Source organism: Chlorocebus sabaeus, chromosome 22, assembly GCF_047675955.1.
Source record: "Chlorocebus sabaeus isolate Y175 chromosome 22, mChlSab1.0.hap1, whole genome shotgun sequence".
Taxonomy (NCBI): Eukaryota; Metazoa; Chordata; class Mammalia; order Primates; family Cercopithecidae; genus Chlorocebus; species Chlorocebus sabaeus.
In genome coordinates this window covers 67345829-67490007 of record NC_132925.1, presented here as the reverse complement: position 1 = coordinate 67490007, position 144179 = coordinate 67345829, and the positions used below count along the sequence as shown (strand labels likewise).

The following is a 144179-nucleotide window of genomic DNA, read 5'->3' as shown; positions in this document are numbered from 1 at the left end:
AAGCTACGTGTTTTTCCAAGGTGACAGGACAGTCAGTAAGCAGCAAAGCCAAGATCCCAAGCCAGGTCTCTGGGAATCTTGAGTCTGGTAAACCTTGACCTAACCACCAAGCTGCACAACTTCTCATTCTCCCCTTGAACACCAGCTGGTGCAGAGCCTTGAGGAGCCGGGTTCCTCTCACCAGCCATGCAACCACTGTCATTTTTTCATCCAGTGGCTAATTTGTGACTCAGCCTTAAGTGGAGGAGTTAAGATGAAAAGGGCTCAGGCACAAGAGTCAATTCCCGCTTCCTACCCTTACTCATTCTGTGACCTTGAGTAAGTCAGTTCACCTCTCTGAACCTCACTCTTCATCTGTAAAATGGGGTGGTGGTGAGGGTTGGGTCTTCGTATTCTGATTATGAAGTAATGCCCTTTGACTATTATTATAGAATTTAACTCAGACCCAGCCGGGCATGGTGGCTCACGCCTATAATCCCCTGCTTTGGGAGGCCGAAGCAGGTGGATCACCTGAGGTCAGGAGTTCGACACCAGCCTGGCCAACATGGTGAAACCCTGTCTCTACTAAAAACACAAAAATTAGCTGGGCATGGTGGTACATGGCTGTAATCCCAACTACTTGGGAGGCTGAGGCAGGAGAATCACTTGAACCCAGAAGATGGAGGTTGCAGGGAGCCGAGATCATGTCTCTGCACTCTAGTCTGGGTAAGAGTAAAACCCTGTCTCAAAAAAGAAAAAAGAAACTCAGACCCAATTTTTCAGATTCTGAACCCTATATTTAAAGAAACACCACCACCACCACACACACACACGTTTACCTACATATCAATCTAGATGAAGTTATTGGTAAAGGCAGTGTCTATGTTTCTAGAAGTTTCCAGAAGTGTCTGAAAATCAATGGGATGCACTCTGAATGCTTTTCCCGTAGAAACAGTGTTCCCAGCCCACAAAAGCTTCTTTAAGCCACCATGTGCCTAAAGTCTGGCTCAGAGGCCCACACCAGCCTCACCCCACAACCAGTTGGATCTTCTTACATGAGAAAAGACTGGGTACAAAAGGCAAACTTCACAAGGCCAAGAACACTATACGCACTAAGTTTGGGGGCCTCCAAAGGAGGAGGGAGGAGGGGTGGGCAGGATCTTCTAGATAGCAGTGACTAGTGATGTCCACCTGAGTAACACAAGGCTCTGGAGGGAAGGAAGGTCTGACTCTGTCACTGTCTAGCTGGGTGACCTCGGGCAAGTCACCTCTCTGAACCTCAATTTCCTAGTTCATGGAATAAGATAACAATACCGCCAGCAGCCGGCGGTTGTTGTGGGGATCAGAAGAGATAATATGTGTAAAGGTCTCAGCTCACCACCTGTGCCTGGTTAAGTGGTAACTCTTGTTGCCTAAGTCAGTGAAGGATGCGGCAAATCGTGTTTTCCAAAATGCGTAACTTTGGCACTCTTCCACCAGGAGGCAGAGCCTGGGTTCTCTCCCCTGGAATCTGGGCAGGCTTGTGACTATGGTGGAAGTGACACTACACAACTTCCAAAGCCTGGTCATAAAAGACAATGCAACTTCTGCCTGGTTCTTTTGGGATGCTCACTCTTGGGATCCAGCCACCATGCTGTGAGGAAGCCCACACAGCCCATGGAGAAAATCCTACACATGGAGAATATCCAAGGTCCCCAACCCACAGCTCCAGGCTGAGCTCCCAGCCGACAGACAGACCTACTTGCTAGCCACAGCCACATGAGCGAGCCGTCTTGAAAGTGTATCCTCCAACCCAGTGGAGCTGCCTCAGCTTCTGTCACATGGGAACTGAGAAAAGCCCTCCTCTCCGTGACCTGCCCAAATTGCAGATTTACGAGCAAAAGATATTATGTTATTGTAAGTCACTGAGCTTGGAGGTGGTCTGTTTGCAGCAGTAGATAACTGATTCAGACAGGATAAGGGGCTGCCCAAGGTCACACAGCCGCTCAGTGGAACCCAGTCTTGAGCCAAAGTCCCCAGCATCCTGGGGCAATTCTCCCTTTCACAATCCCTATTTAAACAGACAGAAAAGCAGGGCTCAGGGAAGTTAAGATATACACTTAGCTTAGAAGTTAAGGTCACGAAGCAAGTGTTCTGGTTTAATTGTGCTCGTTCACAAAGATGTTTTGAACTCCTAAACTCCAGAACCTCAGAATGTGACCTTATTTGGAGATAGGCTCTTATGAAGTAATCAAGTTAACATAAAATGATTAGAATGGGCCCTAATCCAATATAACTGGTGTCCTTATGAAAAGGGGAAATGGACAGAGACAGACATGCACAGAGGAAGACAGTGAGAAGACACCGGGAGAATGCAATGTACAAGCTAAAGAACGCCTGAGGGTACTAGAAGCTAGGAGAGAGGCATTCTGGGAAGGCTTCTTGGAGGAAGTGACGCCTAAGTCCTGAAGGATGCATAGGAGTTAGCTGAGAGATGATGGGAGGGAAGCATATTCTCTGTAGAGAGGGCAGCTTGGGGTGCCAGCAGTCCTGCTGTAAGGACTGAGAAGCTCGCAGTAGCTGGAATGGTGTGTGTGGCAAAGGCCTGGGCTGGAGCAGTGCCTGGAGGCAGGATGAGGATGGCCTTTGTTAATTCAGCAGGCAGGCCGTTTGGATGTCATCCGAGGGCAGTGGGGAGCCATCTGCCTTTTTCTTCTGAGCCTTGTCACCCCAGCGGGAGTCCTCTAAGAGCATTTCACACTGTGGCCTGGCCCTCCTCCTCAGAGCCTGGAAGTGAGAGAAATGGTGGGTTTGTGCTCAGCGGGAGAGGAGCTGTCTTTGCAAAGCCCCCTCCGGTCTGGGAATTAAGGGCTTCTGCTGCTGACTTCCACCCTGCAGCCCTTCAAAAAGTGTCATCACTGCCAAGTGCGATTCCAAATAACGAGAGGCCTTGGCAGAGCCACCTGGGGTTTGAGGGAAAGCTGGAAGGCTGGGGGGCATCACTGCGAGGCCCTTGGAGGGCTCCTCACAGGAATCTCTCCTAGGGGGTGGCCCCAAACTGGAGTCCTCTCGCTGCCAGCCCCGGAGGCACTGGGTGGCATCCTTATGTTGTTACTGTTAATAGAAAGGGTTTCTGGATAAAGACACCCTCCTCCTACCTCCTGTGGAGCCCAGAGCCTGTAGAGAGTTGTCATTAAGATTGCTGTTATCGACAGCAAGGTCCACATGATGTGGAGATTTGGATGCCATTCTCCTCTGGCCTCCGCTACGCCCATAATAGCTTCTGTGTCTCCCAAAGCTTTCTCGTATGTTCCTTTCAGATATGAATTGCTCAGCCAAACCAGAGCTTTGGAAGTGTTCCTGGGGCCTCCCCAGGCTGAGGAGTGCCTCCCCCCGCCCCCCAGCTTCTGGAGTGCCTGTGCTTCCACCAATATCCACTCAACTCCACCAATCCAAAGTCAATGAATGTTGTCAACAAACCTATCAGGTAACCAGTGCAAGATAGAGCAGAAGCTGGGAACCTGGGGTAACTGGGGCAGGGAAAACACCTCCCACCCTCCCCAAAGGCCCCAAAGATGCACATGTGGCTTTCAGTACCAGGGCAGGTACCATGCCAGCCTACGGGCCTCAGGAAGTCAACCAGTTCTGGCTCTTCCACTCACTACCTGCGGCCTTGGGCATATTACTCTAACTCCCAGAACCTCAGTTTCTTCCTTTGTAAAATGGGCATAGCACGGGCACCGACATCATGGGGCTACTGTGAGGGTGCAGGGTGATAACGTCAACAGAGCACCTAGCGTGGTGTTGGGCACTTAGAAACCCTCGGTGACTGGAAGCTGAAATAGGGCAGGGGGTCATGGAGCCAGGTGAGACAAAGGGCATGGAAAGAAGCTTCTAGAGCCCCCCTTTGGCCTGGCCACCAAATTGCCTGGTTGGAACCAATGAGCCCCAAGTCGGCAGTCACAGGAGCTACCAGACTCTGCCCTGAGGCCTCTCCACGTGTTCTTCATTTCGTCATCACCCAGACCCAAGCAGGTGGGCTCTTCTATCCTCTGTATTTTAAAGAGGAGGAAGCTGAGGCTCCTAAACCCCAATTAATGTGCCTAGTGTGATCATGAGGCTAGTAAGTGGTGAGTCCAGGTGCTAGAAGGAGGTCCAGAGAGCCCCTCTGCCTAGAGTGTGGCCCGTTCAAGCAGAAAGCAGCCCCAGTCTGCCTGAGATGAACAGCTCTTCCCTCAGGCTTAGAACTCCCGGCTGCTTCTCTGGGCTGGATTCCTGCCAGTGTTCGCCCAGGTAACGAGATCGCCTGGAGAGCCCTGCTTGACTCCAGGGGAAGTTGGGGGGCCCTGGGCAGAGAAATGAAGTGAGTAAGACACCTCCCCTCCCCAGCCTTCCCCTGCTCATCCCTCTCCTCCAGAGGAGCTGGAAGGAGGAGTTGCTGCAAAAAGAGTCCACATCCAGGACACTGCGCTCAGGCTTGTGCCAGGAGGGCCGCCCCCACCCCCACCGCCCAGCAAGGGCGGCGACAGGAGGCGGAAACCCTGGGAGCAGAGCGGGAGGGGCTGGCCCAAGGAGTGTCTGAGCGCCTTCTCCCAGGCTGCCTGGAACAGGATGTTCCAAAACGAGAAGGCAAGCCAAGAAGCAGGGCGTGTGTGTCTGTGTAGTGTATGTGTGTGTGTGCGCGGTGCACATATGTGCATGTGGTATATGCATGTGTGGTGTGTGTGCCCTGTGTTGTAAGTGCACGTGCATGTGGGAGGGTGCGGTACGCGAGGGCTATGTGTGAGTGTGGTGTCTGTGTGTGATGTGTGGCATATGTGATGTATGTGGTGTGTGTGGGTGTGTATATGTATGTGGTATGTGCACATGCACACGGTGTCTGGTGTGTGGTGGGGAGTGTTTGTGTATGTGTGGTGTGTGTGAGCATATGTGTGGGGGCCTGTGTATGTGTGTTGGCATATGTGGTATGTGTGGTGGGGGGGCATTATGATTGTGTGGTGTGTGTGTATAGTGTGTTTGGGGGGTGTTTGTGATTTGTGGTGTGTGTGTGGTGGGTGTGGTGGGGGTGTGTGTGATTGTGTGGTGTGTGTGGTGGGTGTGGTGGGGGTGTTTGATTGTGTGGTGTGTGTGTGGTGTGTGTGGTGGTGTTTGTGTGGTATGTGTATGTGCGTGGCAGGGGTATTTGTGATTGTGTGGTGGATGTGGTGGGGGTGTTTGTGATTGTGAGGTGTGATGTATGAGTGTGTATGTGTGTGGTGTGTGTGGTGGTGTTTGGACTGTGGTATGTGTGGGTATATGTGCAGTATATGTGGTGTGTGTGGGTGTGAATGTGTGGTGTGTGTGGTGTGTGGGGGTGTGTGTGTGGTGTGTGTGTGGGTGTGTATGTGTGTGGTATGTGTGGGTGTGTATATGTATGGTGTGTGGTATGTGTGGGTGTGTGGTGTGTGTGGGTGTGTATGTGTGGTGTGTGGGTGTCCGGTGTGTGTGGGTGTGTGTATTGTGTGTGTAGTGTGTGTTGGTGTGGTGTGGTGTGTGTGGGTGTGTGTGTGGTGTGTGTGTGCGTAGTGTATGTGGGTGTGGTGTGGTGTGTGTGGGTGTGTGTGTGGTGTGTGTGGGTGTGTGTATTGTGTGTGTGGGTGTATGTGTGGTGTGTGGGTGTGTGGTGTGTTGGGTGCGTATATGTGTATGTGTGGTGTGGGTGTGTGTATGTGTGGTGTGTGGGTGTATGTGTGGTGGGTGTGGGTCTGTATGTGTGTGATGTGTGTGTGTGTATATGTGGTATGTGTGGGTGTGCAAGTGTGTGGTGGCGTTTGTGACTGGTGTGTGTATGTGCGTGGTGGGAGTGTTTGTGATTGTGTGGTGTGTGTGCGTGGAGGAGAGACTGGCTCTGTGGAACACCAGGACAGGATCTGAGTGCGTGGGTGGGTTAGGTTCACCTATGTAGAACAAGGAGGAGGTGAGGAGGAAGTGGAGGAGCAAAAGGAGGGGGAGGAAGAGGAAGAGGGAAGGGAGGGAGGAAAAAGGAGGCGGCCAGCGATTGCAGGAGTATCTCATACTCTCACTCTCCCCTACCTGGTGACAGCAGGGGTATTGGAAAGGGCACTAGGGGTCCCTGCTCTGAGAAAACCCTCATGGAGCATCCAGGTGATGGGACTGGAAAGCTGGCCCAAGGGTCTTCTGCCCTCTCCATGGCCATCAGCCCCATGGCCTCTCTGGCTGACAAGTGGGTTCCCCTGAACTCATATGTCATCTTAATTGCCTCCCCTTGCCCCTATCCTTCCTGATGAACAGCAGCAGCTGGCTGACTGGGGACCACTTATTCTGGATGTTGCTGAAGGGGGTCAAGGCATGCTTTCGGTTTGATCTAGGGTTTCTGTCAGTGATCACTAGTGATTCATGTGAAGTCAGTCAGGGCCTTGGTGTTGACAAGGTTAGATGATTGACTGACTGACTTACTGACTGACTGATGGTCACTATGGGTTTCACTGTGGCTGGCTGGCTGTGATCCAGACTGACCAGGCCATGGACTGTGGGAGCTTATGACTATGACTGGACCAACTGCAACTGGGCTGATGGATTGAGTGGATTGAGCCTGACTGGTGAGGTGACAGGTTGACAAGGAGACCAACTCATTGACCACGTGATTGACTGACTGGCCAGTTGGTGACAATGGGTTTGGTGTATGGTTGAGTGGTTGGTTGTTTAATTCAAGCTGACTGGATAACTAGGCAGCTTACTATGACTGACTATTGTGCCTGCCTGCCTGCCTGCCTGCCTGCCTGCCTGGCTGACTGAGGGAATAACTGAGTCGGTGTGACCGGCAGGCTGATTCAGACTGACTGGATGTCTGCATGACTGACTGTGATCTCCTAACTGATAGCCATCAGTGATGATCTTGACTGACTAACTAGCTGGCTGTGGGATTGGCTATCTCTTCCAGACTGACCCCTGAGTCTTGACTGACCGCCTTGATTGCACGCCTGACACTTTGAGATCAACTGACTGGCTGGTTGCATGGTGTTTCATTGTGGCTGTGACTGAACAGGCCACAGCCTATGGCTACCCGTGAGAACCATGGCTACCATAGAAATTGACTACATCCAACTCACAGGACAGACCAGGTAGACTGATCACCTGCCTTAGTCATGGAAAACTGACTCTGGCTGACTCAACTGCCAGAGACTGAGAGGAATGGGCCAGCTGAGAGACAGCTGGGTGGCTCATGGTGTGAGCGGCTTTGTCTGACTTGAAGACTGTGACAATGTAACTGAGTCTGGCTGTGAGACAATAACCTATGGACTGACTGACTTGAATGTGTTGACCGGGTGGCTGATTCTGATTGGCTGTGTGGGTGACTGATGACTCCTGGCTGATTGGCTGACCCTGCCTTGACTGACTGATTGACGGGCTGACAGATCGAGTTTGACCAGACAGCAGGAGACCTGCTGACCACGGCTGTGACTCACAGTGTGAGCAACCATGTCTGACTGTGTAACACAATCTGACCAAGAGACAATGACTAATTGACTGACCGACTGACTGAGATTGGCTGGGTGTCTGACTGACCAGCTGTGACTGCGACTCCTGATGTGAGTGGACATTGACTGGGTGGCCCTGACTCGTATAGGCAAGCCTGACTGTGAGACAACGGCTAACTCCCTGACTGGCCGGGCGTGCCAACTGGCTGACTGCTTGAGGCTGGCCAACAGACCAGCTGACCGTGCCTGGGACTCATGGTGTGCATGGCCATGCCTCACTGTGTGGCCCTGACTGTGTCTCAGAGTCTGGCTGTGAGACAAGGGTGGACTTACTGACTTTCCTGGCCAACTGCCTCCAGGTAGCCTGTCAACACAGTCCCTACCCTTCCCAAAACCATTAAAGTGTGTAGTGGGAGCTGGCCCAGCCTGAGGGGACAGAGCTGCTTCTGTGGAGCAGCAGGGACAGGAAGAGGGAAGCAGGAGCCACTGGAGGGAGAAGAGGAGTAGGCCCTGCCCCAGGGCTGGGCCGCATGGAAAGTTCTCCACCTCACCCTGGCGGGGGCTGGGTCACAGACACATGTTCTTGGAGCTGTGTTTTGGCTCCAATCTTATAGCTCCTTTGTTTGGGGGTGAAGCGGGAGGGGAGCTGGGGGAACCTATAAACATATTGAGCCAATAACTCACTTACAGGACTCCAATTATAGGGCTGGGGGAGGGAGGATAGCCGGGTGGGGGCAGGGCGGGCCCACTGGCAGCCATTTATGGGGCTTGGATTGGGGCCAAACGCTGCCCCAGAAAATCCAAGCCTTGGAATGCAGGGCTGGAGAAGCCTTAGCAAGGAGCAATGTGTCTGTCAGTCACACCTCTGTTACCGCCACCATTTTATAGCTGGGGAAACAGAGGGTCATAGCTCTCAAGGGCCCAGGGCATTTCCCACACCTGGCCCCCCGGGGCTGTCCCCCAGAGCCTGGGCAGGTGGTGAACCTCAGCCCTCCCTTACTCTCCCACAAGACACTGGGCAGCAGACTTCTCGGGGCAGGGTTGATGACCTTGAGCAAGTTACTCCACCTGTCTGAGCCTCAGTTTCCTCATCGGTTAAACAGCTGTTTCTGATAGAAGCCATTTGGCAGAACTCGGATTGGGTGCCCAGATGCCTCTGCCACCACCTATGTGGTCTCCAGCAGGGAGCTTTGCATTTTGCACCTCGGTGTCCCCACTCACAAATGGGGACTGGATCAAGAAAGGCACTTACTTCATAAGCTTGTCATGAGGAGGAAAAAAACAATCCACGTGAAGACTTCAGCTCGGTGCCTGGCACCTAGTAAACAACTCAGAAATGTGAACCTGCACAATGATTAATCCTCATCTCTTGGGAGGCATTAGGATTAATCAAGATCTTTGACGCGAATGTACTTGGGAAGCCATGACACTCAGCCCCAAAGTGTTGGGAGGCAACTGCACAGCCTGGTAACAGTGCCACCAATGAGCCCAGCTGGGCCCTCCGCAGCCACCCTGAAATGCCACCTGTTCCCCAAAGGATCCTACAGACTCTCTGGTGGGCACCAGCTGCTCCTGACACCACAGCCACTGGGGCCTGGTCACCAGGGACAGGGAGGTCGAAACAGGAAATTTTCTGGGGTTACCTCAGGGAAGAGCCAAGCGCCCAGTTATCACAAATAGGCCTTGGTAGGGACAGGAGCCTCTTCCAGGAACGCCCAGGGTCTCAGGCCCTCCAGGAGCTAAAGAAAGCGCCAAACTCTTCTCTGAAGCAGAGAAGAGTGAGGGCAGCCAGAGAGGCAGAATTTCCCCAGGAGGCTGAGAACCTGGGTGTGGGCCCAGAAAAATCCCTCCCACGCTAACACTGCTGTCCTGTTCTCAAAGGGCTGCTGGGGAGGTGAGCTCATTTGACCTTCACAGCCACTTGTAACTCTAAAGTACAACACGCCAGGTAATAAAGCATCCCCAAGGTCATAGCCAAGGAACTTCAGGGCCACCTCCTGATGCATTCCTTCCTCATTCATTCCTTCATTCAGCAAGTTTTTATGAGCATTTATTCTGTTGAATTAGCATTTATTCTGTTGAGAAACAATAGTGATGAGGGCCCGGTCTCTGGCTCTAGGGGTGTGTAGTCAGGAGGACAGCACAGCAGAGGCTTAAGACCTCAGACTCAGGAGCCAGGCAGACCCACTCTTGAATCCCAGCTCAGATGTTTACTAGATCCGCAACCATGGGCCAATGGCTTTGCTCCTCTGAGCCTCAATTTTCCTATCTGTAAAATGGGAATAGTATGGCACCAATCTCACTGGGTCATGGTGAGGATTTAACAAAATGTTCAATAAATGATTAGAAAATATGTTTCAGGGAGCTGTGAGTGTGTCCCTTCTGCCCCACAATTCCTTCCTCATCTGTAAAATGGGCATAAGGCCCTACCCCATAGGGTCACTGTGAAGAACGAATGAGCACTTAGCACTGTTGCTACCACCTCACACAGCTCTAGTGGGTGCTGTTCACACCAGGGTTGATCAGTCATGGCCTGTGCAGCTCTTCACAGTGGCCCTGTCTGGCAAACAGTAAGGGCTCCATAAATGGGGAGCTGTTTGTCTGACTCTTAGAGGGGAAAGCAAAGTAGAAAACAAGAATTTAAATGCTAAGAGTATGCGAGGGCTGAGTGAGGGGGTAAACCCAGAAGCAGGAGCTCCACTTACTTGGTGGGGTGATGAGGAAGGGAAAGAAGGGGTCAGAGCCATCTCAGGCTTAGCCAAAGGATGAATGGGGCCAGATGGGGGAGCTCCTGGCAGGGAGGAGGGCCTGTGCAGAGGCCTGGAGGCAGGAGAGAGTGGAACCTCCAGGGGCACCTTGGACCTGCCAGAGGGACTGGAGCGGGAGTCCCAGGGGTAGCCTGGTTCTCAGGCCATCTCCGAGCCAGCTCTCCCTCCTCAGGCAGAGCTGCCAGGCTTCCTGTCCCCTAATTCCACAGGGCCTCAGTCAGGGACTCTCACGGTCCTGTTTTACAAAAGAAGAAAGGCATTCTTGGACTAGTTTCCTATTGCTGCTGGAACAAGTTGCCACAAACTCAATGGCTGAAAACACCGATTGATTCTCTTAGAGCTCTGGAGGTCTGAAGTCTAGCATCAGCGTGACAGCAGGTCTGCATTCCGAAGGTCTTCCTTCTGAAAGCCTGAGGGGAAAAACCATCCCCTTTGTCTCTTCCAACTTCTGGAGGCTGCCTGTGTTCCCAGGCTCATGGTTCCTTCCTCGGATTCCTCCAACCTCTTGCTTCCCTTGTCACATTGCCTTCTGTCCCTCCAGTCTCCTGCCTCCTTCTTAGACGGAACTTTGGGATCACATTCATCCCCCTGGATGATAATCTCATCTCAAGATCCTGAGCTTAATCACATCTGCAAAGTGCCCCCTGCCTCAGGGCCTTTGTGCGTGCTGTTCCCTCCACCCAAAATGCTTTTCCCCCAGACATCCATATGGCTCATTTCTTTGCACCCTTTAGGGAGCTGCTCATATGAAACTTCTCACTCCATGCTTGACTTTTCTCCATCCACTCATCACGAACTGGTGTATTAGAAATGGATGTAATTATTTATTTTCTGTCTCCCCCCAAGTAGATTATAAACTGCATGAAGACTGGGACTTTATCCCTCTTGTTGGCTGCCACCTCCTTAGCACCTAAAAGAGTATCTAGTATCTAGCAAGAACTCAAAATCAATAATGAGTGAACAAATGCAGCTACTGAAGCTCAGAGAGGTGAAGTGACTTGTCCAAGGTCACAAATTATAAAGTGGCAAAACCAGGGATTTGAACCCAGCCAAGCCTTAATGGTTTGGCTCAATGATGCCTGTCAGCCTCTTAAAATTTACTTATGTGGGTACCAGGCCTTCAGGCCCTTCCCTCTGTCTTCTCCTGGTGGAGGATGTGGGCTCCTCTGTGACTCACACTAAGAGGAATCGTAATCGTTTCTATTGGCCCAGAGCATTAGATTTTACAAGACACTGAGGGCACTGCGAGAGCAGAGAGCCCACCTATTTCACTTGACATTGTCTAATCAGTACCAGACACATAGCGCATAGTTGGTGCTCATGAAATCTTTGTTAATAAAGGATGAATGACTCTCACTTTATTGTACAGAGAAGATCTGCTCTGTATGTATCTATTCACCTATTCATCTATCATATATCTAGCCATCCATCCATCTTCTGTCTGTCTATCCATTCGTCTGCCGATCCATCCATCCATCCCTCCACCCACCCATCTATCTATCTGTCTGACTGTCTCTATTTTGTAGCAGTTCCTAGACTCACAACATTTACCCAACCCTGGGACATTCAACTGGAAGAACACAGAATTCTGAACAAAGTTTCCCTTCTTCCCAAACTGTGCCATGGAGGTCTTTGCTCTGGGAGAGCAGTCTTAGGAGAAAACTTTAGGAACCCCTATTTTTCTGCCCTGAAGTCCTAGCTGCATTCCCTGCACCTGTGCCCATCCCTCTTGCCTCTGTGCCTCTTGGTTTTGTGATTGGTCCCACCCAGAAATGCCTTAGGATGGGGCCCCTCCCACCTCCCCTGAAACACCTGGTCTCAGAGGTCAGGGACCATAACAGTGACCCTGACGACAGGGAGGTGAGTAAAAGGCTCCACATTACCCTTCCTGCCTCTCAGCCTGAGAGCTGTGCCCTCTAAATCAGCCAGAACATGTAGACAAATGTGGTCTCTTAGACTCCCCCAAACACCTACCCCCACTTTCCCCACCCACCTCTCTCTTCTGTACCTACCTCTTTCTTCCCCGGGCAAGATTTTTGAGAAAAACAGACCCTTATCCTTCACTATAGTTTCCTTCCTACCAAGCTACTGGAAAGAGAAGTCTTGAAACCCCCTGTGTTGGGAGAGGAAAAAAAGCAAGAAGAGGGTGTAAACAAAGATTAATTAAACCTCATATGCAGCCCAGAAGAACAGCCTAGGGGAGCTGCTGCCGCTGGAAAGCTATTCCCCAAAGGGGGAAAGGATGACAGGAGGGCCACTTGGGCTGGCGGGCAGGAGGTGGCAGATGCTACATTAAAGAATAAAGTTTCAGGACAAATCTTGCCTTTGAGCGAGATTCGAGGAAGATGTGTTGGCACACCCAAGGACGAAGCTCTAATTCATGTCCCTGTAGGATTCATTCAACTCCATACACAGACATTCCAACCTGCCACTGAAGTAGTATGATGGCCAGCATTGGTGAGCTATACTCACTCCAAGTCTTTGCTTTATAAATGTGATGATCATTCCAGCTGGATGTAATAATAATTAGTGCAGCCACTAGTGTTGTTATGGCCACTAAGAGTCGACAACCTACCACAGGCCAGGGCTCTGCGCTCAGAACTTTATCTCCATTAACACTCAGAAATTTCACAACATCTCTATGAGGTAAGACGTGCCTGTTCTACAGATGAGAAAACTGAGGCACAGAGTTAAGTCACTTGCCCCAGGCCACAAGACTCTTCTTATTTCCACTTTACAACAGAGGTCAGCAAAGCACAGCCCCCAGGCCAGGCCAGCCACTGCCTGTTTTTATAAAGTGTTTTTTTGTTTTTGTGTTTGTTTTTTTTTTTGAGACAGAGTCTCTCTCTGTCGCCCAGGCTGGAGTGCAGTGCGGTGATCTGGGCTCACTGCAAGCTCCGCCTGCTGGGTTCACACCGTTCTCCTGCCTCAGCCTCCCCAGTAGCTGGGACTACAGGCGCCCGCCACTGTGCCTGGCTAATTTTTTATATTCTTTTTTAGTAGAGACAGTATTTCACCGTGTTAGCCAGGATGGTCTCGATCTCCTGACCACATAATCCACCCGCCTCGGCCTCCCAAAGTGCTGGGATTACAGGCGTGAGCCACTGTGTACAGCCTGTTTTTATAAAGTTTTATTGGCACACAGCCATGCCTGGTTGCTCATGTATTACCTCTGGCTGCTTTGGGGCTACAACATCAGAGTAGTCACAGCAGAGACTACATGGCCCCCAAAGCCAAAAATATTTTCTTTCCTTCTATTTTAATTGAGACAAGGTCTAGCTCTATCACTCAGGCTGGAGTGCAGTGGCATGATGTCAGCTCACTGCAACCTTCACTTCCAAGGCTCAAGCCATCCTCCCACCTCAGCCTCCTGAGTAGCTGGGACTACAGGCACTCACCACCACGTCTGGCAGATTTTTGTATTTTTTGTAGAAACAAAAAATACATGTTGCCCAGGCTAGTCTCAAACTCGTGAGCACAAGCGATCCACCCGCCTTGGCCTCCCAAAGTGTGGGTATTCCAGGCATGACCAACCATGCCCAGCCAAAAGCCAAAAACATTTTCCATGTGCACCTTTAGAGAGAGAGGTTTCCGACCACTGCCCTATAATTTATTCTCTGCCGGTCCCCAAAGGGATCTGTAAAAATGCTGACTCAAGTCATGGCACAACGTGTTTAAAATCTTTTGAATAAAATCCAAATTCCTTCCCACAGCCCATGAGGCCGGTAGGATTCAGTACCTCTCCCACTCTCACCCTCACTAAGTACATTCCAGCACTGGACATTTTTCCATTTATGAGCTGGGCTCTTTCTAACCTCAGGGCCTTTGTGCACGCTGCTCCCTCTGTCTGGAATGCTTTTCCTCCAGCTCTAGGTCTCAGCTCAAATACTACTTCCTCTGAGAGGCCTTCCCTGACACTCTCCATCCCTACACCCAGTCTGTTTCATTTCTAGCAGTGATCACAGTTTTGTCATTATTTTATCTGTCTAATTTCTCCGGGCTGCAAGCTCCTGGCGCTGTGTTACTGTTGCTCTATCACACAGGAGGTGATCTATGAATGACTGTCAAGTGAATGCAGCACTGGTATCCAGGCTACGGGACTCCCAAGTCACATGCCTGATGCAGACCCTCCTCTCCTCTCTTCCTTCCCCCGCTGCATTCAGAAAGCAATATTTATCAAAGTCTGCAGAGGAACCGGACAACTCTAAAGAGGTGGATAAGCAGGCCCCTGCCCTCAACAGACTCCCTGAGGACCAAATCCTCCCAGCTCAACCCCTTTCCTCCTTCAGAAATGGATGACCAGAGCAAACAGTCCCCCAAGATGGCTGTCTGGGAGCAAGTCGCTTCCCCAGGAAGACTCTTGCTGCTCCTCACCCAGGCCCCATCAAAGATGGCCCCAATCCTCATCCCCCAAGGGGCCTCAGGACATAGTGAGGCCTCCCTGAAGAGGGCAGCACTGCAGAACAGGGATTGGTGCCGACTAGGGACCAGATCCAGGTGTAGTGGGTTGAACGGTGGCCACCAAAAAGACATGTCTAAGTCCGAACCCCTGGAGCCGGTGAATGTGACCTGATTGCATTTGGAAAAAGGTATTTGCAGATATAATTAAATTAAGGACCTCAAGATGAGATCATCTTGGATTACCTGTTCGGGTCTTAAATCTAATGACAACCATCCTTTTAAGAAAGGGCAGAGGAGAAGACACTGACACAGAGGAGAAGGCCATGTGAAAACAGTGGCAGATATTGGAGTGATGGGGCCACAGCCATGGAAAGCCTGGAGCCAGAATCTGGAATGCTAAGAAGCATTCTCCCCCAGTGCCTTCAGAGGGAGCGTGGCCCTGCTGACAACTTGGTCAGACTTCCGGCCTCCAGAACTGTAAAAGAATACTTTTCTGTTGTTGTAAGCCACCAGTTTGTAGTTAATTTGTTATGACAGCCACAGGAAACGAATACACAGGGGAAGAGCGAACTCACCTCTTGCTTCAGCCCATGAACAGCATGTTTCTGAGAACCACAGAATTTTCTGCTGGAAGGTACAGCACAGCTGAGTCACCCGACATTGCCTAAATCCTGGCATCCTGGCCCCACCTGACTGTTGTTTCTACTTCCACTCACCACCCTGCTGCTCTTCCCTTAACATTTGCCTTCTAACTGACCTAACTCTTTCTTACTCAATTGTATTTACAGGCTGGGAGCCATGGTTCATGTTTGTAAATCCCAGCACTTTGGGAGGCTGAGGTGAGTGGATCACTTGAGGCCAGGAGTTCGAGACCAGCCTGGCCAACATGGGGAAACCCAGTCTCTACTAAAATTTTAAAAATTAGCCTGGTGTGGTGGCTATGAATATTTGTTGAGTGTATTAATCCCAGCTACTCAGGAGGCTGAGGCACGAGAATTGCTTGAACCCAGGAGGCAGAGGTTGCAGTGAGCCAAGGTCGCGCCACTACACTCCAGTCTGGGTGACAGAGCGTGACTCTATGTCAAAAAAAAAAAAAAAAGCCGTATAAAATATTCACACGTAGAACTTTATGTCACCTATCAGAGGGAGAAGCAGCACCGCATACATTCATTCACTCCATTCTCTTATTCAACAAAACATTTATAAAGCACTGACTGTGGATGGGGTGCTATTTAAGGCTCTGGAAACACAGTAGGGATGAAGCAAGACAAAAAACACCCGTCCTTGTGGAGCTTGCATTTTCATGCAGAAGCAGCTGGGAATAGCTGCTGACTTGAGTCTATAGCTGTTAAGGTTAAAAATGTTCCTTGGGGCCAGGTGTGATGGCTCATGCCTGTAATCCCAGCACTTTGGGAGGTCGAGGTGGGAGGGTCACTTGGGCCCAGGGGGTTGAGGCTGCAGTAAGCCATGTTCATGCCACTACACTCCAGCCTGGCAACAGAGCGAGACCCTGTCTCAAAAAAAAAAAACAAAAAAAAAAAAAACAAAAAACAAACTCCTTGGTTGGTATGTCCCCTGATTGTCTGTGACCCCCACATGGGGCAGTGCTCCCAGGGAGGGAGTTGAGGGCAGAAGCAGAAGCAGCATGGGGGCAGAGGCCAGGGTTTGAATTCTGGGGGTGCCACTTGCTGCTCTGTGCCCTGGGAGCCTGAGATTTCCCTCCAAGAAAGCTGAAGGAGTCTCTAGGGCCCCTGGTCTCCTCCCACTAAGCGCCTGCAGTTCTGTGAAGGGGAAGAGCTCCTCTGCCAGGGGCAGGGCGGGGCTGGTCTGCAGGGACAGCACAGCCGCATTCCAAGGTACAGAGCCGCTGGGCCCAGAGGTGGCCTGGAGAGCAGGCGAGAGGGACGTTCTGGGAGAGAAGGCGCAGCCTGCCAGAGCTCGGAGCCCGTGCCAACCCCAGCCTCCTGCGGGCAACAGGAAGGGGAGGTCGCGTGACTTGTGGGATCTGTGGGCAAACAAACTGTGAGGCTGCACTTTCGCCCAGGGAAGACAGGAAGCCTGCTTCTGAATCCTCGAGTGAGCATACGCATCAGCCATTCACCAGACCCAGACAACCCGTTTTATATGGTTTACCCTCACAACCACCTCAAAGGCAGCATGACTATTCCCATTTGACAGACGCGGAGATCAAGACTTATTAAGGGCGCACAGCTCTAAGTGGCAGGTCCAGGATTTAAACCCAGGCCTGATCTCAACCATCTTACTCTACCTTTGCCTCTATTTCTGAATTAGTAAGGTGTTGTTTAGTTACAAGGGACAAATATCCAATTCAAACTGGCTTAGCCCCAACCCCTACCCCAAAAAGAAATTGGTTGTAGTTTAGGGCTTTCAGGCACAGCTGGATCCAGATGCTCAATGTTCTCTCAACGTTGCCTCATCCTTTGGCCCTGTTTGCCTCTGTGTGAGCTTCACGTTATGGTAGGAGAGGTACCAAACATGGCTACCAGAGGCTCCAAGCTTATATACTAGAAGCTTTACACACTCACCAGAAATGAGTACCCCTGTTCTAATAACCCTAGTATAAGTCACCGGCCCAGTTTGGGTGAGTTGATCAGCCCAGAGACAGTCATTTGGAACAAGGATTTGCAGCAGTATTCCCATTGGCCAGGAACAGATCAGGTGTCCACCCTTGATGTTGGCAGGCCAGGACAGCAACCTCTCACTCTCAAATCACAGGGACCAGATGGATCAGGTGTCCACCCTTGACATTGGCAGACCAGGACAGCAACCTCTCACCCTCAAATCACAGGGACCAAGAACGAGGAGAGGTGATTCTCCGAGAGGAGATTGGGAATTACCAGCTGAATGGAGGCTTCACAAGCAGAACTGGTGGACATCCACTACAGCCTCTCTGTGTTTCTCCCTTCAGTCTTTAGTAAAGTTTTTTTTGTTTGTTTGGAAAATTTCCAACCTCATTCTCATGGAAAGAAGAGGCAAAACTTTTACCCACCATGGTAAGACCTGGTGGTCTTGCAGTAAGCTGCCATTGTGTGGCAGATTGGACTGCAGAGGAAGTGGGTTGTGCATCTCCGTTACAGTGATGGAATGTTTGGCTTCCTTAGGCCAACAGAACGTTAAGTGAATGCGAGGTGAGCAGAGGTTTTAAATGTGCTTGCTTGGTTTGGCTGGGTCTTTTGTACTTCTGCCATTCACCATAAGACATCCTCTGTGAAACCTCTGATTCCAGAATGAAGCACATGGAACATTCCTGATCCTAACCCAAAGCCTAGAGCAGGTCTACCCCCTGATGACCCACAGACCCAGGAGCAAGACAAAGAAAGAGTGGCAGTTATAAGCTCCTGAGATTTTGTGGGAAGGGTTTGTCATGCAGCATATCACAGTGCAAAATCTGACTAACACACTTTGAAAGTGTGGGAGTTCTTCCGTTGAGGGAGGCCACTCTCTTGGAAGTAAGCAGTCTGTCAGGAAGTGGGTCCTCTGAGCTGCGGCCTCTCTATATTCTTCCCAAGATGCCCTAGGAACACTGAAGGGCTCAGCCACCATATTTCAACCCCCACCCAGCGGAGTCTCCAGAAGGAGTTTCAGCATCTTTTCTGGAGCAATTTGCCCTACCCTGCATCCTGAGTCTCCTGGGATCTTTACCAGCTGTGTGGCCATAAGCAAGTTAATTGCCCTCTTTCAGCCTTAGTTTCTTCACCTGTAAAAGGGAATAATACTAATCCTTAGCTTTTGGGGGAACTTAATGGAGAGAATGCACACAAAACACACATTTATAGCACCTGGCACATGATAAATAGGTCAAAAACTGTTAGGTTTATAATTATTTATTTTTGAAATTGCTGGAGGAGCAAAAATGCATTTGAATGTTCAGTCTGCTCCTCTAAGCCTTGGGAACACCATGCAATTGGCGTGTCTGTGCTCCGGAGCAGACAAACCCCCAGGTGCCTAAACTCAGAAGAGGCATCTGGGCCACTGAAGAAGCAAATTTTGATTGGTTTTGTTTTGGTTTGTTGGGATTTTTTCTCCCTCGATTTTCAGTTTCTGTTTTGGTTACTTGAAATCACACAGCCGATTTATTTATTTTGATTGCTCTTCACACAAGTAAAAATAAAACAAAGAAGTGCGAACAGTGACTGCCTTTGCTACAACTTTAACTCAGGACAAAGAACCATGGCTAGAAGAAAAGTCACAATTCCATTAAGTGGGAAAACACTGAACTCTCACGCTTCATTTCCATCGGAAATTTACTGTGAGGTGGGATTTTCATGCCAATTGACAAACCGGCCCCCAGTTCAGACTCCTTCAGGCTCTGCCTTCCTCAGCCTTCTGTCCCTTACTGTGCAGTGTGCAGCTTGGAATGAAAAGAGTGATCATTGTTAAATTATAATAGCAGAGCAGCCATGTATTGGGCACTGACCAGGTACCAAGCACCACGCTCAGTGTTTGATGCGTTAAGTGCTTCATTTAGTTCTCAACACATTGCTGGGAGGCTGCTATGCATTCTCTCTCAGCCAAGGAAACTGCCATTCAGAGAACGTAAATGATGTGCCCACAGCTAGATGTGGGGAAGATCTGGGACTTGAACCCAGCTCTACTTCCAAAGTTTGTGCCCCATACCCTATTTTGGGCCACAGTGCGTGGTCCACGGTCCCGAGGACTCTGAGGTCCTGAGTCCTCAGAGGAGGCTGGTTAAGTGACAGTCATCTCCATCACGTGTGGAGCCCCAGAAGGCAGCTCAGCTCCACGGCACGCCTTCTCTTTATGCACGATCTGTCCCAGCCTGTGAATTGGCCCCGTGGCTCCCCTCATCTCCTGGAAGGGATGGATCACAAAGCTGCAGCTCCTTCAGGGCCCTCTCTGGCCACATCCAGGAAAGAAAGAAAGAACCTTCTGCCCTCACAGCAAACTGCCCAGTTCCAGCCTCGGAGGCAGGAGGGCTTCTCCACTGCCAAGGGCACTGAGTTAGGAGTGGCACAGCCATGTCTGACCTTTTCCCAGCCGTGTGGCCTAATCTCCCTGAGCCCCAGTTTCCCTGTCTGTAAAGCAGTGGCACAAACTTGTCTCAGTGGTTTCCAGACACTATCAGGCAAGGAAAGCACAGATGAAAGCACTCGCAGATCTCTGTGTGTGCAAAACCAATGAAAGAGCAGCTGTTCCAGACAAAAGAGGCCTGGGTCTTGGCGCCCCACAGTCTCCACAGGGAGCAGTCACGATACTCCTGACCTAGCCCATCCCGGAGGCCCCACCCGGCTCTGATTTTCTGTGAATCTTGGATCTTGACACGTCTCACCAGAAAGGTTTTTCTTCCCAAATGTGCTCATCAAAACTCTTGGGGTGCAAGAGACAAAAACTCGATTCAAACCAAGTTAAGCAAAAAAAGAAAGGTATGGGCAAGATCCCTAAAATTCACTTTGTCTTTTCTCAAAATCGAGCCGATCGTTATAACGAGGAAAGCAGACTCTGTCACTCCCCGGCTTAAGGCCTTCTTAAATGGCTTTCCTTCTTAAATGGACCTGGGGAAAGGTGTAAATGCCTTACTTTAGCCTGTAAGTATGTGCACATTCTGGTCCCTGATTCTCACACCAACCCCATTTTGAGCCCTTCCTACCTCTGGGCCTTTGCACATGCTATGCCCGCTACCTGAGATGACCGTCCCCTAGCTCTTCCATATCCAGCTCTTTCTCACCATTCACGCTTCAGCTCAAATGGCAGCCCTTCACAGTGGCCTTTCTTGTCCACCCCAGCTTAATTAGCCCACCCTTTTTACCCCCAATCACTCCTTAGCACATCACCTGGCCTTATTTTCTTATCATACTCTGTAATAGTCTTATCTATTTGCTCACTTATCTACTGTCTGTCTCCTCATTAGAATGTCCATTGCATAAGACACTTCGCATTGCTTCCTGCAGTATTCCTGACATCGAACACCATGCTTGCCCATGTCCAACTGCCCCATAAATCATTGTCGAATGAATGAGTAGGTGATTGACTGTGATGCCCTATGCTTTATCAAATCCAGACTCCTCAGATTCAACATGTCCCTGTAAACCAGATCCCCTTGCTTCTCTCAGTGAGAAGCCACACCACCCAGCCACATCTGTAAGCCTGTCCATCCCTGGCACTTCCCTCCCATCCCCACGTCCTGCCAATCTACCCCTAATTTCTCAAAGCCATCCACCCCTCTCCATCTTTTCTACTCCCCTCGAAGCCAAACTCCCAGCTTGCTCTTGGGGCATCTGCAGCAGCCTCCCTGAGGTCTCCGGAATCCCTTCTTGCCCACTTCCAACCTGATTGCCCCAGTGCTACCCTGAGAGTGTCACCTTTTGCTGATAAGTTATCAATTTCACCATCTGGTACATTCCAAGGAAGCTCCAGATGCCTTCCCACGGGCTGCAGGCTCCACATGGCCTGGCCTCCCGCTGCCCCTTGCAGCTCAGAGCACTTATCACAGTTGGTTCATACATTTACACTGTGAATACCAGATCGAGTCTCTTCCCCTGCCTCACTATACACTCCATCGGGGGAGTGACCTTGTCTGGCTTTGCCACGTTCCTGGCATTTGGTGGATGCTTGCTTGATAAATACGGGTAAATGAATAAATAAGTAAATGCTGCTGAATACCTATATATGCCAGATATTAAGCTAACATGGAAATAAATTTCAGTTGTTTACTCATTATTTCATTTTTTTCAACAATCTTATGAGGATGAATGATTGAACAAATGAATGAATGAATGAATGAATGAATGAACTATGAACTAACAAGGGAGGAGTCACCATCCAAAAGCACACAGGAGGCTGGATGTGGTGGCTCACACCTGTAATCCCAGTATTTTGGGAGGCCAAGACGGGTGGATCACTTGAGCCCAGGAGTTTGAGGCGGGTGGATCACTTGAGGCCAGACTGGTCGACATAGTGAAACCCCATGTTTACTAAAAATACAAAAATTAGCCGGGCGTGGTGGCATACGCCTATAGTCCCAGCTACTTGGGAGGCTGAGGGAGGAGAATTGCTTGAACCCAGGAGGCAGAGGTTGCAGTGAGCAGAAATTGTGCCACCGCACTATAGCCTGGGCGAGAGAGTGAGTGAGACTCCATCCCCCCCCCCCCAAAAAGATATACAGGAGCTAGGAGGGAATGTGAACAAGTGAGAGGAGAAGCGCCAGTGTAAGGTACTCACAAGTGGATGGTACCGTGGCAAAATGAAGTGCCGTGGTATGTGTTATGCGCTGAATTATACCCCCCAAAATTCACATGCTGAAGTCCTAACCCCTGGTATCTCAGAATGCAACCTTATTTGAAGATGGGGACTTTACAAGGATAATCAAGTTAACGTGAGGTCATCAGGGTGGGCCCCGATCCAGTGTGACTAATGTCCTTATAAAAAAGGGAAATTCAAGCACAGACATGTACAGAGGGAAGACAGTGTGAAGACACAGGGAGAAGATGGCCATCTACAAGCCAAGGAGAGAGGCACAGAATAGATCCATCCCCTGCAGCCCTCAGAAGAAACCAACTCTGCCCACGCCTTGATCTCAGACTTCCAGCCTCCAGAAGCATGAGACAATTTCAGTTGTTTACTCCACCCACTTTGTGGTACTTTGTTATGGCAGCCCCAGGGAACAAATACAGCATCCAAAGGCATCCATGTTCAAAAGCGTTTTTTGACCCTGGCTAGGCCAAATAAGATTTGTCTGGAGGCCACGTTCTGCCCGAGAGGTCGCAGGTGGCAACCCCTGCAGCTGGAGAGTTCTTAGAGCACACCCTGTCCACCAGGGAATCGGCACTATGGGAGGCTGAGGTCAAACAGATCAAATGGGAATTCAATTATGGTTTGGAGACAAGTCCGTGAGGTCACAGATTAAATGAGGGCAGGGACTGCAGCCTGGGCCTCGCTGTGGTGTTCTTGCTCCGGGCTCCAGAAGCTGCACTGCTGCCTCTCACAGAGCTGGAGGAGGCCCAGCCTGCTTGTCACATAGAGGGGAAACCGAAATTTAAAAAATAGATGGGTGGGATCAGTTTATATGTGGCTGTGGACTAACACCCGCAGCATATGGCAACCAATATGCTGCGAGGCACACTGGAACTCCTGTATATAAGTATCTGTTAATTATTGAAATTGAATCTATTTTTCTCCCCTTTATTTAGTTGAGAAATCTCACATTACACAGAAAGGTTAATTACAAACTGACTTCAAGAACCCTTTGTTGGAAGCTTCTGTTTCAGTTTCTCCAAGATGAGTCCTTGAACTCCCTATTTGGGAATGCAGACACAGGCTGGCTTAGCAAAATTGCTTCCTCACTCTAGCAGACCCCAGATGTAGCAAACCTCTCAGATGGCTCCATGGAGCTGGAATTAACCAGAAACCACTTCAAACCACCCATAACCATCTAAAATGTGGTTTTGTTGCTTTTTCCATTTAGAACAAAGACCACCATCTTTTCAACATGTTGTCCTGGTTGCAAAAGTAAGAGGGTCTCAAGTTCTGGGACCCCAGTGGGAGACATACAATATTCCAGTGGCTACACCAATTAGGTCCGCTTGCCCCCGGCTTTGGGGAAGGTAAGTGGCCTATTACTTGGCAGATAATGCATACCACATGGCATTCCTTAGCCTCAAGGAAGCCTCAGAGGCCTCATATTTCTAGAGATAACTGGAATTGGCAGGGTGCAGAGCAGGCCTCCAGTACCAAGGCTGAGCCTCTTCCCCACCGTAAGCTCTACCAAAGAGCCATGGCCCCATCACAGCCTTTCCAGATTCAGTTCTCTCCAGCAGTGCTTGGAAACTTCCTTGCAGTAGGTGGACGTAGTACTGGTTTATGTCTACCTGACTACTTTCTGCTTCCTCTGCCCTCTTTAACTCCATGTGTCTCCACGTGGTCTCAACAGACTGTTATTATGGTGCCCAGACCCTGGGCATCATGGGTACATGCCCCAGACTGTGCCAGTCATAGTGCAGCTGTGTCCCTCTGTTTGGTTCAGGGATGGGCACGTAACCCACATTCCCAGGGATTCAAAGCTAGTGTGTAAAAATAGTCCTTCCCTCTTTTTGTTTTGTTTTGTTTTTTTCTTACATTTTTGTGCTATAGGGATATCAATTCAGCTTCTAAGAACCAACTGTCTGGCCTGATGGAATATTCCTGGCTGCAGCTGGATCACAAAATAAATAATAATGATGATAATAACAAAGACTAATTTAGTATTTACTGTGCCTAACACTATTTTCAGCACATTACACATATTACCTCACCGAATCCCCACAAGCCTCCTCCTCCTCCTCAGCACCCTTACCACCACCCACTCTATAAAGATGAATAAGTTGAGGCATGGAAAGGCTAAGCCACTTGCCCAAGGTCACAATAAGAAGTAAGATTCAAACCCAGGTGTCTGGCTTGAGAGTCTTTACTCTTAACCATTACCAGAGAGTGAGCAAGGGAAAGAGGAAGGGAGTGACATCAATTAAGCCCCTGGATCCAGCCATGCCTGAAGCTATGCCTGGATTTCTCAGGTAACAAGCCAATTCATTCTCTCTAAGCTGCTTTGTTTTGCTGTATCTTACAACCAAAGAGTCTTGCTTAATATACTTCTAACACGTTCTTCCTGGGTGGAAGATAGGCTAAAAGCATCTTAGTGTTTCCTATAGTCCGTTTAGCACAGTGCTCCTATAAACACAAAACCCCTTCCTGTGGTTCTATTAGTAATTTCGTTCTGCAGACTATGAAACTATGAGGCCCAAAGAAGTTAAGCTACTTGTCTAAAACTATAGAGCAAACAAGAGCAGATGTGCCAGAATCCACTCAGGTCCACCTGACTCATTGTCCATAATCCTCCTTCTAAATCTATAGTGTCATTATACTAATTTTAATGCATAGCCCAACTACTTTAAAAACTAACATAAAGGAGGCCGGGCGCGGTGGCTCACACCTGTAATCCCAGCACTTTGGGAGGCTGAGGCAGGTGGATCATGAGGTCAGGATATCGAGACCATCCTGACTAACTGAAACCTTGTCTCTACTAAAAATAAAAATAAAAATAAAAAAAATTAGCCAGGCGTGGTGGTCCCAGCTACTCGGGAGGCTGAGCCAGGAGAATGGCATGAACCCAGGAGGCAGAGCTTGTCGTGAGCCAAGATTGAGCCACTGCACTCCAGCCTGGGATACAGAGCGAGACTCTGTCTCAAAAAAAGAAAAAAGAAAAAGCTAACATAAAGGGCTGTAGTCGGAACACAGAAGCCAAGACAGTTAAAATTAGGCTTAAAAAATAACATCAGCACCCTAGCAGAAGGGAAAAATTTTAATTAAAAAATAAGACTAATATATGTATGATTCACATACAATGCAATTCAACCATTTAAAGTGGACAAGTCAATTATTTTTGTATATTCATGGCAGAATATACAACCATCACCAAAATCAATTTCAGAACATTTTCATCACCCTCCACAAAAGCACTGTGTGCCCGTTAGCAATAACTCTGTGTTTCTCTCCAAATCCCTCCCCAACCCTAAACTACCACTAGTCTACTTTCTGTCTCTACAGATTTGCCTGTTCTGGACATTTCATGTCGATAGAATCATGCAATATGTGAGCTGTGTGTCTGGATTCTTTTACTTAGAATGTTTTCAAGGTTCATCATGTTGTGGCATGTATCGGTACTTTGTTTCTTTTTATTCCCAACACTGGAATTTATATGATACATTACATTGAATGTATCCATTCATCAGTTGAGGGATATCTGGGTTGTTTTCACTTTTTGGCTATTATGAATAATTCTGCCATGAATATTTGTGTGCAAGTTTTCGTGTTTTTTATTCCTTGGTTATATACACAGAAATTTCTGGGTTCCTTGGTAAGTCTATGTTTAACATTTTGAGGAACTTCCAGACTATTTTCCAAAGTGGTTGCACCATTTTACATTCTCACCAGCAATGTATGATGGTTCCAGTTTCTCTATATCTTCAGCAACACTGTGTATTGTTATTATTATCTGTCTTTTGCATTTCCTGAACAGCTAATGAGGTTGAGCATCTTTTCATGTGCTTATTGGCCATTTGTATGTAATTTTTTACAGAATTGTCTGTTCGGGTCTTTGGTTCAATTTTTAATTGGAATGTCTTTTTGTTTTTTGTTTTTTTGAGACAGGGTCTCACTCTGTTGCCTAGCCTGGCCTAAAGTCATCCTCCCACCTCAGCCTCTCAAGTACCTGGGACTACAGGTGCACAACACTAATTAGATTGTCTGGCCCATCTAATTAGATTGTCTTTTTATTATTGAATTGTAAGAGTTCTTTAGATGTTCTATAAGCAAGTCCCTTATCATAAGCAAGTCCCTTATCATATGATTTGCAACTATTTTCTCCCATTTCGTGAGTTATCTTTTCAGTTTCTTGATTGTATCCTTTAAAACACAAATGTTTTACGTTTTAATGGAGTCCAATTTATCAATGTTTATTTAGTTGCTTTTGTTTTGGTACAATGTAAAAAACCCAATCTAAGGCCATGAAGATTTATCATTGTTTTCTTCTACGAGGTTTTTTTTGTTTATTTGTTTTTGTTTCCCCCCCCCCCCCCCCCCCCCCCCACTTTTTGACAGGATCTTCACTCTGTCACATAGGCTGGAGTTCAATGGTGTGATCACAGTTCACTGCAGCCTCAACTGCCTGGGCTTAAGTGATCCTCCCACCTCAGCCTCCCAAGTAGCTGGGACCACTGGTGTGCACCACCACACCTGGCTAATTTATTTATTTTTATTTTTTGTAGAGATGGGGCCTCCCTATGCTGCGCAGGCTGTTCTGAGAGTTTTATAGTTTTAGCTCTTACATTTAGGATCTCGATCCATTTTGAGTTAATATTTTATACCATGTGAAATAGAGATCTGTCTTTCTTCTTTTGCATGTGGATATTCAATTGTCCCAGCACCATTTGTGGAAAATATTATTCTTTCCCTATTGCACTGTTTTGGTAACCTCATGAAAAATCAGTTGACCATAAACGTGAGAATTTATTTCTGGACTCTCAATTCTATTCCATTGATCTATATGTCTATGTCAGTACCAAGACTGCCTTGTTTACTGTTGCTTTGCACTAAGTTTTCAAATCAGAAAGTGTGAGCCCCTTAATTTTCTTTTTGTTTTGTTTTTTTGTTTTTTTTTTTTTTTAAGAGTGTTTTGGCTATTCTGAGTCCCTTGTACTTTCTTATAACTATTGGGATCCGCTTGTCAATTTCTGTAAAGAAGGCAGTGAATAGGGGCTGTGTTAAGTCTGTAGAGCAATTCAGAGAAGTCCTGCCATGTTACCAATATTAAATCTTTTGGTTGGTGAACATGGGGTGTCTTTCTACTTATTTAGGTCTTTTAAAAATTTCTTTTAACAATGTTTTATAGGTTTCAAAGCATAGGTTTTGCACTTTTAAATTTTATTTTATTTTATATTTTAAGGGACACTCAACCTGAATTTATTTCATTTATAAAAATAATATGTATTATACATATATTTATAAAAATAACAATATATACATATAAGATCTGTATGCTGAAAACTACAAACACTGATGAAAGAAGTCAAAGACCTAAAGCAATGGAGAGACATACTATGCTCATGGGTCAGAAGATTCTACAGAGTAAAATTGTCAACATTCCCCAAATTGATGAATAGATTTAACACAATTCCAGCAGGATTTCTGTTTTTGCTGATGTAGACAAGTTAATTCTAAAATTTGTATGGAAAGGCAAAGACACTAGAATAATCAGAACAATTTTTGCAGAGAAGAGTAAAATTAGAGGAAGATAATCAAAATGATGTGGCATTGGTGAAGGGAACGATTCATGTATCAGATAGAGAGAGTAAGGAGTCCAAAAACAGACCCACACAAAGGAGGTTTTGCACTTCCTTGTTAAACTAATTATTAAGTATTTTGTTCTTTCTGATGCTATTGTAAAATGGAATTGTTTTCTTAATTTCATTTTCAGATTGTTCACTGCAAGTGTATAGAAATACAAGTGATTTTTGTATATTGGTCTTTTATCTTACAACCTTGCAGAACTTGTTCATTAGCTATAATAGGTATTTAGCAGACTGCTTAGGATATTCCATATACAAGATTGTGTCATCTGCAAATAGAGATAATTTTACTTCTTCCTTTCCATCTGTATGCCTTTAATGTCATTTTTTAACCTAATTCCTGGATTCCTCGCTAGGAGTCCCAGTACAATGCTGCACAGAAATGGCAAGAGCACTTCTTGTCTTATCTCTTTCCTGATCTCAGGGGAAAGCATTCAGTCTTTCATCCCTAAGTGGGATGCCAGCTGTAGGTTTCTCATAGGTGCCCTTTATCACATTAAGAAAGTTTCCTTCTAGTCCTTATTTGTTGAGTGTTTTTTTCAATCATTAAAGTGAATACTAGTTTTAAAAAGAGACTTTAGGACTTGCAGGCAAAGGTGGACCCTTGAACACAGGTCATTTTGTTCCCTCTTGGAACCACTTAAACTAGAGTAAAGGATTTATTTTTTTCTTTACCGAAAAACAAACAAACAAACAAACAAACAAAAACCACACAGGACTGGGAGAATGGAGAGGAGACAACGAGAAAATATTTTAAGCTGAAAATAGATGGGTAGGCAGGCACTACGTTGAGAAAGCTAAGCCAAGTTGTAAAATCCAAGAACCAATGGAATCCTCCAGAGCTTAGGAATTTGTTGCTCTTATAATTCCAGAAGTGGAGGTGAATTGTGGGGAGGACTAAATAAGGAGTAGGTTAAAGCTGTTAAAAGAGTAGATGGTTTCCCAGATCTGCTCCTTAGTCCTGGCCCTCACTCCAGGCTGCAGGACACTGTCCTCCCCAATCCACTCTAGGTGAGGCTTCGCCCTCTGGAGAGGGTGACACAGAGGTCCCCAGGGCAGGATGTGCGACTTTACATAATGAAGACTGAGACTCCAGACTGCTGTCTAGGCAGAAGACTGGAAGGGCTGACTAGGCCAAGGGGGAAGACCTAAAGACTTTTATATTTGGGTTTCCCCCAAACAGAGCCAACCACATCCCTCTAAGTTTAATGCCCTCTGCTCTTGGGTTGGTGTTTTCACCTTTATTGTCCTCCACACTTCTTTCTTTTCTTTTTCTTTTTTTGAGACAGTGTCTCATTCTGTGGCCCAGGCTGGAGGGCAGTGGTGCCATCAGAGCTCACTGCAGCCTTGACCTCCCAGGCTAAAGCAATCCTCTCACCTCAACTTTCTGAGTAGCTGGGACTATCAGCATGCACCACCACACCCAACTAATTTTTAAATTTTTTGTAGAACAAGCTCTCACTATGTTGCCCAGACTAGTCTCGAACTCCTAGCCTCAAGCAATCCTCCCACTTTCACCTCCCAAAGTGCTGGGATTACAGGCATGAGCCACTGTGCCCGGCTCTCCTTCACTGTTAAATAGGAAATTTAGGAGATTTAGACACACCTGAGAAAATCCTCTAACAGGACAGACATGAAACAAGGAACTTGACAACAGAGACTAGTCTGGGAAAAGAAAGCTTTGAATATATGCATCATTAATTTTCTCAGAGAAATGAAAGAATATATTGCAGGCATGAAATAAGAAGAGGATGTAACAGGGCCGGGAGCGGTGGCTCACCCCTGTAATCCCAGCACTTTGGGAGGCCAAGGCGGGTGGATCACTTGAGGTCAGGAGATCGAGACCAGCCTGGCCAATATGGTAAAACTCCATCTCTAATTTAAAAAAAAAAAAACAAAGAGAGAAAGAGAGAGAGAGAAGTAGAGGTGACCAAAAGGATATGTACAAATGAATGGCTCTTGGAAATTTGAAACATGATGGAAGAAATGAAGAACTTAATAGTAAGAACTAGAGGCAACAATGGAGTATATTAGTTTGTTAGGGCTGCCATAACACATGTGAAAAGAGAAACTTTAGGTAAATTAAATTTAATGGAGTTTAATTGCATAAAGAACAATTTGACAATTGGGCAGCTCCTTGAACCAGAACATGTTCAGAGAGACTCTGGGGCTGCCACATGGTAGGGTAATATTTATGGAGAGAAAAAGGAAAGTGAGGTACAGGAAATGGAAGTGAGGCACAGAAACAGCTGAACTGGCTACACCTGGGTGTTTGCCTTATTTGAACATGGTTTGAACAGCTGGCAGCCTGTGATTGGCCAAAACTCTGTGATTGGTACAAGAGTAGGTTACAGTCTGTTTCCACATCCAGTTGGGTTACCGTTCACTGTGTACAGAGAAACCTCTAGGTTGAACTTGAAATATGTAAGGAGGCAGCTTTGGGCTAATGTAGAGGCTAAGCTTAATACAAGGCACCACAAATGCGTGGTTTAAACAACAGAAATGTATCATCTCACTTTTCTGAAGCCCAGAAGTGAAAATCGGCAGTGTTGGTTCCTCCTGGGGCTATGAGAGCCCATCTGTGCCCTGCCCCTCTCTTAGTTCCTGGTGGGTTGCTGGCACTCTTGGGCATTCACTGGCTTGTAGATTTATTGCCAGATCTGTCTTTATATGGTGTTCTCCCTGTGTGTGTGTTTGTCTCTATATCCAAATTTTCCCTTTGTATAAGGATACAGTCATATTGGATTAGGGACCTGCCCTAATAATGATCTCATCTTAACCTGATCATCTGCAAAGACCCTATTTTCAAATAAGGTCACATTCACAGGCAATGGGGGTTAGGACTTCAACATCTTCTGGAGAGGCACAATGCAACCCCCGCATAACATGAGGAATTCCCCTTCCAAGAAGAACAAAAGCATAAAGAGATACGCAAGACAACACAAGACAGAAATTGCAAGAAAATTAGAGAAGATCCAATACCTGAATAGCTGGAGGTCTAGGAAGAAAACAGAAAAAAAATGAAGAGAAGAAAGTCATTAGTGAAATATTTCAAGGAAATTTCCCAACACTGAAGGACTGAAAGGGCCCATTGGGCATTTGGCACAGTGGTGAAAAGAGACCCACACCAAAGAGCATAGTCACGAAACCTCAGTATACTGAAGACGCAGAGAAGATTCTTTAAGTTTCCAGAGAGAAACTTAAAGAATCAGGAATCAGAGGGCTTTGATTTTCTCATCAGTGTCACCAGCTGTGAGGAAGGAAAACCACTTCCTCCTGGGAGATTATGCCAGTCAAGCTATCAGTCAAACGTAAAGGAAGAATAAAGACATTATTAATCTTGAAAGGTCTCAAAGAATGTACCTCCCACACACACATCCTTTCTCAGGAAGCTACTGCACGATGAGCTCCACCAAAATGAGGGAGTAAGCAAAGAAGGAGAAAGACAAAGCCTGCAGGAATTAGGATATACAACACTGAAGAGAAGGAAGGGAGTCCCAGGATGACCATCAAGGAGATCCCGCTGTGAGAGCAGGGCCCCCCAGCCTGGATGGAGCAGGTCAGGAGGCTCTGCTCTGAGAGACATGTCTCCAAAAGCTGAAACTGCTATAATACCTGAAGCCTGTGAATCTGCTGAGAAGAAATGAGACTACTGGATGAATGTGCTAGGAGTCTCCACCATGGCCCACCTCTTTCTGCCTTTCTTTGGCCGGCAGCCTTCAGGAGGCTGTCTCTGTGGATTGAAACTCCTGGCTCCCTCACCTGGGTTCTGATTGAGTTTGGCTAATGGGAGGCACTGGGAAGACATGGGAGCAGAAGAAAAGAGAGAGGCCAAGTGTATTCCACGCCTCTCCCTGACTGCTTTGATGCTACCTGGTAAGGTTTGGATTTGTGTCCCCACCCAAATCTCATGTCAAATTGCAATCTCGAATGTTGGAGGAGGGGCCTAATGGGAGGTAACTGGATCGTCGGGGTGGACATCCCCCTTGCTATTCTTGTGACAGTGTGTGAGTTCTTATGAGAACTGGTTGTTTAAAGGTGTGTAGCACCTCCTCCTTCATTCTCTTCCTCCTGCTCCGCCATGGTGAGATGTGCCTCCTTCCTCTTCACCTTCCGCCATGATTGTAAGTTTCCTGAGGTCTCCCCAGTCATGCTTCCTGTACAGCATGCAGAACTGAGAGCCAATTAAAACTCTTTTCCTTATAAATTACCCAATCTCAGGTAGGTCCTTACAGCAGTATGGGAGCAGACTGATAAACCACCATTTCAGCAGTGACTATGTCATCCCTCCCCAAACACAGCTCCTACAGGCTTCCCCTCCACAGCTCAATCTCCTAAGCTCCAGGAACAATATTTCCTTCCCTTGCCCTTCAGGCCTGGCACTGTCAACAGCATCCTACTGTTGCTGAAGTCCTGGGGTGCCTCTCCATCCTCATCCACACCTCTCTCAACAGCCCCTTCATTTATAAACCCTTGGATTAAAACATCTGTGTGAAATGCTACATCCAACCAGGACTCCAACTCACCCTGCCCATGTTTGTGGTAGAATTGATGATAAAGAAACAAACAAAAAAAATCATAAACTCTAGGAAAACAAAAAATTGTGTAGGAAAGGTTTTACCTTAATATCATAGTTTTACCATAAAACACCACTGTGATGATGCACATTAATAAAGCCAAAACAATAGAAATAGTGAATATTGATTTAGCCAAATACAGTATAATAATATTGCGAGTTGGGCAGGGAGTGAGAGAAAAGTCTGCTTACATGGGATGAGGATGGGCAGAAGGAATAAGGGCTAAAATCTCATCTTCCATAGTGGAAAGTCAAGAGAAAACACTTAAGATGGAAAACACAGCAAGGAGCTCTAGGCATGATTCTTAAGAGATGTGGAAAGAAGTACCAAAGAAATAATGATACACAACAGAAAATGTTTCCTCTGAAGAAGGGGAGAAGGGAAGAGGGTAGGGCTGAGGATTGGGGCTGCTATTTTCCTTTTTCTTTCTTTCTTTTGTTTTGAGACAGGGTCTCGCTGTTACCCAGGCTGGAGTACAGTGGCACAATCTCAGCTCACTTCAGCCTCTACCCCCTGGGCTCAAATGATCCTCCCACCTCAGCCTCCCGAGTAGCTGGGACTACATGTGCACTGCACCATGCGTGACTAATTTTTAAATTTTTTTTGCAGAGATGGGGGTCCCACGATGTTGTTCAGGCTCGGTTCAAGCAGTATTCCCACCTCAGCCTCCCAAAGTATTGAGATTACAGGTGTGAGCCACTGCACCCGGCATGTTTTTCTTAATGTATTGCGATGCTTGGGCTGTCATAACAAAATACCAAAGACTAGGTGGCTTAAACAACAGACATTTATTTCTCACTGTTCTGGAGGCTGATCGTCTAAGATCAACGTGCCAGCAGGGCTGGTCCCTCCTGAGGCCTCTCTCCCTGGCTTTCAGATCATTGACTTTGTGCTGTGTCCTCACATGGCCATTCCTCTGTGTCTCTTCCTCTTCTTACAAGGACGCCAGTCCTATTAGGTTAGGGCCCTGCCCTTGTAACTTCATTTAACCTTGATCACTTCTTTAAAGGCTCTGTCTCCAAATACAGGGTTAGGGCCTCAACATATGAATTTGGTGGTGGTAGCTGGGGTGGCAAGGACACAATCCAATCCATTACACTTAGCATGCTGTGTAGATCTAGGAAATTCCCTAAATTATGAGTATGTTAAGCAAGGTACATCCAGGGAGCATGAACTATGTGTTAAAATCATCCTGATATAAAGGCCAGTACTGGGGGCATAAAGAGGCAGGCCCCAAGTTTGGTTAATTGCAGACATTTGTTAAACACACCCATTTTACTAGTCTTCTCTTTTGCCCATCACAAAGACTCCCAGAGTCCAAGTGCCTCTACCTGGTTTTGCTTTTCTTCCAATTTTAACAATGTGGCAAGAATGGAAAACCAGGTTTTTCTGTTGAGCGTGTCTCCTTGGCTGCAGAGGGTTGAGTAGAGTGAAATTGAGGAAGCTGGGTTCAGTTTAATTCCTGCTCGTTTTTGATCAATTTCTGTTTGTTTTCTTGTATCCCAATAAAATCGTGTGGTAGATCGATTAATGCTCAGAACGTGTGTTTCCTCTCCCTCTGGCACCCTCCTCGTGGGATGATTATACATCCCAGTCTTCTGTGGTCAGGAGTGATCATGTACTTCTTAGACTAGTAAAATGTGAGCAAAAGTGATGCGTGTCACCTCTAAACAGAGGTTGAAGAGCCAGTGTATGGTTTGCTATCCCTCTGCCTCAAGGTTGACAATAATATCCCAGAGAGAGGCTGCTCCATCAGCCTGGGTTCCAGAGTAATGCACAGATACACTGGTATGTGTGAGAAACAAGCCTTTATTGTTAGCCTTGGAGATTTGAGGTCATTTGTTACAGTAGCAAAACACAGCCTCAGCTGATTGATTCTGGTGGGCATATCTTCCATTCGAAGCAGCCCAACAGTGCCCCATTAACTTATGTGACCCTCACATTCTCTGCATTATACAGATTCTTTTTCAAGGAAGAAGCCATTTAGCAGAAGAGAAGTGAGAGCCATACCAAGATGATCTGGATCCTTTTTAGCTCGCAGTAGCACTTCCACTTAAGACCATGGAAGCATTCTAGACTCTAATAAAAATTATAAACCTGGTCAGGCACGGTGGCTCACGTCTGTAATTCCAGCACTGGGAGGCCAAGGCAGGCAGATCACTTGAAGTCAGAAGTGTGAGACCAGCCTGGCCAACATGGTGAAACCCCGTCTCCACTAAAAATACAAAAATTAGCAAGGCATGGGGGCAGGCATCTGTAATCCCAGTTACTTGGGAGGCTGAGGCAGGAGAATCGTTTGAACCCAGGAGGCAGAGGTCACACCATTGCACTCCAGCCTGGGCAACAGAGAGAGACTCTGTCTTTAAAAAAAAAAATTACAAACCCTGCCTCCAATAAAAATGCACATTTGCCATCACACACACACACACACACACACACACATATTTTTGTGAAAATTTTCAAGAAGGAACTTGTGTCACAGACCCTCTGAGGCCATTCATGAATCCTTCATTTAAGACCTAACTTCAGTCTCATCTTCAAAAACTCCCAGCAGTGGAGACTAACTCGGCTAGCTGAAACCTAACTTAGCACTTAAGACAGTTTCCGCTAGAAGACAGGGACTCTATTATTCAGCTCTGGATCAATATGGTAATTAGTACAAAGCAGGCAGTCAAGAAATACATATTGGATTAAACACAGCAGCCCTATGAAAAAAGGTATTAATATGACCTGGTTGTATAGGAAAAATCCTCAAGGTCATCTAGTTATTAAGTGACAGGTGGATTTGGACCCCAAATCCACTAACCTTAAACCCTTGCATTGTCCATAGTTCCAAGCTACTCAAACCCAGGGCTACAGGAGGCTTCAGGAGAAATGTGGCCTATTTTTTCTGGGGGAAGGGGAGCATCAGTTTTACTAGAAATTTTGAAAATCAGTTAATACCAACTTCATCTACATATAACAGAAAGAAAACTCAAAAGTAATAGTGGCTTAAATAAAAGAAAAGTTAGTTTATGTCATCTGTAGGAGGTCAAATGCTAGAGAAGGCCAACCTGGAACAGCAACTTCGTGGTTCACCTGGGATCCAGGCTTCTGTCGTTCAGCTCTTGCCATACTTAATATGTGGCTTCCATCCTTAATGTTCCCCTTATGGTCTAAGATCACTGATAGAGTTCCAGGCATCACATTCAAGTTCCAAGCTGGAAAGCTAGAGGATGCTTGTCTCTCCACTTCCACTCCCATCATTTGAGAACACTTCCCAGAAGAGACACATGGCACTTCAGCTTGCTTCGCATTGGCTAGAAATGGTCACATGGCCATGCTTAGCTACAAGGGAGGCTGGGAACTGCTGTCTTCATCCCAGAAGGCAATCAGCCCGGCTAATCACTGGGATTCCATTATGAAAAAGGAAGGGAAGAAAAGACCAGGCATGGTAGCTCACACCTGTAATCCCAGCACTTTGGGAGTCCGAGGCAGGGGGATTGCCTCAGGTCAGGGGTTTGAGACTGGCCTGGCCAACGTGGTGAAACCCCATCTCTACTAAAAATACAAAAATTAGCCGGGCGTGGTGGCAGGCACCTGTAATCCCAGCTACTCAGGAGGCTGAGGCAGGAGAATTGCTTGAACCTGGGAGGCGGAAGTTGCAGTGAGCTGAGATCATGTCATTGCACTCCAGCCTGGGTGACAAGAGCTAGACTTCGTCTCAAAAAGAAAAAAAAAAAAGAAAGAAAGGGAAGAAAGGAGATTGAGAAGCAATTTAAATTCTCTACCATGTAGTAATTGAGAGATGTCATTGCTTTTATATTCACTACAAGCCCTTCTCGTCAGACAAACCTGCTTTTCAGTGTGGCTGTGCACTAAGAGAAAAGCAGCCAAGCAGAGGCATACAAAACTCAGGGAATAAAATGTTACACCTTTCAAAGCGACAGTGGAAGGCTGACTGCCATCTTGGCTCCCCTCCTCCCGAAGGGCCTGCTGCTGCTTAGGATACAAACTCCCAGCAGGATGGGTGGCCCTGGAATGGGAGCACCTGTTCCCCAAGAGGACGGTGAGGTAGGACAGGGAGGAGCTGGAGAAGGGGGTGAGGGTATTGACTAGGTCACTGTCTTGCAACTGTGTCCTTTGATCCAAATAGCAGCAGAGGCTGGGCGCGGTGGCTCATGCCTGTAATCGCAGCATTTTGGGAGGCCGAGGCAGGTAGATCACCTGAGGTCAGGAGTTCGAGACCAGCTTGGCCAACATGGTGAAACCCTGTCTCTACTAAAAATACAAAAAATTAGCCGGGCGTGATGGCTCACAGCTGTAATCCCAGCTACTCGGGAGGCTGAGGCAGGAGAATCATTTGAAGCCGGAGGTAGAGGTTGCAGTAAGCCAAGATCGTACCATTGCACTCCAACCTAGGCAACAAGAACGAAACTCTGTCTCAAAAACAAAACACAAGAAAAACGACAGCAGAGTCAATGCTGGTCTTCCATTGGCTTTTTGGGGTGCTAGGATGATTGATTTTCATGCTTTTGAGAGGCCTTTAGGAGTATGTGTGAGAGACAGCCGCTGGCTCGATCTGCCAACTGCCAGAGACTAGCAAATGCACATGGAATCTGGAACAAACAAACAAAAACACCTGCTCATGGGAGGGCCTGGGAACTCATACTTTGTCAAATACATACCTCCCCCTCCTTCCAACCCTCCCCAAACTAGGCACTCTGTGGGGTGAGAGGTAGAAAGGTAGCAGGCTTTTTCAAACTTTCCAGCCAAAGTGCCATCAGGGCAGAAGAATATACTAAGAACAGGAAATTTCTGAGTTCTTCCCTTTTGTTCTTAGAATACATGTTGAATTTGCATTTCACCAAACTCCATAATTTGGGTAGTGAGATCATCTGCTGAGCTCCTGCTGCGTGCCAGGTGGTGTGCCACCTTCCCTCTCTCCCCCTGGGGAGGGCCAGCCTTTTCCAGGAAGGCAAGCGTAGGCACTGATGAGGGAATTACCCTGGCTCAGGCAGAGTAAGTCCAAGGCTGGGCTCGCCAAGTCCCAACACACCTTCTGGCAGCAGAGTCTATTAAGCAAAATCTTCAGATGTCTGGGTCGCGGGGCAGCCGGGGATTTTCGAAAGCACTGAAGTGAATGGTCACGTCAAGAGGCTGCCAGCCTCTCACCTGCTGTCAGGAAGAAAGGCTTCTGGTGTCCAGGGAGTCAAGAACGACTCACTTAAGCAGGAGTGTGACTAAGATGAGAGCGGATTCAAGAGCGCTACTGACAGCCAGAGTACACTGTTAGATCTCTCCCAGAAAATGATGGACGAGAAACCCACAAGGCGGGGAGTGCGGCTCCCTGCCACGGTGCTGGGCCGGGCCATGCTGTTGGCGTGCAGATGCTCCGGGAGCATTTTCCGGTCTGCAGTTACGATGCCAGAACCTTCCCTCTTCTGCAGTTGGGATTGCATTTGATGGCTCTGAATGGTCCTATCTGTAACCACTAGGCACCTGAACTGAACGTGAAATGAGCTGTCACTTTGCAAAGCTACAGTGGTTCCCAATGTGGCCCCTACGGTGGGAAATAGCAGGTTGCAGGACATCGGAGTTAGTACCCAAGTGGAGGAGGGAACTGTCATTTTCTGGGCATCTACCAGGAGCCAGGACCTCATCAGCTCACTAAATCCTTACACCTGTCTTACCGTTCTACAGAGAAAGAAATGAAGGTTCATAGAGGTTTAATGATGCGCTCAAGGTCACAGATGCAATTTGTACCCAGTATGTCTTACCTGCAAGTCCCTCGCTCTGTTCACTTAAGCTTTCACCCAAGCTGTATAAGTTGGTGGAAGGTAGGTCAAATTTTTTAAAGTTTTTAAAACACCATAGTAAAGAAAGTTAAATGGGTCTCTTTCCTGCAGCACTTCTCAGAGCCTTTGATACGCTAATGATCACTGTGAAACTTCAAGAAGGCATCTATGTCAAACAGTCATTGCCAAACACATTTGGCCAAAGCTAGGCATCTGGCCTACTTGATGTTTCAAGGAACACGCTTTGGGGCAAGCTGTGCATTCAGTCTCTTGAAAACTAAAAGCCAGGGCTCTACATTAGACAGCCTTGATTCAAACCTTGACTCCCCCACTCACTAGCTGGGTAACCTTCCTGTGCCCAAGCATCCTCATTTGTAAAGCAGGGAGTTAGGATTCCTGCCTTCCACAATTATTTATTGAGTTCTTACTGAGTCTCCAGACATGGAGGGCCGTATCAGTGCTTACCTCACAGAACGTGACTAAGATGGTATTGCAGAGGTTAGCACACTTTTTCTAGAAAGGGCCAGAGTGTAAATATTTTAGGCTCTGGGCCACACAGTCTCTGTTGCAATGACTCCACTCTGCTGTCGTGGTGGGGAAAACAGCCAGTCATAGACAATACATAAATGAATAATTGTGCTGTGTTCCAATAAAACTTTATTTACAGACACTAAAATTTGAATTTCATATAATTTTCACATCACAATTATTCTTCAAAAATCATTTAATAATCATTAAGATTATTTATTTTATTTATTTTTTGAGATGGAGTCTCGCTCTGCTTCCAGGCTGGAGTGCAATGGCATGATCTTGGCTCACTGCAACGTCTGCCTCCTGGGTTCAACTGATTCGCCTGCCTCTGCCTCCTGAGTAGTTGGGATTACAGGTGCACGCCACCATGCCCAGCTAATTTTTTGTTTTTTTAGTAGGGATGGGGTTTCACCATGTTGGCCAGGCTGGTCTTGAACTCCTGACCTCAAGAGATCCACCTGTCTCAGCCTCCCAAAGTGTTGACATTACAGGTATGAACCACTGCATCCAGCCTAAATTATTATTCTTTAAATATTTTTTTCAACCATTAAAAAAATGTAAAAGTAATTCTTAGCTTGAGGGCTGTGCAAAGACAGGTATTGGGATGGATTAGGCCCATGGGCTGTAGTTGCCAACCCCTGCTATATTCAATAGAGTCACTGTGAAGATTAAACGTGTTTACATAAGGCATTAAAACAGTAGCAATAAAATGTGCCATTCTTTCTATTTCAGTAAGTTTTGCAATGATGATACCAATCCATGTTGCATAGAACTAATGAATAACTGACCAGGCATGGTGGCTCACGCCTGTAATCCCAGCACTTTGGGAGGCTGAGGCGGGAGGATCACTTGAGGTCAGGAGTTTGAGACCAGCCTGCCCAACATGGTGAAACCCTGTCTCTACTAAATCCAAAAAATTAGCTGGGTGTGGTGGCACATACCTTTAATCCCAGCCACTCGGAGGGCTGAGGCAGGAGAATCCCTTGCATCCCAGAGGTGGAGGTTGCACTGAGCCAAGATTGCACCATGGCACTCCAGCCTGGGCAGCAAGAGCAAAACTCCATCACACAAAAAAAGAAAAACAAAAAAGCAAAAAACAAACCACTAATGAATAACTGTCAGAGGGCTGGGAACATAAACAAAGGTTGTAGAGTGAACTGTTGTTCCCACCACTTCTACTCACGTGTGTCTCCATTTCCAGTTCACTCAGTCTCAACTGGGCCTAAGCTCCCACTCGGGATTTATCAACCTCTGCAGAAGAGGGGTGAGCCCAGCCGGGGTGTTGGCATTCCTGCCTCTGCTCAGCAGCCCACCAAAGTGGTCCCCATCTTGCCGGCCAGCACAGGCCACATGCGACACCACGACACGACACGATTAACAGCATTAACAGCGCCGGAGGCCGCCGATTGTTCTAAGATGGATGGAAGCCACTTGTAATTCTCCCTCTTATTCCCCTATTTGTTTGCTGCCTTCGTGTGCATTGTCAGGATGATTTCTACAAGCAGGAGTTGCTTGAAACTTCACAGTATAATTTATTAGAGGTTTTTGCCTCTTGGGAATGCCTTGAATTCACACATTTTCTAGATTGCTCTAATTCCAACCAATAAGATAACTTTATTGGAGACTTCTCCAAACGGGTACAAATTCCTTTTAATGTGAAGAGGCAATGAATACAATTTATAAATCTGCCTGGCTCCCAGACACCGAGCGCTCCTCATTCTGAGGCTGCTGTGATGGTTGAATTACTCAGGCTGGAAAAAATGATTCTCATCTAGAATTCACTCCATGAGTGTATTTGTGGCAGATCTAGGGGTCTGTAGCTCAAACTTCTCTGTGCAAAAAGCCTGCGGCATTTATGCACCAATGAGAAAAAATCCCATTCTCAAGAAGATATACATGTATGTACGTACACATTTATTTATGCACAACCCAGGAATTAATGCTTAGTAAGCTTCTACTGTGTGATCACGGCAGGTACCATGCATGTCTCTACTTCTCCCATCAACTTTCAACTTTTACCTTTTCAATAACAACAGGACAGTAAACGTCACTTTTTAAAAATCGAATGTTTAATGATGAAAGGTCGTATCCATTACAACACTGTTTGTAGACATAGAAACATCAAGCAGGTGTCAGAAATCCCACTGGACTTTATTTACATGCAGGCTTTAACCAACTTTGCTCTTTTAGTACAGGAAAATTCATGAATTAAAACTTGAAAACACAATAAATCACAAAACAAATTCTCTTCGTTTCCGATGTCATCAGTGAAGCATCAGAGCGAAAGTTCAGAAAAAGTTTTTGCTCCCCGTTATTAAAAACATGGTAACACACAACCCACCTCTGGGGGCACTGCGCCATGATTCCTTGCAGCAGAGAACACAGCAGGAGCGCATACACCTCTAATCCCTATTTGAGAACTGAGGGAAATGGCCCAGTCGGCTGACTTGCCCAAGGACACCCAGGCAGTCAGAGGTAGGAGTCTCGCCTAGTTCTGTGGTTTCCAGGAATCATATCCGTGTGATGTTCTACTCTGCTATTTGAGAGTCCCGGGTTGACAGAACCAGTGGGACAACTTGGGCAAGTAGCTCCTGGTCTGGCCTGTAGGGTAAGACACTGGCAGGCCTTCAGGTCTGGGGTTCAGGGCTGCATTTAAAGTTACAGTGCTCAATACTGGCCTCCCTAAGAATCCCCTGGTCTGTCCCTGTTTTCAACAGGAAGTTGAACTCTTTGAAGAGTTGGGTGCTGGATATTTAGTTTTCTTCCTTCCTGACTCCTCCAAGCCTTTCAGCTGGCCTTCTTGGATTCATGCAGTTCCACAACTGAAGCGTTCATTAAAAACTGCCTTGAAGGGTTTCCCAGTTCTTTGGGGTGGGTTCCGTCCAGGGAAGGACTGGCAAATGGGTTGCACTTCAGGAAGACGTGCTAACAATGAGCTCTAATGAGGATTCTGAGTCTGGATTCAGCTGGAAAGAAGTGCTGTGACTGATTAGTGATGTCTGGCACAAGCTGGAGGTGGGTAGGGGGACAGTTGGGGTCAGTGTCACTTACTCCAGGTCTAGGTCAAGAGCACGTGTAGAAATGGGCCAATTTCAGCCTGTGCTCTCCCCTCCACAAATTCTTCCCTGTTATAACCAGCACTGCACTGATGCACAATTGGGACTGTATCAATGCTTAGGGACTGGATGTCTTGTAGTGAGCCCCCATCCAGCCTTGTAGTTAATGCCTGGAGAGAGGCACTATCAGGCAGAACATCACACCTGCATATCTACCTTCACTCCCCAGGCTTCCAGACACATCCTAGGATCCCGTCTCGGAAAATCAGAGCCTCCTGCCGTATCTAGTTGTCTACGTCCATTATACTTTCCTGACAGAAGCCCTAAAGACAGGCCGTGGGCTTCCTTCATTGGTTAGCAAACAACTTTCTCAGGAGTTTTGATCCTAACACAAAGATTGCTCTAACCTTCCTTGCTATGGTTTGAAGGTTAGGAGTGGCCTTCCAGAACCGCTGGGAGGTCAGGGGCGTGGACGTCCCTTACGTTCTCTTCACTGCCCAAGGTGGAGTCTGGCTGGTTTCCATTTCCACATTGCATGGCTATGAAATCAGAGAGCACAAGCCTGGGCCCTTGCTAGCTGAAGTCGCCACTCCACCCTTGATCAAGAATAATTGAGCAAGAGCTGCTTCCATGATCCTGTCACACTCTAGCCATGGGATTTCTCAATACGGGGTCTGGGCACTTGGTGTTAACACTAGAGTTTGGCTGAGGACTAGAGAAAACCTTTTTGCCTCCGTTTCCGTCCACACAACTGGTAAGAAATGACTCTTCCTTGTGCCTCCCCTGTAAAGGCCAAGTGCTTGCTTTGGCCCACACCTAGTAAGGGAGACAATTCCCATCCTCCTCCAAAGGGTGGTACCAGTGCCACCAGCAGTGGGGGCCCTCACAGAGAACAACTCAGGCACAAAAGCAAGCAGAGGGGCATGGGGTTAGCAGATTGCACGTCTGTATCCAAAATGGCCTATGGGAAACATCAGAGACCCCATCCAATCCCTGTCCTTCAACCCTTCCAGATCCTTTCCAAGACTTTTGAGGGGCCAAACTTGGGTCATGTTCAGTACTAAAAAATGAGGACGAAGAACAGAACTTGCTGTATTATCAAAACAGACCCATTTTCAGCTCAACATCCTGCGCTATCTACACTCTTTTCCTTCCAGCGCTAGTTCAGGTGCAGACCCAGGACAAAATAATCGGGGATGGATCTTGACGTGTTTTAAGCGGTTTCTTAATTCTTTGGAAGGTTACAGACTGGTGTGCCTCAGCACCTGCAGCAGCAGGCAGGAGTCTCCCTAGCATGGGGCAGTAAGTGAGCTTGTGTGGCTTTTAGGTTAGTAACACTCTTTATTCACATCTCTGAGACAGAGTTGACCTAAACTCCAGTTGGCCAGAGACAGGGGTTGTCTTCTGAGGATTTTCAGTCCTCAATTAGCAATTTTTAGCATTATCTCCATTTTCTTTCCTTAAATCCCATTTCCTCATTGCGATTTATCTCAAAGGTTACACTTAGGAGGCAGTCCATTTTCTTCCAAATTTTGGTGATTCTTTTGCTCAATTATGTCTTCTTTTGCATCGTTGAGGCATGTACTTAAGCACCCAGCTACTTCAGCTTCTGATAAACAAGTTCTAAAATACAAAGTGAGCTCCCTATTCACATTGGAAATATTCCACAGGTTAAAAATTATTATTCTAAAGGCTAAAATCTATACACACAAAAATAGAGATTTCCAATGTAAATTTTACTATTTTATTTGTGAAAAAACTACAAGCAGAATTCATAAATAGACATTTCTATTTAAAGCAGGAAAATGATAAAGTGGCTTCTAATAACATAGTCGTGCACATGCCAGTAACAGGAATATATTAACATCTTTTATTTGCTAGACAAAGAGCAGTGTCCAATATAAATTTCCCCCAAAACATTTAAGACCTGTGAATTTTTGACCAGTTCACAAAACCACCAACTGACACTTTAGCATGAAGAAAAAAAACAAACCTAACAGACTGTCAGCTCTAAAGACATTACAGAGCAGAAACTTCCAAAAGCGTTATACAAGCTGTCTTTCTGGGCAAATGAAAAATATAGCTCGTATAATACATTAACAAAAATTCACAAGATAAGATTGTTTTGACATACTTAACAAGCATTCTCTATTTGTCTCCAACAAACAAAGCTAAGGAAATAATGTAACCATCTTTACACAGTAAATTAAGGTTACAAGTCATACACAAGAACAGAACTGCTTGCGCATTAAAAACTGTTCAGCTCCATTGTCATACTCTAAATGTTGGCTCTTAAACCATTTTCGGTTACATACAAGCAAAGGTTATTATATATTCAGCAATTAATAAATTTTCAATAATTTAAGATACGGTAGCTTAAAAAAGTAGACTGAGAATGGTCTTGATAAGGCAGGTGAAACATCTTAGTGGAACTAAACTCACAGAAGCTTCTGCCAATGTTTTTAAATATCCAGATTGAAACTGAAAGGTTTTGATTAGAATATTGTGTGGGTGTCAAGATGTCTTTTTTTTTAACTGCATGACTCAAGCAGAGCAAAGTCAGGTAAGCTCTGTGTGCGTGCACACGCACCAGTGTAAAAGATTGCGTGGTATTAAAACAAATGGAAACTTGCAAGCATAACACTGTGCTTTTTGTTTAACCTGCTTTCTGTGCCACTGAATACCAAGTATTTCTGGTCCTCTTTTAATATATATCTTTATAATCTACACTAGTGTTTTTATGCGCTGCCTACTAATTGTAGGGCAAACTGCAGACACAGGAAGTTACAGGAATTCCATTTCCAGAATACATGCCTGAGGGATGTCATCAATTTCCAAAATTAAGAGTCTATAAAGTACCTACTACCTCACTACCCAACAGAATACACCACAGCAACTAAAGGGCTGGCCCTATAACATCTGATTGCTTAGATAACTCCCACTGTTAGCTGTGGTTTCTATGAAGATGGTAATTTCATGCCACTTGTTCTAAAGCAATCCTCCCCTTCCTTCACTCCTCCCCATTCTTTATCACGGAGGCAAAACTGAAAAACCAAAACATTGGCATGAATGAATTAGCAGCCTATGAGTAGCTGGTTAATCAGCTTTTTCCACTAATCTATGGGGTCCAATCACTTTACATGAAACTAGTTTTTGAAAAAGTACACAGTGTGTCTGAACAAAGTGCATACCAACACTTATTGGTTCAAAAAGCAGTGCAACCTACAGGAGTTTGGTGGCATTTTTTTTTTTTTAAAAAGTTAAAAACAGCAATTCCTTAAACCTCTGGAAAATAAATATGGCTGACTAATTTACCCTCCCTGAGACCCTTAATAAAAGGAATATTAAAACTTTAGAAGGAATGTCTTTGCAATATCCCACTAATATTAAAATGTGGATTGAAAATTCATAGTCAAATCACTATGTATTATATATTCTGATGCCTACATAAAGCATCTGATTTCCTTTGGTTCATTAATAAATACCTTAAAAATGTATTTAAAAAGATAAGAGTAGCTTGCATCCCAGACACAAGCATTATTTTAAAAACGGGGGAACATTGTCCATGCATTTGAGAATAGGACCACAGCAACAAATGGCACTGCTTTATAATCTATACCTTTGAGAAAAGAATTTAAATTATGGTACATTAGTGACTACAGAATAGTTTTAATGTAAATGTGAAAGGAACCTTTCCTGTTGGCTACTCAATTCAAGCTGTTAATTTTTTTATTTGTTGCCTCCACAGACAGAAATTACTTCTATTATTAAGCAAACCAGGTTTTTAACACCAAAATGTGGTGCTTCATTACAAATTAGGCTGCCCTCCTGAGTCCCTAAACGTCAAATAAAGAGAGGTAACCTCAAATTCTCATGCTTGAAATGTCTCTGAAGTACTACAAACTCTGTATCTAAATGTAAAAGTCAAATAGAAGAGAGACCCCACATCCAAACAACAGTAAAACAAAAATTTAAAAAATTATTTTAATAAGGAGAGGTGGAATTGTATTAGTGGTCTTTGATTACTATTATTATTATTTTTTTGCAAGACAGTAAAAAGAGTGAAGAGAATGAAATAGAACAGTTTATTCAAGCTATCTTTACGTCCAGGAAGAAAAAAGATTACATGCTGCTCGCAGTAAGTACGAGCTTTCCCTGCAACTCTGGCTGCAGGCGCGCAAGCCGTTCACCACTGGAGTTCCTACCACAGCAGGAGATTGAGAAACGTCTCCAAACACTGAAAAGCTCCATGTCAGGACTAGATGTGTGGTTGATAACCTCTTGTTCAGTAAAACAAATCATAGTAGGTTCTGAGAAGGAAAAACAAAGAATGCTCACAACTGAATCGGTAGAGTGAAGGTTTATGAGACGAAGGGACATGAGGCAAACAAATTTTAATTACAGAAACCACCACTGCAATGTCATGTAGAAAGCAGAAACAAGGGACAGCTTCCTGTATGGACCAAAAATACAGTTTATAGACTGCTTCAATCCTAAAACTAAAACAATTTCTAGATCTACCTCAGACATGAGTAGAGGTCTGGAAAATGGAGGATGGAATTCGAGTTACAGAACACCATATTTTCATGAGTGCTTATGTAAGAACAGCAAATGATAACATGTAACCATAATTTACACGAATACTTGGCATTCTGGAGCTAGTTTAGTTACTTCTGAATGATCAAAGCCCTCCCCAACTAAACCACTTGTGATTTGTCAGTTATTCCATTGCAAATGCAGGCTATCTGGAGCAGTCTTTAAATTTGAGATCACATTGTTTAAAAAATATATATTTTTATATCGTCCAGTATTCTTTAGACAGATGAGAGAGTCAAGTTCCCACATGGATTGGAACATACTTCATGTAAGACTGATTTTAGTTAAATTTCAGCACTTTCATAGAAGGGACTGTCCCAGATCGGTAACTGTTCAATGTTGTATTCACTTCACAGTGTATCAAGCACCAGCGTTGCCATGGATTGGTTTCAAATAACCCTTTATATATAATTTTATATTTATATATATATAGTTATATCAAAACTGATAGTACATAGTATAACTGGAAGAAAGAACTAAACTTAAAAGGATATGCTGAAAGGATGGAGTTTGTGAACACAATAAATAAAAGTTCCCTCCCCCTCCCAACCCTCCCCCCGCAACAAAACAAAAACAAAAAACCAGTTGTAATGTACATGGAAAATTGTGCACAGCAGATTTTTTTTTTTTTTTTTTATAAAAAGTAGATTCAGGAGCACATCCAATTATAAATGATTGTTAGGAAAATCATATAAAACAATGGAATACATAAAAGTGTCAAGAGTAATCGTCAGGGTGCGAAATTCCTTGGTGGCCAGATGCCCATGGCAAGCAGAAATTATCCTGGCAGCATCACTAAGAGGTCGATGTCCACAGAAGATTCTCCAGGGATGCAAGCAGCATGGGCAGGTGGAGGATTTGAATTTCATACCCTGATTCATAGTTTTCACAATTCCATGTGCAATTTCAGAAAGATTCATCATTGACTGCTGACATGTCGCCCTTTGGCGTGGAGGAACGGGAGGAGCCCTTGTCTGTGCTCTCGGACCCCGAGCTGCTCTGGTTCTGCTGTTCTGACCCTGCACTGGAGGTCACTGTGGATGAGGATGTCGATGAGGAGCGAGTCTTTTCCTTAAAGTCTGTGATAATGACGGTGACGTTGCCCACAGTTACTGCCAACTGCTGTGCAGTGCTCCTGTCCACGTTTTTCAGCCGGGGCCTAGAAGCAACACCACAGGGGAAGAGCCAATTAAATAAGTTATGGATCAAAAACAGCTTCTGGCAGAATGTCATCAATACACACAAGACTTCAAGACACTGTGGCAATGAATCTGAACTGCCTACCGCACATGCCAAAGCCGACTACAAAGTGTGCTGCTCAGCTTTAGCAATAATCAATCCAACAAGCACAGACAGCAAAGTTTGAGACCACTGTAAAACTACTACAAATCCAAGGCACAAAACCACCCCAGGTTCATGATTACGATTAAGTAAATCAGAGCGGTAATTTAGTATGTCATTCTAGCTTTCGAGTACCTTGAGGTGTGATTTGTTTCGCTGGTCTTTGTTGTAGCATTTGCAGACTGTATGCTGTTTGCTTCACTAGGAGGATCTTTCAGAATGTCAGACTTTGGTCTAAATGAGGGAGATACAAAACAAACAAACAAAAAACAAGCATTTAGAAGACATCTTGAATTCACTTGCAAAGTAATATCCTGTACTTTGTTAACCAGAAACTTACTTGGTTTTCTTGTTGGTATTTTTCTTGGTAACACTAGGACTAATTTCCTTGTCTTTCTCAGGTTTCTCTTTGTCCTGCTTTTCAACTTTCTCCTTCTTCTCTTTTTTAGGGGGTGGTGGGGTGGCATACTGCTGTGCCACTTGCTGTGCCACCAGCTGAGAATTGATCCGAGGTTTTCTAAAATGTTCAAAAAATATATATCACTATTTGCTTTATAATTTTTTTTTTAACATTTTTATCTGGTCTCACAATTCCTTGGGTATTTTATTACTGATATCTGCCAATTCAAAACTAAATTATATGGTACGTGTTATTTCTGCATGATTTTGTATGGATTTAGTATGGATACTAAACTTTTCCTTTTTCAAAGGAAATGATACATTCACAAGTGATAACACTAACATACACATCCCTGTGCAGTAAAATAGTCTTTGAGCCAATAAAACATGGCAGTGTTTCTAAGAGTGCTGAGAACACTACTTCTTTCAAGGCGTCAAGATTATACTGACTGACAGCTTTCAAATACTCCTGCTGCAGAGGGTTAATCTCATTTTATTAAATGGACACGAGTAATCCCTTGAAAAGAGAATGAAATTAGAAGTGTGACATTCACTCCTCAATCTAATTATTCCAACTTGTTCTGCTCCCCTGCAGCTCTGTGATTGGCACAGACAACATATATAGAGCAATAAAGGTAACTATAGCTCATACTAGCTCCCAAGGGAGTGAAGACTGAAAGTCACTGTAAAAAAAATCTTACACAAGTGACACATTCATTGTGCCACAAACCATTATGTCTGTGCCAATCTCCAACTGACACTGGCTCTTAGCACTATTGTTCACAAATTCTAAGAGATGCCAAACACTTTCACAATGCATGACCATTCACAGCCCTAAATGAGACAGGGAGAGAGGAATGCCTATGCTTTATTTCTACATAATATTAATTCTCCAAGACATTCCCATCTAGATAGATACTTACAATATAATAAACTTTCCAAGTTTAAGATGGAAAACAAATATAGAAATGGTTCATTAACAAAGTAAAACAACTGGCTGCCACAATGTAACAGTCTCCTTTAGATCCAATAGCTCCCTCTCCAATTCCCCAGGATGGAGAAATGGACTGGAGAAAAATAACTGGACAGACCAAGTCTGACTCATCAATGGGAGAGTCAGTGGTGGAGGATTAGAAAACAAAAACCTAAAAACAAAACCCAAAACAAAGCTGCTGCATTCTTACCTAACGCTGTTATTCTTTGTTTTGAGGTGGAGTCTCACTCTGTTGCCCAGGCTGGAGTGCAGTGGCACGATCTTGGCTCACTAAAACCTCCACCTTCCAGGTTCGAGTGCTTCTCCTGACTCAGCCTCCTGAGTAGCTTGGTTGGAATACACGTGCCTGCCACTATGCCTGGCTAATTTTTGTATTTTTAGTAAAGACGGGGTTTCACCAAACTGTTGGCCAGGCTGGTCTCGAACTCCTGATCCACCCGATTCCGCCTCCCAAAGTGCTGGGGTAATACAGGTGTGAACCACTACGCCTGGCCAATTTTGCTATTCTTTACCAGGAAACAAAATGAGAGCCACTAGGTACATGACATGCTGGCTCCCTAAGCCATAAGTGTGGTGACTGGAGCACCTTTTGGGCAGTGGCTATGATATAGCTGACAGGGGCCACAGGAGAGGTGGGGACAGATGCTCATGCCATGACAGTATCACAGTTAATCTGAGCATTGAAGGAACTGGTTACATTCTGAGTGTTTCAGAACTGGTCATGACTTTGCAAGAAAACACTGTGAAAAAAGGAGCAAGCTCAGAGCAAGCTTACCACCAGTCTCTAGCAACACAAGTTTTGGTCATGGGATGGCATACCACGAAACCTTGTATTACCTGAGCCTGGATCACAAGTGACAAGGGATTCAAACACATGTGAAAGTGCCCTGGAGAAGGGGCATGTACTTACTCTAAGCCCCTCTCTTCCAAGAAACACACAGGACCCCCTAGGTGAAAGGTGACTTTCCCTTTTTCACAGATTCTAACAGCAGCAGTAGTCATTCTAACACATTTTACTCCTTTTAAAGAGGAAGTATGATTGTGTTAATACTTAAAAAAATAATGACCACTACAAGACATTGCACATGCACTCACTGGGGACACAGATCAGCTGTCTACAGGGATTACAGTTTAAATTGGTGCTAAAATAAACTACCATACATTAACCAATATTCAGGTGTTAAAATGAAATAATGTAGCCAGAGTTAATAATGTGAATAAACCATTCAAACTATGAGAAACTACACCCTGATGAAGAGTTTCAATTAAGCCAATATGGGTACTTTACGCCAGAGAAATCCGATCCAAGAACAAGAGAGGACACCTGAACACCAATTTAAGACTATCCTAAACACGAGAAGCAAAGGTAAGCCGGGTGCTTGGCCCCAGAGAAATCTCAGCCTAATCACCAGGCCCACCCAATCCGAGACGGAGGAGCCTGCCTTACTCCGGGACAACCTATAAAAGTTGTCACTTACCACGTTACACTGTACCTGTCAATCAACTGTGTACTACTCCATAGCAAAGACCACATTTAATCATCTTTGTCATCATGGCATTAGGCAGTGCTAGGTACTCAATAAAATTATCTACTGGATGAATAAATGAACACCGCAGAGAAAGACAAAGTAAGATGCAAACTGAGAAGAGGGCCCAAGCTTTGGAGATTGAGGTCGCTGATGACTTTTAGGAGAGCAGGCTATGTGGGATCAGCGCGGCAAGAATTAAGAGCCTGAAGGTTGTCAGAGGAAGAGCACAGGAGCTCTTCCTCACCTCAGAACTGTGATGCTGAAGTAAGGGATTGCTCTGCTCATTACCTAAGCAAACTGAGAAGGATTTCTGTAGGAAACAGTGTCATGGATGATGCTGTACAATCAAAAAGGGAGAACGATGGAGGGCATGCAAGACAGAGGGGTTAAATCATCGGTCAAAGGGAGAGAAAGAACACAAACAAAAGGCCTAGGGAAAGGAATGGGGACACTTTCTACTGAGACATGAGAGGGATGCTAGGTAAAGATAAAGTGACATTTTTACTAGAAAAGATGACAATCTGAGGAAGTTCTCTCAGTTGGTCTCTCCCTTCCCAGGGAGGCACGCAACATGGCAGAGGTAATGTAGAGGTCGTGAGCAGAATTTGGAAATGAGAAATCAGAAAAGAGATTAAATGAACCATGGAGATCAAAAGCAGTGCCTGGTTTGGTGAGTAGCAGGCACTAACAGTATAGGAAAAAAGAGAGCAGGTGATGAACGAGAGAGAAAAGGAAATCTACTTGCATCTCACAAATTACTCTTAATAGCATGAATATAGCATGCCTAAAAGAAGCAGGTCTCCACTACCCAGAGATCATGCTTATCCAAAATGGCTCATTCCCTAAAACACAGCCCATCTGCCAGGAATATTTATTGGCACACTGTAGACAACAGGTAAGGTGCCCTCTGAATGGTTCTGCCACTGATATCATTGAACAGTTCAGCAAATGCACACTCAGAATTCTTCAGTGCACGCAACACAATCTGGTATCTACAGGATGAAGTCTGTATGTACAAAAGGTAAATTTCAGCCGTAAGTCCTCTTAAAATGCAACATATAAGCACAAGTGGGTGAAAGTCTCACTCGTTCCTAATAAAATGTTTGACTAGTATGGTGAAGTGTTTCTCCCTCTGTTGGTCAACAAACCAAAATTTCACAAATGAAAAGGACGCAAGACTATTTGGGATCTAGTTATTACCAAGAAAAACGGGGCATGTGCTAAACCACCTGTGTTGTTTGAAAAGTACTGCTGTGTTCCAAATGTCCTGTATGTGTCCTTAAGTGACAACCTAACTCTTAAACCATCACTTGTCCCCCTTCCCCACCCAAATCCCTCAACAACAGGTAAGCATTTATCATCTTAACTAGTGTAACTGCTTTTTCAAACTAGTTCTCCCAACAGATGCCACAGTACTCCTAGAGTTGAGGAGCAGGGGATGAGGTAGGGAAATTCGCCTTTTGGAAGGCGAATGAACAGAAAAATACAAGGGCCACCAGGCTGAATCCTCCCATATAAAGATGCTACGTTGTCAGAGATGTTCTGGCGGCTCTTGCAATCTGTCCCCTTCCCCACTTCTAGGCTAATACTCTCTTCGCTGCATGGCAAGCGGAAGAATGAGAAAGTCCAATTTCCACTGAAAGCTATGCACACTCCCACACTCCACTCCTAGGATGCTGTGCCAGGCTCTCCAGGTTAAACATTACAAATGTACCTAACATGGGAGAGAGGCAGAACCTTTTCAAAGCTATCACAGGACAGGCACATCAAGAAGTCAGAGTCAGCACAACATGCCCTCAAGGAGGAATTGTCATCTCCATTTTACAAATTAGGAAGACTGAGGAGCAGAAAGAGTAAGAAATTCATCCAAGGTTCAGCTCCATCTGGACTCTTCATGGACTCCTCTTATCTTCAGGTATACTTAAACACTCTACAATTATGCCTTTCAAGAGCGTAGCCTGGCATGCGAGTGTCAGGGGTGGCAATGTGAGATGAAAAGGGTGATGAGGGTACTAGGGACTGAAAAACTCAGGTCCAAGTTACCGTTTAGCTAGACTCCTCCCTGAGAACAGCACTGCCACCTTTGTTAGCCTCACTATGCCTTACTCTGGCAAGAAGGGAACTACTTGGTTGTCTTTAAGAAAAGAGAAGGGGGTGGGGGAACAGGCAAGACTGTTTTCCTTGCTTTCCACTGCCTTTAGAACATTCTCTATAAGGAATGAACCCATATTATGATACTTAACACTGCTGATTGGTGAGAAATAGTGACTTCCCACAAATTCACATTGCTTAATGAAGTCTTCTAAGTGTCATACAACACACTGTAAATAGCACTCATTTAATGGGCAAAACTTTCAACATGTTGTGGCAAGTCACTTCTTCAATACGAAACTGACAGCTTAGTCTCCGAGATTATTCAAGTTTCCCCAACGAATCTTAAACAAGCAGGTAAACACCTTCACAATACAGCAGTAAATGTTAGATCAGAGCCCATAGCCTACAGCTTTTGGTGTCTAAGTCTCAAATTAAAACCAATCAATTACTACCACCAGCACTACCAATCTCCAAAACAAAACAAAACAAAAAAGACCAGAGATTCAAGATAGTAAACAGTTTCCCTCATAAATTTAGCAAACAAGCTTTTTGTGTCTTCTTCACGACTGTATTTTCTTATGAAAAGGGTGTCTTCTTGAAATATTTTACAGGTTTATTGTTGCCATTTTAGTAGCATATAAATGAAAATGTGCTATGAAACTACAATAACAGACATCATCAGGAAAATATTTATTTGCATTTAAGCAGCTAACATTTCAGAAGAGTCCATTCTATAAAAAGTGAAGCAGATCTTTATCTGGGGCATCCTTAGTGTCTGGAAAGGAAAAACTTCAGAGAGTTCAAATGTACACAACCACAAATGAGAACAGAAAACAAGACACCTTTCCTGGATTGCTTTGGTATGTGTACTGATACCACTTTCAGGGAGCACACGTAAAACAGTTATTTTTTAAAGAGGCACTTCCCCTGCGTACTACTCTTTTCCTTTTCCTCTTGTGCAACGTGAGATCTTACTGCTCATTTCTCACATACTTCTCTGGATCTCAGCTACCACAACAAGCAAGGAGATGACAAAGCCATCTTGTGATTCAGGCAATAAAGAGCAAGAAGAGTCTCTAATAAATTGCATCCTTTCCTTGATTATGTGTCCAGCTTTTCATAAACTATCAACCATGTGTCCATTTTGCTCACTTTCCGAATTCCACCTGGCATTTCACTTTTCAATTAAAATACCCACGGGTTGTGGAATTAAGACAATAAACCCATCCATCTCAAACAAAAGGTACTTTACAATTAACACAGTTCCTTACAACCTACAAAATGCCTTCATCAAATCAGCTTACATCGAGCCCTTGAGTTCTTTGTATGCTGCTTTTATGTTCCCCCTAGCCCTTCCTTGCTTTGGCAATCTATTAGTCTAAGAATTAGCAGCTTCAAGAATTTAACAACTCTGGGCAAGTCTCTCCACTGAATGCACTCTTTATCAGGATTCTTTATGATAGGTCAGATTATGATACTGTAATCAGCCTTCTCACATGATCTGTTTTCCTGTCGCTACATCCAGAAGGTCATATACATGTACACTGTATAGACACACACATGTGGACTGGGTTGGCTAGGACAGATTTTACCACATCCAATAATGACTGAATTTTTATATTACTGATGTCCCAAAATGCATATATCCCACCTTGGAACCTACCAAAGTATACAACTCAGCTGTTATTCTGTAACACCTGCCGACTAAAACAGTCTGAAAACAAAATAGGAATGGTAGTAAAATCCAACTGCAGGAAACTAGGTGGGCCACATGTGTGAAAATGCTTTATAAACTGCATACAGGTTTTTTTTCTTCTTTGCAAAAGTACTTTGTTAAAGCCATACTGAGGCTAAATCTTTGTCTGGACTTGTCTAAGATAACATATTCCAAGTTGTAAATAACCAAATTGCAAATATGTTTGTGGAATACAATCCATGTTTAAGTTGGGCAACACATCTATTTACTTCTAAGGAAAGCAGTGTTAAAGTGTGAAAGCATCGGAGTTGTTTTATCCCAACAGCACTGTCCAGTAAACACTACTGGTCTCTGGCTTTGATGATTAATACAATTTGTTTTCTGTTCACTTAACCCATATACTCTGTTCCATTATATTTTTTATATACCAAGGAACCTATATGACCTCATGACTTGACTGGAGCCAACCATCATTACAATATGAATAATTAAAAACCCAACTGTCACTTTAACAAGATCATACATTGCAGGACATTATTAATTTCCCTCTGCTTCCCAAACAGTATTTTTTTCTGCAGTTCTTTTGTCTCTTAAATAGTACTTTCCTCTTTCATTTAAACACTTTTCTTCCATTTCTCAAATCCTTTGGCCCATCTACAAGGAGCTACTAGGTGACCTGAAGGGGGTCCTAGTCCCATTCTAGGTTACTCTTTCCCACATACATCCTTGACTCAAGAGAATCACTCTGCTCTGTATTAGAAAACTAAAAATTTCCCTCAAATTTAATCCTATCAAAATTTCACAACTCAAGTCATCCCCTTTCTTCCTGATCTTTCCTCCCGTCATCTTCACAGGTAATAGGGAAACAGAGTAGTATAAAGGAAGAGTATAGACTTTGGAGTTAAGACAGCCTTTGGACTTTATCCAGACCTGCTACTGAGCTTAGGTAAATTACCTGAAATGAGAATGAGGCCACTTCTATTTTCACAGGGCTGAGGTCAGGATGAAATGAGGATGAAATTAGGTACCATTCACTTAGCTCTTGTAACAGGACATGTAGATAGATAATCCACAAGATAACTCCCTGTAAAAATAATACATACATTCCAAAACACTACTTTTCCAGCCGTAGATGTGTCTGCCACCCTTCTTCAGATATACTGGAAGGCAAGTGGAAAGATTTACAAGTGAAAGAAGCTGGTAAGTCTGCCCTGGGAAATGGTTCTAGAGACATAAATCCTTCGCATATGTTAGCATCCTAAAGTTAATTATGCTGTCTAACAGCAACAGCAGCACTAAGGAGCCTCACCAACATAGCTGCCAGTTTTTCTGCATATTTCAGAGAATTTTGGTTTTGCAGAAATCCCTTTTAAAAGAGGATGCCTTTAGGGAAGGCCACTGAACTTCAATTATACAATATCCACACATGGTGTTACACAAACTCTCACCAGATACAGCTTGGTTAAAAACAACTGGCTCCAACACGACTAACAAGTATCTTTACCTTAATTAACAGTAGATTCTGAAATGTTCTCCTTCACCTTAAATTTTCATTTTGGATATTAAAATGTCTCTTATGCCCTGAAAACACACTTTCACCTGAGCACCAACAGGTGAAAACACCATAACTTTTCTGCAACTCAGGAACATATATTCAATAAACAAAAACAGCTAAAAGTGGTTCTGATTTTTGGAAACAAAAGACCTATTTTATAAATCAATCTGGCAGCAACAGTTATCTCAGCCCAGTGGGCCTCAAAGTGTTGATCCAGAGACTCTTGGGTGTCCACACGACCCTTTCAGGAGGATCTACGAAACAAAACTATTTCCATAATAATTTTAAAACATTACTTGCCTTTTCACTTTCTTTTCTTCAAGAGTTTACAATGGAGCTTTCCAAAGCAATGACATCTGACGTCACTGGTCTGAGAGTTTGTATATTTTCATGTTTTAAACATTTCTTAGTTTTAATTTCTGATATGGGAAGTATCTATACATATAACTAAGATGAACAAAAGCTCCTTGGGGTCATTAATACTCTTACGAAACGTAAGAGATCTTCTGACCAAAACGCTTGCGAACGGCCACCGCAGCACCATGCCAAATATTGGACTGTGCGACTCTACTGCACTGCGGGTAAAGAAAGAGACAGTCTTGAGAAGGCAACTTCTCAGGCTTAAATTTTTCCTCAAAAAAAAAAGGTGAAAAGCAGCATTGACTCCAATTGCTGGAAACATTTTGAAAATAAAGAAAAATCTTAAACTTATTTAACACTAGAACAACTTTCTAAAAGTGGGCTTCAAGTATTTAAGCCATAGACTATAAAGCTGGCTTCCTTCCATTTCCTCTCTCCTGTGGTGCCTATAACAGAATTTTATTTGTGGTTATTCAAATATTTTAAGTAAATGTCCCATAATAAATAGTCCCTCTAGCTCTCCCTCAGCCCTTCTCCAAAGAACATGCCCACTAACAAAGAATGTGTTAGTTCAATGTATAATGTAAAGAAAAGCATTTCCTAAATTGCTTTGAAAATGGACTTTTGTTGGAAAATGGCTACATTTCTTTTTGATACCTCCATTCCATATTTTCAACATAAACTTTCTTCTACGGTAAAAGATTTTTTTTGCTTGCTAATCATCCGGTTTAGTAGTGTTGCAGGATCACTGTCCTATCTGAGGCAGTGTGAGCACCACAGCAGCTGCTGGTACTACAACTACAGGCGAGGTAGAGGCAAACTTCTCCTCAACTGACTCCCTGGAAGGAGCAAAAGCCTACGTGGACATCCAACCCTACTCTCTGCGTCAGAGATGTAACATTTCTTGTGCCATCTCCTCTCGCATCTCAACTCTATCTTCGGCATTCTGGCTTATGCCACCTCCACTCCATCTCAGTTTCACCTTCAGCATTTTGACTAACGTTTTCAAACTCATGCAACAGACTTCTCCCAGTGCCTAGTAAATGCAGAGGCACGGTGCTGTGCATTCTGGATGTGTGTGGATACACGTTCATTTTCCAACGGGCCGACTGAGATATAACACAAGAGATTCCAACAGCCCAGACCTCTGGTGAGGACCTTTGTCTTACATGGGGTCTGCCCTGTCATACAAGCTGGGACACAGCCCTTTAAAGAAAGAGATATCTAGACCTCCCCCTTTTTGCTTTCATATTATCTCGGAACCCTAAGTCTGTGACTTTGGATGAGTTAGATAATCTCTCCAAACTTCAATTTCTTTGTTGACAAAAAGATTACAGTAAGTGATCTATAAGGTTCCTTTAGCTCAGACACTTGTATTGAGTATTTAATAAAGACAACTAAATAAAGTATTTGTTCTTGAGGTGCAGGCAAGTTTGCAGTTTATGTTCTTAGTAACTCATGCAAGTGAGAAATAAACATCATGCTTTTACAAACCTTCTACAAACTACATATCGTTGGTTTAGTGACTTAGACATGACTGTTCCTTCTCCCCCACCAAAAAAGATACACAAAAGTACCTTCTAAACCATGTCAATGATGAAGATGAATCCCAGAAACTAAGAATCTCTAAGCAAACGCCATTTTCAGATGCAAATAAATGTGACAAATCAAGTCTTTCTCCAAGAAACATTACACTAAAGCAATCCAATCTGCTCTGCAAATTACTTTAAAGCTGTCAAAGATCCTATTTAAAATGCATTTAATGATTCTGAAATTACAGTTCATGTCACAAACATGGGTACTTGCAAAACACAAAAGAATTAGTAACTTACCAAAGACAGAAGCTATTAGATAAGCCACAGTCTAACAAATACTTAATACTTAACTAGTTGCCCTCCTCAGGTGTTAGTTTCCTCACCTATCAAATTAAGATTCCAACTAAACTAAGGTAAATTTTAATGTCTCCCTCAAATCTAACCTTTAAAACAAAACAAAAACTTAAATAATACAAAATAACAGCCCTGACAAATTCATTCATGGTCAAGAGATCTATTATAATTACTGGTTATTAAAACTTTATTGGTTTTAATACTTTACAATTCTATTAGTGGTTATTAAAAATCACATTACTGGTTATTAAAAACTTTCCTGAAGCCCATTATCACTTCAGAAGATTCTCAACACTTCACTAACTGCAGTGTTCACAATCTGAGCATTATTCATTATTTTGGGCCCCATAATTCTTTGTTGTGGGGGCTGTGCTATGCATTGGCGAATGTTTAGCAGCCCACTAGATGCCAGCAGTACCACTCTCTCTCAAGTTATGACACCCAAATTTGCTTCTAGACATTGCCAAATGTTCCCCAGAAGAAAAAAAATCACTCCCAGGTGAGCATCACTGGTCTACTGTCTAACCTTAACTACAGGAATCCAATATAAGGGAGTAGAAACTTTTGCAAATATGGGAGGGCAATCTAGAACAAAGAGAACTTCTCTTGTGCAGTTTTATCAAAAGATGCCTGCACAAGACATCTGCATATGTGTTCACTGTTCTGACTGGTAGGGGCTATAAAAGGGTAGGACATAGGGAGAGGAATCCCAAGAACACTGAGTATACTGATACTATATTCTCTGTATTCAGACATGTGATCACTCTTCTCCCACCAGATGGAAAGACAATTTGATGGTCTCTATACAATTACAACTCTGACAATACCATCTATACCTCAAACATTTCTGGTAATCATGGTCTTTATTTCCATTAAGGGAAGGAAATGGCTTTTGAGTAAGGGAAGAAAAGTTTTAGGGTATCTTTATTTACTTGGTCAAATGGCTGAAAAATCAGGTATGAATGAAGGTGAAGAAGACTCTAAAATTACCAGTATCTATTACTAGAAACACTAGCACCGAGCTTGATAATTCCTTCAACTCCATAAAAATGGTTTTGTTTTTCTGGGGGCTGGGAGGGCACAGAGTGGCACAGGTAGATGAGCATTCATATGTCAATTTAAATAGTGATCTTTGAACTTAAAATGTTGGTCATATTGTTTTACATATGGATGAAATATTTATCAGAATAACCAGAAAACATTTGCATAAGAATAGAAACTTGAATAAAGAGGAGAAACTTCAAGGCTATCAACAGTCATGTACTACATCCTAACACACCCAAGCAGGCACATCTTAGTGCCTAAGAAATTAATCATGCAAGTATCAAAGTCCACTCTAACTAAAGAAAACATCTGTCAGGAAATCTTAACCAATTCTTTCATTCTGTACTCTTTTCATTTTGAAGAACCAGAGGGTGTTAATAAGTATTTCTACATAAAAACTTAATTCTGCACAGCTCCCACTCATGAGTACTTTTCTTACCTAAGCAAAATTCTCCAAATAACTTTTCAAGCAAGTGTGGTGAAATGATGTTTAAAAAAATGTATCAGAATGTGTATCATCTAATGTATTCAGCATCAATTAGTTAAGATGATTATGTTCGGAACACACTGCTGGGGATACTCTAGTATGTGAACTCTCCCCTCACCCTCATTCTTCACATGCCAAGGAAACCTCAGAAAGGACTCTCTAATCTCCTATACTCACCTTTCATCTTCATTGTCTTCCTCCATGCTAGTTCAGGACCTAAGTATCTTCCTATGTCCATAAGGTCCTATCTGGTCTTTTCTAGTCCTCCCTCTAGCTATTATACATGAAGCTAAAGGCCAAAGGGCCTAAAGAGAAAAGGTGAATTGTCTGTTCCTCTGATTAAAACTCTGCCTGCTGCTAATAGAATAAAATCCTAACTCCCTAGCATGATATATAGGCTCTTCACAAGTTTCTTCAGACACTTCTCTCAGCTTGCTTTTTCTCCACACTCACTGTCCCAGGCCTCTCATTCATAGGAGCTCAAGTCACACTAAACTTTATCTTATCTTTTTCAGAAGATACCTTTTACCACTTGTTTTATTTCTTATCTGCTATTCCTTAGCTTCTGCAATGCCCTTTTCCTCCATATTTCTTCAATAAAACCCATACCTGCTTTAAGATCCAGCTCAAACGCCACTTCTTTCCCAACTTCTCCTGGCAAGTAAGTTTGTGGCCAGGTTTTCAGTGTTCCCAAACCACCCTGACATACCTCCACCACTTAAGGTTCTACATTATAATTTATCACCCTAGTTGTCTATGTCTCCCTACTAGACGATGAACATCTCTGAGACAGTACCAACCTTTTCAATGTTATGTATACTCCCCAAACTTGCTTCAAAATAGTAATTTCCTGCCAGTAGGTCAGCTAATGCTGGCTGCAGGAGTGTATGTCCTCTGTATAATGCAGTGCAGACAGCAGATGCTACATCAGCATGTTGCATAATATTGTATTATAATGATACACTTAACTGTCTCTCTCTGAGCCTCAGAACTGAGCTCTTTGGGGATACTATATATATATGAGAGAGAGAGAGATCTCAATGTATATGATACATGAGAGAGACAGAGAGATCTCAATGAATATAAAGATCTACCCAGAGATAGATCTGCTCCCCATTAAAAGAGGGAAGAAAGAAAATTAACAGGTAATGAATGTTTCCTATGAGGAAGCACTGTGTTGAGCATTCTACATACATCACCTCTCACTATCCTCATGACTTCTTGAAGTTATTAAATAAACCAAACACCCAACAGTAAAAACAAGACTAGTGCAAGTAGAGTTTAACCTAAGTTTCTGCTCTTTCCACCAAACCTTAAGAAGGAAGGGAGATGAACAGAAGCCAGTAAAAGAGGGGGAAACGAAGAGAATGAGATGCCATTTTAAAAGGGAAAGAAGATTTTCCAGGAAAGAATGGTCAATAATATTAAAAATAATCTTAAAAGCTATTAACAAATAAGGCCTGAGGACAATCCTATGAACCTGGCAATCAGAAAGGTATCCTTCCAAAGCGTTTCTTTTCCAATTCCTTCACCAGATTACATACATGCCCCTTAACCCTCCACCACCTTTCCTCCTACCTCAAATAGCCCAACTACCAAAACATGTCCCACCTATACTGGTATGAAAAAAGCTACTTTTGCAATCTGCTCTAGAATGCCTATGATTTTTAAAAATCTTAGAACAAGGAACTAGGACAAACTTCTTAGGAAGTTGAATCTGGTCCTTTAGGAATGCTCTTTGTCTTTTTCTGTTTCTCTATCAAAACAGAAAAGGTCTATAGGTAGTAAAAACTGAGTCCCCAGAGCAGGGCATAATATGCCTGCTTTTCTAACCTCAGAGAAACTACGTTATCACAAGCCCAAGTATTGTGGCATCAAGTGAGATTCTCACACTACTAGTAAGATCTCCAATTACAGACTTACCTAAAATCTTAGCTTTAAGAAAGGGATATTTTGAAAATTGGGATTGTATATTGCATACATGGAAGTACCTGCATGACCGTAATCATTCTGACACAAAAGCTTTTCAATTTAGTATTCCACTCCAAATTATCTACCTTTGGCATCAGTGTAATCCAGTTTTTATCACCTGTACAAAGTTTCCAACAAGGTGAGGATTCTGTATGTTCCATAAATGACTTGGAAATGTCTTTATTTGAGGGAGGTGGGAGGGAAGCCAGGTGTGGTGGCTCACACCTGTAATACCAGCACTTTGAGAGGCCAAGGCGGGCCAATTACTTGACCCCAAAGTTCAAGACCAGCCTGGGCAACATGGGAAGACCCCATCTCTACCAAAATACAAAAAAAATTAGCTGGGTGTGGTGGCACATGCCTGCAGTCCCAGTTGCTCAGGAGGCTGCGGTGGGCAAACTGTTTGAGCCCAGAAGGTCAAGGATGCAGCGAGCTGTGATCATGCACCACTGCACTCCGACCTGTGCGACAGAGCAAGACCCTGTTAGGAGAAAGAGAGGGAAAGAGGGAGGGAGATACCCTCCCTGTAAGTGTACTTTCCGCAAAGACTTGCTGAAAATGATTCACTAATTTGCAAAGACAAAACAGATTTTTCAAATGCCTTTTTAGAAGTAGAAATTTTAGATGCTTTATTAACTAATTTTTGACTTACAGAAAAGTTGCAAAAATAGTAGAGTTCTCATATACCCCTCACCCCGTTCTCCCTAATGTTACTATCGTATATAAACACAGAATGATCAAAACTGGAACACTAACATCTGTACAATTCCATTAACTAAACCTTTCCTGAACCTCACCTGTTTTCCCACCGAAGTCCTTTTTCTGTTTCAGGATCCTATCTAGGTCTCACATCACATTCTGTTCTTATTTCTCATTTTTTGGGCTCCTCCTGATATTTTTCTGGCCTTTGTCCTTTATGAACCTGAAACTCTTGAGGACTGGTCAGTTATTTCGCAGAAATGCTCCTTAATTTGGGTCTGATGTTTTCTCATGATCAGAATGAAGGTCGTGCCATGGCAATGATGTGTCCTCCTCAGTGTATCACATCAAAGGGTTCATGATGTTGTTATATTTCTCCACCTTAAAGTTATTGTCTTTCAAATAAATATTCTGGCAGAGATACTGAGACTATATTAATAAGCTGTTTCTCCTGAAACTTTATATTAATTTTAGCATCCAAATGTGGATTCGGCACAAATCTCTAACTTTCTGTTGGTAGTGGTGGTATTTTTGTCCTAATGGTGATTTTCTAGTTCCCTCTTTCCTTTTATAATTATTAAGTGGAATTTTTCTTTAAGAGCTGTCTCTACTCTCCCATATTTACTCAATTATTTATATCAATATGAATTAATGGATACTTATTTTATCCTATAGGTTAAAATAGAAAACTGTCAAATGTTCATTTGAGCATTTTTTGCTCAAATTGTTCCAGCTTTGGCCATCAGGAGCTCCTCCTTCGGGCTGTCTCCTATTTTCTCTTCTTTTACAAAAAGAGACGGGGTCTCACTCTATTGAGCAGGCTGAAATGCAGTGAAGTGATCAAAACTCACTGCAGCCTCAAATATTTAGGCTCAAGTGAACCTGCTAACTCAGCCTTCTGAGTAGCGGGGATTACATACAGGCACATCACACCATGCCTGGCTTACTAATTGTAGGGACGGGGGCGTCTTACTGTGTTGCCCAGGCTGGTTTTGAACTCCTGGACGCAAGTGATCTGCCCACCTCAGCCTCGCAAAGTGCTGGGATAACAGGTGTAAGTCACTGCACCCAGTCCCTATTTCCTTTCCACAAGCCCCCATCCTTTTTTGAACCCTTAAAAGTCTAGAAGACTTTTAGGAACAAATGTTTCTTGGACTTTTTCACATTCCTAAGCACTGTACTCAAAGAAAACCATTACAGGCCACCTAAAGAAGGATTACAATATTCTAATCAGTAAGTCACGTGAAGTGATATATCATTATACCCTATCCCAATCAGCCTTATATTCCAGACAGCACAACCAACACCAAAAGTTAGGTGTGGGATCTCTGAATATCATTATGAATATATTTTCTCAGAGTTTTAAACTAATTTATATCACTAATCGAATACCTCTGCTAGTGGGAAATTGCTGTGTTCTAAAGACATACTTAAGCATCAAACTATTTGTGACCAAAAGTAGAAATATCAGGAGAAATAATGATAGATTCATTAGTTTAGACAAAGTGTTCTCTAAAACATTAAACATGTTTTTCTGGGATTGTGGGGAAGGGAGAGGAAAATATTTCAGTCTCTGAAAGAAACTGGAGCTATCCTGCCCAGGAATAAGGATTTAAGAGCCAAAGCTTCATCTTCCAAAGAAGACCCAAACAGCCTGTAGTAGAAGAAAGCAGCAAAGAATCCCATTACTTCTGACCCTAATCCAGCCCTCCCTACAGCTGGAATAGAACTAAAGACCTCCAAAATTACACCCTGCTTGTTTACAGAGGTACCTCCAAAATTACACCCTGCTTGTTTACAGGTGAATGATTACCTGCCATTCAAACAAAAATAAAAACAAAAAAGGTGAAGAAGAATAGGTGCTGCAGTTTACTGACATGGCCAATGTTTGCCTAGGGTAAATTTTAATGAGGTACAATCTACATACAATAAAGTGTACATTTTTAAGAAGTTGTGACATACATATAAACCATATAATCATCACTCCTAATCCTCTTCGGTGCCCCTTCTAGACAATCCCCAATCCCAGCTCCAGGAAGTCACTGATGTTTTCTGTCACTATGGATTTGATTTGTCTTTCCTGGAATTTCACATAAATGGAATTATACAGTATATACTCTTCTTTATGTGTAAGGCTACTTTCACTGCATAGTATTTCTGAGAATCATCCATGTTGTTATGTGTTTTGTTTATCCAGGCTCCTGTTGATGGATATTTGGGCTTCTTCCAGCTTGCCACTATTATAAATAAAGCTGAAATGAACATTCATTAACAAGTCTTTGTGCAGACATATGTTTTCATTTATCTTGGCTAAAACGCCTATGGCAAGTATATGTTTAACTTTACGGCAAGTATATATTCAACTTTATAATGAACTGCCACACTCTTTTTCAAAGGGATTGTACTACTTTACATTCCCTCCAGCAAAGGATGAGCATTCCAATTGCTCCACATCCTCAACAACACTTGGTTCTGTCAGTCTTTTTAATCTGAGCCATTAAAGTGGGTGTACAGTAGCATCCCAATGTGATTTTAATTTGTAATTCCCCAATGACTAATGGTGTGGAGCCAATTTTTTGCCCAGAATGCACTTTTATACAAGTGCACTGTTAAGCTGATGGCTTAACACAAACAATAAGCCCATACAGTATTTATGAAGATCAAGAGGCCTGCCAATATACAAACTGTTGATGCTGGGTGATGAACAGGGAGATTATTTCTATTCTTGTGTTTCAGTTATATCCATTTTTAAAAGTTAAAAATAAACTAGAAGCCCACTGAGTTTCATGCCCAAAGAATGTCTTAATTGAGGTACAAGAACTCAGAGGAGAACGAAAGTAAAGACAGCTACTTGTCAAATTTTGGCGCAGAGTAATAGAATAAAGTATTTTTTACTCTAAGCTAAACAGCTTTATAAGAAAGTACTATCAACCACCTCTTAAAAATGAACCATTGACCTAGATGAGTAAGAGTGTATGCACTGCATAAAGGTTTGTAGATTCGGTGAATTGGAAGTAAACACAGAAGACGAACGACAAGACTGGAAAGGAGAGATGGATGGATATGCTGCACTTTGGATGAGACAACCAAAATCTGAAGGGGTTCAGCGAACTGGAATAATAGATTTTGAGATCAGACAACAAGATTTCACATCATAGTAATATTTATAGAGCTCATCTGCTTTTTTTTTTTTTTTTTTTTTTTTTTTTTAAGGACAGGCTCTTGCTCTGTCACCCAGACTGAAGTGCAGTGATGTGATCACAGCTCACTGTACCCTTGAACTGCTGGGCTCAAGCAATCCTCCTCCCTCAGTCTCCTGAGTAGCTGAGAGTACAGGTGCGTACCACTGTGTTCAATTTTGTTTTGTTTTGTTTTGTTTTTTTATAGTCAGAATCTTGCTTTGTTGCCCAGGCTGGTCTCAAACTCCTGGCTTTAAGCAATCCTCCTGCCTTGGCCTCCCAAGGTGCTGGGACTCCAGGATGAGCCACGTGATCGGCCCTTGCATTTCTTAATCTGCATGTAACTCTAGTGAAAAGAGTAACAGATGTTAAGAAAATGGAATTTTAGCCCTGGTTCTTTTATTAATTTGCAGATGACTTGTAAGAATGAACCACAGCCTTCAGCTTGTTTTCCCAACTGCTAAAACAAAGAAAATACCTGTCCTACATTCTCATCAATATGATTGAGGAAAAAAAGGTTGGAATCAGTAAAATAGACACTTGGAAGAAAAAGTATACAAGCGCTATTTTGTTTTTCTTACACACTTGTATATACGTATTAATAAAGCAAATTCAAGTTTTAAAAACTTTGGTCTTAGTGAAATCAGAATAATATATTTTCCCCCAAGTTTCAGACAAATATATGCCTCAGAACGTGGATGCTACACAAAAAATATTCCAAAAGAAAAAAAGCCTTAATTGCCACACTACATTTATTGAGCACCACCACTGATTCTAGTTTTTAAAAACTGTATTCTATAGACCCTGTATCATTTAATACTACATGGAAAATAATGTTTTTTTCTTTTGATTACTTTAGGTTGCTATTACGGTGAGATTCCCTGAAGAAGTATTCACAGCTGCCCTACGCAATACAGCTCCTGCCACTGTTTTGATGGTTTACAGCAATGACAGTGTCCCACCTGTTACTCTAGCAGCTGTCCATGGTTCCTGCTATTATTGTGTCTTCCACACCAGCACCCAGCCCTCATTATGGGAGACACACGCATTTAAAGCAACACACTAGAATTGAGAATATAATTGTTTCAGAAGCAGACCACAATTTTGAGTTCCATCCATGACCAATAACAAAGCATCTTCTCCAAGTGTCCTTTAAAGAGACTTACCCTCTTAAATAAGGTATTCCTGCATTAAATTTATCAGTCATAAAAAGCACGTTTAAAACTTCCTCCTATGGCCAGGCATGGTGGCTCACGCCTGTAATCCCAGCACTTTGGGAGACTGAGGCGGGCAAGTCACCTGAGGTCAGGGGTTTGAGACCAGCCTGGAGAACACAGTAAATCCCGTCTCTACTAAAAACACAAAAATTAGCTGGGCGTGGTGGTGTGCACCTGTAATCTCAGCTACTCTGGAGGCGAGGCAGGAGAATCACTTGAACCGGGGAGGCGGAGGTTGCAGTAAGCCAAGATCGCACCACTGTACTCCAGCCTGGGTGACAGAGCAAGACTCTGTCTCAAAAACAAAAAACAAACAAAAAAACCACCAACTTCCTTTCATACTCAACTATTTTTAATAAGCAACCCACAACACCATGTTATTTCAGTATGTTTCCACAACCCAAACATAACATTTAGTAAGAAAAATTTCAAGAATACTCAAACACATCAAAAGTCTCTTATACGAAGTATCATCTCATGGGAACAACAAATACAGTCAACCGGAGCTAAATCCATTCCCTTTCAAACAAGACTTAGGAAATATATTTGGGATTGGTAGGGATATAAGTGAGGACATACCAGGACTAACCACCGAAACCTTAATCATAAAACAGGTGTTGCCTATCCAGCAAATGACCCATCTTCTCTGAAGGAATTAGCAAATTCAACTAAGAATATTTCCAAAAGCACAAAATTCAAAATAAGCCTTGGCACAGGAAAAAATACTCAATAATTATCAATTTAATTGATCTGTTTGCATAATAACAATTAATTTAACCTTCTCAAATATTTAAGATCATGACAAACCCCCCGGCTGACAAGGTTTTGGCAGAACTGAACAAACTGTCCCACAGATTAACTATAAACACGTTTAAAACAGAAGTGGTAAGTGTTTGATTGTGGGGGAAGGTACTGCATATGGTGATTTCCCCCTCTAAATTTTTTAGTTCTGAGTAGCTATCCACACTCAGACCAACAGCTGCAATGACTAGCCTGGACAGTGGCGCTGCCAACCAGAATCTTCCTTGTGCAGACTGGTTCCAGGACCCCCATGGATACCAAAATCTGTGGGTGCTCAAGTCCTTTACGTAAAATGGCATATTTGCATTTAACCCATGCATATCCTCCTATATGCTTTTAAATCTCTAGATTACTAATAATGCTTAATACCATGTAAACGCTATGGAAATTATCAAACTGTATTATTTTTAATTGTTGTATTGTTATTTTTATTGGTTTTATTCTCTTGAATACATTTTCAACAAGTGGTTGGCTGAATCCGAGGATTGAAACCTGGGATACAAAGGACTGTATGTTGAAACTTCAACCTACTCAGAAATAAATACACACACAAATGTCTGCAGGCAATTTCAGGGGCCTTGTGGATCTCAAATAATGAACGTCTGGTAGAGCAGATCCCCGTTTACAAAAAACAAACAATAGGGATGACTGGCTAAGATTCCATGTGGGACCTACAGAATCTCAGGTAGTACATTTAATTTGTCTGATTTTTAATTTTTCTCAAGTTATCAACTATGAGAACTAAAAAACATAGCATTTACATTGGATTATGCCTTGACGACTATTCGAAAACATAGCTAAATTGACTGAAAATGACCACACACAAATGCCGTCTACCTCTTTTCTACAGGTATTTTCATCTACACAGTGACACAATCATGGAGCAATTTAATATCTACACCCAAGAAACTTCCCTCTCCACCCCAGCCCCATCATTGCTTTTTATTGCAGAAGAATTGACAGAGTTTATATTCTGTTTTTACTTGCTTATACATTCTTAAATTGAGTTTTGGGGTATTTAATTTCGTAACTAAACCTTAAGTACCTCATGATCAAGAAATACAGTTTTCACTCTTTCTTTTAAAACCCAAGCCTCTGGAAAATAGTATCTCAAAGAGTAAGAAAGAATGTCAACACCTGGTATTGCAGGATCAATCACCACTGTGTTTCTTTCCTCTGATGACACTTGACCAATAGCCTGATTTTAAAATTCACACTTTAAGGTCTTCTCAAAATAGAGATGCTCTGGGGTATGTTCCAATAGGAGGGAATAAGTCTTTGTATATTAATCAATCTCCTTCACAGATAAATCCATTGGGCCAATTTGGAACCATGAAAATTAAGAGTCCAGAGACACCTCAAGCAAACCCTCGAGTTGACGGAGGTAACCACAATGGGGTGGCTTGGGTGAGACGCATTCCACAGGCTTGTGCAGCGAAGTCATCCACATAAAATTCACATGTGTATGTATGTACATATATATGTGTATTTGTAATGAAATAATCCCAGTTCAGGACAAAAGCAGCCCCCAAAAGTAGAGATACGGCCTCTCCTAGGGGCCTCCAAATGAAATCCTAACCCACCTGATGACAGTGGGGAGTCTATTCTTTCCCACCAATCAACTTTCCTTCCAGATAACACAGCATCCCAGTGTTACCCTACTCCAACCTCATCTCAGACACACCAGCATACACTCGCCCTTCAGAGAGGTACATGTGCGCACATGCGCACACACACACAAACCTGCCCATACCCCTCAAGCAACCTATCCCCACACAAGTGCACACACCCCTCAAATGCACATGCCTTCAAACACATACACACACCAAGATACCAACAAAAAATACACACACCATTCAAATAAACACGCCTAATTTCACCCAAAATATACATGCTCATGTGCCTCCCTTCTGCTGCTTGACTAGGCAGGTCACCAAGACCTACTATATGTAACCCAACCATATCCCTAAAAGAAATACAATCCATCAATGCCTTCCAATGCACATATACTACAGCCCACTACCATTGCCACTGCCACCACTACCACTGAAATAGATTGCAGTGGTTCTAAAATTTGTCCATAAATTTTTTGATACTCCTCCCTTAAAAGAAGAAAATAGGGAGCCTAATTCTCTTCTCCTTCCTTGACTGTGGGGCTAGACTTAGAGAATCAGTTAACAGAATATGAGGTAAGTGACTTCTGAGTTAGAAAATAAAAGAAATCCTGGCTTCCACCTTGCTCTCCCTCGGGTCACTGGTGGAGGCTAGCAGTCACATCATGAGGACACTCATAAAGTCTTATGGAGAGGTTCATATGGTCAACAGTTAAGACCTGCCTGCCAAAAACCAGCAAGGAACAGAGGTCTTCAGCAGTCATATAAGTGAGTCATCTTGAAAAGCAGATCCTCCAGCCCCAGTCAAGCCTTCAGATGACTGCAGCCCCAGTCAACATTTTGTTATAGCTTCATTAGGAACTCTGAGCCAGAATCATCCAGCTAAGCCACTCCCAGATTCCTGACTCTCAAAAATCTGTGTGAGATAATATTTAAGTGGCTAATTTCAGAGTAATGTGTTACACAGCAACAGACAATGAAGAGACAGACATGCACTTTCCACACCCTCAAACATTCCTGGCCTCAGGTGATCCACCCACCTGGGCCTCCCAAAGTGCTGGGATTACAAGCATGAGGCGCTGTTCCTGGCCATGTATTGTATTCCTTTGGACCAGGGATCAGCAATTTTTTTCTGTAAAGGGTCTGATAATAACTCTTTTAGGCCAAGAAACAAAATCAAGAATATTATGTAGACACATACACAATCATTTAAAACTGTAAAAAACCATCCTGAGCTCCCAGACCCAAAAAATACAGAGGGTAAGTAGGGCAACTAGAGTGTAGATGACAAGAGCTACCTGGAATAGCAAACCTTGCTTTTTCATGAGAGTAAGGTTTGCTATTCTCAAATTAACAATATTTGGTATCCACTCAACCACACAGCCCTAAAGAATAAAACATACAATCCTGTCAAACTGGAAAAATGCACATTTGTTTCAGTTAGGATACTGGGGAAAATGGACTTACTGTGATACGAATGTTTGTGTCCTCCTCGCCCCCACAACTCATACGTTGAAATCCTAATCCCCAAGGTGATGATACTAGGTGGTAGGGCCTGTGGAAGGTAGTTAAGTCACAGCTCTCATGAATGGGATTAGTGCTCTCATAGAGAAAGGCCCCTCTCCCCTTACAGTAAGCATGTAAGAACAGCCAAAAGGTTGTGATGAACCACGTACTGACTCAATCTGCCAGCACCTTGATCTTGGGCTTCACAGCCTTCAGAACTGTGAGAAATAAATTCCTGTTGCTTATAAACTATCCAGTCCATGATATTTTGTTAGAGCAACCTGAACGGACTAAGACAGGGGTGGCGGTGGTAATGTTCCTAGCAAATATCCATCATTAAGCAAGTAAGGGGTCTGAATAGCAAGGCTGACATACTGGTGACCCATGTAAGCAAACAAGTATACAATTTACCTTTGACTACTGATATTATCACATTCTTCGGTTACAGGCTTCATAACATATTTTTTTTAAAAAAAGAAAAAGCACACAGCTCTGTAAACTCAATTTATTTGAACCAATAGATGCTTGGGATGAAGTTAATCTGATTAAATTAGCCCTCATAACAATAAGGTGGTGAAGTGACCAACGTTTAGCCCTCATGCATAGTAACTAGCTGTGCGATCCTTGCTCCGTCATTTGTTTTCTCTGGCATTCAGCCTCTTCATGACGGGGCTATAATTTATTATATCTGAAACCTTTGAATGACAAGAAGAAATTTTGGTCTGGAAAATGCGCCACTGCTTAGGTTCTCATATTAGGAAAATTCTTTCCAAGAACCCAGTGAAATGTTTTCTGAAGGGAATGCCAGTTCCCCTGTTTAATTTGTCTTAAAACAGTGTTTTGCCTCTGTCTCTAAAATTATAGACCCATTAATCTTCTCAGTAGAATTCTTTTTTCCCCAATAAAAACTTCCCATTGAATGTCCTTTTCTCAAGTGAAAATATCACTGAAAGCACCTGAAATCAGTCTAGTGGGCCAATGTATGATCCTGAATATCCCCATAGGAAAAATAACAGGATCAAGTTACATCTGCCACAAATGGAGAGCTGGGTGCTCATTGTGAAATTATACATAGTCTTGAATTTGCTTGGCTATACTTGGTGGCTGAGAGCATTATCCTATATTTCACATCCGATAACAGGTAAGGATCCAGCTTGAATCTAACCACCATATGCACTGATAAATTGTTTAAAGTCTTCAAAATTTCAGACATATTTAGTCTAAAGTTGTGCATGTACTTTACATAGGGTATATACTAAAGTAAAATTCTTTAAAAACTGAAAAATATTAAGTACCTTAGGAAAAGTCAATGTTTTAAGAAATCTTATTTTTAAAAATGTAGTTTTTAGTAAATTTAGCACTGTTCCATGGCTAATCAACTCCCTTCCAATAAACCTATTCTATATATTACTTTAATGTAGGTTTAAGACAGGGATAGAAAACACCTAGATGTTTCAAAGTAAAGAGTGGAAACAAATATTTTAAATGTGCTTATTAGTAGAAAATTGGGACTAGGAAAAAGAACAAATACACAATATACAACATGTTTGCTATGGTTGGGTGAACTCCAGGTAGCTCTGATGAAAAAGGACAGAAGACAGGGATGAATTAACAATGGGGACACAAGAGAAGCCAGCAAAGCAAATGAGTTTCTTAGGGTTAAGACAAGAGAGGGTCCCTGCATGTTTGACACTCTTCTGGGTTTAGCAGCCTCTGATTAGCTCCATTTGATCCTTCAGGAAAGACAGCCTGGGGGAAAAGGGACTAAACTGCCTCTAATCTTCCTTAAATGCAAGTTTTTGTTTTTGCCACTTTTGGGAAGAAGCTGGATAGAAAGCAGTAGAGGATGCATTTTCTAAGGGGTCTAGATATTAGAAACCAGGTATAGAGATAGGCGCTGAAGTATGGTAAAAATTAAGGAGCTTAAAATCAGGTCAGGCCATCCTACCCCACTGTGGGGTAAATAGTAGAGACAGCGGAAGGCAAAGCCATTAGGTATCTGGAGGGCCTACTGCAGCACATGTACCAATACTAAACTGACTCCCCAAAGTTGTACATCACAGGTCATTTAAGGTAACTTTTGCATGGAAAATTTTCCGACCAGGTGCCCACCAGGGTCACAGAAAAGCCTTCAAGATACTGCCATGGATACTCTGGCTTTGACAATGCATTCAGATGAGCTTAGCCACTAAATAGGCTTAGGCTTCCTGCAAGGCTAGTCATTAGCAAAGAACACTGATAATCAATCCCCATCCATCTTACTCCCAGGACAATTAAAAACAGGAACAATTATAGAAAAAATTAAAAAGCACCAATCATGATTATCATTTTTCCTTGTATTAGGATCTGTTTTCTTTTAAGCTGTGGGGTAAGTCCAGACAATAAATAGTGGGCAACCATATTCTGTTGTCCCTTCCCACTTAGAATATATTTAGTCCAATTTCTTCTACCAGTAGTCCATCTTATCTGCGGAGGATATGTTCCAAGTCCCCCAGTGGATGCCTGAAACTTCAGACAGTACTGAACCCTACATACTATGCTTTTTCCTACACTTACATACTTATGATAAACTTTAATTTATTAATCAGACACAGTGAGACTAACAATATTAAAACAGAACAATTATAATGTACTGTATTAAAAATTATGTGAACATGGTATATGTTGCTCTCTCTTCCTACCTCAAAATATCTTACTGTACCCACCTATTTTCCAATAGAAGTTGACAGTGGGTAACAAACTGGTAAGTGAAATCGCAGATATGGGGGACTACTGTATTTTACAGATGAAATGCAAATACTAAGTGATCTGCCAAAAGTTTTACTGCTATTTAGTGTCTGCTAACTTCTGGGTACAGTAGTCTTGCTTTTTAAAAAAACTCTTGTTACACTGTCTTCCTTATAAAACTCATATAAATATCTTGGATTTAATGTTCATAAATACATGAAAATATATTTCTAAAATATTAAAAATCTGTCCTGGGATTCATCTGCTATTAATAAACAATCAGAAGAATGAACAAGTAGTCTGCCTGCCAATTTAGAACTTCAAAAAGGTTTGGATTATCCTAACTTTAAAAAAAAAAAAAAAAAAGATCAACCCAAAGAAATCCAAACTACTTAAATTTTGCTACAACAAGCATTAACTATCATCTGATAACAATTCCTCTAAAAAATAACCACCCTTTATAAACATTGGCTATTTCTCCTCCACAAGGTTTCCCACACTGACTTTACCATTCATCCTTAGTCATTTCTCAAAAGCCCAGAGATGACAAACACCCAAGCATAAATAAATGCTCTCCGTCCTAAACCCACAGGAAACACAGCAGAAAATGGGGCTCCAGATTCCTCAAAACTACACTCCAGGAAGCCAAAATAAAACCTATATCCTACTCATTTCTCACACATAGTATTTCCAGTTCCTTCCTTACCGTTCCCACTTTAGCCTCTACCCTAAAGTTAAATTCATCTTTTAACAATACTGCTTTAATCCCTCCTCTAAGACCCTCAATGTCTTTCAACTAAAGCCTAAACCCCTCAATTTGATACCAATTTAATGTTTGCCTTTCCCAAGCAAGATCCCTATACCCTAAACAAATAGGTCTGGTTACTTTACCCATTTTCCCACTATTTCTCACCCCCAAACCTGACAACCATTACCCTCTTCCTTATTTCTACCTCCGATTTACAGCCTTCCCTGACTATTCCTGTCCATTATAATTTCTCCAGCTCCAGAAGCCTTTACATTACTGCATTGCTCTCCTATTCGGTTCTACATACAACTAACTGAATTTCTGTCTAGTTACTTCGTACTTTTCATTTATGCATTCATTCAACATCTGCTATATCTCAGGCACTGAGGAGATGCTAGAAATACAAAGATGGATAAGAATAGGCAGATTCAAAAAGCTTGGTCTAATAAGGGAGACAAACAAGCAAATAATCACACACCGATAGAAAATTGCAAATGAAGGAAGTGTTCCAAAAGACAGGAACATCAAGGACTTTTTCAAAAAATGTGGCCATATCTGGGCCAGGGGTGGAGTACGGGGTGGCCAAGGATGGGTGGTCTGTCAGGAAACACATGGAAAATGACCCTGTGGTAGGAAGAAAAATCATACGTTAGTTAACACTAAAAGAAGACTAGAGTGGCTAAACTGAAGAGACTGGGCTGGCAAGACTGGGCTGACAAGACAAGGCAGGAACTGAAGGCAAGGAGCCAGATCAGCACTGTTACTTACAGATCATGTATGTACTCAGCTACTACGAACCCCTATACCATACTATTGTACTATCTAATTGGAAACTTAAAATTCACTTGAAGATTAAACAAAATACAAACGCACTACTAAAAAATAAGCAACCTGGGAGACAAAGACACCAGATCACATCATTGATTCTCAACCACGCTTGTCCTAGAGATCAGTGGCTCAAAAATCTCACTGCACATTAGATCAGTTGGGGAGCCTTTAAAAGAACAATGAGGTTCTGGTCCAGCCTAAACTATGTCACAAATGGAGATTTGTCACCCTGACACAAGTGTCAGATGAAGTCTTTGAATGAATTAATTAAAAGAAAATCAAAGTCTGCTTAGTAAATGGCTTCAACCTCTAAAACTAAGTTTAAATAGGTGAAATGCTGTTTCCTTAACAGACACTGATTTAATGGGTAGGAGATAGGCCCACCTAAACAAAGGTATTTTAAATAGCTCCCCCTAGGAGATTCTAGAAAGGTGAAATCCCAGTAGAGAACTACTTGCCTCAGGTACAACTCTCTTAACAAGCTTCTCAGAAAATAGAATTTTGTTTCTCACAGCCCTTCCTCAAAACACTAGACATTCCCCCACCTCATTCCTCCTAGATTTAACCCAACTCCTGCGGTCTCCTCCTACTCCCCATCTGAGTAGCTAAATCTCAGGAACCACACTGTTTTCATACCCTTTCAAACTAGCAAGTTTGTATCAAAAACTCAGTAGGGAGTGCAGTATTGGGCTGGAATAATAAAGCTACCCTGAAAGTAAGCAATTTGGTCTTGCATACTCTAATCAAAACTCTATTCTGTAGGAGATGGTGTAAAATCCATAAAGTGGCAGAAAAAAATGAGATGAGTGATTTCTGTCCAACAAAGAAGTTTCTCCCCTATTCTCAAGAAAGGAAAAAAGGAAAGGGAAACTACAGAATCCAGGTTTGCTTGTGTCCCAGGTAGTTTTTGAGAATCTGATAGATAAGGACAGACGCAGGGTTCCAAGAGACTGGAAGAGAGGAGCTGCACTCAAAACTACTCCTAAAGTTCCTGGCATATTACAGTTAGAAGAATTCAAATGCAAGTCACATACAGGTCAACTCTTAAGCTATTACAATTGCCTAAATACAAGTAGAGACACCTTGGCTGAAAAGCCTGTGCTCTGTTACGTAAGAAAATTGATAGCCAGTGTTAGTTATCTGTACCAATAGGACTCTGTCCCCAATACTGGTTATATACACAGGTTAATGTATATAATAATTCAAAACTAAACTCCCTTTATGAATAGTTTTAGATTTCACTGGTTACTTGGACTTATCTGTGCATCTGTTTTTACCATCAGGCTGTTGCACATCTTTAATAAGAAATGTTCACATTAAAGCATAAGGAGACTTTAACCATTAAGCAGGCAGTTTTACATATGAAAAAAACCAAGACTTGTTTACCAAAATTTATCTCAAAAGTAAAAAATGCAATGTAACATTCACTTCTCTATTTTAAAAACAGATCCACTCTGAGGGCCAATTACAATTGCCATAATGAGAAAAATTAGTTCTCTCAAAGAACTAAGGTGAATCTGGGCCAAATGTAAATTACACCATCCTGGCACTATTGTTTGAAGTTGCTTTTCACTAAAACAGTCTCCCATCAACGCCAGAAATATCTTTCAATACCTATCCCACCTACTGTCCACAAACCTTCCACAGCTACACTTGTACAGTCTTCACTGACCACAGTACACAGAGACAGATGTGAGAACAGGTTATTGGGTTTCTTAATGCTCATCCCACCTGTTAGCTAACGGGTGCACACCTGGCCTCATGACTGAACTCTGCAACACATGTGATTTTGTCAGCCTGACACAGATGCCATACGGAGCCTTAAATGAATGAAAAGAAAAACAATGCTTAGCAAATGCCTACAGTCTCCAAAACATTTCATGTATGTTGGAACTTATGTATATTTCATAAGTTCCAACATACATGAAATGTTTCTTTAAATCTGTGAAGAACATTACATCCCACCTTTTGATGACATAATTTAAAACACATTTTATTCATATTTTTATTTCCTTCCCAAACAGTTACACTTTGAAAAAAAAAAAGGATGACTTACATATGTCTTTCAATAGAAATCTCGGTTTTAACAATAGGTGAATTCTTAGAAATGTGTTCTGCTCCACCATCCCCATTAAAGCAATGGTATGTCTTTATATTAAAGTATTAACTTATAAATCAATCTCTGTGCTGACTGAAATACTGCTGAATTGCTTTATCGTACATCAGGCATCTTTTTCAAATACATTCCTTTTCATGCAGTACATATGTTATTTCTATAAACTCAGCAATTTCACACTTCTAAACCATTTCCTCCACTTTATTTCATCCAATTGATACAGCTTAAAAAACTAAACTACCACTTCTTCCTAAAACTTTTTTTAAAAGTAATAAGCCTGTTTATACTGGTTTCAGTTCAATTACAAGTTAGAAGTTATTACAATTTCCCTTTTGGAGATTATGAACTAAACCTATGACCACCACAAAATATTCAGAGCACACAAAGCAAAAATATTTGATGCACGCGCCTATAGTTTGGATGTGGTCTGTCTCCACCAAAACTCAGGTTGAAATCTGATTTCCAATGTGGCGGTGTTAGTGGGTGGGGCCTAGTCAGAGGTGTTTGGGTCATGGGAGGGATACCTAATAAATAAGACTATGTCATCTTGTGGCAGTGAGTTCTTGCTCTCACAGGACTGGATTCATTACTCCAAGAGTGGGTTGTTCCTTCTTGCACATGCTGGCTTCCTTCCATTTTCTGCCATGAACCGAAGGAGCACAAGACCCTCAACCAAAGGGGCTGCCTGATGTTGGACTCTCCAACCTCAGAATCATGAGCCAAATAAAATTATTTTCTTTATAAATTATCCAGTCTCAGGTATTGTTATAGCAACACAAAATGTACTAAGATGTACACTAGAGAGTACAGTCAGTGGATTCGCAGTGGATGAATTGGCAAAGCAGTTATAGCAGTATGTTGTAATAAATCATGACTTTCTATAGAAGAAACTAAACACTTCTTGATATCATATGAATCTACCTGATTTAAATCTCTGGGGCCGAGGGGAGGAAGCTGACAAGATGCTCTAAGGCATTTCAGAAATAAATGTAATTACAAAGAAGGTTTGCAGGTAGGAATTAAAAACAAGTGACTCGCTCTATCTGTTCTACAGAAGGTAAAGAAGTGTGAGAGAAAAAAATGTTGTCCCTTCCATAAAGGTAGCTTTGAAATGTAAAACGATATAATGTGTACAGCCAAATATTTGAATAAAAGTTCTATTTTCATTACTTCTTTGGGTGGTTAATACGGTTAAATTACTGACGTGGGAAGTTAAATTACTACACACAGTTCTTAGCTTTACTTTCAAGAAAATTCAACTGTTATTTTCCTCTGCAAATTTAGAGCTTTCACAATACACTGCTACTACTCATTCATCAGTTGATCTTTTAAAAATATGTAATAAGCATTATCAAGTGTGACCCTTCCTCACAGTATGACCAATGTTCAATGTAACAGAACAAACGTAAAAGTCTGACTAAATCCTTCAGTAAATAATTAAAACAAAAACAAGTAACCGTTTCCAAAAGAAGGAAAACCTGCTTCACCTTTGTTCCCCACCAAATCTGTAAAGGCAAAGTCTGAGAGATCCAGTGTGAAGGGCAACCCTTGCAGCACCACAACTACCATCCCTCCTGCTTTCTTCCTCCCCCCTCTCTTCCATGTAACTACTTCATCTGTAACTTAAGTTACTGTATCATACTACCTTCTATGTATTTTCTGGATGGCTTATTTCTATCCTCATCTTTTAAATGGGGGTAAAAACAGGTGTCTTCAGCTGCTGTCAAGATAAAAATCATCTATAAGGTGCTTTGTACTTGGTCTAACATACAACGGTCATTCAATAAATGGTAAGTATCCCACCTCCTGCATCAGATCAAAGTAGGGCTACCTTGGAAGTATCAGCTTGGGTTACCACAATGCACTACAGACCAGATCTAAGGTTTTAATTAACTTCACAATCCATTCCCATGTAGCACTGGTACTTCCAGACATTCTCCAGAGGCCCCTTTTGCCTAGACTATTCTTTCTGGGCCCCAATTCAACCTGGAGTGTCATTCTTGTTAATTCTATCTTGGAATTTCACTTCTTTCATTGGCTCGACAAACATTTACTGAACATCCACTATATGGCAGACTTTATATATTAGTCTCTCTGACTGACAAGAGAAGTGACAGAAACCTCTCAACAATCCACTTAGAATTTGTTCACTACAGTTCACGCATCTATTTTGTTGCCATCTCACTTTCAACACACTTGCTCAAATATTCAAGAAACTCTCCCAAAACAACAATTTTACAAACGAGAAAATGGTATGAGAAGCCCAGAGATGGTGGTGACTTTTCAACATACCAGGTGGTGACAATGCAGGCAATCTCATCTAGGTCTTCTGGGTACATACCTCCTTTGAAGCCCTATCTATCTATCTATCTATCTATCTATCTATCTATCTATCTATCTGTCTGTCTGTCTATCTAATCTATCAAATACTATGCTGGCTACTCACTGCAATTAATTACACACCTGCATTTGAAGTATTATGGTTTTACATCACTCAGAATGTGCTTTAATGTTCTTATGCCCAGTCAGGCTATGGTTACAGATTCAGCTGGGTTGAGTGTGGTATTTTAATGAAGCCATGATGGTATTTCTATCTCCACAAAGGCCAACGTGTTCTGCTGTTTGGTGCCCTCTGAATGTTTCATTCTGGGTTTTGGGGGTTTGTTTTTTGAGACGGAGTCTCGCCCGGTCACCCAGGCTGGAATGCAGTGGCACGATCTTGGCTCACTGCAACCTCCGGCTCCCAGGTTTAAGCGATTCTCCTGCCTCAGCCTCCTGAGTTGCTGGGACTACAGGAACCTGCCACCACACCGGCTAATTTTTTTGTATTTTTAGTAGAGATGGGGTTTAACCAACATATAGGCCAGGCTGGTCTTGAACTCTGGACCTCAGGGGATCCGCCTGCCTCAGCCTTCCAAAGTGCTGGGATTACATGCATGAGCCGCCGCGCCCGGCCACTGCCATTGTTAATACTGCAAAACTTTACTGTAAAATGCCTACCTTATACAGCAAACGTGTATCAACCACTCATTCAACATTCAACCAACACACATTATGCGTTAACAAATCTAACAGTCCCTGCCTTCCAGGGATGGATAGAAAGAGGAATGGTGAGGCAATTCTGTAAAATATTATTTTTAAATGTGATAGGTAATGATTTTAAGTGCAGGTACTGCAGCACAAAAGAGGGAATACCAACCTTGTGCTGGCAGACGACTAAGGGCTTCACAAAGGAAGTGACTCTTCAAGTTCAGTGAACTAGGTGAACAAAGGGAACATCCCCAACAGAGAAGAAAACCTATGTAAGGTGAGAGACAAATAAAAAGTACAGGAATTCCAAATAATTTGAGCAGCCAAACCACATTACTGCCCGTGAAACAAAGGACTACAGGAGGTTCACTAAGTATTTGGGTTATTGAAAAGCCAAAAGCATATGCCAGGTGATGTCTCAAAGTACTAAGAACAACTCTGCAGCCAGTTTTGTTTTGCATTTGTAAATCTGAATGAGAAATAATAATTATATCACAGTGTACTCTCTAGGTCTATGGCCCTTCTCAGTCTGAACCACGGAACACCCAAAAAATGATGACAGTGATTATTTTCTCAATTCTTCCAAGTATCTATTATAACCAGTACCATTCTGAATGCATACAAGAAAAGGTAACTGTCTACAATGGAAGTCTTAGAGCAGGAGGGCTTAATTCTCTCAGAGCTGGTTAAGAAAGGCTGATGGGTATAAGAACTCTTTGCAGTTACCCAAATACTGAACACACAGAACTCTACCTGAGGTTTGTGCTCTTATCTGAAAGCTAGTAAACAGTAAGGAACTTTCACTGTGACTACAAAAGCAGTAAGGTATGCTATTTTCCACAATCTATAAAAATGTGCAAATAATTTAATTGTTAAGCCTTATCAGATAATTACTTATCTTTTACTCTAAGCTATTCAGAAATTTTAAAGTGTATTATAAACCATATAGACATCTCAGAACACAAACCTAAGGACATTTTACATACACATAAAGAGAATGAGAAATCAACTTTAGCCCAGATAACAAATTCTAAACCAACAAATAGCAAAGATTAAGGATGGGTCAGCCAATTCATAAATCGGTTATAAAAAGCCATCTCACTGTTTATCTATGGAAATCAATGTTTATTTAAAAAAAAAAAAAAACCAGAGGGATCCCCCATATCCCATGAGGCCATTTCATCGGTGACAAGAACTACAGATGCACTTTAGATGTACTAACAGCCACGATCTGCAAGGAGGTCAATAGTGAAGTTGGTTTATTCTTATCAGTCTTGAAAGATTCAGAAGGGTTCCAATCAATCCTCTTTTGCAGCTATACTAATGATGAGAATAAGAGACAAGAGATACTACATTTATATTGCACCAAATGAGATTCCATTATTTGTCAGGAGGTTTACCTTTTTATACACATTATGCCCACATGAAGTAGAGCAGCCTAGAGCTGAGGTAGTAGCACAAGTCTCCCAGTCATATCAGCATTCCTTCCCCAAATGCCCTCCCCTCCCCACTCCCAAAGACACTAAGAAACAAAAGTGTCAGAGAATACGCTTCAAAAACAGAAAAGTAAAAAGCATCATTAGTGCTGAATCTTGTAAGGAAAACGTAATTAAACCATACAGTGAAAATGCAGCTAATGAGGGCAAAACCTGTCATGCTTGGGAAAGAATTAAAGAAGGAAATCAAGTCCAGTCACCTGTTATCCACATTTCAACAGCCTGCAAAACATGCTTCCTGGTTTGTAACTGAGGGAAAACATCCAAATCAGCTTGGACAATCCATTCAGTTTATTAGGCAGTGCTTGGTAAGAGGACAAAATCAGACTACCTACATGGCTACATGTAGCTCTTTGCTAACTAACTGTAGCCTAACTAAAAGACTGTGGTTAACTCAGCAGTACCCATCATCACCAGAGAAGACTTGAAAACACTCAAAATCCATTTCAGGCAAGCTCCAAGATAATGTATGTTTAAAAGATCGCAACATGCTTAGTAAAACACTGTCCTTATTATCCATATTAGCACTTCTGTGCATCAACTATGCTGGAAAAATATTGTTAAGTTAATGTCTGCATGAAGCAGGTGCTTCATCTGTTACATGAATCTCCACATAACTGTAAAATACAAAATAAAAGAGAGATCTTCCAAAAAGGCATAGCCAATTCTCTGATGTGAATAATCTTGCACCAGAGCTTATATGTTAATCCATCAACACTCCAAGTCACTCACTTTCTCCCTCGTAGAGTTCTCATTTAAGAAGCTTCGCAGTAAAGCACCAACGAAATCCCTATTAACTTTTTCCCCATCTAACCACCAGTTTAGGGAGGTCAATTTTACTTTTTAAGCAAGAAAAATTTTCCTTTTGCAGGCAAAAAATACGTATGAATTGGAAAATGTATACTCCTACTATGATGTGAATGTTTGTGTCCCCTCCATAATTCATGTTGAAAATCCCAAGGCAACAGCATCTGAGGTGACAGCATTAAGCAGTAGGGCCTTTAAGAGGTGATTAGGCCATTCTGGCTGTGCCCTATAGAAGGGATCAGTGCCTTCTAAAAGGGGGACTGGGCGCACTGTAATCCCAGCACTTTGCAAAGGCCAAGGTGGGAGGATCACTTGAGGCCGTGAATTAAAGAGCAGCCTGGGCAACATAGGGAGATGCTATCTCTATAAAAAAATTAAAATAAAGAGAGGGGCTTGGAGGGAACTAGCAAGGCCTTTCTGCCCTTCAATGTTCTGCCATGTGGGGACACAGCAACAGAGCTGGAAGTAGAGAGCAGCCCTCACCAGACAATCTGCCGGCATCCCGATCTTGGACTTTCCAGCCTCCAGAACTGTGAGAAATAAATTTCTACTATTTTTTGTAACTTTAAATTAGTCTGTGGCTTGATTCCTTATTCTTCAAGAAAAAGACCTGAGAAGGCCTAGGCTGAGAGAATATCTATTGCTTTTCACTACAAAGTAATACAATGAAAACTTCTCACAGATTTGTAATACAGTAATCTCCTTTTATCTGAGACTTCACTTTCTGAAGTTAACCATGGTCCAAAAATATTAAATGGAAAATTCCAGAAATAAACAATTCTTAAGTTGTGAACTGCATGCTGTTCTGAACAGCATGATAAAATCCCTCACTGTTCCACTCTGTCCCACGAGGGATATGAATCACCTCTTTGTTCAAGATATCCGTGTTGTAGACACCATCTGCCTGTCAATAGCCATTTCAGTTTGACTGTGGTGGTATCAGTCTAGCGTTTAAGTCACCCTTATTTGACTTAATCATGACCCAAAATGCAAGAGTAGTGAGGTTATTTTTGTTAATCTCTTAACTGTACTTAATGTATAATTAAACTTTTATCACAGGAACGTATGCACAAGAAAAAACAGAGTTTATCTAGGGTTCAGCTCTATCCAGTTTCAGGCATCCACTGGGAGGTCTTGAAATGTATCTCCCACTAATGGGGCGGGGAAGACTAGTATACATCCAGAAGGTTCCGAACAGAAATACAAATACGTAAATGGTTTTTTCGTTTTGGGATAAGAAAACTAAAAACCAAGAATCAAGGCAGTATCCCAACATGGTTTTAGAAACTAACTAAAAAAGGCTCATGAAGTATACCTCATTGTTTCACTGATAAAATTACCTTCTTGAAAAACACATTTCTATAGAATTATAAAATGAACTCTTAGTCCATCAAAATGCCTGATACTGGGTAATTTATAAATAACAGAAATTTACTCCTCACATTTTGGAGCCCTGGAGGTCCCAAATCAAGACACCAGCGTATCTGGTATCTGGTAAAGCCCATTCCTCAACTGTTTACAACTCAATAAATAAGACAGACAATCCAATGTTTAAAATGGTAAAATATACGAATAGACGACACTTGACCAAAGAAGATCTACAAATGGCTAATGACAAGAAATGGTGCTAAATATCATTAGTCATTTGAGAGATGCAAATTTTTAAAAATCACAATGAGGTTTCACAACACACCAACTCAAAAGTCTATAATTAAAAAAATACCCAGTGTTGGTGAGAATATAGAGAAACTGGAACCTTCATATGTTGGTGGTAATATAAAATTACCACTTTGGAAAAACAGCGTGGCAGTTTCTTTAAAAGTTAAAATATCTCGTTACTATATAACTCAGCAATCTATTCCTACATATCCACTCAACACATACAGACTGAAAAGAAAAAATAAAACTCTTTACTGACAGTTTACACGACTGTCTATGCAGAAAATCCCAAAGAACATACAAAAAATTACTAGAATAAAATAAGTGAAGCTAAGCAAGGCACAGGATACAAAGTCAATATATAAAAATCATTTTTATTTCTGCATACTAGCAATGAACAATTAAAAGATTAAAGAAAAAATATCACTTTCAATAACATCCAAAAATCATTAAATACTCCAAGAAAAATTTAACAAAATATATACCATAAGATCTTTTATGTATGCTGCAATCTCAAATGTTTGGACTCAATAGGGAGATATACCACCATCTGTGGGCTTTAAGGCTTAATACTGACTTTCAGAAGTCAAAATAATATATAATTGTGCCCAAAATAATCTATGTTATGCTGTCCAATACAATAGCCACTAGTGACATGTGACTATATTTGAATTTAAATAAATCAAAATGAAATAAACTTTAAAATTCATTTCTCCAATTTCACAAGCAACATTCTCTTTTTTTTTTCTTTTTTATTTTGAGACGGAGTCTTGCTCAGTCGCCCAGGCTGGAGTGCGGTAGCGCGATCTCCACTCACTCACAAGCAACATTTTATGTAGTCAACAGTCATATACGGCTAGTGACTACCACACACTGGACAGTGTAAATACACAACATTTCCATCATTACAGATAACTCTATTGAACAGTATTGATCTACACATTCAATGCAATCCTGTCAAAATTCCAGCAAGTTTCATAGAAATTGACAAGCTGACTCTAAAATTTACATGGAAAAAGAGAACACCTAGAAGTCAAAACAATTTTAGAAAAAAAAGTACCAACTTGAAGAGCTGATGCTACCTGATTTCATGATTTACCTATTTACAATTTGTAAGATAGCATGGTATTGGCAAAAAGACACTTAAGAGTCAATGGAGCAGAGAGTCCAGAAATAAACTCACACATATATATTAATAGTAATCAGGTTTTTTACAAATATGCCAATCTAACTCAGTGGAGAAGAGTCTTTCAACAAATGGTGCAGGAAAAAAATGAGGTATCCATTCATCAAAATTAAGAACCTCGATCCATATCTTTCTCCATATAGAAGAACTAAAAAAAGCATAAGCCATTAAGGAGAAAAACTGATATACTGGATTTCATAAAAATTAAACATTTCTGCTCTTCAAAAGACACCATTAAGAAAATGGAAAGTCAAAATCAAAAGAAAATGAAATGGAAAGTCACAGACTTAGCAAAAACAGTTGCAAAACAAATAATTAAAAACTATTATTCAGAATATACAGAAAACTCTAAAAACTCAGTAATAAGAAAGCAACACAATTTAGAAATTGTGGCAAAAAATCTGAACTCACTTCATCAAACAAATATATAGATGACTCATCTAAGCACGGGAAAGATGCTTATTATTAGTCATCAGGGAAATGAAAATTAAAACTACATTATTTTTTCTTGGTTGTCATCACAGGACTCAAATTCATCAAAATTCACAGAACCTATACAGCAAAAAGGGTTATTCTTAACTATATTATCATACCTCAATAAATGTAACTTTAAAAAGATTTCTCACGATTACAATATTCTGGTTTTCCATTAGAAAATTCCTCCTGAACTCCTGAAGATACTTCAGGAAGATACATGTACTTCCTGAACTCTGCAAGATAAGGTGACTGACTGGATGTTCCATATTACTTTACAATCTGTTTCTAATGCATGGGAATGTACAACCAATCAGATAAGCTTCAAAAAGGATAAAGACATGTAAAGCATTCCACTTCAGCCAAAATGCTCCAGTACTCCACAACTATCTACAAAGAATGTCAAATAACCAATATGAGAAGATTCTAAAAACAAAGGAAATCTCACAAAGGGAAAGGAAGTGCTATGGATGTGATACAGATGGTAACTTAAAATCACCAACCCGCGCTCATACATACTGCCCGTTAGGGGGAAATTAGGTGGGCAGAAGAACAGAAACATATGTCAAGAGAAAGCAAGTTCACACCCCAAAGCCCATCGTACCAAATAAAAAAGTTGGTCAAGCTAACTGCTGTTTGAGAATAGCAAGCCAACCTAAATCATAGACTTCCTAAAGTAACATAACTGGAAGTCTGAGATAGTTATCACTGTTTGTGGACTATAACAAAAAATAGTTTCACAGAAGTGTTTGTATGGAGAAATCAAAGAGCTGGAAATTGAGATAAAGCACAGCAGCAGTCACACTCACAGGGTCCAGAGTAGTATCTCTGGTCATCTTCCTAGTACTAGGTTTGTCAGAGAGGTGGTGTAATTTGATGGGAAGACCCAAGGCTAGACCAGGAGTCCAGTGCAGGCTCTATTACTATTAATGTGCTCCATAACCTTGTGCCAATCACTGGATTTTAGTTAATGGTTGGACAATATCTCTAAAACCTGTCTTAAATAAATTTTTCCAAGGAGAAGGATACAGTAGCAACCAAGGGCAATCTAAAAGAGTCTAGCTCTTCTTGGCCTGATAGGCTACGGCATATTTCTTAATATGAATGAGGATTTAACATTCTCATAAAAATTCTATGTATTTCCCAATAGGATATAAGCTTTAAATAAGAAGGCAAAATGCTGTTCTGCAAACCCCAAGTCCAACAACCAAGAAGAAAACTATACCAAGGCCCTTTATAATCAAAATGCTAAAAAAGCAGTGATTAAGTGAAATCTTAAAAGCAGTCAGAGAAACCAAGACTCATTTTAAAGAACAAAGATAAGAATGATAGAATGATAATCAAATATTGGCCAGGCATGGTGGCTCACACCTGTAATCCCAGCACTTTAGGAGGCCAGCAGATCACTTGAGGTCAGGGGTTCAAGAGCAGCCTGGCCGACGTGGTGAAACCCCGTCTCTACTAAAAATACAAAAATCAGTCAGGCGCGGTGGTGCAGGCCTGTAGTCCCAGCTACTCGATGAGGCACGAGAATCGCTTGAATCCAGGAGAGGGAGGTTGCAGTGAGCAGAGATCGCGCTACTGCACTCCAGCCTGGGTGACAGAGTGAGACTGTCCCAAACAAAACAAAAACAAAACAAAAAAGAATGATAATCAAATATTATGTAACCCAGGAGACAACAGAGTAACATCTTTTAAGACAACTAAAAGAAACAAACTGAACCTGGAAATTTTATACACATTGAAAATATGTTTTGAAACGAGGGCAAGAAATGGGAAACCACTGTTGGGAGGAATTTATTCATAAAATGCTACAGACACTTTGGAAAACTGGGGCAGTTCCTCAAAAGGTTAAAAGGCAGTTCTTACTTGACTCAGCAATTCCACTGCAAGGCATATATCCCGGAGGACATATATCCACACAAATATGTTTTGTTTCCAAAAGAGGAAACAAAGTGCAAGATGGTAGATTTAAAATTGATCATGTCAATAATCACTTTAAATACAAACCGTCTACAAATCACAATTAAAAGGCAGAGATTACGATATCTGATTAGAAAAACAAAACCCAACTACATACTGCCTATAACGAACTCATTTCAAATACAAAGACACAAACACAGTAAAGGGATGCCATGCTAACACTATTTGAAACAAAGCTGGAGTGGTTATATTAATAATGGCCAAAGTACATTTCAGAGCAAATACTATTACCAGGGATAAAGTGGGTTTACTTCAGAATGAAAAAGGGATCAATTCATCAAGACATAATTTTAAATGTTTATGCACCAAAGTAACAAAGCTGAACATCACTTAATTAGAAAGCAAAAACGGAAGGGTATTTGGAAAATCCTCACATATCTAGTAACTAAATGACAGTTCTAAATAATCCATAAGATTAAAAAAATTAAAAAATTAGAAAGCATCTGAAACTGAATGAAAATGAAAACACAAAAATATCAAAATCTGTGGGTTACAACTAAAGTAGAACTTAAGGGAAAAAATTTCAGCGCCAAACACCCACACTTGAAAAAAAGAAGTTTCAAAACAAGGAGCAAAGTATACATACACCTTAAGAAACCAAAAACTGAAGAGCAAATGAAACTCAACATAAACGAAAGAAAATAATGTCAGATATCAATGAAATACAAAACAAAAAAGACAGTGAAATCATAAGCTTGCTGAGATCAATAAAATCTTGACAACCCAGACTCATCGAAAGACAAAGACACAAATTACCAATGAAAACTGAGAAGTGACATCTCTACAGATTCTACAGGCACAGATAAGGAAATCTCATGAACATTATTTCAATAAAACAAATTCCTAAGTTTCCTGGAAGGTACAAACTGCCAAAGCTCACTCAAGAATAAATCAATAATTTGAATACCTTTATGTATTTTAAATAAATTGAATCTGTAGTAAAACCTCCCCAGAAAGAAAATCCTAGCCCAGATGGCTTCACTAGGTAAATTCTACCAAGCATTTAAGAAAAAAATAATTTCAATTCCTCACACACACTTCCAGAAAAGTGAAGAGGGCTGAACATTTCCAACTCATTCCGAGACCCACATTGCCGTGAATCCAAAACCAGACAAATAGCCTAGAAGGTAAAAATAAGTACAGACCAATGTTCTTCATGACCACAGATGCAAATTTTCTTAACGAAACAAACCAACATGGATTATTCATCATGGAAATACATCATGACAAAGTGAGATTTAATCTGGGAATGCCAAGTTGGTCTAGGATTCCTACAATCAAAAATCAACCAATGTAACCCAGCATTATATGGAAAACTATATGACTGTCTTACTAAATGCAGGAGGAAAAGATATTTGACAAAAGTCCAACTTCTATTCCTTAATAAAAAGGTTCAGTGGGCTGGGTACGATGGCTCCCAACTGTAATCCCAGCACGCTTGGAGGCTGTAGCCAGGTGGGATGATGGCTTGAGGCCAGTTCCAGACCAGCCTAGTCAATACAGTGAGATCTCATCTCTACCCCTTGGCCCCCCAAAAAATTAGCCAGGCATAGCGATGCATTAGTCCCAGCCACTCAAGAGGCTGAGGCAGGAGGACAGGTTGAGCCCAGGAGTTTGAGGCCACAGTGACCTGTGACTGCACCACTGCACTCCAGCCTGGGCCACAGAGCAGGACCCAGACTAAGAAAAACCCCTCAGCAAATTAAAACGGAAAGGAATTCCCTACACCTATTTAAATGTTTACTACAGCTAACATCACACTTACTAATACAAGAATGTCCACTCTCAGAACTTCTATTCAACACTGTACTGGAGGGTTTGGCCAGCCCAACAGGCAAGTGAAAGAAATAAAAGGCATCCACATTGGAAGGAAAGTAAAAACTGTCTCAATTCACAGACAAAATTGTCTGTGGAGAAAATTCTATAGAATCTACAAAAAAAGTTCCTAGAACCTATTAAATTTAGCCAAGTTACAGGAAACAAGATATACAAAACTAATCTGTATATAAACTACCTGCAAACCGCCAGAAATTGGCATTTTAACAGTAACATTTACACAGCATCAAAAACATGAAATAGTGATAAATCTAACAAATGAGACTGAAAACTATGACACGCTGCTGAAGGAAGCCCTAAATAAAAGCAGAGATACCTATGTTCATGGATTGGAATACTAAGTCCAATGTTTTGGATTGTCAGTTTTTCCCAAATGTATCTATATATGCAATGCATCCTAATAAAAATTCCTGACCATCCCTTTTATGTCGAAATTGACAAGCTAATTATAACATTTTAAAGGAGATGCAAAGGATGTAGAATATCCAAAATAACTCTAAAAAGAACTGAAGGTCTTACTCTTCCTAATTTTCAAGACTTATAAAGCTACATTATTTTAAGTGATAGTATTGGTGTAAAGAAAGATCAATGAAACAAAATGAAGAGACTCACACATATACTGATTGTTTCAAAGATACCAAGGCAATTCAATAAGAAAAGGTAATTTTTTCAATAAATGGTGCCAGGACAATTAGATAGCTGTATGTTTTTAAAAAAGAAAAAATGAACTTACCTCACCCTTAGAAATATGTATTCAAATATTACCTCAAAATGGATCCAAGTACTTAATATAAGAGCTAAAATTATAAACCTCCTAAAGGTAAAGCTATGAGAAAATCTTAGTGTTCTTGCGTTTAGTAATGATTTCTTAACTATGACACAAAAAGCAAAAGTTAAATCTGCTCTTCAAAAGACACTCTTAAAATATATACATGAATCTAGGATAAAGGACAATTCAGTAATGCCAAACAACCAAATTGAAAAATGAGTAAGCAATATGAAGACATTTAAAAAATATACAGGGGGGTCACCAGCCGCGATGGCTGATACCTGCAGTCCCAGCACTTTGGGAGGCCAAGGCAGACGGATCACTTGAGGCCAGGAGTTTGAGACCAGACTGGCCAACATGGTGAAACCTCGTCTCTACTAGAAATACAAAAATCAGCCAGACATGGTCATGCATGCCTGTAGTCTCAGCTATTGGGGAGGCTGAGGCGGGAGTTGCAGTAAGCCAAGATCGTGCCACTGCACTCCAGCCTGGGCGACAGAGACTCTGTCTCAAAATAAGTAAATAAATAAACAAATAAAAATACAGGTGGCAAATAAGCACATGAGAACAGGCTCAGCATCACTAGTTATTAGGGAAACAGAAGCTAAAACCACAATGAGCTATCTTACCACTAGACACCTGCCACCAGCCTAAAATTAAACAGACTGACCATATCAAGGCTGGCAAGGATACGAAGAAACTGGAGTTCATACAGTGCTGGCAAGATTTCAAGTGATACAACCACTTTGAGAAACAGCTTGTTAGTTTCTTAAAAAGTTAAAAATACCCAGCAATTCCACTCCTAGGTATTTACTCAAGAGAAGTGAAAGCATATGTCCACACAAAGACTTGTTCAGGGATGTATACAACAGCTTTATCTGTAAGAGCTAGAAACCACAAAAAAACTCAAATGTCCCTCAACAGGTGAAGGGATAGTTAAATTGCAGATTGTTCACCCAATGGAATATTACTCAAAAATAACAAAATAAACACGGATTAACCTCAAATAACCATGATGACTGAAAGAAGGCAAACCAAAAAAAAAAGAACGCATACACTGTTACATTTATATAAAATTCAAGAAAATGCAAACTAATCTATAGTGACAGAAAGCAGATTAGTGGCTGCCTGTGACAAAGGAGCAGGAAGGAAGAACTACCAAAAGGCAGGAGAAATCTTTTAGGGATGACAGATGTGATCATTATCTTCACAGTGGTAGTTTCCCAGGTAATATTTTAAAAGTGAAGTTACTTACATGCCAATTAACTTTAATAAACCTGAAAAAATTTAAATGAGGATGGCAAATGCTGTGTTTTTATGATGGTTGCAGTATAATACTTGTTAGATTTTCTTAAACACAGAGACTAATTCAAAATTACACAATAGTCTACAGCATTTACTTTAGAAAAGTTTTATCAGGAGATAAAATCTAATTGTTTCACATTATTTGATGATGTAGTATAGAAATACAACAAATAAATTCTACTTTTGTAGGCTAGGTGCGGTGGCTCACACCTGTAATCCCAGTACTTTGGGAGGCTGAGGCGGGCAGATCACAAGGTCAGGAGATTGAGACCATCCTGGCTATCATGGTGAAACCCCATCTCCACTAAAAATACAAAAAAAAAATTAGCCGGGCGTGGGGGCAGGCGCCTCTAGTCCCAGCTACTTGGGAGGCTGAGGCAGGAGAATGGAGTGAACTCGGGAGGTGGAGCTTTGCGGTGAGCCAAGATGGAGCCACTGCACTCCAGCCTGGGTGACAGAGTGAAACTGCCTCAAAAAAAAAAAAAAAAAAAAAAAAAAACATTCTATTTTTGTACAGCAAAGTATTTTACCACAAACTTATATTTTCAAAATGCTCTATCTTCATTCCGGGTAATTTTAACTGGCAATAGATTGTAACATTGTAGCAGTAAATTTGGTATGAATACCATCATTATCATTACACACACATACACAAAAAATGCACCCCATAAATTACAAGATGCATCTCTTCAGAAACAACCCATGTTGCCAGTTTCACCAAGGCATGAAGTGGTTTTTGTGGTGACTGGAAGAGATAATCAACCTAGCATATCTACACTGGAACACAGCTTCATATACTTTGAATATATTTCCCATATTCCCAACAATAAAGTAATCCTACTCTTCTTCCTTATCTTCATACCAGTATCTGGTCCAAAGTCTTTCTTATCTACCACAAGACAGAGAAGAAACAAAGCCTGAGTTTACTCAAAAGTCAACTATCTAGTTAGTCCTTTCTTGCTTCATGTCATCTGAAAGTTTCTGTGGGCAGGATATAGGGAAAAGTGTGACTTGTTTCACTACTTTTGAGTTTGAATCTTGAAAGGCCAGAGGTAAGGAAAGAAAAGTAAATCAACTTTATTTGCCAGAGTCTTTTTTTGGTTTAATTTTAGGGCTTGGGTGAGTTTTTGTTTTTGATAGGGGGAGGAGGGGTACGTCTTTGAAGGAGAAAATAATGAAAAGGTTAATGATTAAAATAAATTATTGTGTTTACATGAGGAACTTTCCAATCATATAAGACAACTGAAAACTGGCAGCTACACTAACTGTTCTGCATTCATCACTCTCACATTGCTTTTACAGTAAAGCAGCAGAGACCAACAAGCCTTGCTTCCTCTGATTCTAAATAGCCTGTGACAAGAATAAAAAATGTGTTCATTCATATACAATGAAGAAATAATGCACAACTCAGTGCAAATATTCACTAACCTGAAGGTCAAATTATGTCCTCCATCACAGAAATATAGAATTTTGGTTTATCTATACACTAAAGATATGTTGACTCTAAAGAACAAGTCATCAGTCAAAAAGCCCACTTTCTTAGAGGAAAAAATGTATAAACACAAGAATACCACAAGTATCACTCTCTTAAAAATGAAATTTATAGCTGGGTGTGGTAGCTTACGCCTGCAATCCCAGCACTTTGGGAGACTGAGGCGGGCGGATCACCTAAGGTTGGGAGTTTGAGATCAGCCTGACCAACATGCAGAAACCCTGTCTCCACTAAAAATACAAAATTAGCCGGGCATGGTGGCGCATGTTTGTAGTCCCAGCTACTCGGGAGGCTGAGGCAGGAGAATCGCTTGAACCAGGAGGTGGAGGTTGCAGTGAGCTGAGATCCCACCATTGCACTCCAGCCTGGGCAACAAAATCGTATCCAAAAAAAAAAAAAAAAAAATGAAGTGAAATCTACAATCCAGATAGGTTTACTCAGTTATACGGAGGACATCAGAAAGTCAGCTCTTCCTCTTTCCTCTAAAGTCTGATTCATTAGCAGATTAGAAAAGTTAAAATGACAAGAGAACTACACAAAAATATCCAAGATGTATTTGTCATTGTGTTACTTTGCAGGGTTTTTCAATTTCAGCACGCCGCCTATTAACTGAGAAGTTAGAGAATAAAAACTACTGTAAGTATGAATTTTGCTTTATAGACAAGATAGCTGAACAGGAATTACAAATAAATTGCTCATTCCTAAAGCATTATTCAATATAAAACTCTCTTGCCTGGATAAATGATAGCAGAATAGGAATAGATAATTAGGTGGTATTTACTTGACAAGATCATTAAACTGAGAACAAAAACTTCCAGGGATACCTAAACTAAAAAGTACACTTTAAAAGATTATATTGGCCACCAAGAAAAACAACACATTATCTTTACACCAAAGTTCTCTGAGCATGTTATGAGGGTAATAAAATTAATTCTGAAGATACATCTTTCAAAACCACAAAAGGATCAAAATTATTCATGGCATCACCAGTTGATTTAACTATTAGGATTAAATCTAATATTAAATTAGCAAAAATCCCCCGATCTAGGGATTAATCTGGTCACTGTGTACTAAATTTATTCACTACTATATAGAACATTTCCTAATTTTAATTTTTTTAAACTAGGTACTGAGATTACAGAAGTTTCTACATAGCATCTACTGAGAAACTAACTTTGTAGTTGAGCATTAGTCTCCACACGTACTGTGCCCCAAAAAGTAAATGCTTACTAATGTCTAATAAATTAACTTAAAACAAAAAAAAGTTTAATCGAAACATTCCAATTCATCACGAAAAATGTCTTCTCTCATAAAACTTACTAGATCAAAGAGTTCTGAAAATACTAATGAACAATTCAGAGGCTTCATTTATTTATAAAAACAGTACCAGCTGAAGAGGAAGATTATCTAGGAGGTGGCTCCTGAAAAAGAGAAAAAATTCCAGTATCTAAATTATTTATCAGTACAAACAATTATCTAGCCCAAGAGAACTACAACTATTCTGAGTCCTATTCAGCTGCAAAATCTCATGAAGAATACAGACTTCACGATTTTCTCAATTTTCATCCCCTTTGCTTCCTTACACTGTATTCTAACTCTAGACCACTCCAGTCGCTCTGTTTCTAAAACTTTCAGCCAGAGAGAAGAGTGCAGAAAACTTCAGAAGGCATTCTATAGGAGCCCTCCTAAGAGGGATCACCGTTTTAAAACAGACCCTGCTTCAGAAGCATCCTATTTAGCAATCAACTGTTGTATCAGCTATGAACAGAAAAGCAGGCATGAACTTCAGAGAGAGACAGATAATCAAGGGAATCATCTTAAGAGTAACAACAGAGATGATGCACAGGGTAAAACTGGAAACTGAAGTGAAAAGGAAAGTAGTGTAGCAGTATTTCCAAGGCATTTCCCAAAGGTTTTAAGTGAATGAACCTATTTGCAGAGGGGGTTAACCAATATATTACACAATTATTTTAAAAAGAAAACATTTTAAATAAGAAATCAGAAGAACAGACTGCACTCTAAATACATTTGAAGAACACAAAAGCAGCACAGTAAGACCCTGCCTCCGAAGATTCAACATCAGGTTACAGTCTCTATCCCTGAGAGCCTCACACAGGGGCGGATGTGGAGCAGCAAATGTAAACAAGAAATTCTAGTACAAAATGACTGTGTGGTATAATATATCACAAAGTGCTTCAATGATCACAAAAGACAAAAATCAAGGCCCAGCAATGGCTCACACCTGTAATCCCAGCACTTTGGGAGGCCAAAGTGGGAGGATCATTTGAGGCCAGGAGTTCAAGACCAGCCTGGACAACATGGGGGAGATGACATCTCTCAAAAAAAGAGAAAAAAATTATCTAGGTATGGTGGCACATGCTTGTAGAGTCCCAACTACTTGGGAGGCTGAGGTGGGAGGACTGCCTAAGCCCAGGAGTTCTGAGGCTACAGTGGGCTTTGATCATGCCACTGTACTCCAGCCTGGGCAAAGGAACAAGATCCTGTCACAGAAACAAAAGAATCAAGGAAGGTTTCCCCTAAGAGTTAACATGAGCTGGGTCTTGAAGCAGAAGCTAGCATTTACCAGGTAGCAAAGAGGTAAGTCTTCAAGCAGTTCTAGAAACACATGTGGCAGGCAACACAGTGGCATAAAAGAACATGTTCAGGGATCACTGAACAGTTTGACCAGAAAGTGCATGCTAAGAAGGGCAATACCTCTTTGGGCAATGAGGCAGTATCCAAGGTTTTTTAAGCACACTACATGATCTATGTGCTTTCTAGAGATATCTCTAGGCAGCACAACAGACTAGACTTGGCAGAACAGTTTCAAGACTAGTGCAATGGTACAGGTCTGGGCAATACAGGCTTGTAATTAACAATTGAAATAAAAAATGAAATATAATGAGAACCTAAATTAAGGTAATCGCAGCAGGGATACCAGACAAAGTCAGCAGAACTTGGTGTCAGACTGAATACTAGGAATGGTTATCAATAAATGTTAAGCAGGAAAAACAGCCAATGTACACCCTGTTCTATTAGAACAGCTTTGCTGTGGAGCATGATTCAGTATTCACAATTTCAGTAATAAAAACTTCAAAAAAAAAAAAAAGATCAGTGTCATTCTTTTAATTAATATAACCAAGGTCTAAGTAAGAACAGCCTTAGGGCTGCAATACACCTGTTTATACTTGAAAACACTAGCCTTCCACACCAGGTGTTCTGTCCTGAAGCCCTCATCTCAGAGATCCTGAAAAGGAGATTCACTGAATCTGGTCTTTGGTCAGTCGGCATTGAGCCTAATTTCTTAGAATGGGGCAAGGATTTGTTAACCCCTGAATGAAGATTTCAAATTTAAAACCTTAATTATAACTTAAATAAAACCATTCAGCTACACATAAATAACACTACCAAAAAATTTTAAGATAAAGCTTTCCTCTTCAGAAGTCACAAAATGCGGCCGGGCACGCAGGCTCATGCCTGTAATCCCAGCACTTTGGGAGGCAGAGGTAGGTGGATCACCTGAAGTTTGAGACCAGCCGGGCCAACATGGCAAAACCCCATCTCTACTAAAAATAAAAAAATCAGATGGGCGTGGCGGCAGATGCCTGTAGTCCCAGCTACTCTCACACCACTGTACTCCAGCTTGGGCAACAGAGCGAGACTCCATCAAAAAAAAAAAAAAGAAAGAAAGAAAGAAAAAGAAAAAGAAGTCATCCCCAAATGCATGAATATTTATACAACACACTATGGGAGAGTAAATGACAAATTATTTTCTCTATAGATTTTCAGACAAGTAATTTGGCATTGTAAAATTTTAAGAGTCATCTTACTGTATGATAAATTGCCCGAACTGACATAGCACAGTATTTTAGAACTGGAAAGGACAAAGACATCATCTAGTTCTGGCCAGGCTCGGTGGCTCATGCCTGTAATCCCAACACTTTGGGAGGTCAAGACAGCAGGATCACTTGAGGGCAGGAGTTCAAGACCAGCCTGTGCAACATAGCAAGACTTCATCTTTACAAAAAAAAAATAATAATTAGCCAAATTAAATTGTGCCTCGTGGCACAAACCTGTAGTCCTAGCTACTTGGGACGCTGAAGTGGGAAGACTGCTTAAGCCCAGAAGTTCAAGGCTACAGTGGCCTATGAGCATGTTCCTGCACTCCAGCCTGGGCAACAGAGTGAGACTTTGTCTTTAAAAAACATAAAGAAGGAAAGGAAAGACATCAGTTCCATGAATTTCAGGGAATCTTTTATTTTAATTGCAACCCACGTTTTTAAATCTCAACCTAGCATATACATCTTTACATACATAAAGTTGTGTCTTATAATTAAAGCATTTATAACATAATTGCAGGAGCAGAAACTGTGTACAGTGAAATTTTTCAGAAATCCTAGGCATTGAGATCCCTCTTCCAAAATAGAAATCTTTTGAAACTATCATCACTCCCATCCTAAGCACCAAAATACAATTCCCTTCTTACAAATTTGCTTCAGTGGTCCGTACCGAAAGTACTTGCCAAGAAGAGCTGATAGTTTACTGCCATACATTTTGTCCCATAGTACCCAAGAACAAACTGGATGTCCTGTGACTTCCTCCATATTTTAACTGGAGAAGAAACTGGAAATAAAGCCAGCAACGCATACAGTGCAAACAAAATCTACATATTAGAACACAGAGCCTGAACACCTAATGAAATAGCTCCATGTAACTCTGCCCAGGTAACAAGTGCCTTCCCCTGCACCCCTGCCCTGGGAAAGTCAATCACTCACAAACTTACTGCCTTTCACTAGCGATTTTAATGGTGGCACGCAGTACCTTAAAAGAATTGTGTAATTTTCTGAATAAGTGAAGCGACAAACCACACTTCAAAGAATCCAACTTTAAGGCAGTCAGCACAGAATGCATATTCTTGGCCCGTTTTTATAGGTATATGTATCCAAAAGACAGGATGAAGAATACTCAACTTCATAAAGAGAAACACTGCAACGAGCAAAATAAATCATCTAATCTACGCAGGCTTATGTTAACTTTTTACATTATAGATTATCTGAATAGGTTAATAACCTCAGGATAATTTGGAGCAAGGTAACTCCTCAAGTGACATCTTATTGTCCTCCTCTAATTTAAATGTTCCTGGAAACGATGGCAAAGTTGGAAGAAAGAATCAGAGGAGTGTAGCTGAAACACTTTAAACATCATATTAAATTGTCCATTTAATTAAATCATCTGTCTTCTATTCTACTAACTGGGTATGACATCAAGTAAGCTACTTTTCTGAAACTCAACTTCTTCAACCGTGAAAGTCAGAGTAACAACTATCTCTCAGGACTGCTTTGAATATTACATTGAAAAAAAAAAGACACAAAAGTGGCATGCAAAATATAAAGTACTTATGTAAATATACACTATCTGAGGATACCATCTTAAGACCTACCTTCTAAATGTTCAAGTGGCTGGTACCATATTTTGCACATGAGTACTAAACATTTGTCCACTCGATCAGTCATAACTTAAAAGGACCCAAAACTTTAATTGTAAAAAGTAAGGATTATTTCATGAACTGCTTATATATTTACTCACTACTACTGTTAAGAAATCAGTCACACTTTTAGAATGGTTAGTCATTCAATTCAGTACACAATATATTGGAATTTTAAAAAGTACCACTGTATAACATATACTATAGTACATATTCTGTGCCCAGTCCTGTGCCAAGCATGCTACCTACACTGACTCATTTAATCCTTACAATACCACTATGGAGAAGTTATTATCCCTATCTTATAAATGAAAAATGAAAGCACAGGTTCATGTAACATACCCAAGGTCACAAGGTGAGCAAATGGCAGAGCTGCTGTTACTCAAACTTGGGTCTGACATCAAAGCCCTCACTCCCAACTACTCATCCTCTTCTTCAATATGGTACCCACTAGTCACAGGTGGCTGAGCACTTGAAATGTGGTCTAAACCAAACTTTGCTGTAAACCTAAAATGTACACCAGATTTTAAAAACTTTGTTTGAAAAAAAGAATGTAAACTATCTCACTGTAATTTTATACCGATTACATGTTAAAATAACACTCTGGATATAACTGGTTCGATAAAACATATTCTTAATTTCACTTGCTTAATTTACTTTCTTCCTGTGACTACTAGAAAGTTTAAAATTACATGTGGCTTACAATATATTTATTTTGGATAGCACTGATTTAGAACATCACATAATATGTCTTACAATACATATGAAGAGTACAAAATAATTTTAAATTTACAAATACATTTTAAAGAATACATTCAGATACTTTCCAATCTTAACAGCTGTTTTAATACTAAGTTAGTAGTGTGACCAATAAAAATTTTAATCCCTTAACGTAAAAACACATTGTCACTTAAATATTCCAGATTAATTCTAAAAATTTCCTATTAGGAAAATTGCTTTCTTCCAACTATGAAAGTGATACAGACTCATCCACACATACACTACAGAAATACAAAAAAGACTCCATCATCTCAGAGTTAAGGTTTTTATCAGTCATTCCTTCCAGGCATATGTATTAGGATGAATGGTATGAAATATTTGTTTCACATAATTTTATCATTTTGTAACTTTTACTGATTATGAACCTTTTCCTTCATCACATATTCTCAACATTTTTAGCCATTTTGAAAATAATTATAAATTCACAGGAAGTTGCAAAAATAGTACACAGAGGTCCCATGTAATCTCCACCCAGTTTCCCAACATGTGCACCTTCTTGATGATAGCACAATGTTAAAACCAGGAAATTGACACTGGTAGTTATGCATGTCCCCTTTATCACCTTTAGATTCATGTAACTACCACCACAATCAAGATACAGACCTACTGCATCACCACAAAGATCTTCCTCTTGCTGCCCTTTTACAGTTATATCCATCTCCCTCCCTCCCGCCACTAGTCCTAACTCCTGGCAACCACTAATGTGTTCTCTTATCTCTATAATTCTGTCATTTCAAGAATGTTAATGGCATCCTATAGTATGAGACCTTTTAAGATTGGCTTTTTTCACTTAGCATAAAGCCCCAAGAGTCCACCCAGGTTATTCTATGTATCCATAGTTTGTTCCTTTTTGTTGCTGAATAGTATTCCACGGTATGAAGGTACCATTCACCTACTGAAGAACACATGTGTTTTTTCTAGTTTTGGGCTATTACAAACAAAGCTGTGGGCAGGTTTTTTGTGAACATTAGTTTTCATTTCTCTGGGATAAATGTTCAGGAGGCAACTGCCAGGTCATATGGTAAGTATATGTTTCATTTTGCAAGAAACTGCCAAATTATTTTCCAAAGTGGAATGTACCATTTTACATTCTTGCCAGCAGTGTGTGGCAGATCTGAAAACTTTTTTTTTTTAAAAAAAGACAGGCATGAAAACCTACAAAACATTTTTAATAGCTGCAAAATATTCCATCATGGTGGTTCCATAATTTTGGCAATTCCCTAATGATCCCTATTAAGGTCATTTTCAATTTTTTGTTATAATAATGATGTAATTCCTAACAGAAATTTTTATGTGCAGGTCAAACAAATTCCTAGAAGTTATATTGCTGGATCACAGGGTACAAGTATTTTAAAGGCATTTGATACCAACTGCCATACTGGCATCCAGAAAATGTAAATCAACTCCCATACTCACAAAGAGTCTATGAGAATGCCTATCTCTCAGTCTCACTAGTTTTTTTTTTTAATCTTTAAAACTTGATTTGCCAAAAAAATGGTTATCTTATTTTGTATTTCTTTGAGTAATGGGAAGGCTATACATTTTTCATATTTACTGGCTTAATTTGTAGTTCTTTTATTACTTATTTGCATTCTTTGCCGGTTTTTTACTGGAATATTGTTTACTGATTATAAGACCTGGTTCCATCTCACTACTGTGCAACACACACACACAAAAAAAAAAAAGGATTTTTTTTTTTTTTCTTGAGACCAGGTCTTGCTCTGTCGTCCAGGCTGGAGTGTAGGAGCACAATCATAGATGACTGTAGCCTCGAACTCCTGAGATCAAGGGATCCTCCTGACTCAGTCTCCCAAGTAGCTGGAATTACAGGTGTGCACCACCATGCCCAGCTAATTTTATTTTTGTAAAGAGAGGTTCTCACTTTGTTGCCCAGGCTGGTCTCAAACTCCTGACTGTGAGCAAGCCTCCTGCTTCAGGTTCCCAAAGTGCTGGAGTAACAGGCATGAGCCACCACATTCCAGCCAGAAATGAGATTTTTTAAAAACATATCTGAAATCCAACCCTAAATGCTAATAATGCAAGACAGATGATTTTAGAATACAAAAAGATACGAATTTAATTGATATGGTTCCCTAATTTATAAGCACGCCTATACTTTGCACAATGTTTTCATCAATTAAGGAATCACCTCAAATGCCAAAAACATGGTTCCTATAAATGCTGACCACTTAAGTTTACTTTGAAAATGCCAACATCGGCAGGTCGCGGTAGCTCACGCCTGTAATCCCAGCACTTTGGGAGGATGAGGTGGGCGGAGCACGAGGTCAGGAGATCGAGACCATCCTGGCTAACAAGGTGAAACCCAGTCTCTACTAAAACCACAAAAAAGTAGCCAGGCGCGGTGGCAGGTACCGGTAGTCCCAGCTACTCGGGAAACTGAGGCAGGAGAATCCCTTGAACCAGGAGGTGGAGGTTGCAGTGAGCCAAAATCACCCCACTGCACTCCAATCTGGGCGACAGTGAGACTCAGTCTCAAAAAAAAAAAAAAAAAAAAAAACTCCAACATCTAATTTTTTGAACTTCTGGGAATGGGACCCAGCAATGTGTTGAAGAAGGCTTCCAAGTGATTCTGATAACATGCTAAAGTTTGAGAACCAGCACTCTAAACAAATTTAGAACAAAAATATTAAGTCTGAGTTCCCTTGTATACATAATTATTCTTTAATGGAAGATTTGGGCAAACTTAACTATAAGAATCCAATGTTTTGGTTCTTCCCAAAATGAAAATAATCCTGAAAGAAATCTAGATTTTATCTTTATTTTCTACAAATAGAACTCTAAAACCATTAAGTGTTCATAAAACTTTTCCCTTAGAAGAAGAAACCAAAATGAACTCTATCAACCAACAAGCCAGAATACATGCCTTTAAAAATCAAACTCAATTTGTTTCATATAACACATAGCATAATTCTCCCACTCCCACAGGGAATCATCATTTTGAAAATTCAATGAAATATCATTATAAAAGCAAAGTACCTGGAAAACCGTAGTTACTCAAGTATGTGAGGTCCAATGAACAAACTGCTCAATAAATAATTGTGAATAGCGGGATGATGGATGAGCTTTGTTTGTTTTTCTGTTTTAATCTAGGGACTAGTCAAGTGACAGGAGTCCTGATTCTTGCAGTTCTTCCCGTTTCCCTGAGTTCAAACATCAACCTTCTCTCATTGGCTACGTGGCTAGTACATTTTTGGCTTTTTTGACCTAAGGTAGTTTCAGCAAGATTCCTAATTATTACAATCTTGACTATTTTTGTAGCACTTAACGATATTAAACCTGTTTAAGGTTTAAGGTTCTTTGCAAAAGAGGGACAAGAACAGTTAAACCACATAGATACACAAGAAATCTGATTTGTTCTTAAAAACCAGTCACCAGGTTTGTTTTCTCCCTATGACTACCATGCATTGTATGTATTGAGACCCAATACGTCAATGATACTGGCATCATATATCACCCTTAATTTCATTTCTCGTCCCTCTCAAAGGCTATTAAAGTTTCATCCTAGGTTGTATTTGCGAATGCTCTTAAATTGTAGAGAAAAATATTTTCAATACATTTTAATAAAGAGGTTTTTTTAACATATTCCTTCCACTAGTTTCTTTTCCCAACCACAGGATAATTTAAGTAGATTTTCTAAATTGACAGAGGGAAGAAAGGAGGGAAGAAAGTCATATCTAATCCTATTTGAAAACAAAATTTTCACCATTTACCTTGTGATTTCAACTATTCATGATTTCTGAGTAACACAGTAATTTATGTGCATTGCCCTTACTGAGAATTCCTTTTTGGCACCATAGTCTGTGTCACTCACTGCATGGAACTGAAAATACAGCTAAATAAATGAGTGAAGTGAATGAGTCAAGACTTCAATCTAACCAAACTAATTAATCCAAATTACTCAAGAAGATAGTGGCATACACAACGTACAAAGTATGACTACCAAGGGTACAAGATGCAACTATCAACTTACAGGTATATTAACATGGCAGAACAGACAACGTAACATTTCCAACAATACTCAGAATGGTTTTGCCACCATTTTTAAACTGCCGTAGATGCCAGTTTACAAATGGGAATGTAGTTGCTTATCACATCTTATTTTTTATTCCCCACAACTGGTTTGGCACCACATGACTGATCCCCCGCTTTATTATCAGACTTTCCAATATGACTACTGGCCACTGAAATCACCAATGGGCAACAGCAAATAGAATTGTCACAGTTACTTAGGGAAGTGTGTCAATGCTCTGAAGCTCAAAACCACTCCAGAAGTACTTTAAATGCACTGCCTACAGCCTCCAAGACTACAGTTCCGTGTTTAACTTCTAGTACTTGTTTTTTTGGGGGCTCTGGGCGGTGGGAACTACAACAGAAAAACAGGAAAACTAGTTTTAAGGGCACACTTCATAAAGACAACTTTTCCCCTAATCCAGTAACTTTCAACACACAAGATGAAAGCCCGAAGACTTTGAAAAAACAGTTATTTATTAGAACTCTTACCTGGAACTCCTTCTCCCAGTCTTCATTTATTCTGTATATATTTACTCAACCACTACCAAATGCCAGGCATTGTAACAGACACAGCAAACTAAAGCTATGCAACAAAAAGGTCTTGCCCTCAAAAATGGTAACAACCTAACAGAGGCAGATTGGAAATCAAATAAAAAATACAGTCTATGTGTTATGACAGAGGTATGAATGACTGGAGGGGAATGGAAAGGCTTCCTGAGACACATGGAAGGACAAACAGGAGTCGGCCTGGACAAAACGAAGAAGCATTTCAGAAGAAGACACAGAGGAAAAGTATACGAAGGTAAGGTAAGGAAGTGAGATATCATGGTCCACTATTGGAAAACACCAAGCAGTTTGGCATAACACACACAAACGCTGTGTATGGAGGGCAGATGGAGCGATGATAGGCTGCTTCCAGAAATTCTAAAGAACAACACAGAAAAGGACCAAATCACAAGCCCCTTATGATACTCAGGATTGGATTTTATCCAAAAGGCAGTGAGAATCAGGAGATCATTTTAGGCAGGAATGGGACATAATCAATTTGGGATTTTAGAAAACACTCTGACAGATGAATTCAGCTTTTCACCCTGTGGGATCTGAACTGCCTTTAAGTTGTCAAGTAGAGATGCCAGGAAGCAGCTGGATTTGTTTGTACTGTGTGTGCATGGGAGTGGTGACGCTAGTTAACGAATAGTATCTGGGAATCACCAGCTCCTGGGGAGATGTGGGAAGATGTGGATGTTGTCACCTGAAGATAGTCAATAGGGACATGGGCAAACAACTATTAATAAGTAACTTGTGGCTGGGCACGGTGGTTCAAGCCTGTAATCCCAGCACTTTGGGAGGCCGAGACGGGTGGATCACGAGGTCAGGAGATCAAGACCATCCTGGCTAACATGGTGAAACCTCGTCTCTACTAAAAAATACAAAAAACTAGCCGGGCGAGCTGGCAGGCGCCTGTAGTCCCAGTTACTCGGGAGGCTGAGGCGGGAGAATGGCGTGAACCCGGGAGGCGGAGCTTGCTGTGAGCTGAGATCTGGCCACTGCACTCCAGCCTGGGCGACAGAGCGAGACTCCGTCTCAAAAAAAAAAAAAAAAAAAAATATATATATATATATAAGTAACTTGTATTAACCTATACAATAAACCCTGCATCCAAGAATCATAAGGCCCAGTTTAGACCGCAGATTCAGTGAGGATTTTCCTGATAAAACCCCAGAGAATGAATCTCTAACTTCTAAAAAGCACTTGCAGTCTCTATTATGTACCTGCTCATTCCATGCCTACCATAGCGTTCACATCACTGGGTGCTTCACTGGCTTTCCTCTTATGGTCTCATCTGTCAACAGGTCTGCTAAGTTCCTTGAAAGCAGGAATTTTCCATTCAACCAATGCCTCGAAAAAGAAATGACTGATAAACAATACTATTGATGAGAGGCAAAAGCTGACTCCTTTTACGTCCTCTAGAAAGTTGTACACACCGAGTTTCATTCCTTTTGCATAATGATGCCTGGAGGAGACAGTTGTTCAAGTATGTGGGTAATAAACACAGGGTGAAGACAGGTCCTCCCTCTAGAACGTGTAAGGAAGGGTCTGCATGCAGAGTTGAATGCCTAAGATATTCTTAGGATAGAACAGCACTGGTAAAATAAGCAAGAACTGCACACAACAACATGGATGAATCCTGCACACCTGACCATGAGTAAAACAAGCCAGATTCAGAAGTATATGTATGTACCACAGTGCATACACTGTGGCTACTAAGCAAAGTGGTACATACAGTATATACACTTCTGAGTCTGGCTTGTTTCACTCACTGTGGAGTATACTGTATATACATATATACACAGTGGTACATACAGTACTTACTGTGTACTGTATTCATAGTACACTCCACTTGCAGAAAGTTCAAAAACAAGCACAACTGATCTCTAGTATTAAAAGACAGGATGGGGGTGGGGGACGTGGCCCACAGGGGACAATGTACAAGGGGCTTCCAGTAATGTTCTAGTAAGGTTCTCTTTAAGAATCTGATTAAGAATCTAGGTGCAAGCCAGCACAGTGGCTCATGCCTATAATAACTCCTCTCTGGGAGGCTGAGGCAGGAGGATCGCTTGAGCCCAGAAATTCAAGACTAGCCTAGGCAACATAGGGAGACCCTGTCTCAAAAAAAAAAAAAAAAAAAAAAAAAAAAAAAAAAAAAACTCTTAAAAATGTGCCAGGCATGGTGACACATGTCTATGGTCCCAACTACTCAGAAGGTTGAGGTAAGAGGATCACCTGGGCCCCAAAGTTGGGGCTACAGTGAGCTGTGATCACACCACCGCACTCTAGCCTGGGCAACAGAGCCAGAAACCTGTCTCCCAAAAAAAAAAAAAAAAAAAAAATCTATCTGGGTGCTAGTTGCAAAGGTGTGCTCATTTTGCAAAAGTTTATCAAATCCTTATACTTACTTGTGCACTTCTGTGTATGCTACAGTAGAAAAAGTTTGTATCTACAGGTAAAAAGGGAAGTGGGAGTACTAGTTATGAAAAGTAACACAAAAGATGCCACAAAGAGAAAAAGCATGGATAATGAGGCAAAAGAGAGAACACGGGCCAGAAAGACTGTAGAATGTATTAGCTCAAGTCATTTAGGACACGAGACCTACTATTTACTGAAAGTACTAATGAACTGAATTAGTTCTAATAACTATTTTGGCAAACTACAGCTACTTGAGAAAGTTTTTCTTAATCTTAGAATTTTCTTCAGCACTTACTGAAATACACAACAAATATATGCCACATGAATAAATAATACGTAAGTGAATCCATTCATAATCTTCCACCTTAATGACTAATAAAAATACTAGTAAATTAGCTGGCCTGGGCTTAGTCTACAACATGCAACTAAGTTTACAAGTTTAGTAGCCTATGCACAAGGGCTCCAAATCTAAAAGGTGTCCGTCCCCCCAACCAAACGAGCTAAATGGCACAGGTAAACTTACTTAATTATCCCTGGCTCCAAAAGGAAGTAGCCTTACTTTTTCCTAAAAAAGTAAATGCATTATCTCAACACTGTCTATAAAGCAGTCACTCCACCCAGTTCTCATCACTCTATGTAGTTCCTTATCCTGTTCTAAATTCTTCATAGCACTTGTCGCTAGCTGAAATTCTTATTTTTCTGTTCATTTGTTTACTTTCTCTTCCTGTCCATAGTATTTTAAGCTCCATAAGAACAGGGACCTGGTCTGTCTTTACACCACTGTACACCGAGAGCGCAAATGGCTGTGTGCTCAATAAAAACTTGTCAAATGACCACAACTACTCAGGTAATTTACTTTAAGGTCACCAAGTACACATAAGATCAAGTCATACCAATAAATCAGTAAGTCCAATGCAACAGTAAACAAAAAATAAATTATTACTCTGTTCCTGGGTAAGAATGATCTTAAAATTGTACCAGTTTTCAGCTTGAAAGGTTTGATAAAGTTTCATTTGGAAGACAGGTAATTTTTACGTATTTTTATGGAGAATTTTTATGAAAGATAAACACTACAACAAAAACAATATGACAAAAGGAGCAAAACCACTGCTGTGGATTACCAGGAAACATGAGTAAGAGGCTTGGCTTTGCCCAGTGCAGGTATCTTATCTTATTCTGGGAGTTTTTCTACCTAAAAAGCATCACAAGATGATGTCTTTTTGAAGATTCCAGCAAAGATCATAACTATGTCATGTTCTTCCATAAAACTTCTAAAGTACTTCATGACTGTTCAAGAGATTTTGGGTTGTAGGGTATCTCAATTTAAGGGGAGGATGGACAGTCCAAAGTTACAACTGCGAAAAACTGGTAAGTTCTCAAACAAGGGAAACATTACATATAAAACAGCTGCTAAGAAGCAATTCAATATCCTGAATACCAACTTTTTCCAAAGATAATTATTTCTACACAATTTTATTCTACACCTAATTTTCTCACTCATACTTGTCTACAAAAGCTCCAAAAACAGCCAACTTTTTCAGAGCGGCAGTATTCAAATAAACAGGGATGAAATAAAACATGATCTCAACACAGTGATACATTTCTGGAGTTGAAGACCAGAAAGTTCTAAACCTACGGTAATTAGCCAAAGTAAAAGTTTTCCAATTTTGCAAGTGACTGTGATTAAGCAGTAGCTGAAAGTAAAAATGCAGGACTACTATCAAGGGAACACTAATCAACAACTATATTCAGCAATGTCTTGGTAATTTTTATTTTACAATTAAGGTAACATTGAATGCAGAGAAATAACAAGACCACAAAAGTAAAATTAAATCACCAAGTCTAAGAAGCTACTCTGCCCAAGCTTGAGAAATACAACTTAACAAAACAACAGTTAGGGGGTGGGCAAATCCCAGCACTTTGCGAGGCCAAAGGAGGAAGATCCCTTGAGGCCAGGAATTCAAGACCAACCTGAGCAACACAGCAAGACCCCGTCTCTACCAAAAAAAAAAAAAAAAAAAAAAAAAAAAAAAAAAAAACACAACAACAACAAAAAAACATTAGCTGGAACTGTAGGAAGGTGGAAAATACAAAGAAAAAAAACAAAACAAAAACACAGTTGGGTACATTCATTCATTTGCAGTTTTTTTTCTACTTTTGGAAGCTGGTATCCTCTTTCTTGAGACTGGCAAAGCAGGATGGGAAATACTACTTTAGCTATCACTTAAGGAACGGATAGTGTTTCTCCCCCAGCCACTTGCCACCTTCCACACACATTCTAACATACGCTCTTTTATTTTCTACCTTGAAAGGCTCAGAGTACATCAGCATGGTAGGGAAACAACACCTGTTGCCCATGACGTCTCCATTCTGTTGTGTTAAAGACTTACAGAATGGATATGAGGAAACCATTTGACATGATGGAAATGTTCTAAAACTGGGTTGTGGTGATGGCTGCACAACTCTTTAAAATGACTAGAAATCATTGATTTGCACACTTATAATGGGTGTTATAAGTAAATTATCATTCACGCCTGCAAGGCAGGAGGATCACTTGAGGTCAGGCGTTCAAGACAAGCCTGGGCAACAAGGCGAAACCTTGTCTCCACAAAAAATACAAAAATGTGCCGAAGGTGGTGCACACCAATAGTCCCAGCTACTCAGGAGGTTCAGGTAGAAGAATCGCTTGAGCCAGGGAGGTTGAGGCTGTAGGGAGCCACGATCAAGCCACTGCACTCTAGCTTGGATGACAGAGCAAGACCCTGTCTCCAAAAAAAGGATATACATAACCAGAAAAGCATCAAGAGTAGACAGTCTAGTTAGAAAAACAAGTGCATCAAAGAACCAAAGAAACCCAACACATATTGACAATACATCTAAAATACAGATCTCTCCTGCTGCCCCTGAACCTCCACATATCCTAGGTCACCTTCTTCCCTTAACAGATTCCTTAAGACCATCTCATCTTTCATTCGGCTCTACTGCTGCTCCAAAAAGAAGAAAAAAGACTTCATTATCGATCACCTTAACACTTCCACCTGCAGAATTAAAAGTATCTGATGTACATGGTAACAGTGAAAAGGTGACAGGTGATTTTGTAAAAACTAACTATCCTTGTCCAAAAGAAATGGAGAAGAAGGAATCCTTCTAACTGATTCCCTAAGCCAGACCCCTCCTTCCGTAGAGCCTTTATAATTGGAATTATGGTCATTCCCATACATGGTTTATCAACCTTTTAACACTCCCCTCGCCTCTCTCCAATCCCTTCAGCAGCATCTTTCAGATCCTACGAATTTAATAAGTGTTCTTTAGACGAATGGCAGTATTTTCCCGATCAAATCAGCAGTATCAACTCTACCCTCAAAGGGCAAATATAGTTCTCTACCATACTGGCCTACCACTAAGTCATAGGTGGTTTCCTTGGTTGACCGGTAGATGATCAGTGACGAGAATGATCAAAAACTGCCAAATAACCACCGGCTAGCCAACTAGCTAGAATTGTTCAAATACATAACACCAGCTCAGAGCAATGAAACACAATTTCTGTGCCCCGAAACAAATTATTCTAAAAATCACAAATGTTTGCCTATATCCAGCATTCAAAACACAAGTTTTCTACTGCCATCATTCAATACCAAGTCTGATTAAAACTACACAAGACAGAAAATGTCAAGTTCATATTCAAACCTTTGAGGTACAAAAAAAATACAAGAAGCCCAAGAAAAAAACATGGCAGTAACCAGTATCACAAAGAGATTAACCAACAGTTAATACACGAGACAGGATAGGATGAAAACCTGTCAAACTCACTTCTCCACATAAAACCTGTTCATAATGTAGGAAAACCAAAACGTTATTTGTATTCCAATCAAATGACTTCTGAATAGCTCTAGAACACCAAAATATTGACAATAACCAAACTGAAACAAATTGTGGCCAGTTAAGAGGGTCATGAATGGACACAGTTTTCAGTCCTCATACCTGTTAAATCTGTACTCAAATCCTATTAAATGGCATCAGAAAATTACTCGAAGACCCTTAAAGTACATGCCTTTCCTTGTTCCTGAATAGATTCTAAAATATTTTCACTGTGAATAATGCAGTATTTGTAAGCTAAGTTTCAACTGTCACCTGTGGCTCTGAAAAAACTTTAAACATATATACTGTTTTCAAAAGTCAAAACCTTCCATGTGCTTCCGAAAAATTGATGAGTAAGGTTTTTTAAAATGCATGTGAAAAACTGAAATGCATTTCATTATGAGATAATCATTCCCAGCAATAAATCAGACATAAACTTTTGAATTTGGTTTACGTTTCTCTTCACCAGTAAGGTTCTCAAGTTCTTAGGAGTTTCCTAGTCATTTACTTGAACACCATCTACGGTAACACTCAAAGCAAAACCACAATAAAGAGGTTTGGCCTCTGAGGGATTCTACATGTAAAAAACATTACTCATAAATAATATACAATCACTACTGCTTTAAGTAACAAATACATTTCTAAAAACTTTCATGCCATTTGATGGAATTCCCTATTTTAGACAGCAAAACAAAATCTATGAAACTACTGATGCGTGGTTTTTACTTTAGATATATTCCATGATAATACAAAAATGCACTTAAAACAACGTATGGGGTAATATTTTTAGCTGAGTATTTTTATTCAAAGGTCTCATTATTCAAAGAGTGCAATTCACAGAAACAATAATTAGGCCAATTAATCCCAGAGTTAGATTATTTTGGGTTGCCCAATAATCCTATTTAATCCCAGGTATAAATAAACCAACGAAATCTTAACATGACATATTCATCTAATCAAAGAACAATATCCAGTTGGCACTGTGAAGTACTACTACACAGTCATACTGGAATGTCACCAATTCAAAAACAGTACCTGATAAAATGAGACTTTTGGCAATCAACAGAAATGTTCTAAAGGATTCACCAAAAACTCATTCTGTCTCTCACACAAGCCAATGCCTGTTCACTAAATGACACCAAGAACAGTTTCAAACTCTAACGTCAATGAAACAAATTCCAGACACAAATTATAACATGACCGAAAGACTACAAAATCAGTCTTGACATTTTATCCAAGTATTTATGAATGTTAAATCTAAAGTAGTTCAACTCGTTTTAATATCACATGCAGTTTACGACCTTCATCAAAATGGAAAGGAATTCTTTCAACATTCTTTTAATCATAATAGAGCTTTAAACACAAACTTCCATATAGTTACTGCCCATTTCACCATTGTACAAAATCGTCCCCCATCACCACGCCACATAAGCTAGTCAAAGGAAAGGAAAACAAAACATAACAAAACAAAACTGACAGCTCAGCCTCCCACAAAATGCACTTACTTTATCAAACACCGACATTTATTTTCCAGTGCAAGAAAGTAACAGACATTTGCAGCTCAAGACAGGAAAAGCACAGCCAGCCTTACTACCCCCACTAAATTTCTCAGACAAGAGAAAAATAACTCGGGACAAGCAAATTAAAACCACTCTACACGTGGCAAAAATATAAAAGGTCTATGTTCTACAATCCGTAGCGATAGTACTGCTTCCTCTCTTCCCCAGTCAACACCAATAAGCCAACAGACACAACTGTCAAATAAATCCAGTGTCTGTTTGAAATAAGATGAAAACCTGGGAAAATTCCCTCCCATAAATCATTTAGTGAACACAAGGCTTTTCACCCAACACTTAATACACTCAACCCAAAAACACACACAACCCACCCCCAAATGCAAAAAAAGCCTTAATCAACAAGTTGGAAAGAGGGCAGAAAGTAAGGCTCACTACCCTCTCCCTCACTTTAAAAAACACACACAAAAAAACAAAGTCCTTTAACAAAAGGTAACACAGATCTTCAAGTACCTGGTGGAGGTGCCTTTCCTCACATCGCAGATGCTGCATTTAAAGGCTTCAGCACTGTTTCTGAAGGTGCAGACGCTACAATCCCAAAACCCCTCGTCTGCGGCAGGTTTCGCTTGTCTTTTTGGCCTTCGGAGGAGGGGAGAGTGGGGGGAAAGGGAGGGAAGAGGCAGGGAGCAGGAAAACGGGGGAGAGACAGCAAAACACAAGCGCGGGTGAGCCGTCGTAATTTCGCAGGAATCCAATGCTGGAAACTTCGCTCGAGAGACCACCCACCCACCCTTTCCGGGGACTGGAAGAGGGAGCGAGGAAGGGAAGGGGGCGCCCCCACTGGCACCATGCAAGCCCCGGGCCCGGGCCGGATAGCCTTGCACACCAGGCAGTGGCGGCGGCGCCCCGGGAAGGGCCGCGGCGGGCGCAGGAAGCGGGCGGACTTGTGGACTTGAGCGTGGGGCTGGGGGGGCCGGGAGGGGAGCCGCGGGCCGGATCTGGAGGGGGCGCGCAGGGGCAGCCCGAGGCCGGCGGCGGGGAGTGGGCCGGCTCCTTCCCTCTCCCCTCCCAAGCTCGCGCCCTCCCTCCCTCCCCACCTGGTTAAATCTCCCTTTGTCTGGGAGGAGTGGCGGCGGCGGCGGCGGAGGGCGGCTGATGAGGAGCCGCCATGGCTGCGGCGCGCACGGCCGCCGGCCCCGAGCGGGAGCGACACCGCCTCCCGCCGCCGCCGCCACCGCCCGCCGCCTCCCCCCGCCCCCGGATCTCCATCTTAGCAGCGCCTCCCCCCGCCCCGGGTGGCTCCGGGGCCTAGTCGTCGCCGGCCCCCGCCCGCCCCCAGCCCTCCCTCCCCTTCCGCCCCCTCCGCTCGGAGCAGGTACCTGGTCGGGCTCTTCTTGTCGCCCATGGTCATGGATGGGCTGTACCCCCGCCCCCCCCAAGCCGAAACCGGCGTCGCTCGGAGGAGAAACGCCGTCCGGGGAGTCGTCGCGGACCGGCCCCCCTCCCTCCCCCGCGCGCCCGCCCTCAGCCGCTGGGGCTCGAGCTCCGGCCGCCGCCGCCGCCGCCGCCGCCGCTGCCAGTCTCCGGACGAGACTAGTCCCCGCCAGCGCCGCCTCCGCCGAGTGACTGACGAGGGGCGGGGCCGGGCGCCGCGCGTCACGCGCCGTGCGGCCAATGGGAGGGCGGCGGCCGGCGCCGCGAGGGCGGAGGCGGGGCGCGGGGGAAGGCGGGGCGTGGCGGACGTGGGCCGGGCCGTCGGTGTGCGTGCCCGGGAGTGTGTGCGCGCTGGGGGCGCGCGTGCCTGTCGGTGGCCCCGCGGCCCGGCGCGGCGGAGCGTGCAAGCCCGGCGGAGCGCACGTGGCCGCGCCCGGGAGCTGGCAACTGGCTTCGGGCCTCGCCCGGCCGGCCCGTGAGGCTGTTGCACGGCCGCTCCGTGAGGCTGGCCCCGAAGCCGCCCCGGGGAAGTAGTTCCACGCAGTTTGCGCGCGCCGCGGGAGCTTGCAACAACCTCACCGCTCGCAGCGCCTCGAGGCTTGCAGTGCCCTGGGGGCCGACAAGGTCCTCCTTTGGACCGCTTTCCCCCGCGCCCTTCTGTTCCTCTGCCACGCGGAGCTTTGTATTTGCCTCTTCTGAAGTCCCTGCCTCCGGCCGAGACGCTAGCCCGAAGCCCCCCTCCCTGTCAGGCCCCTGACGCGGGAGAGAACTGTGCAGAAAGGGTGTGGCATAACTAAATGCCCCAGGCCAGACTCTGAGCTCCTGCTGGCGGACTCCTACTGGGATCCTCCTCTCCCCTGGAGTCTAAATAGGGCGTTTCCTTAGGGAAGTTGCTATTCAAATTCTGGCGACCACATGCCCGCTTTAAAACCTCGTTCCTCAGCTCCTTCATCTCCAATATGGGGCTAATCCTCCCAGGGTTGTTTTGAAAATGCAGAGAAATCATGCATGGAAGGTTCGCTGATGGATGCCTGGTATTCACGAAGGACCAAAACAAGATATTGGGTATTAGGAGCTGTTATAACTGGGTCTGAATTGTGCACCATTCCCCCCGCGTTCGATTTTTGAAGTCGAGGAACAGGGTAGTGCCCTTCACTTTCTGCCTTGCTCCAAAAACGCTTGCCAAATTGTCTTGAACGTGACTCAGGACCTCTGTCCTCAGGCCGGGAGATCTGGTAGGAGGAGGACCCCAGATGATAAGATAAAAGACACAGACGGGGCTGGGCTGAAGCCCCAGATTAGGGGAGGGACGGAATCTTAGAATGCTGCTAGGAGTTGGGCCCCAGGGATGGGGGGGGTTGGAGATAAGATAGACCCTCAGCCCGGTTTATGTGCAAATACAAAATAGATTGTTATCAAGACTGCCCCGTGGAAGGGAAGCATATCAGGGCTTGCGACCAGGGAAGCTCACTGAGACTGAGCACCCAGGGAGCAGGAAGTCCTAGGGATCAGTCCAGGTATCAGAAGGGAGAGAATAAAAGAGAGAAGGAATGTGTCAACAATAAGTTTGATCAGCACGCAGTGTCCTCTCCAGGCAGGCGCACCCAGGAGGGCCAGGAGAAGCAACACTGTTTAGCAAGGATCAGCAACCTCTCAAGGCCTCAATGCCACAGCTGCCTCCTTAGGGGAGGGATGAAAGAAGGAAGAAGAGGAGAGAAAGAAAGGGTTCTAGGGGTAAAAGGGCCATAGAAAGCCAAAGGGTATGTACACAAGCCATGGCCCAGTGCAGCTGCGCCATGGAGCAGCCTTGGCCTCTGGTGTCTCCCTGGCATGCTCCCAGGACTCTGCCCCTGGCATAAAGGTCGTGAAAGAAACGGGGCACTAAGAAACCCCCACTGGAAGAGTGGCCTCCGGGGAGGTAGCTGGGAGCCATACGTAGTAGAAAGGAGACTTTGTTATTATTATTCCATACATAGAATAAAATACACAGATTTTCACACTGCAGCTTAGTGCATACATCTACACCCCTCTTTCCACCATTAGAACAATAAAACATTTTATCCTCCCAATGAGTCATCCCTCACTTAGGTAACCGCAATTCCGACTTCTGTCACCAAAGATTAGTTTTGCCTGTTCTTTAAGGTCATATGCAGGGGTCATATTGTCTGTACTCTTGTGTCTGGCTGGCACCTTTCGCTCAGCATAATATTTGTGATAACCATCCACGTTGTTGCCTACATCAATAGTTCATTTTTGTTTGTTTGCTTAAGTGTGTAGAATTCCATTGCAAATACACTGTAATTTATCCATAGGAGACTGACTGTTTTAGTATATCTTTTTGTATCTTTATCTTGTGTTATCTTTTCAAAAAAGAAAAAGTTTTTAAAAATGTGTTTAAGAAGGGCCAGGCATGGTGGCTCACACCTGTAATCCCAGCACTTTGGGAGGCCGAGGCAGGTGGCTCACCTGAGATCAGGAGTTTGAGACCAGCCTGGCCAACATGGTAAACCCTGTCTCTACTGAAAATTTTAAAAAAATGAGCCAGGCGTGGTGGTGGGCACCTGTAATCCCAGCTACTCGGGAGGCTGAAGCAGGAGAATTGCTGGAACCAGGGAGACACAGGTTGCAGTGAGCCAAAATCACGCCATTGCACTCCAGCCTGGGTGACAGAACAGGACTCGGTCTCAAAAAAAAAAAAAAAAAAAAAAAATGTGTTTAAGAAAAAGAATTTTGGAGTAGAGAACTAATCTCTAGGAACTTATCAGACCTAAGGATCACCATGTGGTTGTAACTTTAGAGGCTGTGATTTCATTCAGATGTTGGAGGCAAATGTCTGTTGAAAGTCTCCTTGTAGGTGTATGAGCCAAATGGGACTACTTCTGGTATAGTGTGCTCCAGAGTCCCAGCTACTCGGGAGGCTGAGGTGGGAAGATCACTTGAGCACAGGAGGCAGAGGTTGTAGTGAGCTGAGATCACGCCACTGCACTCTCACCTGGGCAACAGAGTGAGCCTCTGTTTAAAAGAGAAAAAAAAAGTTGTTTGAAACCCATGGTTTTAGTGTAGATGCTGGTTAGAAGCACTGGCCAAGAAATGTCCTGTATAACTGTTTCCACAGATACAAAAGACACATTCGAAGTCTACATTTTGACTTTCTTCCCCTCATTCGCTTCACTCACACCGGCTTCCTGGCTGTTCCTAAAACAGTTCCCTACCTTCAGGGCCTCAGAGGCTTCACACTTACCGCTCCCTTGGCTTGGAATGCTCTTTGCGCAGATACCCACATTCATTGTCAGCTGCCTCAATTCCTTCGGGTCTTTACGCAAAAGTCACATCCTCACTGAGATTTTCCCTGGTCATGCAATCTACATGTGTTTTGTTTTGTTTCGTTTTTTTCCTTTTCCTTTTTTTCTTTCTTCCTTTTTTTTTTTTTTTTTTGAGACAGAGTCTTGCCCTGTTACCCAGGCTGGAGTGCAGTGGCATGATCATGGTTCACTATAGCCTCAACCTCCTAAGTTCAAACAATCCTTCCACGTCAGCCTCCCGGGTAGTTGAGACTACAAGCATGTAACACCACACCCAGCTAATTTTTGTATTTTTTTTTTAAAGTAGAGAGAGGGTTTCACCATGTTCCCCGGGGTTGGTCTGAAGCGCCTGAGCTCAAGTGATCCTCCAGCTGCAGCTTCCCAAGTTGCTGGAATTACTGGCATGAGGCACTGCACCCGGCCCAATCTAAAAATTTCATACACCAACCCACAAAATGATGTCTCATGTCCCTCTGTCCTGCTCTACTTTTCTTTCCTTAGCATACCCTACATTTGGCTGTTATAATGAGGAGACTTTCTCTCTAACGTTCCCCACAGTTCAGTTATCTTGTTTAAGCAGATCCTCGCCCCAGTAGAATACATGCTTCATGATGGCAGGGATTTTATCTTTTTGTTGTGTTCCCCCACCACCTCCCACCGCTAGTATATATCAAGTGCCTACAACAGTGACTAGTGTACATTCGTTGAAAAAAACTTTCATTTAACAATATATTGAGTAACAACTAGCTATCATGCTCGTGCCAGGGACTGGGAGATCAGATAAACAAAATAGACTTCATTCCTAATCTTTTGGAGTTTACATCCTAGTTGAGGAGCCAGACATTATACAAGTAATTACAATTGTGACAGTTGCTACAAAGACCAAATACGAGATGAGAGGTGCGAGGGTACTAAGAGAGGGAGGGTGTTGATGTAGCCGGTGGAACTGGGAAGCTCCCCAGAAAAAGTTAAGTTGCCCACAAGAAAAAAAGGCAAAAGCAGTCAGGTGTCTGGCGCTTTGGAGGAGCTAAAGGCAAGCAGCTGTGGCCAGAGTCCCACAAAAGAGGAGAAATGAGGCTGGAGAGGCAGGTGCTGGATAGATCCATATGGCAGGGTAGGGAGTGAGTTGGGAGTGAGGTATTTATCCTGAATGCAATGGAAGCCATGGATGAGTTTACCAAGAATATGTCTACTTAGAACTGTCAGTGTCTGCCTTAATGAATTAGATGCTGGGAGAAGCAGACTCCTTGGAGGAGAGGAGGTAGTGGAAGGACCTTTAAAGTGGCCCAGATTCAGACCATGAAGGGCAGCTTGGTTGGGCTTCCCTCCTATCTTCAGCTCAAGAAAGAAGTGAAAGCCACTGAGGCTTGCCAATGGGAAGGGCTGGAAAGTTATCAACTCAGACTTCCTCCTGCCGTTAAATTTGCAAGTGCTACTCCCCAGAGGGAAACCTGAATCCTCACTAAGCCTAGGACTTTGAACCTTAGGAATCCCCAATGAAGGTATTATAAACAAGTGAGAGGAAAAAAGTTTGCTGCAAACACCTCAGTGCTTACCCCTGCCCCACCCATGACACACCTCCTTATGGTCTGAGTCCCACACCGTGATCTGAGGTGACATTTTCAACAATCTGCAGTGAAATGAGAAAAATAAGGGGTAAATGTATAAGTACTTTCCTATGACGAGATAAATTACCAATGGTTGATTCTTAGGAAAGACTATTTTTTATTCTGAGATTACGTTCTTTCCTTTTTTCTTTCCTCAGAGGTTTGGGTAATTTAAGCATCCCTTCGTTAATGGAATGATGGCGATAGCATGTGGTAGTTGCCTTTCCTAAAATGTCCTGAATTGACCAAATCACTAGTTGGCAATCTGGTGTTGATTTCTCAATTCTCTCCCCTCGCTGATTTTATCCTTTAAGTTTTAAGGGCACCAAGACCTAAATGATCTTAATGAAACTTTCTGAGTTATGTGTGGATTGAGGGGAAGAGGAGGGAGAAAACAGTATCACGAGGTGACTGAAAAAGCCACCCAAGAAGGAGTGAAGCCAGAAAGGCTAAAATGTCAATCCTAATCGCTAGGAATTAATGCCCTACTTTGCACATAATGTTCCTTCAGTGGCTTAAGAGAGAAAACTGTTGCTTGGAGCAACTACCTACCTGGAGCTGGAGGGTCTTAGGAACTGGGGAGAACCCAGCTCATTTCACTTAAAGCCTCAGGCTTGTGCTGGTATCACTAGGGACATCTGGAAACTAATGCTGAAGATAAGATTAACTTCTAAAGAAGCTCTCCTGGAGTCAGAGCGAGATGGAACTTCCCTGACCATCTGCTTTGAACCTTCACCAGATTTTGCAACCTGGTGACATTTTACAGTGTCATCTGTGCACGTGCTTATCAGAAATGTGAAGTTTCATTGATCTGCCTCGTCTATAGTAGGAAATATCACAAGTCAAAATTGTCCTGGCTTATACGTCACACCCTTGACAAAAATTAACTCAAACTGTATCATAGACCAACATGTGAAACCTAAACCTATAAAACTATAAAACTTCCAGAAGAAAATATAGGAGAAAATCTTTCTGGCCTTGGGTAGGCAAAGGTTTCCTAGATATGAAACAAAAAGCATGACCCATAAAAGAAAAAGTTGATAGCTTCTACGCCATCAAAGTTAAAAACTTCTCTCTGAAAGACACTGTTAAGCATATGAAAGGACAACTCAAAGACAGAGAAAATATTTGCAAAACACATATCTGATAAAGGACTTATATCCAGAATACACGAAGAACTTTTACTATGCAATAAGAAGACAGTCCACCTAATGAAAACATGAACAAGAAATGGGAGTGGACATTCCATCAAAAGATACACGAATGCACAATAGGTACATGAAAAGATGCTCAACATCATTATTCATTAGGGAAATGCAAAGTAAAACCACAAAGAGACACCACTGCACATCAGAATGGCAACACACACACACACACACACACACACCTGACAATCCCAAGTGCTGGGGAGGATGTGGAGTGACCCTCACACATTGCCAGTGGGAGTGCAATATGGTACAGTTCCTCTGGAAAAACAGTTTGGCAGTTTCTTATAAAGTTAAACATACACTTACCATATGAGCCAGCAATCCCACTCCTAGGGATTTACCAAGAGAAATGAAGACATATGTTCACATAAAAACCTGTGCTCAGATATTTATAGCAGCTTTATTCATAATCACCAGAACTTGGAAACAACCCAAATGCCCTTTAACTGGCGATACAATAAACAAATTGTGGCACATCCATACTGTGGAATACTACTCATCAATTAAAAGGAGCACACCACTGATCTATGCAATGGGATGAATCTCAAATACATTATCCTAAGTGAAAGAACAAAGTCTCAAAAGGTCTCATACTGTGTGGTTCCATTTACGTAACTTTCTGGAAAAGGCAAAATTAGAGGGATAGAGAACAGATCAGTGGTTGCCAAGGATTAGGGGTGGAGGGAGTATTTGACTACAAAGGAGTGGCAGCAAAGAAGAATGCGGGGGGGGGGGTGGAAGTTATCTACATCTTTACTATGGAGGTACTTACGAGATAGAATGCATTTGTCAAAACTCAGACCTGTACACCAAAAAGAGTAAATTTTGCTACTCAGGAGGCAGAGGCAGAGAGATTGCTTGAGTCTAGAAGTTCGAGGCTGCAGTGAGCTATGATCACGCCACTGCACTCCAACCTGAGAGACAGAACAAGAACCTGTCTCTGAAAAAAGATAAGTACATTTTACTGTATGTAAGTCACATCTCAATAACTCTGGACTGAAAAGTTCCCTAAGCATCTACATTCCATATTCCTTCCCCTCTTAAAGTAATAACCGTAAGACCTAGCATTTTGTAGCTTTGCTGTGTGCCTAGCACTGTGAATACTCCTGTCCCTTCCAGAGTATTCTTCTTTTCAGTAATTTATCCAATTACTCAGGCCATAATCTTTGGAGTTATCCTTAACTTCTCTCTTTTTCTTATACCCTACATCAGTCCAGCCTTTGCACTTGCCCTTCAGTATATATCCTGAATCTGACCGCTTCCCATTATCTCTATTGCTGTCACTCCAGTACAACACAGAATTACTTCTCAGCCTCCTAAATGAAAAGAGGAGGACTTCTAGTCTTCTCTTCTTGCACTCTGTACTGTCAGGATATGCTTGGTTATGCTATGGTAACCCTCCCAAATCTTCGTGATTTATCCCAACAAAGTGATTAAAGGGATTTCTTGCTGAAACCACATATCTGCAGGTCAACACCTCCACCCTGTCTCTCTTCACTCTTTGGACCTAGGCTGTCATGGCCTGAATGTGTCCCCCACAATTCATGTGTTGGAAATTTAATTCCCAATGCAACAGTGTTGGGAAGTAGAGCCTTTGCAGAGGTGTTTAGGTCGTGAGGGCTCTACTCTCATGAATGGATTAATGCTGCTATAAAAGGGCATAGCAGAGGGAGTTCATCCTCTTTGCCCTACTGCCTTCTGCCATGTGAGGACAAAGCATTCCTCCCCTCTGGAGGATGCAGTGTTCAAGGTGCCACCTTGGAAGCAGAAAGCAGCCGTCAATAAATGCTAGCACCTTGATCTTGGACTTCCCTACCTCCAGAACTGTGAGACAATACATTTCTGTTCTTTATAAATTACCCAGCAGTCTTGAGTACTTTGTGACAGCAGCACAAACAAAGACCCAGGCTTTCTGAGCTGCATCTGGCTTGAACATCACTGGTGGCTGTAAAGGAGCTCTGGAGGCACACATTCTGGCAATCAGCTGCCTGGCCTGGAAGTGACACAGTGACCTGTGCTCACAACTCATTGGTCAGAGTTTCATGGCCACACTGCCATGACAGGAAGCATAAACAGGAAGCCAGTATGTGCCCAGGAGGTAGAGAGCAAGGGATATTTGGCCATCGGCTTTGTGATTACCATGATTTTTTAAAGTCTTCTCTCAAAACCACGTCAAGAGATCCTTTCAAGATGTTGATGACTCACTTGCACAAAATCCTCGAATGACTTTCATGACATTTAGAAGAAAATCCAGAATCTTGACCCTGGCCTTCAAGACCTGCTAACTTCATCCACCCCTGGCTTCTTCACCCCCAGCTCAGCTCTAGGAACTCGGGCCCATTGCTGCTTCCTGCCACGCCCAGCCCTTCCTCACGGCCTTTCTGCCTGCTCTCCCCTAGATATTCCCACAGTTACATTGCTCTCATGGTCCAGGTGGATGCTAAATGCCGCTTCTTCAGGGAGGACCTCCCTGACTAGGACATCTTACATAGCATAACCCCCAGTCACTGCCACCCTCACCCTGTTTTATCTTTCTTTACACCCTTAGCATGACCTAGCATTGTATGATGGAATGTGTGTGTGTGTGTGTGTGTGTGTGTGTGTGTGTGTGTGTGTGTGTTTTGGCCTGGTTCATCCAGTAGAATGTAGTATTTGTTGGGACAGGGGCTTTCTTTTGTTCAATCCTAGTTTGTGGGCCTGTGAGTTTTTGCCAAAGCAGTCCAGCCACACGTGCCAGAGCCCAGGAAATGGATGATGAGCTTTAGCACTGTTCCAGTTTGGGCCTTGTGAATATTCAGGTGAGTGGTTCCCTATCATGGTATGATTTCCTTCATTTTTTCCATAACTATTTTCTGTTTTGTTTGTTTGTTTGTTTTTGTTTTAGATGGAGTTTTGTTCTTTGTTGCCCAGGCTGGAGTGCAGTGGCGTGATCTCGGCTCACTGCAACCTCCGCCTCCTGGGTTTAAGTAATTCTCCTGCCTCAGCCTCCCGAGTAGCTGGGACTACAGGCGTGCGCCACCACACCCAGCTAATTTTGTATTTTAGTAGAGACAGGTTTTCTCCATGTTTCTCAGGCTAACCCGACCTCAGGTGATCCGCCCGCTTCGGCCTCCAAAGTGCTGAGATTACAGGCATGAGCCACCACGCCCGGCCGTGTTTTCTGTTGTTATTGTGATTATTGTTGTTTGTTTTTTGAGACAGGGTCTTACTCTGTTCCCAGGGCTGGAGTGCAGGGGCGTGATGTCAGCTCACTGCAGCCTTGACTTCCTGGGCGCAAGTGATCCTCCCACCTCAGCCTCCCAAGTAGCTGGGACTACAGGCATATACCACCATGCCCAGCTACTTTTTGTATTTTTTGTAGAGACGGGATTTCACCCTGTTGCCCAGGCTGGTCTCGAACTCCTGGGTTCAAGCAATTCACCTGCCTCAGTCTCCCAAAGAGCTGGGACTACAGGCGTGAGTCACTGCACCTAGCCAGTTCTGCAATGTTTATTAAAGCCCTGGACCCAGAAATTGCTTCCCTAGCAGCTTGTTCTTTTTTTAATTATTATTTTATATTTGAGACAGGGGTCTATTTTTCCCAGGCTGGTCTCGAACTCCTAAGCTCAAGAGATCCTCCTGCCTTGGCCTCCCTAGTATCTGGGACTACAGGCACACACCACTGGGCTCGGCTACTGGCAGCTTATCCTTGAGACTTGAATTTCCACCCTTAGAGTCAGAGTCATAGAATGTTGAAGATGGAATGAAGAGTTAAGACCATCCATCTAGTACTGTCTTAGTTCAGAGGCAAAAACCCATGGGCAGAGAGATCACAGAGGGCCTTCACATACATCGCTGCCTCCCACAGCTGCCTCTGTGTGAATTACCATTGACACTGGCAGCCTATGTAGCTCATCCAGGTTCATTCCTGCAATTGACCAGGTTTTGTACCTGGACTTCAAAACCTGCTTTTCTGATTGGAATCCCTAGAACTTAAATATCCTGACATTCATGAAGAGTAATATTAAGAAAGAGACTTACCCACAGGAACATCTAATAATGTTAGGGTCTATGTGCACATTGTTACGAGCTGAACTGTGTCTCCACCCCCACTCCCAAATCAATATGTTGAAGCCCTAATCCTGGCTACCTCAGAATATGACTGTATTAAAGATAGAGTCTTTAAAGAGGTGATTAAGTTAAAATAATGCCATTTGGGTGAGCCCAATCTGCCTGGTATCCCTATAAGAAGAGGAAATTTAGACACTCTACATAGAAAAATGAAGACAGGCCGGGCGCGGTGGCTCAAGCCTGTAATCCCAGCACTTTGGGAGGCCGAGACGGGCAGATCACAAGGTCAGGAGATCGAGACCATCCTGGCTAACATGGTGAAACCCCGTCTCTACTAAAAAAAAAAAAAAAATACAAAAAACTAGGCGGGCGCCTGTAGTCCCAGCTACTCCGGAGGCTGAGGCAGCGTCAATCCGGGAGGCGGAGCTTGCAGTGAGCTGAGATCTGGCCACTGCACTCCAGCCCGGGCGACAGAGCGAGTCTCCGTCTCAAAAAAAAAAAAAAAAAGAAAAGAAAAATGAAGACAAATGCACACACAGAGGAAAGACCACATAAAGACACAGCAAGAAGGTGGCCGTCTGCAACCCAAGGAGAGAGGCCCCAGGAGAAATCAAACCTGCCGACACCTTGATCTTGGACTTCTAGGTCCTGAAATGTGAGGAAATAAATCTCTGTTGTTTAAGTGGCACAGTTTGAATTACTTTGTTACAGCAGACCTAGCAAACTTATCCATACATCATGAGTTTGTGGGTAGCTAAAGAGAGGCTGCCCTGGCCAGGTGCAGTGGTTCACACCTGTAATCTCAGCACTTTGGAAAGCCGAGGTGGGCGGATGGCTTTAGCTCAGGAGTTCAAGACCAGCCTGGCCAATATGACAAAACCCTGTCTCCACAGAAGATACAAGAATTCGCCAGGCATGGTGGTGCAAGCTTCTAGTCTTAGCTACTCAGGAGGCTGAGGTGGGAGGATTGCTTGAGCCAGGGAGGTCAAGGATGCAGTGAGCTGAGATCATGCTACTGCACTCCAACGTGGGCAACAGAGTGAGACCCTGTCAAAAACAAAAACCCAAGAGAGAGGCTGCCTATGAGATAATAATAACCAACGTATACGGAGTGCTTACTCAGACAAGGTGCTAAGCATTTTAGGTGTTAAACAAGAACTGATAACTCAATGAATATTAACAATAAGCATATGAGGTAGATTATATTACAGTGCCCCTTTTATAAATTAGGAAGTTAAGAAGCAGTAAAGTTAAGTTACTTACCCTGAGTTGCACATCTGGAAAGTGACTGGGCTGAGACTTGAACTGAGGCAGCTTGGGCTCCAGAGTCCAGGCTCTGAAAGAACTAGTTAGTCAGTTATGACCATTTCTAGACACTGGTCCAACCCACAGCCAGGGTGTGGCAGAACCAGAATTTCCAGTTCTTTGTACTTCATCACAAACCGAATCCCTGGAATGCAAGAATCCTGAAAGTTGTTAACTGAAGGAAGGAAAGGGGCCCACCTGGAGGAGGAAGAGCAAAAATCTATTTATACACAAAATAGCTTTGCAAGGGGAAGAGGCACCTGATATAAAAGTTTTGGGCCACTTGAAGCATGACAGGGAGATGGGAAGATGGAGCCAGAATCTGAGAAGGCTGGGAAGAGGTGGAAGTACCAACTGCAGAGCTTTGAAGAGTGCCATAACCCTCACCTCCTCTTCAGAGCCTCTCCTCCGTGTTGCTACTGCCAAGAGAAGAGAGGTAGGGTATCTTGCCTCAGGTCACACAACTAGGAAGACAGTTGGAGGGATGCATTCAGGTCTCCTGACTCCAACTACATTCTCTTCTTACTTTTATTTTTAGTCTTGACAGATATTTATGAAGTACCTACTATGAGCCAGATACGGCATGCTGACGATACAAGGATCACGGACATAGCAGGCCTCACAGTCTGGGAGAAAGATGCACATGAGCAGGTGACGGGAACAGAGAGGTGGCCAGGTGATCAGTCACTGTTACCCTGTGTTCTTTTGTCTGCCGGTATTTCCCCCTTTTTCAATCTGACTGTTGATGCTCCCTGTCTTAGGAAATGTGGCAGAGGAGAAGCAAAAAAGGCCCGTCAATCCCTGCCTCTCGTGTTCCCTGAATTCTAAATTCCTGAAGTCCCTGGTAGGGGAACTGAGAGGAGGTGGGGGATAGACAAATGTTTGGAAGAAATAGGGTCACGGGAGTGCTTCCTCTAGGCATTGCGGAAGGAGAGAAGATGAAGAGTTCATAAGGTAGAGGGGACTGTGGGCCAGAGAGCAGGGGGAGCCTGCCTACAAATGGGCTCTGGGAAGGTGGCCGGATCCCAAAGCAGGAGTGGCAGTGGTTGTGTCTATGCAGAGGCCACTGTGCATAGCTTCCAGGATCTCTAGCCTGGGTTGGGCATTGCCAAGACAACAACTGGACTTGAAAGGGCCATGAAGAGGAAACTAGGGATATCTCTATGGCAACCTGTGATTAACACATGCCCTGAGACCAGATAGACAACCCCCTTAGCACTGAAATTGAGTCAGGATATGGGTTCCAAATAAAAATCAAGGAGAGGGAACAATAAGGTAAGACATTTCTGGCATGCCTGAAATTCCTACCTGCTATATTATAAGAGACACAAACCAAAGTACATGGGAACATACTGGCCAACCAGCATGGTTCAGGGAAACAAGTCAGGAAGGGCATTCAAGGTCAGGGAACAGCTCATGCAGTGACACTAAGGAGAGGAGCCTTGTAGACTGCAAGGCAACCAGTGTGCTGGAACTTGGAGTGCACGTGGATTGGTAGATGTGAGCATCCAGAGAGGTAAGCTCTGCCTTGAAGCATCTTATGAACCATGCTGATTGGTTGGATTTTATCTTGAAGACAATGGTGGGCTATTCACAAGCTATGGCTGGATTTTATCGTGAAGACAATGATGGCCTATTCCCAGACTATAATCGGGAAATTTATGGAATTTACATTGAATTTTTAAAATGTCTTTAGGGGCCGGGCGTGGTGGCTCACACCTGTAGTCCTAGCACTTGGGGAGGCTGAGGCAGACAGATCACGAGGTCAAGAGATCCAGACCATCCTGGCTAACATGGTGAAACCCCATCTCTACTAAAAATACAAAAAAAAAAAATTAGCCAGGCGTGGTGGTGGGTGCCTGTACTCCCAGCTACTCAGGAGGTTGAGGCAGGAGAATGGTGTGAACCTGGGAGGTGGAGCTTACAGTGAGCCAAGATCGCATCACTGCACTCCAGCCTGGGCAACAGAGCGAGACTTCATCTCAAAAAAAAAAAAAAAAAATCTTTAGGAACAATGCATATAGTAGTAGTTTGGGTCAAAGTGAGAAAGGGAAGAGAAGATCAGTAAAAATGACAAATAACTGAAGAAGACAGGGAGAGGGTTACTGGAAAAAAAGAAGAGATTTCCAACAGTAAAAGCTGCTGGGCTTAATTCATGATTGGACACTCTGGATAAGGCAGAGGGAGGAGTCAAGGATAATACCCAGGTTTCCGACTTGAGTGACTGAGTGGATCATAGTGCTCTTAACAGACATAGAGTCACAGAAGGAGAGGCTGTTTAGAGGAGGAAATATTGACCTAAGTTATAGATGTGATGAATTTGATGTGTTATTTGGGACGCTTGTGGCTGCAAGTAACAACCACCACAGCAACAATAAACCCATACAAACCGTGAGAAACTGTACTATTAATAGTCAACATAGTCTAAAGCCCCAGTCCTAGATGAGGTACAATCAACTTGTTCATAAGCACACGGATTCCATCCTTTTCTTACGGCTTCAACCTGACATTGGTTCTCCTCGTGGCTGCAGACAGTTGTCACCACTCCAATATTACAAGGTTCAGCATTGAAAGGAACAAGAGGTACCATTTTTTCATGTGTCTTCTTAGGAGGGAGAAAAACCTTTCCCAGACGTCCCCAGCAATCTTCCCCTTCATGTCTTACTGGCAGAAGTGGGTCATGAGCTCGCTCCTAAAATAATCACTGGCTTTAGCCAACCATCAGGAATGAAACGGCAGTTGGGGAGTCCACCACCCCACCTCTATAAGGAGGCTGTGTCTTATGCAAATGGAGATAGCATGAAAACAGTTGGAAACCAGCATCAGAAGACAGAATTTGGCTGAAGATATCATAGAAGAGTTAACTGCAGGCAAGGCTGAGAAGGAGCCCTAGCCGAGACAGGGGCAGAGAGGAGAAAAAGGAGCAAAACACAGAACTCTGGAGAACACATCTATTTAAGGGAGGGGCTACTTGAGAAGGCGACATTAGAGTTTAATAGCTGAGAACTTGACTCTGGATTCAAACAGACCTAGGTTGGGATTCCCATTCCTGCTACTTATTAGCTATGTGACCTTGGGTGAGGATCCCTTAAATCACTCAGAGCCTTAGTTTTCTTATCTATTTTTTAATAATAATTTAATTTTTTTTTTTTTTCTGAGACAGAGTCTCGCTCTGTTGCCTAGGCTGGAGTGCAGTGGCACGATCTCAGCTCACTGCAAGCTCCGCCTCCCCAGTTCAAGTGATTCTTGGGTCTCAGCCTCCCAAGTAGCTGTGATTACAGGCTCACGCCACCATCCCTGGATAATTTTTGTATTTTTTGTAGAGATGGGGTGTCACCATGTTGGTCAGGCTGGTCTCGAACTCCTGACCTCAAGTAATCTGCCTGCCTCGGCCTCCCAAAGTGGTAGGATTACAGACATGAGCCATCGCTGCCTGAAGTTTTCTTATCTTTAAAATGGAACCAATAAGCTCAGGAATGCTGTGAATTGTTGATACGAAGATGCATACAAAGCCTAAGCACAACTTCAGTCCACAGTTGCTACCCCATAGCTGTTGAGGAAAAAGAGAGCAGCCTAGGAGAGGGTCTTAGAAGGAGTGATAGAGAAAGCTGGAGGATAGCCAGGATGGGATGGTGTCATTGAAGCCACAGGGTAAGAGAACTTCAAGGAGGAAAGAGTGGGCAATTATGTCCTCTGGCTGAAGAGAGGTCAGGTCAGAAGAGGACTGAAAAATGCCCTTTGGATTTATTAATTAGAAGATCACTGGTACCCTTGACAAGAACACTTTGAGTGGAGTGCTGGGGCTGGAAGCCAGGAAGCCGGGGTCAGCGGTCAAGCCCGGAATCCAAACTTCCTGGCTGCCAACATCAGTGTTCTCTTCGCTATGCCAGGAGCTGCTTCATTTTGAGAATCCCCATTGAAGTCATGCCTCAAACATACTCATTTAGAGAGCAGTAAACAGTAGGATTCCACAATCTGTGAATGAAAATGGCCCCTCTTCATCCTTTTACATTTTTTTGTGGATAAAGTGAAGGTGTTTGTTTCCTTTCATTAGAAATATGTTACATCTTTTTGGAGGGTTTGTATTTACCATTTTATTGACATATGCGTCTTTCTTATATAACGTATTTTGCAAACAAACAAAACAAAACCCAAACAACATACGTGCTTTGCATGAAACTCAGAAACTTCAAACCCCTCGCTCTGGGTGCGTGTTCGAGGCAAAGCGTGGGACTAGGAAAACTCTAGGAGAACCGTGCAACTTGGCAAATCCTCCTTTAATAAATGCTAGCAGTTGCATTTGAGATTGATTTGGTCATACAGATCGTGTTTGTCAGGGCTGTCATTAAAAGCCTAATATTTTCCCCATTGCAGACTGTCTCTGAGTAATCCAAACATGGGCAGCAGCTAAGCACGGTCAATTTCAAGACCTACTTCCTGCTACCCACCACCCCCTCCCGGCTATCTCAACTCCCAAGTGGATGATCCCTCATCCCTAGCAACAACTGCAGCTGCTACTGTTTCTTGACTCTGGCGAAGAAAGTGGGCTTGGGGCCAGGCCTTCTGTCCAGGGCTCCCTGTGGAAGATGCTAGAAGAGAGCAGCGCACACTCTCTCACCGTCAGTGACCCGAGTTCATCACCTTGACCAAACATCTGGATTACAACACACAGAGTTCAAAGGTCTAGAATGTGTGTCTGCACCTGACCGGGCTGTTTAAACGGAGCTGACCTTAAACCAAACACCAGTCCTTGGTGCTGTTATTTATGTGGAAGATTGGATGCCAAATATAAATATTAACTACAGCATCTTCTCTCCGCAGGCTTTGTGACTCAAGGATGCATATAAAGGATGCATATTCACCATCTACTGCGCATGAAGAGCTACCCAACTCTACTCTGAGTACCAGACTCTTCTCCCTGGCAGGCAGATTTCCTTTCTACCAACCGTTTTTTAATGTTTGTTTGCCTGAATTGTATCGCGACTCCCTTCTGCCGTGGAGCCCTCACTGGCTTCTTCATTTCAGGTCATCAGGTGGAAAGCACGCTGCAGAAAGGACTGTTCCCATGCCCAGGAGAGGCTTGCAAGTGAGCTCCATGTAATCACCCCCTGGCAGAATGCAATGCAGGAGGCTGGGGTTACAGTGAGCGAGGAGCGAGGCACAATGATGCTTTGGAATGGAAGTAAGCTTTCAAATCTCAGCAGCCCTGAGTGATTCCTCCGCTTCGGGTAAGTGTGTGTGTGGCGGGTGTGGTTGAGAGCTGCCAGGGGCACAGCAGGCATGGCAGTCGAGGGACAAGTTAGACCATGAGGTTGCTGGGCACAGCACTGGAGTTGGTTTTTCTGTTTTTAGAAAAAGGCCTCAAGATATAGCATTATTTTTTTCCAACAAACATGATTTCATCTATTGTCTTGATTGTCATTGCTATCCAGTGTACTAAGTACTAGGGAACAGGGCTATGTATGATAATTTTATGGGGGAAGAGAAGACAAGGCTCAAAACCCTGACTAGGATACTTCGGTTAGAGAGAAAGAAGTGATTGAATGGGAGCATTCAATCATTCCTTCATGCAACACATACTTACTGAGCACCTATTATGTGCCAGCACCACGCTGGCTACTAGAGCTATAATGATGAAGATGACAGCTGCTCGCATCACAGAGCCCACTCTTCCATGAAGCTAGACTGCATGCCTACTGGGTGCCATGCCCTGGGAGGTGCCCTCCTGGATAACAGCCTTTGGAAGCAGATGAGACAATCAGACAAGTCACTTCAAAACTGTGCCACGAGCTGGGCGTGGTGGTTCACGCATGTAATCCCAGCACTTTGGGATGCCAAGGTGGGCAGGTCGCTTGAGGTCAGGAGTTCAATACCAGCCTAGCCAACATAGTGAAAGCCCGTCTCTACTAAAAATACAAAAATTAGCGAGGCATGGTGGTGGGTGCCCATAATCCCAGCTACTCAGGAGGCTGAGGCAGGAAAATTGCTTGAACCTGGAAGGCAGAGGTTGCAGTGAGCCAAGGTCACACCACTGCACTCTAGCCTGGTGACAGAGTGAGACTCTGTCTCAAAAAATAAAATAAAAATGTGCCATAAGTGTGGTGATCAAGGAAGACCAGGAAGCTATGGATGATAAGAAGAAGACCTGGTCTAGTTTCATAGTTCTCTACTGGGGGCAATTACTTTCCACAGGTGACATTTACAGTGTCTGAAAACATTTTTGGTTGTCACATGGGTGGGCGGGGTTGCTACTGGCATCTAGTAAGTAGAAGCCAGAGATGCTGCTAGACATCTATAAGGCACAGATCAGTCCCCCACAAAAAGAATTATCTAACTCTAAAGGCCAGTGGTGCTGAGGTTGAGAAACTCAGGTCTGGTCCTTGGGTCAGGTAATGTTTTTGGGAAGAAGCGCAGTTTGACTTGAAAACTGAACGAAGCCAGGAGTTCAGAGTGCTGGGAATTGATCTCCACCATCTAATCAGAGGAAGTAGTGGAAGGAAAGAGGAATTCACAGGAGCTTGAGCTCAGGATTCAGGGACAGTGAGGGGAGGTCATAGGACATGAAATGCAAAAATCAGTGTGTACTCAGAGAGACTAGAGGGCCTTCTATGCTGTGCTATGAAATGTGGACTTTATTTGGAGGGCATGATAGCTAATACAGTCTCTAAACCATACCCCCCTCACATACACACATACCCTCTTGGAAATTTTTAAAACCAGTGAAATGATTCAATTTGCTTTTAGAAAACCCACTCTACCAGCAATGCAGATGATTGGAGAGGGGGAGATTGGAGGCAGGTGAAGCCTTGTGCACTATAGAAATGATAAATGGAGGCTGTTGCAGTGAACATGCGGAAGCTGCAATAGACTCCTGAGAATAGAGAAATTTTTATACTTGGTGATTAATTGGATATTGGAAGAGAAGGAATTGCTTTGGATGACTCTGGGGTTTCTAGCTGTGGGCTAGTATGAGTGGTAAAGTGTGTTATAGATAAGTAATTTGTAAAGGGACACAGTTCAGTTTAGGAAATGCAGTATTGACGGTTCTATGAGGACATCCAATTGGGCATGTTCTGCTCACATCTGGTGCTGCAAAAAGATCTGCCTATGAAATATGAATGGGACCATTGCTAGAACCCACAGATGGTAACCAAAGTCTTAGAAGTGAAGGCAGCATGCTGGGAAAGTGCTGAGTGAGAGAAGAGAAGGCAAAGGGCAGAATGTCAGGGTTCATAGGTAGGTAAGGAGGCAGAAAGAACGGACCACAGAGGAAGGGCCAGAGACGTAGAAAGAAAGAGCAGTGAGGCCCGCTGAGGGAAGAATTCACTTTAGGAATGAGAACATGGTCAAGCTGTTTAATGGAATAGAGGTTCAGCAGAATGCAAAATCAGTTGGAGCTATTGGACATGTCAATCAAGAGGTCATTGATGACCTTTTCAACAACAGTTTCACTTTAATAGTGAGGGTGGAATGTATTTAAAGACACTTGACTACCCAAATGTAGAGGAAGAAAATAAGAACAGAATGTCTTTATATCTCAGCAGAATTTGAATAGCAGTCATTTTCCAGGCTTGGCAAACAGAAAAGGAGTATACTGATTAATTAGTAGAAAACCAGATTAACAGTAGCCCAAATCATAAGAACAGTTATTGTATACTAAGAAAGAAGTCTGGAGAGCAGCAGCCTCCAAGTTGATTTGGCAGCTTAGCAATGTCATTAAGAATCTGAACTCTTCCTATTTTTCTGCTCTGCCATCTTAGCAGTGTTGGCTTTTGTCTTCATGCTGGTACCTCCCTCATGGTCCCAAAATAGCTACTTGCAGCTCCAAGCATCCCAAGACAGTAGCTAAAGCAGGGAGGAAGAGGGCAGGGACTAAGATGAGGCTCACCTCATGCTCCTCTCTCCTTTTACTATGACAGTTTCCCTTATGTCTCAGCTGCGAGAATGCATTCACATGCCCTCACCTAGACCAACTAAGGTAAAGCCGAATGAGACTGCCATAAATGGCTTGCATTAATCAGGCTTTTTACCCTGGGACTAGGCACGTGGCTGCCTAAGCAAAATTTGTGTTCTGTTCACAAGGAAGAAGGGGGACTTGCAGTGGGGTGGCCACCAATGGTGTCTGCTGCAGGAAATCATCCTTTCACAGGGTGAGAGCAAGCTATAGAGGGCAAACCAGAGGCCTTACAGAATGAGGCGAGCCCTTGGAGAGCTTCAGAAAGAATAATTTGCTTCTGTAGTTGATATTCACAGCAGAAACATTCTAATATCCACCATTAATAGCATACCAATGTTGGACAGGAGGCTGATTGTTTTGCAGAGCTTATATTCTATACCCAGTAATGCCAAGAGCTAGGGAGTAATTATGAAGATGGTGCTGATGATAAAGTTTACTTATTGATCGCTTACTATGTGCCAGGCACTTTATATTCATTATCTTAATTAATCCTCAAAACACAAGTGAGATAGATGCTATTTTACAGAAGGATTTCCATTTTACAGAGGAGAAAACTGAGGTGTACGGAGGTCCAATAATTTACCCACTCTCTCAGCTAGCAGCAGCCAACCCACGGCTCTCTCAGCCCAACCTCAGCACGTATACTGACTACATTCTGCTATCTCCTTACATAAAAAGAAGTCGCTGGAAGGTTTTGTTATACCCTGGAGGTGGAAGCAATTGCATGTGAGAATGGAAAATCTGCTGCCATGAGCATTCTCTATGAGTGTCCTGAGTTTTCAGCAATTCTGTTTTCCCACACAACTTTGTAACTAGAGCAAATACATTGGGCAGCCCATTCTTATCAGCTTTGCACCCTTGTTAACAAGCTCACTAGTCTTACATTGTACTCCAGGGACCTGGAGAACAAGATCATTAAGCATGCTCACAGGATAAATGCATGCCATGGCAACCAGAGGTTCTCCTTGGTTGGAGCAGTCACACAGATGAGATTTGGGGGACAGTGAACAAATTCTAAGGGGATTCACACGGAGGAAACAGGGGGCCCCCAACAAGGGTACAAAAACTGTCTTGGATGTTCAACATGTTTCCAACCAGAGTTGAGGTTTGCATCTCAATTCCTGAGAAGAAGAGCTGGCATTTCTGGGTGCTATGTTCTTGGCTCTATGCTAAGCATTCTATTATACATACATCAGCTCACTGAACCTCACAATGAAGTTTTGAAGAAGAAGCTTTTACCATCTTTGTTGAGGAAAATGAGGCTTAGAGTGTTTAATGAATTTGTTTAAGCAGACACAGCTAGTGAGTGGCAGAGATGAGATTTGAACCCACCCAGATCTGTCCCTCCAGACTGATCATTTTTAACTCCTACACTTTACTGCCTAGGTACTCCCATGCATAAATATCTCTAGGTATCAAATGAACACCTGGGGCAGAAGGAAGGAGATCTTAAAATTCAGTTTTTCTGTCTCCTTAAAATCCAAATTCCATTCCACATATATTCCAAAATGTATATACACATTTTGTATACACACATATATAATTAAAATCATGGCAGCATGTTGGAAAGGCATTTTAACAGTACCTAGAAACAAAATACTGTGTAACACTTTAGCTGTGCCCATAGTGTCTTGTGGGTTGGATAGAGGATTTTCACCTTCCTTAGAAAGAAATCAAAGACAGCCAGGCGCAGTGGCTCACACCTGTAATCCCAGCACTTTGGGAGGCTGAGGTAAGCAGATCAGCCAAGGTCAGGAGTTTGAGACCAGCCTGGCCAACATGGTGACACCCCGTCTCTACTAAAAATAAACAAATTAGCCAGGCATGGTGATATATGCCTGTAGTCCCAGCTACTGGGGAGGTTGAGGCAGGAAAATTGCTTGAACCCAGGAGGCAGAGGTTGCAGTGAGCCAAGATTACGCCACTACACTCCAGCCTGGGGCTACAGAGCAAGGCTCTGTCTCAAAAAAAAAAAAAAAGAAAAACCTCTAAGACATGTCAGGCTTTCTCAGGAATAACTTTGGGTTTCCTTAGTTCGTATCTTCACTGAGTTGTTTTACTAAACCAAGTTCCAGTATCTTTCCCCACCATTCCCAAAGCTGCTCAGATTGCCCTCTGTGGATGGGACTAGGGGTGTATGGGAGACAAGCCAGGAGGTGACAAGAAGAAACCCCCCCACGAGCATGCGAAAACCCAGTTCTAGGTACCAATATCAGCCCCTCTTTCTCTTGAGAATGACTTCCAGAATTTGGATTCCTCTCTCCAAAATAGAGATTAGAGATATTATCTAGAAATAGAATGTCACAAGTCATAATCAGAATCTAAAGCAGGGGATATCTGAAACAATGTTATATCCATCCAAGGCTGCCCCTAGGCCACAAGGCACCCACAGGGTGGTTTAGGATGTAAATTAGAACACAGCATCTCTTCCCCTGGGCCATACAGCCTTGTGCCAGAGTACATGACTTGGCGGGTGGAGGCCAGGCTCGATTCAGCCCTCACTGTGGAAGGTACAATAAAAAATGGCAGGTTTGACCCAGGTCTTGACTCAGATTTCCAGATTGTTTTTCACTGGTTAAAAGCAGAAAGCTGGAGGTTACATTCTCACTCAGCTAAAAGGAAAAGGAGGGAAATGCTGAGAACTTTTTGGTTGTTGAATTACTTAAATCCTGCAGCTCAGCTTGGAAAGACTCAATTAAGAGGAGTTGTAGGAAATCCTCAGAACCATGAAAGGCCCAAGGCCATGTTCAAAATGCTTTCAAAAACTGTTAGAACGGAACAATTTTGTTTAGTTCCACAAAATTGGCATTGACCCAGCCAACACCACTCCTCTTAGCCTCATCTCTCAGCCTCATTCACAATTCCTCATAGCACTGGAGGAAAGACAATACAGTGCTTAAGAGGACTGGGCTATGATTTAGGTTTACAATTGGCCACAGTACTTTGGAACTGTGTGTAGTTAGGCAAGTTGAGCTCACTTCTGTGAGCTCTGGTTTCCTCAAAGGATTATTGTAGTGGATAAATGGGATAATAATGTATAAAGCATTTTATGCAATGCTTGCCCCATGGAAAATGAACAGTAAATAATAGCCATTATTAACCCAAGCTGTGCTGGAAGAAAGAACTCAGGAGTGATCAAAATATATGACCCCCTTTCTTTTTCTTTTCTTTTCTTTCTTTTTTTTTTTGCCTCAATACCAAGATATGATTAGCACTATTAGAAACATGTATGATTGGGCTGGGTGTGGTGGCTCACACCTGTAATCCCATCACTTTGGGAGGTTGAGGTGGGCAGATCACTGTAGTCCAAGAGTTTGAGACCAGCCTAGACAACATGGTGAAACCCTGTCTCTAAAAAACTACAAAAAAAAAAAAAAAAAAAAAATTAGCCAGGTGTGATAGCATGCACCTGTAGTCTCAGCTACTAGGGAGGCTGAAGCAGGAGGATCACTTGAGCCCTGGAGGTCGAGGCTGTCGTGAGCCGAGATCACACCACTGCACTCCAGCCTGGGTGACAGAGTGAAACCCTGACTCCAAAAAAAGAAAGAAAAAATAGTATGTATGACTGGAAAAAGACATCACCACCTTTATATCTTTTTAAAAATTTATTGAGCATCTTCTCTGGCTGAGGCACTGAGCTCAGTATGGTAGTGAAGACAAAGATGTTCTTTCCCTTTAACAGGTTTGCAGATGGGTGAAAAATACAAGTAGCAAAGAGGCATCTGCTATTATCAGTTCAGAAAATATTCTGGAGGTGTTCTGTCATCTCTTCCCTACTTCATCTGTCACTTGGAATAGCCAACTCCCACCATGTCATATGTCCCCTGACTCATCCTAGATAACAGCTGATTGGACCACACGTAGACACCAGATCACACTAAGCCAACCAGATTATCTCCTGGGAATTTAAAATTGGGTGAATTTGAATTCAGACTCAGGCCAGACACGGAGGAGCTACTTGGATGGCTGAGGCAGGAGAATCACTTGAACCAAGGAGGCGGAAGTTGCAGTGAGCCAAAATTGCACTACTGCACTCCAGCCTGGGCAGCAGAGCAAGACTCCATCTCAAAAATAAATAAATAAATGAAAACTAAATAATGAATTCAGACTCAGAATGAGGTTAGTCTGTGGAATCAGTTCCACAGAGTTGAAAGTGATATAAAATCAAAGTTGATGGAATTTTCAGCCCTGGGCATTAAGCAGCAGAGAATTCCAGGGGAAAGCAATGATGAGAGGCTAAGTAGCTACAAAGAGAGAGAGAAAGAGATGGGAGGAATAGCCTTCCTTTGTTCCTAATGGTTTTTCAACTCCTATGAGTCTCGGCTACGCTTTCTTTAATGGGGCTCCATGCATCTTCTTTTCTGATAAACCCTTTTTGACTTGAGCTATCCAGGACCACTGGTTCCACACAAGGGCTGAGTGTGTGGACCTCACTGATTAGCTATAAGAAATTGCCAAAGGCCATTCATATATGGTCCCTTTAATCAAAATAACTGCCTCTTGAAAGCCTAATTAAATTAACCATTTGGTTTTAGTCCAAACGGCTGTTTGGCAATTGATCCCATTTGAAGAGATCGAGGAAAACAGAAGTATCAACACCTTTTACTGGGAATACCACAGTGTTATATAATGATAGACCATTGTGAAGAGTTCCCTGAAAAATGCATACTTTTGGGGAAATAAAATCCTGAAAGTTGTAGATAAAGGAGAAGTGCAATTAAGGTTCTTTGGGGCCTGCTTTCTGATTTCTGAGGGGGGTGTAACCTGCTTGCTTTCAGCTCTTGGGCCTATAGGCATGTGCTTGTTTTCTAGGCTGGCTTAAGGGACACTTGATGCCAACATCACCCTGTTATGCCGAAGACAGGGACATCTAGTCAGCATTCCAAACAAAGTATCCATCCAAAAGATCTTTTAAAAAATCATAAACACTGTTACTTTAATCTAAGCACTCTTTCTAAATACCCTGAGCTTGCTGGTACACTAGCAACATTATTTTGTCATTGCCAGCGCCTCTGAAACTTAATTCAGGAAAGTCTATGAAAGGGGTATTGTGTTCATGGAATATGTATATTGCCCGTACATCAATTGGCATCTTGGGACTGCTCTGGGGCCCAAAGGTCAAAGTTTAGTGATGCATGGAGTTGTCATCCTAATGGTAAGTATTGATTAGTAGCCTCGGAAACAACCAGCAGGCATTCAGTCTTTCTCCAGCCAGACGCCAGGCTCCCAAAGAAGGAGTGTCTTTCCAAGAGAGCCTTAAAAACAATGCATGGAACACTCAACCCTGCAATACACAGAGACGCTAAGAGAGTGAATGATTGCTTCAGCAGAATAAGTGGAAAATGATAAACAGCATTGTGCAACATCTGCATAGCAATGATACTTGGTTGGAAAGTACTGAAAACCAATAAATATCATATATAGATATGTTTTCTATTGCTGCCACAACAAATTATCCCAAACTTAGTGAACTGAAAATAACACAAATTTATTTATCTTAGACCTCTGTAGCTCTGAACTCCCAGCTGGCGCGACTGCTTTTTCTTCCCTGGCTTTCACAGGGCCAAAATCAAGGTGTTAGCAGGGCTGCATTCCTTTCTGGAGACTCCAGCACTGAATTACTTTCAGGCTTTTTCAGGTTGTTTCAATTCCTGACAGTTGCAGAGCCCAGGTCCCCGTCTTTTTGCTGGCTGTCAACTGGGGTGAGGTCTTTGCTCCTAGAGGCTGCCCATCTTCATTTTCATGCTTTACATGTTGCCTTTTCCAGCAACAGTGAGGTCCTCTCACACTTTGAATCTTTGCAACTTCCACTTCTTGCAAATCTCTCCTCCCTCCAGCCAAAGTTCTGTTTTTAAGGGCTCAGGTAATTAGATTGGACCCACTCAGCTCATCTAAGATAATGTATTTTAAAGTTTGTAACTTTAATTACATCTGCAAAGTCCCTTTTGTCTTGTGGTGTAACTCACAATATGCTCCAGGAAATTAGGAATGTGGACATTTTGGGAGGCTCATTATTTGGTCTATCACAATATATATACTTTTATATCCTGAAAAACAGAGTTGCAGCTGGAGCTGTAGTAGGGTCTGCCATGCAGTTTGACTGAGCAAAATGTATTTAATGGTGTATTAGTTACCTATTGCTGCATAACAAATTACTCCAAAATTTAGTGGCTTGAAACAATAAATCTTCATTATTCTACACATTCCCTGTGTTGAGAATCTTCCACAGCTCAGCTGGGTACCTGCACTTCAAGACAGGGGTTCCCAATCCCCGGGCCATAGACTGGTACTGGTCTATGGCCTATTAGGGTCAGGCCGCACAGCAGGTGGTGAGCGTTGGGCAAGTGAGCATTACGCCCGAGCTTCACCTCCTGCCAGATCAGCAGCAGCATTAGATTTTCACAGGAGCGTGAAGAGGGATCTAGGTTGTGTGTTCCTTATGAAACTCTAATGCCTAATGACCTGAGGTGGAAGGCTCAACATAGGGGTCAAAGATCCACTTCCCAGCCTATTCACATGTTGGCAGGCCTGGGAAGATACACGTCTAAGTTTACCCATCTGATTGTTGGCAGACTCCTTACCATGTGAGTTCCTCCACAGGCTGCCTGAGTGTCCTCCCAGCATGGCAACTGGTGATCTGAAAGAGAGAGCCAGTGAACAACAGAGTAAGCACAGCAAGACAGAGTGAGGGAGCTCAATATGAAAGCCACAGTCTTTAAAAGAGATGGAGTCTTGCTCTGTCACCCAGGCCAGGAATACAGTGGCATGATCTCAGCTCACTGCAACCTCCACCTTCCGGGTTCAAGAGATCCTCCTGCTTCAGCCTCCTGAGTAGCTGGGATTACAGGCGTGTGCCGCCATGCCCAGCTACTTTTTGTAGTTTTAGTAGAGATGGGGTTTCACTGTGTTGGCCAAGCTGGTCTCAAACTCCTGACCTCAGGTGATCCACCAACTTCGGCCTCCCAAAGTGCTAGGATTAATCCAGGCACGGTGGCGGACACCTATAATCCCAGCTATTTGGGAGGCTGAGGTAGGAGAATTGCTTGAACCGGCAGGCAGAGGCTACAGTGAGCTGGGATCACACCACTGCACTCCAACCTGGGCGACAGAGTGAGACTCCATCTCAAAAATAAAGCAAGCAAGCTATCTTTACCATTTTTAAGTATGCACTTTCATAGTGTTAAATATATTCACATTGTTATGCAACTGACCTCCAGAATTTTCATCTTGAAAAACTGAAACCGTGCTCATTAAACAACAACTCTCATTTCTGTTTCCCCCCCAGCCTCTGGAAACCACCATTCTACTTTCTGTGTCTATGAATTTGACTATACTAGGGACCTCATATACATAAAAGCATACAGTCTTTGTCTTTTTGTGTTTGGCTTTTTTCAGTTAGCATAATGTCCTCAAGGTTCACCCACGTTGTAGCATGTGTCCAAATTTCCTTCGTCTTTAAGACTGAATAATGGCTCATTGTATGTTGCTGTGGTTTGGATGTTTGTCCCCTGCAACACTCACGTTGAAATGTAATTGCCATTGGAACAGTATGAAGAAGTAGGACCCTGAAGGGGTGATTAAGCCATGAGGGCTCCACCCTTATGGGTGGGTTTAGTGCCTTTAAAAAGGGCTTCAGGGAGTGGGTTCTCTGTCTGTGTCCTTCTGCTTTTCTGCCATGTGAGGAACACAGTGGTCCCTCCCTTCCAGAGGAGGCAGCAGTCAAGGTGCCATCTTGCAGGTGGAGATAGGGCTCTTACCAGACACTAAGCCTGCCGGCACCTTGCTCTTAACCTCCCCAGCTTCCACAACTGTGAGAAATAAATGTCTTTATACATTACCCAGTCTGTGGCATTCTGTTATAGCAGCACAAAATGGACTAAGGCATGTGTATATATCACATTTTAAAAATCCATTCATCCATCAGTGGGCACTGATGGGACTGAAGGGTCCATGCAGAAAGATGGCTCAGGCCTTCAGTGTGCCAGACTTCCCTTTTGATACGGTTTCCTAAACTTCCCGTTTGATTCACTTGGTGGGGGGTGGATGTTAAAAAACAGATTCTTGTATTCCTCCACTGGAAGTGGTAAATCAGTGGGCTTCAGTGGGCCCTGGGAATCTGTTTTTCTAAAGAATTGCCCAGGGAAATCTTTTTTTTTTTTTTTTTGCCTTTTAAAAAAATTAAGGTATAATTCACATATCATATAATTCACCCTTTTATACACTTCAGTGGTTTTTAGTATATTCACAAAGTTGTACAACTACCACTACCATCTGAGAATATTTCATCACCCCATAAAGAAACCCATACCCATTAGCAGTCACCCCCCATTCCTCTCTCCCTCCAAGCCCTTGACAACCACTGATCTACTTTCTGTCTCTATCGATTTGCCTACTCGGGATATTTCATAAAAATGGAATCATCTGATACGTGGCCTCTTGTGTCTGGCTTATTTTACTTAGCATAATGTTTTCAAGGTTCATCTACCATTGTCCTATATATCAATACTCCATTCCTTTTTATGACTGAATAATATTCCATTGTATGGATATACCATGTTTTATTTATTCATTTATTTGTCGATGGGTCCGTGGGATTCTTATCATAAAGGAAACTTAGGAAAGGCTGCCTGTTAAATTAAGCAGACAGGATACCTAGGATGCTTGTAAAACTGCAGGTCTCTGGACCAAACTCCAAATCTCCAAATCTCTTGAATTAGAATCACGGGAAAGCCCAGCAATCTCTTTTTTTTTTTTTTTTTTTTAAAAAAAAAAAAAAGACAGGGTCTGGCTGTGTCTCACAGGCTGGATGCAGTGGTATGATCTCGGCTCACTGCAACCTCCTCCTCCCAGGCTCAAGCAATCCTCCCACCTTAGCCTCCTGAGTAACTGAGATCACAGACACATGCCACCATGCCCAGCTAATTTTTTGTATTTTTAATAGAGATGGGGTTGTGCCATGTTGCCCATGCTGGTCTCGAACTGCTGAGCTCAAGTGATCTGCCTGCCTTGGCCTCTCAAAGTGCTGGGATCACAGGCATAAGCCACCATGCCGGGAAGCAATCTGTATTTTGAACAATCTTCCCAGGGAGATTCTTTTGCCTACCGAAACTTAGTCTTGGAGTGGAAGTGAGGTGAAACGGGTAGCAGGAAAACTGATTATTGCCTCCGAGAACAGGATTTCCAACAGTTTTTAAAGATCATGTGATGAAATGACAGTTCAACATTTAGCAATATGACTATGATGAAAAGATATGAACAGAAACCACACGAACACAAAACCTTGAGACACACAGAGGAGGGAGTCAAAGAAGAGGCCTTTTACTGTTTTTCCTGTTTTCTGTTCTCTCTCTCTCGTCTCTGCCCGCTGGGCAGGCCTGCTCCCAGATCAGCTTTTTCTTATATAAGAATTTAACTAAGTGGATCTAATGCCGTAGACTCTTAGAGCAGAAAACGACTTGGAAGCTTGTCTTGTCCAGTGGCTCCCAAACACAGCTGACCTTCCAAGGATTCTTTTGAAAATCCAGATTTCCAACATTCCCCCTTCCCCTTCAAAGTCTGGACCTTGAAATCTGCAGCTTTGAAAAAGTTCTCCAGGTGAATGTGATGGTCAGCCAGATTTGAGCTCCACTGGGCCAGCACTGTCATTTTTCAGAACGGGAAATTGACCCAGCGTCAGCCAACTCAGGGAAAGAGCGCTACCTAGAACTTAGGGCTTTTAGGTCCGCATGAATATTCTTTCAAGCCTGTGTGGCCAAAAAGTTCTAATCATTAGAGTAAATACTATATGGAATCTAAGAATTCAGTTGTTGACACCAGGGTGTAAGCCTGTACACAAATGCAGCACTGTTAGATGTAGGTCAGTCTTTGATACCATGGGTAGTAGCTGGGCAATGCCAAATTTTGAAAGAGTGAATGATTAACAAAATTGTCATTGCCATATCAATACTATTTAGAATCAGCAACCATTAGTATTTCAATTCAGGTGATATCTCCCAGTGATCTGATTATTGTTAAAATTCAGAAACTAGAAAATTTGGACATCAGATATATCATAAATACAGATAAAATTCTCACTCACATATATTTACTGTAAACCTGGAAAATAACAACTTTGCAGCTCAGTGACTCTCCAATCTCATTCTGTATTAGAATCACCTGGGAGTGTTTAAAACTATACCTTTCACCAATTCTGACCTGCAGGATCTCAAGAAATAAAATCTAGGTCCAGGGCCCAGGTTCATGTATTTTTAAACCAAGTTCCCCCAAGTTATTCTCACGCATAACCAGGGTTGATAACCACTATTCTAGCTCCTTAGATAGCTAATAAAATGAGAATCATTAGAAAACTTTAAATTTCACATAATATTCCTGAGAAACATTTTCACCCAGAATGGGCTTATGAAGGATACCATTCTGTGATCATACAGCCTGTAAATTTAACATTTGTGCGCGACTTTATAATTCACCACACACTTTCACCTACATTTCACCACCCAGGTCTGATTATTTATTAAGTTTCTATGATACCTTGTCTGCTTAAGTCCAAAGTGATGGATTCTCCTGTCCATTCTAAAAATGACTCCATTAATGAGGCTTTTCTTTTTAGAATTTGAAATTAAGGAAAATGAAAAAAAAAATGTCAGAAAACAGGGCAGAAATCTTTTCTCCGGGAAAACTGCACTGTATTTAATGATACCAGGACTCCTTGGACATTATATGTTGAGATTGGGTTAATGTCAGCCTGGGAGGCTCATAGACCCTTGGGGTTGAAGTAATGATAAGAAACGAAACAAGAGGGAAAAATGTAAGTTCTAGACCAGTGGTTTTCAAATTCTGAAGTGCATGTGAATCAACTGGGGATCTTGCATTAAAATGCAGATTTTGTTTCAGTCAGGCTGGGGTTGGATTTTAGCATCAGCATTTTTAACAAGCTCCCAGGTAACATCGATGCTGCTGGTCTACAGATCACATTTTGAGATGGAAAGTTCTGGAATGAGGGGCAGGCAGTAGGAAAGAAGTCAGGAGATCTGTGGTTTTCTTTTCCACAGGTTCTGCCTCAAAGTCACCAAGATTCTTTGGAGAAGTTACTTCACCCCTCAGAACCTTAGATTTCTTATCCAAAAGTAGGGCCTTTGGATTGGTCTAGATCAGAGATGACAAATACCTAGTCCTTGTCACTGCTCTCTCAGATGCTGTGGAAAGACAGAAGATCCTGGAGGCCAGATGGGAGTAATTACTGGTCCTCCAGCCCAAAAAATGCAGGCTGTATCTTCAGAAAGCATCCCACTTAATTGTAAATTGTCACATACTTCAAACTGTGACCCTGGATCTGATTGTCAAAGCAATTAGGTTTCAAGAGAGTTGGACATTCTCAAAGTGCTAGTGGATGCATTTTGATGGGGAAAGAAGTTGCAACAATAAGAGAGCCTGAAGCACCAAGAGCCACTCTGATGAGAAAGATGCCAAAAGGGAAGGAAGGAGTCTAGCGGGAGATTGGCAGGGGAGCCACAGGAGACAAACTTAACCCATTTGATAATGTCCAAGTCCTTGGATCATCATCTGAAACCTTGGTTTTCCTGTGATGTCAGCTTCAGACCCCAAAACCTGGATTCCTACTAGAGAAGGACCCCCTGCCACCACCCAAGCAGAAGAAAGGAGACCCTGCTCCAGGCAGAGTCCGGAGCTGCCTCCTACCCACATTCTCCCTTCAGGGCCCAGGTATCCTTTCCAGGCCTGACTGATGCTGGTGCTGTGCTCCTGGGACTTCTCAGTGGGCTTCTGTGCCCCACTGCCTCGAGTCATGCTCCACCATCTCCTAATCTCACGGGAGGCCGTTCATGGGCAGAAACCT

General features: G+C 42.6%; 1 protein-coding gene across 1 annotated transcript; it reads right to left on the bottom strand.

The window, feature by feature from the left end:
* Positions 1–43133: 43133 nt before the first annotated feature.
* On the bottom strand, positions 43134–113060 carry RYBP (RING1 and YY1 binding protein). The gene is made up of 5 exons (XM_007984997.3): positions 112845–113060; positions 111979–112104; positions 47681–47857; positions 47476–47574; positions 43134–47158 (listed from the first exon to the last, which is right to left on the bottom strand). Exons 1-5 carry the CDS (start codon positions 112874–112876, stop codon positions 46906–46908), a joined length of 687 nt encoding a protein of 228 aa, XP_007983188.1. The 5' UTR covers positions 112877–113060; the 3' UTR covers positions 43134–46905.
* Between the last annotated feature and the right edge of the window lie 31119 nt (positions 113061–144179).

Bases quoted from the DNA above. Each gene is read 5' to 3' on its own strand.
- RYBP (XM_007984997.3), bottom strand. From the start codon at position 112,876: ATGACCATGGGCGACAAGAAGAGCCCGACCAG. The intron at 47,575-47,680 runs GTAAGTTTCTGG...TCCCTCATTTAG, and splicing joins AATACCAACAAGAAAACCAA to ACCAAAGTCTGACATTCTGA. The intron at 47,159-47,475 runs GTACTCGAAAGC...TGTTGCTTCTAG, and splicing joins GAAACAAATCACACCTCAAG to GCCCCGGCTGAAAAACGTGG.